Source organism: Manihot esculenta, chromosome 3 (assembly GCF_001659605.2).
Source record: "Manihot esculenta cultivar AM560-2 chromosome 3, M.esculenta_v8, whole genome shotgun sequence".
In the NCBI taxonomy this organism is placed as follows: domain Eukaryota; kingdom Viridiplantae; phylum Streptophyta; class Magnoliopsida; order Malpighiales; family Euphorbiaceae; genus Manihot; species Manihot esculenta.
The window spans coordinates 105,355-227,250 of record NC_035163.2 but is presented as its reverse complement, the minus strand read 5'-3'; the positions used below and the strand labels follow the sequence as shown (position 1 = coordinate 227,250).

The window sequence follows — 121,896 nt, the reverse complement described above, 5'->3', positions numbered from 1 at the left end:
TTAACAGTTTAATTTATATACACGATTAGAAATAGGGTAGAGATTACAATTTATCCAAACTTGCCAATTGCCATGCTATGACCCAAACTCAACCGATTTTCTCTAGGTCGGTTTTATTTGGATTTTGTATGAGCGAAGATGGAGTGACATTCTCCTATTTGAAATATCATAATCCTCCCAATAATGATTTTATTATTATTTTTAAGTACATAAATATTATAATTTTTAATAAAATATATATGTACATCATTGATATTATGTTTAAAATTGATAATTTATTTTTTTTATAAAAAAATTATAGTTTACATTGATTAATTTATATTTTATTTGAAGGTATTTAACTTTTTCAAGTATTTTTTAATTAAAAAAAGAGTAATATGTTAACTTTATAATTGCTAAAATTATGTTTCGTAAAAGAAATGTATTTGTCAAGAAGTTTAGGCACTGTGAGTGAAATTTACACTCTCTCGGTGATGTGTGTTGGAAAGTCTGAACTACAACGGCCTAACAAACTCATCTAAGAAGATAACAAGTAAAGCACAACTTAGCTATGATAGAATGGATTTCGTTGTTGAATATATCTATTTTTTTATCTGTTACAATTCAATTGCTTTACACTTGGATAACAAATCTCACCAGAATGGAATGGATAAGGACAATGCCATTACAACAATATCTTATCCAAAAATTTTAATTTCTTAAGAATAATGCTTCAATTGACCTTCATCTTTTGATGATTGCATTGGAAAATTTGGTGGCAAATAGCAGAATTAAACAAACAGAAGTCCAATATACTAGAGCATCTTCACTCCCAAACAAAACCCACTCCCCCATATCAGTGTAGCGAATTCAAACTCACTAGTGCCAACAATGAGAGTTGAAGACAGTCGAGGAGCTTCCAGGAATCACCTAGTCTTCGCTTATTATGTCACTGGCCATGGTTTCGGCCATGCCACTCGTGTTATCGAGGTCTCTTCTCCCATTTTCTCACAGCAATGTTATTGTCATTATAGCAAATAATAACATTTTTTTTAGCATCCTTCCCCTCATTATAACAATCTTGTATTTGATTAAATTACTGGGTTTCTCTGTTTTTGATCGATGTAGATCTATAGCTGCATTATGTGCATTTAACTTTATATGATAATTACATGATACCTAAATGCCATGGATAGGTCGTCAGGAACTTGATTCTTGCTGGGCATGATGTGCACGTGGTCACCGGTGCACCTGACTTTGTGTTCACTTCCGAGGTACAGTCCCCTCGGCTCTTCATCCGCAAGGTGCTGTTGGACTGCGGAGCAGTTCAGACAGACGCATTGACAGTGGATCGTCTTGCTTCATTAGAGAAGGTATATCAATCTCCTAAGGCTGTGATTGTTTTATGCTATGTGGAATTTTACTTTTGTCATTTGGCAAAGCTTAACTGGATTTATTAATGGCTTATTTGTTATTTGCTTTATAATACTTTTGGGGGTTCCTGCTTTTTCCCGTTTCTCATGGGATGTGGTAGTATTCAGAGACAGCTGTTAAACCACGGGACTCTATTTTAGCAACAGAAACAAAGTGGCTTCGTTCCATCAAAGCTGATCTAGTGGTATTTGAATTCATCTTTTCTTTTTCATTCATATGATTCAACCTGTGATGCAATCTGTAATGCAATGCTTATTACCAATTTAATCTTAAATAATGAAAATGGCATCAATTGTCGGCACTTCTATGTGTTCATACAACAATAGGTGTCAGATGTTGTACCAGTTGCATGCCGTGCGGCAGCTGATGCTGGAATTCGATCTGTTTGCGTCACCAACTTTAGGTAAGTTGTTGTTACGAGTTTTCTTTTTCCTAGAGCACTCTGTCTCCTTATCAATAATTTTGTCCATAATTTCCTTCGCAACTGTTATGTAACTGAAAGCTTGTTATGGGATATTTTTTTTTTTTTTACCACAACACTTTTTTTTTAAAATTTTAAGAACAAAAAAGCAATTGTGAAATAGAATTGTGCGAACACACTTCTCTTTAGTTTTGCTTCTGTATTATTATTGAATCCAATGGATAAAAATGTTACATTGCTTTACTCATATATAATTTTATTTAGAAGTGTTTTGTCTTCCAAAATTCAAAGCTACACCATAACCGGTAAGAGCTTTTACTCCTTGAATGGACTGGCATGGAGTTTGGGTTTTGTGGTGACCCAGGCGTAAATTCTTTATCTGCCTTTCTTGATGTCAGCCAAGTTACTAAAAACTATTCTAGAATCTGTTCTGTCTCTGGCTTGTTTGCTGTTGCAGTTGGGACTTCATCTATGCAGAGTATGTGATGGCTGCTGGATACCATCATCGTTCTATACTGTGGCAGGTTATCTATATCCTCTTACTATGGATGTTACACTTTTCTGGTTGGTGTAATTCTTGCTAATTTCTAAGCATAATTTCATGAGTCAACTGTTTCAGTGATGCTATGGAATTGAAGCAAATGTCCAATTGAAAGCCATTTGATCATATAAGAAACATGAAATGCTTCATCTAGTTGTTTTCCATGCCATGTATATAGCAAATGTTACAATTATTTGTATGAGGAATAAGCATGGCTTATATGAAACTTGATGCGACTGTATTGGTCCTTAAACCTTTGCTGTTTTTCAGTTTGTTATAAGTTATAGAAAGTAAATATGTTAATATAGGAAGTAAATATTGATAGATGGGTTAGTTGCTTAATCTTAGGGATTGTATAATCATAGACTTGATTTTCCTTCCTATTTAGATACCCTCTCTCATGTATAAATAGATTGTAATCTCTATTGTGAAACAAAACAAATATTATCCTTCTACATGGTATCAAAGTCTTTCTCGTAGAGATTTAATTTTTCTCTCCCGTCAAAGTTTTTTTTAAGAAAAAAAAAAAAATTTTTTTTTTTGGAGACTTAGGTCTCTGTTTATTTGGGTTACCCATAACGGGTAATATTTGGATCTCACCATCGCTGGAGTCGCCACATCGTTCCCTTGTCAGATCTGAGGTTTATTTGCCGTTCGGGTTTTGGGGGAGGTGTTTTTATCGGTACTGTTCATCGGACTGTTCACGGGTACTGTTCACGAGTACTGTTCATCGACACTGTTCACGAGTACTGTTCACGAGTACTGTTCACGTGGTACTGTTTACGTGGTACTGTTCATCGGTACTGTTTACGTGGTACTGTTCACGCCGGGTACTGTTTTCTGATTCTGTGTTTCTTTTGTTGCTGTCGTTTTGGGTTTGTTGTCATGGTTGAAGTGAAAACCACCACCGTAACTGATGTGATTCCTATGATGACTAAAATCACGGAACACAAATTGAATGGATCTTCCAATCAAGGAATTTTGATATCTGCAGATGAGTATGCACAATTCGTCCAATACCAGGCATCTCTAAAATCCTCTAATTCCTCCTCTATCACTGCAATTGCCGAGTCAGGTAACTCTACTACATGTCTTGTGTCTTCATCCTCAAAATGGGTTATTGATTCTGGTGCTACCGATCATATGTCAGGTAATTCTACCCTTTTGTCCAATCTTGAGTCTCGTACATCGCCTTCTTATGTTACTCTTGCTGATGGCACTAAATCTTCTGTCATTGGTTCTGGTCATGTCAACTTAACCCCTTCTCTTTCTGTATCCTCTGTGTTATGTCTCCCTAAGTTCGCATTTAATTTGCTTTCCGTTAGTAAACTCACTCGTGCATTGAATTGTTGTGTCTCATTCTTTCCTGATCACTGTGTTTTTCAGGATCTTTCGACGAAGCAGATTATTGGTAGAGGGAGTGAGTCAGAGGGTATTTACGTCTTGGATCAGCAACTACCTCGATCTCCTCGATCTCTGGTATGCTCCACGCGTTTAACACCTTTTGATGTTCATTGTCGTTTGGGGCATCCTTCTCTCTCAGTTTTAAAGAAGTTATATCCACAGTTTCATTCTTTGTCTACTCTAGATTGTGAGTCTTGTCAATTTGCCAAACATCATCGTTTACCTACACTGCCTCGAGTCAATAAACGGGCTTCGTCCCCCTTTGAGTTAGTACATTCAGATGTTTGGGGTCCTTGTCCTGTTGTGTCTAAGTCTGGCTTTAAGTATTTTGTTACTTTTGTTGATGATTTCTCTCGTACTACTTGGTTATTTTTAATGAAGAGTCGTTCAGAATTATTTTCTGTTTTTTGTGCATTTTATGCTGAAATCCAAACCCAATTCAATACTTCCATCCGTATATTGCAAAGTGATAATGCTAAAGAGTATCTCTCTGGGGAATTTCAATCTTATTTGTTACAAAAAGGGATTCTTCATCAGTCATCTTGTGTTGCCACTCCTTCACAAAATGGAGTTGCTGAAAGAAAAAATCGACATCTTCTTGAAGTAGCCAGAGCTCTCTTATTCCAAATGAAGGTACCTAAATGTTTTTGGGCTGATGCTGTATCCACTGCTTGTTTTTTGATCAATCGCATGCCTTCCTCCATCCTTCATGGTGATATCCCTTATAACATTTTGTTTCCCACTAAATCTTTGTTTCCTATTGAGCCACGTATGTTTGGTTGTACATGTTTTGTTCGTGATGTTCGTCCACAGGTTACTAAATTGGATCCTAAATCACTCAAATGTGTCTTCCTTGGCTACTCTCGACGTCCGAAAGGGTATCGTTGTTTTTCTCCTGATCTGAATCGGTATCTTGTGTCTGCGGATGTAAGATTCTTTGAGTCCACTCCATTTTTTCCGCCATCATCTGTTTATAACCCCGAGGGGGAGGAAGATGACCTCTTGTTATACACTGTTCGCTCTTTGTCTCCTCAAACTACTCCTACACCTTTCGCTCATGTGCCAGGTCGCCCTCCCATCTTTCATGTGTATTCCAGACGCTTAGAGGACTCTGACTCCGTTCCGCTACCTGCTTCTTCGTCGACAGATCCTGCTCCCACTGATCCTTCACCGTCTGATTTGGATTTGCCCATTGCTCTTCGCAAAGGTAAACGTACTTGCACTTATCCTATTTCATCTTGTGTCTCTTATGATCAATTATCCTCCTCTTCTCGTTGTTTTGTCACTGCTGTAGATTCTATTTCAATTCCCAAAACTGTTATTGAGGCTTTGTCTCATCCTGGTTGGCGTGCTGCAATGGAAGAGGAAATGATGGCCCTTGACACTAATGGTACTTGGGAGTTGATGTCCTTGCCCCCAGGAAAGCGGGCTATTGGGTGCAAATGGGTGTTTGCAGTAAAAGTAAACCCTGATGGATCTATTGCTCGCCTCAAGGCCCGTTTAGTGGCCAAAGGTTATGCACAAACTTATGGAGTTGACTATTCTGATACATTCTCTCCAGTTGCCAAGCTCGCATCTGTCCGATTGTTTATTTCCTTGGCGGCTACTCATGATTGGCCCTTGCATCAATTGGATATTAAAAATGCTTTTCTTCATGGTGATCTTCAGGAGGAGGTTTATATTGAGCAACCACCTGGTTTTGTTGCTCAGGGGGAGTCAGGTAAGGTTTGTAGACTTCGAAAATCCCTTTATGGCTTGAAACAGAGTCCTCGAGCATGGTTTGGCAGGTTTAGTGAGGTGGTCCAACAGTTTGGAATGAAGATGAGTAAGTGTGATCACTCAGTGTTTTATAGAAATTCTGATAGTGGAGTAATTCTGCTTGTAGTATATGTGGATGATATCGTTATTACAGGAAGTGACATTGCTGGCATCACATCCCTAAAAGAATTTCTTAAAACACAGTTTCATACAAAGGATTTGGGTTCCTTGAAATATTTCTTGGGAATTGAAGTTATGCGGTGTAAGAAAGGCATCTTCTTATCTCAAAGAAAATATGTTCTTGATTTGTTGGCAGAAACAGGAAAATTGGGTGCTAAGCCTTGTAGTACCCCAATGACCCCTAACCTTCAACTTACCACAGAAGACAGTGAGCCATTTGCAGATCCTGGAAGGTACAGAAGATTAGTTGGTAAGCTGAATTATTTGACTGTGACTCGTCCTGATATTGCATATTCAGTGAGTGTGGTAAGTCAGTTTATGTCCTCTCCTACTGTTGCCCAGTGGGATGCTCTGGGACAGATTCTTTGTTACCTTAAAGGGGCCCCAGGACGAGGCCTATTCTATGGTAACCATGGGCACTCAAATATTGAATGCTTTTCTGATGCTGATTGGGCAGGCTCGAAAGTTGATAGGAGGTCAACTACTGGGTATTGTGTTTTTGTGGGAGGTAACTTGGTCTCATGGAAAAGTAAGAAGCAAAATGTGGTCTCCCGTTCTAGTGCTGAATCTGAATATCGAGCCATGGCACAAGCCGTTTGTGAAATCTTGTGGGTACGTCAACTGTTGGAAGAAGTTGGGTTTTCAAATTCGGTGCCTGCTAAGTTGTGGTGTGATAATCAAGCAGCTATCCACATTGCCTCCAATCCAGTATTTCACGAGAGGACCAAACACATCGAGATTGATTGTCATTTTGTTCGTGAAAAGGTTCAACAAAAGATAATATCAACAGAACATATCCGAACTGGAGAACAATTAGGAGATATTTTCACTAAAGCTCTAAATGGGACTCGAGTCGATTATATATGTAACAAGTTGGGCATGATTAACATTTATGATCCAACTTGAGGGGGAGTGTTATAAGTTATAGAAAGTAAATATGTTAATATAGGAAGTAAATATTGATAGATGGGTTAGTTGCTTAATCTTAGGGATTGTATAATCATAGACTTGATTTTCCTTCCTATTTAGATACCCTCTCTCATGTATAAATAGATTGTAATCTCTATTGTGAAACAAAACAAATATTATCCTTCTACACAGTTCAAGTCTTCCTCTTGGTATGGAACTTGTAACGGGGGCTCAGTTCTGGTTCGAGTCTAAACCAAAGCCAAACAATTTAGTTTCGATTCTTGGTACTTGAAACAATTTATGCAATTTTTTAATGAAAAGTTTAAGTTCTAAAGTTGATATACATTTAGTTACTTTTTAACTATATAATCTTAAATTATGGGGTGCATATCTAGTAAATTATCATAAATTATAATAATGTACTTATAATTAAGAATAATAAAATAATTTAATATATTTATAATTAAAGTTAATAAGAAAGCTAGTAGAATAAAAGATAATAATTTGTATATTGTCTACAATTATAATAATTGTAATGTACATATATTACAATCTTAATGCACTTAATATATAAGTACAATTTGGTACGGTTTGGAACTATAAGGACTATGCACACCCCTAATTTGTTAATGTGATTGATTTGCAACTACACTAAATATATCAGTAAGAGTTCATGCATGTGGCAAAGCATTACAAGTGCTTGAAATTGAAACTGTTTTCTCTTATGAACTTCAATATTTGCTTTGTTGCTTAGTAGTTTCTTTTGGTGAGTGATGTGCAACCCTGCTAAAATTGGTTATGCTGTCTGTTCAAAACTGCCACAGATAGCAGAGGATTATTCTCACTGTGAGTTCTTAATCCGCCTCCTGGGATATTGCCCCAGTATGTTTGATATCACAGAGTCTCAAAATTGGAGGATCTTTTGTATTCTCTTTTCATTTCCACATTTGGCGCTGGAAGTATTTGTGGGTTGGCATACAGTTGTTAATTTGATGTTTTCACTCTTTGCAGTGCCTGCTTTCCGTGATGTTATTGATGTATCTCTTGTTGTTAGGAGGCTGCACAAAACCCGCAAGGAGGTTTGGATTTGGTGTACTTTTGAAACCACTCTGTTTTTGACATCTATTCAATCTTGATGTACTTCTATATTTCTTACTGTAGGTGAGAAAGGAACTTGGCATTGGTGATGATGTGAACCTACTTATCCTTAATTTTGGTGGACAGGTGAGAATAATAAATCACTTGCTAGATTAGAATCTGATGAATATTGATATTGTAATTTTTGTTCATCGCTCAGGTAGTTCAATTCCTTCTATTTTTAATTCCCAGCTTTTGTCTGTTATGCAGCCATCTGGCTGGAAGTTGAAGGAATATTACCTGCCTTCTGGTTGGCTATGCTTGGTAGCTTTTGCAGCATAATATTTACATCTTTTTTTTTTTTTTTTGAACTAAATTCACTTTCACAATGTACAATGAAGAATTTGTTAATGCCATGTATGTTATTTAATCCAGGTTTGTGGCGCTTCTGACAGCCAGGAGCTTCTACCGAATTTCATAAAGCTTGCAAAAGATGCATATACACCTGATCTGATTGCAGCATCTGACTGCATGCTGGGTCCGTATGAAAATTTTGAGCATTTTGACTAAGTTAAATGGTTAGAAAGTAAAACTAATGGGATTTGACTATTTCAGGAAAAATAGGATATGGTACTTGCAGTGAGGCCCTTGCATACAAGTTACCATTTATCTTTGTACGAAGAGATTATTTCAATGAAGAACCCTTTTTGAGAAATATGCTCGAGGTGCAATTAATTGCTTGATTCTGCAATCATAGTCTTTTTTCTTTTCTGTTACATTTCTCTCTTCCTAGTCACATGGTTCTGATACAGACGAGATGTTATTTTAAAACAGTATTTTCAGAGTGGGGTTGAGATGATTAGGAGAGATTTACTTGCTGGTCATTGGAAACCTTACCTTGAACATGCAGTTAGTTTGAAACCATGTTATGAAGGTGGCATAAATGGTGGTGAGGTGTCATCTTCTTTTCTTGGGTTCCATGATTGTCCAAAGTTTCTGTTTCTTGTATGTCTTGCAAGTTTCAACTCATGTTTGAGATCATTTTCTCTTCTATTTTGTATGTAGTTGGCTGCTCATATATTACAGGAGACAGCTATTGGGAAATACTATGCTTCTGATAAGGTAACTATTTTTTACCTTCACAAGTCATAAGGTTAATCAAGTTGATATCAGCTCACTGATGCTAGTTTTAATTCCTGTGTCAAAACTGTGGTGAATAGAAATTTTGATGTCAAAGGTTTTAGTCCTATTGTCACATTTCATCCAAACTTTTTTCCAGTATTTGTGCATTGTCGGTAGAAAGAAGCCAAGCCTATACATTCCCTCTATTATTTCACAAGTAGTGTGACCGATAGTGATTTCCTTGGAGTACATTAATAACTATTTCTCAATGGTTATTACACTATATCTTCCATCACTAGAACTTTTGCTCTTGGTTCAGTTTGCCATGAAAAAGAAAATTGCATATGTATCTGAAGTATTGAAAAGTGGTTGCAATTTAAAATAAGAGGAAATTCCGTCAAATCATATGTTAGGGAATCCTATTGCTACTCTATGTAGGATCATCCCATCTTGAAAATTGTAGATTATCATTTTTATGTTAAGTATTTATTATAAGAAAAAGAAGGAAAGGAATGAAAAGAAGGAAAACAACTAAAATGGCTATATCATTACTCAATTTCCAACTTCTCTTACATAATGTGTGGAGCATATTTATAATGAAAAATTACCAAAATATAGATCCTTAAATTTAGAAAGACGAATTCCTTACATTATGAGTAGTCTTTTTAATTTAATATAATCTCATTGATTCTAACATTTCTGTTGTTAACACAACGCTCTATCTTCCCACTATGCCACTTAATCACTTATCCTTGTGATACCTTCAAAAGTTTTAGGCAGCGATTATTTTCTTTGGAGTTTCCAATACTTTTTGAGATATTGTAAATATGCCTTGATTCTTCTATCATCTTGTCCCTTCTTGTTATTATATCAAACATGTTTTGAGTATGACTGTAGGTAAAAAGATACTGCCGAAGTTTGGAACTTGTCCTGGTGATATACAATAAATCCCGCAGATAACTTGTCAAACATAACAAAAAAATTTCAAAAACTAAACAAACTTTTGGATGTCCATAAATGTCATTATGTTGACTAACTATTCCATGCATCTTTTCGTTTTTGCATTGCTAAATTTTAGTTAAGTGGAGCAAGGAGATTGCGAGATGCTATAGTCCTTGGGTATCAATTACAAAGGGTGGATGGACGAGATATCTGCATCCCAGAATGGTATGCGAATGCTGAAAATGAACTTAACAAGTCTACCAGATCACCAGTTGCCCAAAAAAATGAGGATGGACCACCAAGAAGCACGTGAGTTTCGTCATTCTCTGTACAGCCAGTCTTCAATTTGATGATAGATCTGTATTCATGCTTTGTTAACATGTTTCTGTCGCTTCTTTTAGCTGGACTGGAGATTTTGAGATTCTGCATGGAGATCTTCAAGGTCTTTCAGATACCACGAGTTTCTTAAATAGTTTATTAGAGCTAGATTCTGCATATGACTCTGGAAAGAATACTGAGAAGCTCCAGATGTGGGAGCATAAGGCTGCTGCAGGACTCTTTAATTGGGAGGTTTTTTTTTTTCATCTGAACCAGAAGCTGTTGCTTGTTAATTTATTTTATCTTTGCACTTGGAAGCAATTATGCACAAGGATATACATTACAAATACCTTCAATATGAGTTCTTTCTATTGCAATTTAGCAAATTAAAGTTCTTTTCTTGCCTTCTATTGGTTTTTTATTGTGGACTAGTGTTTAATTGCTGATTCAAAAATTTTTGAATTGGTGTTGATGTTGCTACCCTTTTTTTGTGTAGGAAGATATCTTTGCGACAAGAGCACCTGGCAGGCTGGATGTGATGGGAGGGATTGCAGATTATTCCGGAAGCCTTGTCTTGCAGGTTAGGTTTAATTTATCTTATTGATAAGGTTGCAATTTTAAAGAAACTTTGCAGCTTGTCTTTTTCAAATTACTTGTAGACAATTTGTGAACTCCTTTCATCATATGTAGTTCTACTGAGTTGATGGCTTTCATGCTTTCTCTTTGAAGTGGATTTTAATTGACCAGTCCCCCTTCCCCCCAATACCCCACACCACCCCCCCCCCCCAAAAAAAAAAAAAAAAAAAAAAAAACATTGGGGTGTACTCCATGGTTGTCTCTCTCATAGATGCCTATAAGAGAAGCTTGCCATGTTGCTGTTCAAAGGATTCATCCAAGCAAAAACAGGCTTTGGAAACATGCTGAGGCTCGGCAAAATGCAAAAGGACAAGGGGCCACTCCTGTTCTGCAAATAGTAAGTAATTTGAATTTTTTTGCTGTTTTAATTCCATAGACACTACCACCTACCCATTCCCTTTGTCAATTTGAAAGTAATTGCTATGATTCATTCTTATCATTTCCACTTGAAGTTAATGAATAAAACTGATGTAATAGTTGATATTTCACCTAGGATTAGGATATTTGGCTAAAATGTCAGGGGTGTGTCTGCTCATTGTCTAGTACCTAACATAAACAAAAAGAAGGATAGACAAAGAGGTGTAAATATGCATCTTAATGTTGATAGAGATTGAGACTTCGATTTCTCTCAGGTATCCTATGGTTCAGAATTAAGCAATCGGGGCCCAACTTTTGACATGGATTTATCTGATTTTATGGAGGGGAACCAGCCAATATCATATGAGAAGGCAAGGAAATATTTTGCTCAAGACCCATCACAAAAGTAGGCCACTGTTCCTTTTTTATTTTGTGTTCTACTCTTGCTTCATATTTTACTTATATGGTTTCTTCTTTAGGTGGGCAGCTTATGTTGCAGGGTCAATTCTTGTTTTGATGACAGAACGAGGTGTGCGCTTTGAGGATAGCATTAACATGCTGGTACAGATAGCATTTTTTCCTTCTTTAAAATATGTTCATGAGTTTTTACTTCAGGGAAATCCTTTTTCAATTGCAGCTAAATATGCTAATTGTTTACATTACTTCGCAACTACCTTAAGTGTAGTTTACATGAAAATATGTATGATTTTAGGTTTTCTTTTTCTTCTCTCTTGGTACTGGTACTGAAATATATTATATTAATTTTCTTTTTCTTCTCTCTTGGTACTGGTACTGAAATATATTATATTAATTCATTACGGAATCTTTTATATATACTATTCCTATGAAACAATTCACTCCCAAACTTTAATAGACAGTGATCAAAATAATATATGGCTCTGCAGCTTTTGAATGTGATATGCAAATTGGATCAATATATACTATTTCTGTAATAAATTTCAAATAGCTGAATAAATTTTGTAAAGAAAATAAAGACATGTTAGAGGCATACTGAAGACCAAATGCTTAAGGAGAAACATTAGGTTTGTTCGTTAATTTCTTTTTCATCTTGGTAGTGGTGCTACTAACAGAAGGCTTTTTTTTTTTTAATTTTTTTTTTTTTGAGAGAAAGCTAAAACTTCATTATCTAGCAATATCTGCATGAACAGTCGGATACTAAGAAGTCAGGGATCACATCCCAAACAGTAAAAGAATCACAACTAAGAAAATTTAGCAAGTCAATGAGCAACATTATTGGCATTTCTACCAACCCAGGAAAGAGAGTAATCCACTCCCTTGGAGAACAACCAGTACAGTCCTATATGACACCTCCAAACTCAGCTACATCCACATCATCAACATGCATGGCTTTCACAACCTTGAGTGGATCCATCTCAATCTCTAAATCAGAGGGAAAGTGATTTAATAACTAGGAGAGGGTCTTATGCAAGCCAAGCGCTTCAAAAATTTTAAGTTATGAAACAAGATACTCTCCTTGTGTTAACGAGTGTGGCTGCAGTTTTCTTGTTTTAGAAATGGTTTGAATTCAATGAAAATGGTAGAATCAGGTTCATCTTAGTGAAAATGGGGTTTTCTTGTGTTACATTCAGATGTGCTATGGATGTGGAAAGATAGACGGCCAACTACATATTTACGCATCTGTGCTATTTCAAATCAGTCCATTAAACAGTTGAACTAAAATTATAACCTATTAAATACCTAAACTTGTACAAGTCATAACAGTTAAATACAAATAACTGATGATTTCTTAAAGGAAATAAAAAATAGTTCAACTTATTAATAATTGTGCTCAAAATTTTATTGATTGGACTCTAAATTTTCATAAAATAATAAAATTACTCTTATCTAACTTTATCAATTGTATAAATTTATCTACTTTATCAATTTATTGATGAGACTCTGAATTGTGTTCAATTGTTACGATTTGTATGGGTTTAGGTGTATGTAAGTACATATTCAGCCTAAAAGATATGTAATTGGAATTTTGAAAAAAATTGACATTGGTATTTAGATATGACCGATATGATAACTGAGTTAACAAAAGAGGAATATGACTGCCAAAACATAGGAGCACACATGTATATGATCACAGTTTGGTAATCCTCTTATAGACATAGTTCCCAGCAATGGTGTTGAGTATGCTTTTCCTTTTCTACCTTACTCATAACTTGCAGAAATTCTGTGACAAAGCAACAGTTGCAGGAGGTTGCATAGGTTGATCACACATTTTATTGTTTAGATGTTTTTTCCTATCATATCTGTACAATAATATTCTGTCAGGGTATCCTGTCACCTGCTTTCACATGCAACATGTCCCTTTTCTTTAATTAATCATCTCCACAGTCAGGAGTTTAATGGCTGTATTCAGGGTACAGCTGATGCTTCTTATGTACAAAAATGCAGGTTTCTTCTGCAGTACCAGAAGGCAAAGGTGTATCTTCTTCTGCCTCTGTGGAGGTTGCTAGCATGTCTGCTGTGGCTGCTGCGCACGGTAATTGTTATTCTAATTTACATATGCAGTTCACCTTTTTTTTTAAGAAAAAAAAAAAAAAAACTATTGTAGCATGAAGCATTAACCAATATATTGCTATATGGTTGTTATTTCTTATTAATAACAGGAGGCCCTTTTGTAAGTTAAACTGAAGCATTTGAGTTTTAGAACAGAAGATTATTATGAGAAAAATATATTGTGATGGTTGCCATTGATTGAAGATCTTAGCTTTTTCAATATGGACTTCTAAATAGATAATGTTTGTTGTCAGTGATAATAAGGTTTTGCCACATTGGAAGCTTGCCAATGGTTGAACATCTTGAATTGACGTCAAATGACAAATTATTGTCATTTTTAATCAGAAATACGGATTTTGCAAGCTAATATTGAAATCAACCATAACTTACATGTGAATTTGTTTTTAGAAAAATGATGTTAGATCTATGCTTGTGACTTCAGATCGAATTTTTTCAATTTATGGAGAATAACTCCTCTGAATTTCAAGGCAATCATAGTTTTAGTGGAAAATTAATTTTTTTATGAATGTACCATTTTTAATATGGTCTTGGGTGCTTGGAAATTCATGTATATATCATTTATATTTGTGTGTGGTGAAGAAATTACGGACTTCAATCATCTTGTATGCTTTGCAGGATTAAACATCAGCCCAAGAGATATAGCATTGCTTTGCCAGAAGGCGGAGAGACACAGCCTTCTAATTGATATTATTCACTATTAACTCTTTAAAGTTATACAAATTATGTAGCTGATGAAATTCCTATGAACTGCTATGTAGGTGGAGAATCACATTGTTGGAGCTCCATGTGGTGTGATGGACCAGATGACTTCAGCATATGGTGAAGCCAACAAACTTCTTGCAATGGTGTGCCAGGTATGAGATATTAGTGCGACTCAATATTCCTCTACTGAAGTTGCTGTAAAGGTTGAGAGATAATATTGTGTTTTTGTGCAGCCTGCAGAAGTAATTGGTCTTGTGGAAATTCCTGGACATATTCGATTCTGGGGAATTGGTTCAGGGATAAGACACAGGTAGTTGATCTTTTTATATGTTTGTTCCATTTCCTTTATAACATATGATATCCTATTAAAATACCTTTTGCCAGACTGATATTGCATAGATTTCACTGGAGTGTCCTTTTAATGTTTTTTGTTTAATGCAACCATGGCCAATAATCATTGCAGATATTATAAGTTTTTTCCGATCACCATTCTAGTCATCTTCTCCAATCTTTGCATGTTACATAATCCTTTCTAACAAAGAAGTACTCTCACTTTCTCTTAGCTTTTCCAGCTCTTAATTAGTTATTATTCTGCTTTGGCAGTGTTGGTGGTGCAGACTATGGATCTGTAAGAATTGGTGCCTTCATGGGTCGACAGATGATAAAGTCAGTGGCATCTGCTATGTTGTCTAGGTCATTGCCCAGAGCTAATGGATCAATGCTCGATGAATTGGAGGACTACGGTGCTGAACTACTAAAACATGAGTCGTCCTTAGATTATTTATGCAACTTGACACCACATAGGTAAGGCCCATTGGTGGGTGGAATAATGGTAAACAAGGTAGTAAGCTGCACAAGGTGTGGGATAGTTTGTTAAATTCTAAAGATAATATTTATCTAATTTTACAGATATGAAGCTCTTTATGCTAAAATGCTTCCTGAATCCATTGTTGGTGAGGCATTTTTGGAGAAGTATACTGATCATAATGATCCTGTAACAGTAATTGATCCGAAGCAAACTTATGTGGTGAGAGCTCCTGCTAGACATCCTATCTATGAAAACTTCCGTGTCAAGGTCAGTACCAATGGATTAATATTATCAACTGTTATATATTTTTGTGACAACAATAATAAAAAACTAATCTTAATTCCAAACTATTTTGGATTTCTTTTTCAATGGTTATACACTGAGAATTTTGAACAACTCTGGATATGCTTTATAAGGTTCTGCTCTATCTGAAATCTTCTTTTGGTACTTGATAATAGGCTTTCAAAGCATTGCTATCATCTGCAACTTCAGATGATCAACTTACTGCTCTTGGAGAATTGTTGTATCAGGTAAATACTAAGTTTTGGCTTCAGTGGATTGCTGGAGTCTGTCGAATGATAGAGATATACGGTTTTATTCAATTGTTTAAATGATTCAGTGATTTGGAAGTAAGAACTAAATTGTTTTGACAAATACTTTACAATTGCTTTTCATGCGGGAGAAACTATACATTTGAACCATGTGCATTCCCCTTTTCTTTATAGGAATGAGTGTTAATTGATAGATCCATTGTAACCATTATTGTTGAGGGTTATAAAAGAATTCTTGGTGGATCTTGTTACGGTTTGCCAGGGGAATATATGATTATTACATTCTCATCTCGCTTAAGTCTTGGTTGAATTTAATATGGTAACATTCTTTTTTTCTAATTGTTGGAGAAAAAAAAATAGTACTGTAGTTAATGATGATGCTGATGTATGCTTTAGGCTTAACTATAAAGAAGTGCAAGTGAAATGTAGCTGTCGTACAAATTTGTTGCAGTGTCACTACAGCTACAGTGCTTGTGGACTTGGTACTGAAGGGACGGACAGGCTTGTGGGCTTGGTACAAGAAAAGCAACATAGTAAACCCTCAAAATCTGAAGATAGGACATTGTATGGAGCAAAAATTACTGGTGGGGGCTCTGGCGGAACAGTTTGTGTGATTGGTAGGAACTCTCTGAAGAGCAGCCAACAAATTTTTGAGGTAAGTCCTTTTGATATCCGTCTCTTTCTCTCTCTCTCTCTCTCTATCTCCCTGTCTCTTGTCTAATTTATTGGCGGGGATAACTTTTAGTGACCCAGGCTTCCTTTATGGATTGATTATGTTCTTAGTTTGTTAGTGATAGCAATTCATAAGTTCCTGTAGAGTTGTTGGTTAGTACAGGGATTTGATGTATTTGGGGTTTTGGATATTTCGAGATTCAGCAAAAGTACAAAGGCGCAACTGGCTATTTGCCATTTATTTTTGAGGGCTCATCGCCAGGGGCAGCAAAGTTCGGTAACCTGAGAATTCGCCGGCGCTTCTCTTTTTAAACTAAATTAATTGTCCTAATAATATTACATGTGATTTTTTTTTGCCAACAGCATATTTATAGGAAGTGTCTAGAACTAAAACAAAGGAAAATAAAATGATTGTTGTTTAATTGTAGAGAAAAGTATCATAAATGTATTTACATTTTTGGTTGTGATTCCAAAATAATTGGAGATTAGGGTGTGAACAAACAATTCAAAGTGCCTCCATTTAAGGACTTACTTTTCTACCCTATTCTACAACAAGGGTTGGATCGGAGTTTTTATCAATTTGGTGCTGAAAGAAAAAGATTTTCACAATTTAGATTTTAAAACAACTTAATTGTTTGACCGCCACTATTCCTGGCGTGTGCCAGATTTTTTTTTTTTTTTTGTTAATATGTAATGCCACATTGTGTTTTTTGTTTTAATTATTAATATATTATAATAATATATTTATATTATATTAATTTAATAATATTATTTACATTTTATTTTTTATTATAATAAATTTTCATAATTTTAATATATTTTATTATTAATATTTAAATAAAAAATTATTGGTACTATATATTTTATAATCATTCAGTTATAAATTTATTAATATGTAGTTATTATATTTTATATACTTTATTATTTTTAACATATAGGAGTACTGTAAAAGTTATATTTTCCTATTAAATGTGTATAAAATTATTGGAGTGTCTATAATTCATCAAGTATAAATAAATAAATTAATTAATCTAATCATACTTAATTTATTTATTTTTTTTATAAATTATAAATAATTCAATGATTTCTTACACATCTAATTACAATATAATTTTATTTTATAACTCTAAATATTAATATATTAATATATTTTATTATTAATATTTAAATTAAAAATATTGTTGATATTATATAATTTTAATATTATAAAATTATTTGACGTGTGCGGCATGTAAATTTAATTTTTATAATTTTTAATATTTGTATTAATTAATTAATTTGTTTATTTCACTTTAACCAATTATATACAATTCAATAATTTAGCCCTAGCCAGTTTCTTTGATTATCAATTTTATATATTAAAAATAATAAAATATAATAATTATATATTAATAAATTTATTAATGATATTTTTTTGAATAAATATAACTGATATTTTTTAATTACAGTATTATTATAATAATATATTAACAACAATAAAATGTATTATTCTAAAAAATTATATTATAAATAATATTATAAATAATATTATAAATAATATTATTGAATTAATATAATATAAATTTATTATTATAATATATTAATAATTAAAAAAAGTGACGCGATGGTGTTTGACCGCCCAAATCAATAATTTTTTTGCTCCCACCCTAAATAATATATTTTTTTTCTTTTAACACTAAATTGATAAAAAGCCCGATTGAATCGGCTTGAGCATAGTATAATTTCAAAGGCTATGAATCCGAAACTGGACTGAAAGGCCTCCCCATTTAAATTTGTCTCGATTTTGATTTCTGGTTTACTCGAATTTCATGTCTAATTATTTAGCAGTGAGGGTCAATTAATGACTCGATACTGAATCAATCAAAATGGCAAGGTCTATTTTCAATTCGATTCACACACGTTTTAAGTTTAACTCCAATTTTGATAGATTCCTAACAGATTTCAGTCCACGCCGGGTTCAGGATACGAAGCGTCCTTAAACGTTGTCCATTTTCACCTGAAACTCCCACGTTTTGATGAAATATTGCTCGCTCGAGCAAGTTCTGTGGACATTCTTAACTCATAAGAAAAGCACAAAGATTTCAGAGAGATTTTATTCGCACATAGCAACTGGTACAGATCATCTAAGATGCAAATTCTCGTGAAAGGGGCAATCTCTGCCTTCTTGCCCACCAAAAAAATTGAAAAACAGAATGATGAAATGCATTGCAGGGACATTATGAGCTTCCTAAAGATGGGAAAGGCTCACAATGTAAATCAACGATTGAATGACAGTTCTGAAATGCTGCTTAAAAAAAATACATATGATCTGCAGTTTACATATAAATATAATATCATCCTACTTAGAATAGCCAATGTAGCATGTAATTTTTTTTTCTAAGGCATGGAGGATCTGTTGTTGTCCTGCTGAAAGAAGGATTCATAAGTGGCTACTCTAGGCTTTGATTCAGGCAGCTCCAGTTCTTCCATAAAACCAGCAGTCATCTTGAGAAAATCATTCATATGTGCTATTTTCCATTCCTTTTGATAAATACACCAGACGAGAGGAGAGCATTAAGCAAAGGAGAAAAAAATTTAACAAAATAAAAATGTCATATTTGGAGATGCAAGAAAAAATTTAAAACCTAACTAGAAAAACAAAATTTCTAGGTAGAAGGGTTCAAAGTCCAGACGATCGGACTATAAGAACACATGATGAGAAGGAATGTAATATTGTATAACTGTAGCTACCAACAAGATATGTAATATTTAATGCAGAAAGGAGATGAATGGCATTAAAAATATCCATACAGCCACTTTCAACTAGTTTGGAAATAAGGCTTAGTTGTTGCAGTAGGCTTAATTGTTGTAGTAGCTAGCAACAAGGCTTCATCTAAAAATCACTAATAGTTCATTTCATCCAACACAGATGCAGGAAAATTTGGCATTGTAAGTTCGATTGACTAACAGGAAGCTAGTTTGGTCCACAAGAAAGCTCTGACACAGCCAAAATTCACTCTTACAACATTCAGCTTGGAATTTGTTAGCATGTGCAGCACGCGTTTGACACATTAAAAGGAGTTGGAATCTTTACCTCGAAATCCCACTCTCCAAACAAGTTGGGATCATTTTTGTTTTCCCAAACATAAGTATGTGCTTGCAATCTGTGAGAACCATCCTACAAAACAGCATTGGAGCAAGTGAGTATGTGCTTCAAATGGCAAAGTCAATTGGAAGAACAAAATTGAAAAGGGTACATGTAAATTGAAGTGATGAAACTAATAAGAGCAGATATACCATCAAGGAAACGTCAACAGTAGTCCTTTCATACTCAACGTCCTCGAACGTATCTAAAATATCCAATTCAAGATCAGTGATGCCAAAGAGGACCTGCAACCCAATTTGAAATGAAAAAATTAAGGCGAATCGAAATTAAAAGAATTTGAGATATATATACAAAAGAGAAAGAAAAAGCACCCTGCCGGTAACTTGCTTGTTGTGGACTGGAAGAATGGCTGGATAAACTCGCCCTTTTATGCTGAACCTGTGACTGCAAAATATTCATTGAATAACAAAACAGTACAAAAAGAAGATCCGAAGAATAAGAAGAATTTGATTGAATCGAAACCGGATGCTAAGGGAATCGCGAAAAATATAAATGAAAAGCGAAAAATAGAGAGAAGAAACAGACTAGCCGCTGAGAATGGCGGAGGAGGATTGAGGGACGCGTTTGAGCAAGACTCGAACGACGTCGTCAGCTAGAAGGCTTCCATACACGAAAACTCTGTGAGCCTCACTGCTACCACTCACTCCCGCGACCGCTAGTGAGGAAGAACTCATCGTTTCCTATTTTGACTTCTCTCTCTCTCTCTCTATAACAATTACAAATAGCACCCAGATGATCAAATCAAACGGCTTCACTAACGAAACACGCTACATTATTTCACCCACAATAACGACCACCCGAATCTTCAGTTTATAAAAATATATAACCAGATTTAGAAAAACAAAAACTATAACTAATATAATTAAATTAGTAAATTTTTAATATGTTATTTTATCCTTTAGGTGGAGAGATTGAAGGAGTGTATTGTTAAATTATTCTTAAAATACTAAAACTGATCCTTTGAAACCAAACTTCTAATTTTGTAATAAAATATTTAAATATTAGAGGCTAAAAACTTGATGTATGTCTTGTTATAAAATTAAGGAAAATTATAACCAAAATAAAAATACAAGATAAAAAAATAAAATAAAATAAAATTTAAAATAATATATTTTACATGTAGCCTTCTATTTATAGATTCTTTAACTACAAATATACATTTATATAAGATAATTAAATTACAAAATTATACCACTTAAATCTTTTGTTGTTATAGACATCCACATAATGGTAATATTCATACCATGTATATATTTAATATAATTTTCACCTATTGATAGATTTATTTTAATATTTCATATATTTTAAATTTTTATGGTAATTTATTTTAATATCTCTTATTAAGTATTTAATCTAATACATCTTTCTACCTCCAAATTTTACAAAAATATTATCATTAACACTCTAAACTTTACAAACGTTTTATAACATGTCTTCTAACCATCTAATAGTGGAATTCAGATAACCATGAATTTTTTTAGTATTCTTAAACTAATTTAAATTTAAAAAACATATTATTTGAATATAAAAAATCCAAAATGAATTTAATTACAAAATTTTCATATATTATACAATTATTTATTATTATTATTATATCATTAAATATTAATATTAAATTTAAACAATAATTTATAACTTATGCATATATCGTAAACACATGTAATTCATACTTTATATGAGGTTGGAAAAGTTATATTAATTCCATTTTAGTAGAGTTTAAATGCACCTTTTACGTTTTCAAACGTTAAAATAGGTTACTTTTAAAAATATTTTTTAATAAAATTAAATTTTAAAAATAAAAATATTAATTCTAAACATAAAGAGATAAATTCATTAATTATACTATATTTTAAAAATTAAAAAATAATTTTACCTTAAAAATATTTTAATAATGAAATAATATGTGAAAAGAGTATTGCTATAACTATATTTCCTTAATGCATAAGAAAATAAAAATAACTTTATAAGGACTAATTTTCACAATTATTATTAAATTTTTTAGTATAAAAAATTTAATTAATTAGTTTCTCAAAAATTAAAAATAATTAAAAAATCTATAATTATTTCCTTTATTACTTCTAACCATTAAACATTTTATTATTAATAAAAAAATTAATATAAAAATAACTACTAATTAACTCTTTCCTATTAATAAGATTTTAAAATTTTCTAAAATTAATGAATAAACGATTAATAAATTTTTTAAAACTTCATAAATATTTTAATACATTTTGTAAAACTGAAAGTATAAATAATAAATTTATCTAAACCATGTGTTAAATATTACTCTAAACTTTACTAATACACCAGGTAATTTTTATGCATACTCGCACAGTGATTGAGCCTGTGGAAAAGGAGGCGTCAGCTCCTAACCAGGGGCCCGTCAAACCTGTTCCCGATTAAGATTTTAGTTAACGTTTGACATTCCAAATTTTTTTATATGTAAACAAAGACAGACCAGCTTTTAATGGGTCGATACTGGCCACTAAAACTTCAAGTTCTCTTTCGCTGATTTCCCAGCGTGCTTATCATTGTGATGGCTATAGCTTTACTATAGCCGAACCAAAGAAAAAAACCACCACACATCTTACTCGGAGACCCATCACATTTAAATTCAAAAATGAACAGAAACCATTACAAATTCCATCCTAGGAACTAGGGTGCGAGCAATAAAGATAAATAATGTACCAGAAAATCTACTGATGAAAATACGATAAAATAGCTGGGCACTTTCACTTCATCATATGTTCATTGGCTCCGGACCAGAAGCATTCAGAATATCCAACAATGAATTATGAGGCTCCAACTCTTCATGCCACAGTGGAAGTTTGTCCCCAGGATAGAAGTTTCTTGTCACTCCCTCTGAATTGATCTGCAAGTATTTGTATAATAGCCACGGGATTAGAGTTTAAGCCATCTTGTGCCCTTGAAAAGAAAAAACACACTAGATTGCTTAGTAACTACTGCCAGAGTTCTAAGCATCTTACAATGACCGTACGAACAACACCACCACTAGCACCATCTCTTGCCATGGCCAGGGAAACTGCCTTTACAACTAATTGCTGCGAGAAAGATACAAATACCATCACCGTCAGAGCTTAAGCACACAAGTATGCAAGTACTTATTTATTTTATCCGTTGGTTAGAGATTCATACAAAAAAGAACACTGCAGCTTATGTTCTTCCCTCAATAACCATGACTTTGTCTAACTTGGAGCAAAAAGAAACAAAAGAAAGCCAGCCGAAACACTTTAGATTCATTTTCACTAGTCAAACTTAACCCTCATAGTGGCACAAGGTTGCAAATAGGTACAACATCACAAGTCACAACCAGGAGTGATCAGTCCAATAAACATCCAGAATGATTCATCAAACATCTGTTCCAGGTGTCAACTAATTTTTCCATTTGCATTAGTCAATAGTTACATACCTCAGCTTCATCCTTGGTCATCCCTTCTTTCCATACTTGATCAAAGAATCCATACAAGTAACTGGAGCCAGATCCTGAAAAAACCATCATTATGTTAACTATTCCCTCATATAGGAAAGAAAAATACGCTGCGAATTTTTTTTAACTTGCATTAGTTGTGTTTTTACATAGAAACTCATAATTAGACAATTCAAGACTACCAAAATTAAAATGAATATTTTATTTTATTCTTTTTAGTATTGTAAAAATAAACTAATATAACAGGTTTCTATTGGTCATTCTGGAAAAAACTAATAAAGTTGAGGATAAAACAGAGTTCCCAAACATCCACTAAACTCATGCAATTTAGCAAATTAACTCTCAGATAAACTCTTCTACAAGAACATAAAAACCCAAGAATGGCTTCATTCAAAAGTAGCTGGGTTCAGCTATATTGATCTGTCTCCTCCAATTTTAGGACTAGATATTCAGAAAGATCCTAGAACACTAAAATTTAAGTTACCCAATCTATGCTATTCAAACAATTCGGGACCGAATCCTGCATTTGTGGCCGACCTTCTGCGATAATTACATTCTTAAACTTATAGTAATCTCCAATATGATTAGAGGCTATAACAACAGACAGGGAGAAAAGCTCCTAACTTAAATAATTAGGAGGCAGAAAAATATATTTTAACAGAACCATCTAGTGCTGTGATTGCATGTATGATTATCTTGAAGACAATTTGTCGAGCCAAATTAAACCCAATCCCATTAGCCTTTATCAAAGACTTGGAACCCTCACCAACAATATCATTATCAATGGTCAAGGCGATATTGGCAAAAAGAAACCAAAAGGCTATCAGGAGTTTTATCTATCAAGGGCATGCAAAATTGATCAGTTTGGTTCCACACCAAGTTAAAATAACTGAAAACAATTTTTTAAAATTATGACAACTGAATCAAACTGTAAGTATGTAGTGAACTGAATCAAACTGTAAGTATGTAGTAAACCGAATCAAACTGGAAATTGGCAGATCAGTTTGGTTCATCATTTGGTACAGAATGTCACAAGATGATGGCGTTTCAGTTAACTTCCCTCCCTATCCAGCCTACTCAATTCACAAAACAGGATCGCAGTACAATTCACAAAATGAAACACAATTGCAATAAAATGCAACACTTCAGTTCCAATTACAATTTGCAATACTCAATAATCACAGAACTTAATCAGTCAAAGAAGAGTGAACAATATTTTCAAAAGGAGCACAAAAATCAAGAAGCAGAACCCATACAGCCATCAATGTTCATGGCACAGGAATGGCATTGTTGATACCCCCCGCGTGGCATTGGAATATGGAGATGAAGGCCCTATGGGACCCAGTAGCCATTGATAGCGCTGCGTCAAGAAGAAGAAGAAGGTGCGACCCACAGAGACGAGATGGGAAGCTAGCAACACTCATAACCGACAACTGCAGTTGAAACTCATTGTAACGATTCCATAAACCCGAGATCAAGAGTGGAGAATTGATAGAGGAACAAAAAGAGGCAACCCTTCAATATCTTGAGAAGGCAACGGGTGACAAGGGGCAGGACATTGGGTGTGAAGAAGAAGCTCTAGCCAGGACATGCGAATGGCGTTAGAAGAAGAGGAAAAGTTCTTGGATGCGTTAAGGGGTCCAATCGAGGGAGGGAGATAGGGTTATTATATTTGTATATGTAAATCTTTCTCTTTTTTTAACTAAACTAACTGAACTGAACCAAATAACCAATTTTTTTAAAACAATAAAGCCAAAACTGAAATTGTCATGAAAAACTAAAAAACCAAAGAAAAAACTGAATTATCGGCTCGGTTTTTCAGTTAAAACCCAAAGCAGATCCCCCTAATCACAATTATTAAGGGCTTAAGGAGCACTAAGGCGCAAGGGGAGGAGCCTAGGCACAAGGTGCTGGCACACGCCTGAATACGGTGAGGGACTAAAAATAAAATTTAGTAAAAAAGTAATTCTAGACACCAAGAAATATATGACCTAAATAACATGTTAATATTTCTTTCCTTTAGACTTATAAGGAATATAATCAAGAAATATATACCGCATTTTGATGACATTTTTGTAAAAGAAAATAAAGAATATCACATTACTACAATAAATTACTCCTATAGCATTTTTAATAATATTTAAAAGGATAATTTCAGGAAGCTAGAATACGGTAGTACAAAAAGTAGTTAAGATGAGAAAGATAATAAGAAAATACTGAAAATTATGTATGAGGAGAGAAATTAGAAGTGACTAGTTATCACTATTCACTAGTGATCCTAAGTCAGATAACTTCTTAGTCATCAATGCTAGATTCTAGTACATTGGCAAATTTCAAGTGGAGAAGTTTTCCTTTTTTCTTTTTTTTTTTGAATGCAAGTGCTTGCAGAAGGTGGAGAGTGCGCTGCCTTAGACCATTGTGACCGGAACAAAGTGCACTCCTAGGCACTCAAGGCATAAAGCATTCGAGCCTAGTGAGCTTTGGGCTGAGGCGCAGCTTTAATAACTATGCCCCTAATATCTATCGACAGTGTTTTGAATACATGGTACATGGCACAGACAAGATCCTGCTGGAATAGCCAGCAACAATCAATCATCCCATCAATGTCCATCAAAACCCTATTCCAAAATTCAACTTCAATCTCACCTTCAAGCCACTTCCACTAGAACAGTTATGGGTACAAACAGAATTTCCCTTTTCCAATGTTGTTAAGCCCTTTCCTTTTCCTTTTCTTTATACATATAGCAGTTGATGCAGCAAACAAATATGTATGCTATGCAGGGGTCAGGAATGAAAAAGTATGAACGAGAATTCATGCCCATTCGCATTTCCAATTTCTAATCCTAACCCTCACATGGAAATGCAAAGCCAGTAATAGAGACTTATTTTACTCATGATCTCCCATTCCCTTTTTCTTTCAATCCCTACAATCAAACATTTTTGGAAAGAGGGCAAAAGCTTGTTTCCAATTTTTCTACTCCGGATTTCTCATTTCCAAAAACAATTGTGCAACTCAATATTAGAAGAATAATTAAGGACAAGGAGGACTATGAAATTATAGGGATCAAACTGCTACATCCTATCAGGTACATAAAATGTGTAAGAACCCATTGGATAATTATTAATATTGTACTGCATGTTGTTCGGATCAGTTAGTTAATACATCTGTTTTAAACATGTGCAAGTTCAAATACATATTTTTAGGCAAAAAAAAAAACAGAAGAGAACTGGCAAATTCTAAACATTAAAGAATTATAGTTACAACTTACAAATAACATCAAAACATCCATTGTCACCTAATTCTGCACCTAAACCAAGAGATAGGATATGGAAGCTTCAAAGCATATGCTATGAAGAAGTACCAACTACCAACCACAAGGAACTCATATGCCCAAATACATGCGCCACACAGAAAGTCTAACAATTTCATCAATAGCACAGCTTTACCAGATATTACAGATTACATCAAGTATGAAAAGGTTTCATAGGCTGTCCAAACCATGAGGAAATAACTCAGTCCAAATAATAACTTTTCATGAAAAAAATGTACAGGTGATGCCAATTTTAATTAACCTACAATGTCAAATTAACATGCATCATTTCTCTTTTGTAGAGTAAGGGCCTCGTAAATGCATGAAATTTTATGCTTTCTGTGGTTTTAAGTTTCTCATTCATAGGATGGAGGGAAATATATACCTCCTATAGCAAAAGGCTGCTCTATTATTGTTCCGCCAAGAGGAATTCCATAAATTTTACCACCTTCATACTTGTCCCATCCACCAACAATTAGACCAGTTTCTAGCATGTTCTGCAAAGTCAAGAGAACTACAAGAAATCAAGCACGAGCACAGAACTCAAATCTTGTGATTTATCAGAAGCAAGAATACATAACGAGAAAACCAAAATAGCAACTAGCTCTCTCTCTCTCTCTCTCTCTCTCTCTCTCATCCACCAACAATTAGACCAGTTTCTAGCATGTTCTGCAAAGTCAAGAGAACTACAAGAAGTCAAGCACGAGCACAGAACTCAAATCTTGTGATTTATCAGAAGCAAGAATACATAACGAGAAAACCAAAATAGCAACTAGCTCTCTCTCTCTCTCTCTCTCTCTCTCTCATCCATCAGCAAGGCAAGCACAAACCTTGTTGTTATATGAAAGCAGCCTGACCAGATTTGCAGCAACCTTGACAGTTGCAGGCTGACCCAGCTGTATTCTGTACATAAAGATAATTGATGAATGAAAAAAGTGCAACGTATCAAGAAAAGGAAATGCTGACAAATGACTAATATATTGCAAACTGGTCAATCAAAGTAGACAGTTCCAATTATGACCAAACCAATACAATTACAAACACATAAGAATGTTGCATATGCTTTTAAATTAGATTTAGGGTAAAGAATAAGAGAGCAGGGCATCCGCTTCCTATCACTTAAATATTTCCAAACATGTCAAAGTTAAATCAATAGAAATGAATTCAATTCAATTCCAACTCTTTGATAGTTTCTGATAAAAAAAAAAAAAGAGACACCAAACAGAGGGCAAGCTAATGAGAATTGATGAAACTTGAAAAATTATCACAAATCACAAGTTGCCAACAAAAAAGAAAATCCTCACGTGTGCTGATGAAGAAAGTAGCGCACATAGTCGGACACAATCTGCGAATCAGCGGCCTGCAAAAGAATAGAGTATAAACAAAGAAACCCTAGGAAATACAGTGTTGAAGAAGAAAAAGTTGAAACTGAATATAAATCGAGGGAGAGTGATGGAAAGGATACCGATCCAGAACGACAAACGTAGACATTGTCAGTGAGCTGAGTAATTTTGTCCGATGCCCTATTAGCGATATACATCCCTAAAAGTAAAAGCCATCAAAAGAGTCCTCATAAATTATTTGATCTAATCTTTAAAAGGGAAAAGAAAATGGAGTAATAGCTAAGGAGCTACAAAGAGAATACCAGTGCTGGTCCGAGAGTCGGCACCCAGAACGACGCCGCCGTTATAGGTGACGCCGATAATAGTAGTACCCATGGAGTGAGGAGCCTTGAGATCCATTAGCCTGGTTAAAGATAATTTCCAACTCAATCCGAAGAGAAAAGATTTATATTGCAGATCAGTGAAGAAAAGCACAAGTCCTGAGAGGTTTTATATTTTCGCGGAATGCCTGCGAACCTGACTTCCTCCTCAAGCCCACTTCTTGTCGCCGACCAAAAGAAACAGAAAATTATATTATTATTATTAGAGAATTTACTATTTAGTCAAATTATTAGTTAAATTTTTAAAATACCTTAATATATTAATTGAGATTTACTAATTAATTTTTAATTAATTATTTTGTTATTTAATTTTATAATATAAAAAATTTAATAATTAATTTTTATATCAAATATATTTTATATTTTTCAATAATATTTAACTGTTAAAATTAATTAAATTAATAAAATTTTAAAATATTATAAATATATATTTTAAAATTAATATTATTGAAATATATATACATATATATAATTTTTAATATTATTGAACATACAATATTGTGTATAAATATTTTAATAAAACTTTTGATAAATTATCAGTGTCGATACTTAATAATATCGAATATCAAAAAATGCATATATAAAATTTGAGAGTTAAGAAATTAAAAAATATATATATATTATTTTAGTATTTTTTTATAAAAATTTAAAATATGTAAAATTTAATTAAAAATTAATTTTCACAAATCTTTAATTATCAAAAAGAAAAATAATATAATTAATAAAAGAGGGGCTGAATTTAATACTCATAAATAAAGACGCAACTAAAATAAAATATGTATTTTAAAGTTATAATAAAACAGAACTCTAAAAATTATATTATAAATTTACCATTAATATTTTAAAATTTAATTTAATTTACTAACTAAAATTATATCCAAACTTCAAGTTTTGGATTTATTATTAAAAAAATAAATTTTAAGATATAAATATAATTATTGTTTGGATTATTTTAGCTCAATGACACATAAATTGTCTGATAGTGAGTGTATTTGAGTAAATAATCTCAAGTTTTACTCCCTTCCCCAATCTCTAATCTCTAATTTCTATTTTTTAAAAAAAAATCTTAATCCTTCTCCATCATCTTAGTACTATTATTTTCAAAATAATAATAATAATAATTGTCATTAACAGATACTTATTTTATCCTTTAATTCACCAAGTTGGTTTTATAGTACTTTTTACATATATTAAAAAAATATAATTAATAAATAATTTTGACTCTTTCAAAAAAATAAATAATTTTTATATTACCACTTTATTTTTTTTACATCTATATTAACATTTCTAATATAAATAGAGCATATTAAAAATTAATAAATAAATTAATGTTTTAAATTAAAATATATTTTAAAAAAATAAAATTATTTTTTATGAAATGGATAAAGTAACTAATATATTATTTAAAACTATAATCAATAATGTTGAAAATATAAGACATCTATTATAAATACAATGAATAAAACAAACACTCCCACTCCTCAAAGAAAAAAAAAAAAGCATGCCATTTGCAAAAAACTATTCGATTCTTTGAAGTTTGTTTAAAACTAAAATTTGAAATTTTTTTAATGATTTAAATAATTATTTTTATTTTGAAGTTTTTATTATTTTAAAGAAATTTAATATTAGAGAATAAAACTCTATATACATATATATTTTTCAGTTTATACTACAATTAGCAAATGAAACAGTAACTTAAATACGCATTAAAAAATTCTAAATAATAATTTTGCTCATATGTGATCTATATAATAGAAATAGCTTAAAATATTGGAGTTTAAACTTTTTCTAATATTTTTTCTCCTCATTTTTGAAATAGAAACACAGTGATAAAGTAGATTCTGATAAACTCAGATTCAATTTATAATTCCCAATCTCCTACTAAAAATACTCAAAGACCTCCTTAACCATACATAGAAGACAAAAGCCAGAAAAAAAAAGGAAAGAAAATCAGAGTCATGGAATGTCTGAGGAATTTTCAGCAACTAGGTTGGCGTTGAATCCAATTTCCAGAATTAATGAAAGACAAGCTAGTAAATTGATCAATGGCTTGAGGGCTCAGCTTCTTCACCCAGTTCACCCTCTGTGTAGAGGCAGCTCCTGGTCCGTAGTTTTCATACTCTACATATGTTATCCGGTTCCTGTTCATTATAAAAATTCAACATTTTTCTTTACAAACTCAACCGAAAAAAAAAAAAAAAAACCAACAGTAAATGGTGAAAGAACTTACTCTTGGCCAAGAAAATTCCAAGGATTCCATCCCCTGGGGTCTATGACATTTGCAAAGTAACACTTGTAGAATATCACCCTGGAATACGCTCTCCATGGCCTCCCCAAGTAGGTTGGACCAGTGCCGAAGATGTTGCACATCTTGAACACAAATCCATTTGCATCATTTGGGTTGCTTCTTCCCTGTGCCGTTACATATCCACCTCCAAGTACCTTAATGGAACAACCCTGCAAGTACACATTAGAAACAATTAGGTATTTGTAGATGAATTTGAAAAAAGGGTGATGATTATCAAAGAAAAAAAATACCTCATATATAGATTGACCACTACCAAAGATGAAATCAACAGCTCCCAGAATGGTGCAATCTTTGAAGTAATGTCTGCCTTGATCATCCCACAAAGTATCTTGCACCCCAGCAAAATCACACTGGTAAAATGCAGATTTATCCCCAGAAATCATAGCAGCTACCGCTGGTGTTAAAGGTTTATTATTGTCAAGGAAATTGTACTTGTTCTGCTCAACCATTGTACAAAAAAGAAAAAGGAACATTTCATTATGATTGTCACTATTGAGGGCAAACTCTCTCATTTTAGTTATCTATATAAAGAAAGAAAAATGAGATGGTGATAATTTGCTTACCACAAAGCTAATGTTTCTAACTACAATGTTATCTGCTGAAGACATAAAAGTAGGACTTTGTAACGTGGAATCATGATCTCCCCAAACAATGAAAGTTGTTCTTTCCCCTTCTCCTTCAAGAATGAGGTATGGTTTGTCAGATGGGATCTTCACCTTCTCTCTGCACAGTATAATAATTTTTTCATAGCCAAATAATTGCAGAGATTTTATTTGAATAAATGACTTATCATATGGAAATTACCTATATATTCCGGCCTTGACATGGATACAAAACCACTGTTTGTTATTTGATGGAATGAAATCAATAGCAGCTTGAATTCTAGAGAAATTTGCCTGCCCTAACTGATCAACATGGATTGCTACATGATGAGGTAATGCATTTCTGTTCCTATACCAATTACCAGCATTGGCATGTTCCAAGTGAGAGCTACTCATCAATAGTGCAAACCATAAACATGAAACCCATTGAAGCAACATCTTCATCAAAGAAAATGGTGAAGCAGATGGGAATTGATCAGAAAATGAATTGCTAGCAAGGCATGTAAATCTTATATATCAAGCAACATTTTGGAATTTATTATTTTCATTTCTTTCTGTGATTTTTTTTGCAGATTTTCATTTCAAGGAGATAAGATTGTTTAGAGTAAGAAACGTGGTAGAAGAATAGAATTAAGTAAAAAAGATATGGTAATTAAAACAAAAAATATTACTTGATTAATTTGGACTAGATTGTTATTTTGCTCACTCTTTTATATCGTTTCTTAAATAAGTATTCTAATCAAATATCTAACTGAAAATACAATAAATCAAAATATTAATGAATTGACGTTTTATTTCAAAAAAAATTTAAAAAAAAAATTTGCATATTTCCATTTTACCATGCCAATAATTTTTGAAATTTTGTCGGTAACTTTTATACTTCACATTTGGGATTCTCATCTCATTCTAAACAGGTGTTACTATGGCTTTCTAATAATTTTGATCCATCATTTAAATAATATGAATTTGTTTAGACATATTTTTTAATTAAAGTTAATTACTAAAAAAATTATTGCAATTACACTATATATATTATCTTTTAAATTTGCTCTAATTGTATTTTACCTGTTATATACGCTGATGATCTGAGATCCAGAAAATAGGATTTTACAATGGGTTTTATAAGACTGGAAAAAACCTTAGACCTAGAGGAGAGTATTTCTCCTTTTATATGTTTCCTTTTGGCTGCTAGTGACGTGTAACAGAACGTGTATCATTGGACCACCTGTCCCTGCTACGTTGATACGGACATACGAGAGAATCAGATCTCTGTCCCATGCACAACGGCTCTTGATTCTCCCCAGGTACGCATGCGGATGGTCCCACAAAGCGAATGGGCTGAACTCCTTCTGGGTTCCGAGCTGGGCCAGAAGATAAGGATAAGGCTAGGCCCAGAGGGGATCTGTTCATTGGGCCGAATGAGATGGGCCGTCCTGATTGGAGAATCTGACTGGAGTATGGTCTTCAAGGCTGGCGGACTGGCGAGTTGGGTTTGGATCATAAGGAAAACCTGAGGGCCTCTAATTACTGGGCTGATATCCTGGGCTTGGCCCCAGGCCGGGGCGGAGGGATCCAGCGGTCATCAATTTCCCCTTTACCTTCTCGTCAGTTATTGTCTGGCTGATGAGGGGGTAAATACCGAGAGTCATCATGACCGCGCCGCCAAAGGGCAAAACTATTCAAAACATCTTTTCGGCTCTTTATTGTTTCACATTTCGAATTCTCTCTGTCTTTTCGGAAAGCTTGCTTCTCTTCTGCTCTCTGTTCTCCTTTGCCTTCTTCTTCTGCTTATCCATCTTTACTGTGTTTCAGGTACGCTTTCTTATTCCTCCATGGATAGTTCTAGTCTCCCCGACGTCGTCAACCTGGAGTCTAGCATCACCCCGTCTAACATTAGGAATTTCATTTCTAGGGAATACCTGGATACCCCTCTTTACCACATCCGGGCTCCTTACCGTAATGAGAGGATTGTTCTTCCTGATCCTTCTCCCCCTGGCTTAATCGACCCTCAAAGGGACGTCCGTTTAGTCTTCTTCCTCAAACAGAGGGAATACGGTCTGTCCTTCCCCTTTTCTTCTTTCTTTAAAGAGGTCTTCCAGTATTTCGAGATCACCCCTCAAATGCTAACCCCTAACTCCGTTCTTTTCATGTCTTGCTTTGAATCTGCGTGTCTGAGCTGGGGGTTTACACCCACAGTTCACCTGTTCGTTAGCTTTTTCCGGCTAGTCAAAGCGAGCCAGAGATTTTATTATTTTGCCCCTCGCGGAGGGTTGTCCATTTTCATGGGTCACAAAGACTCCATCAAGGGTTGGGTAGAGGGATTTCTGGTGGTGGAGTTGAAGAAGAACACGGGGTTGGCTTGGGAGCTCAATCTCCCCTGGGAAGGGGTCTCTCTGGGTTGTAACGACCTGCCCCAATTGAGTCTTACCGAATAGGTTGGGTTTCTTCGTCTGACTTCTGTGGGCAAGAAGTACGACGTCGAGAAATGTATGTTTGCCTGTAATCTTAAGGATATCCAGGATGTGGGTATTGTGCTTTGTCCAGCTGTTTTGCTTTTTCTTTGTGATTTCTACTAGGGATTATGCTAACCCGTTCTAATTTTGTATTGTTTGTAGCTTCTGACATCGAGATGGACCAAATTAAGCCTCCAAAGAACTTAGTTCTGTCTAGGGAGAGCATGAACGCTGCGCTGGACGCCCTCCGAGCTGGGCGACGTATCTCAGAGGCTACTGAAGAAGTGGCCCGGGTTATTTCTTCCAGGACGGTTAGCCGACTTCCTGCCCCAGCTTCTTCTCGAGCTCCTAAGCCGAGCTCTCAAAGTACCAAATCATCCAGGCCATCTAGCCGTAGCAGGCCGAGCTCGGCCAATCAATCTTCCCAGGCTCCAAAATCTATGCAAGTTGCGATTCCTAGGCAGGAGGGGGCTCCCCGGATTGCCACCGGGTCGATTGAGGACATTGAGCTGGCGAGGAAGGATCTGGTTGTGCCTTCTGAGGGTATTTCCGAGGGAGCAATTTTTCAAATCATGTATAATATAAAAAATATTTTTAAAATCATGCAGGATCCGAAAATATTTTTGGATCCTGTGTGTCAACGCAGATAGTTGGCCAGTCATACTGACGAACCCAGAAGTTGGCCATCAATGATGGCGAACTTCATGATGTTCGCCACTCATGGTGGCGAACATAACTTGTTCGGCACCCATGGTGCCGAACAAGTGGAACCGTGCCACATGAGCAGAGCAATCTGCTCGCGTGGCTGCAGCGTGGCATGTTCGGCAACAATGGTGCCGAACATGCATAATTCAATGCTTCGTCAGAGATTCCTGACGAAGCATTGACCGCGAAAAGAGTTCGGCACTGATAGTGCCGAACTCTTTTCTGTGCATGCAGAGCCGCGTGGCTCTGCATGCACAGTCCTGGACAGAGGAGACTTTGGCTTTAAAGCCGAAGTCTCGCTCTTCTTCTTCTCTTTCCCCCTTCAAAATTTTTTATCCTCCTTCTCCTCTGCGCAGCTCTCTTCTCTCGCTCCATCGCCGGAAGCCTTCATCTTCAGCAAATCTTCTTCTCCAGCAAATCTTCTTCTCCAGCACAAGCGATCTCTTTCCACCAGGTTTTTATTGATCTTTTTTTTTTTAAATATGCATATATAATTTTTTCACTTAATATATAAAAAATAAAATATTAAATTATGATAAAATAAAAAGAAGTTGTTATATAATTATTAGAAATTATTATTAGAAAAAGCCAAAAATAAAAGCCAAAAATATTATTAATATAAGTGGTTATATAAATATTAGAAATTTAAATAAAGTTAAATTTAATAAATTAAATAGTTAATTTTTTTAATGAGTTAATATTGTAGTTATAATAATTTTTGTTATAAATATAATAAATTAATTTTATATTTAAGTTATTATAAATTTTGTTGAATATATAATAAAATTAAAGATTTTTAAAATAAATAATAATTAAGAAAATTAAAAGAAATAATTTTTTTTATAAATATAATAAATTTATTATTAAAAATTTTTCATCCGTAATAATGTTTTATTGTTTTATTCTTATAATATAATAATAAATAAATTATATATTATTAATTTTATGTAATGTTGAAGTTTTTTAAATATTTTTTAATAAATAATAAAATTTAATATTTTTTTATAAATGTTTTAGTATTATTTTTGAAAATATTTCATCTGTAATAATGTTTTATTATTTTAAAATTATTATTTATTTTATTTTTATATCATATTAATAAATAAATTATATAATAGTAATTTTATTATATGTTTCAGTTTATGTAAATATTTTTGAAAATCAAATAAAGTTTAATATTTTTTTAAAAAGTATAATTTAAAAGAAAAAAATATGAAATTTTTTTAAGAATATATATATATATTTTTTAAATTATGTAATCCGATTGATTTTTTTTATTGTTTAAATATAACTTTATTTTTTGTATTATAATATTATGTAAATTGATTAGAAATAATTTTAATTTTTGTTTAAGTTATTTTAAATAATTGTTAATATGTAATGAAATTTAATTTTGCTAAATGAATATAATTAAAAATGTAATAAAAATTAATAATTTTTTTAATTGTAAACTTAAAATATTAAAAAAATATTATGTATTGTTTTATTTTTAAATTTGTAATGTGCTGTTAAATTTAGACTTAGTTATGAATGAAATTATGTTGTGATTTTAGGATGAAATATTGGTGTGATAGAATATTTATTGAGATTTTTAATAGAATATTTATTATGATTTTTGGTTAGAATATTTTTGAAGTAGTTGTATTTGTTGTGATTTTATGGTATTAATGTGTAGAATATGTATGTTATTGTAGTGTTAAATTATATACATTTATTTAGTGAGTAAATGATGTTTGAATATTGTTAGTGATTTTGAATATTGTTTAGTTGGTGAATGTGTATTAGTATGACATTTTTTTGTAGTCTGACGAGGCCTTGATCCTCGTGCGTGTTCGGCACCTTGGCTGCCGAACATGCCACGCCTGCAGCCACGGGAGCAGCTTCGTTGCTTCGGTGGCACGAATGAGTCTTGTTCGGCACTCATATTGCCGAACAAGCGTAGTTCGGCACCCATGGTGCCGAACTTTCCATTCTTCGGCAACATAAGTGCCGAACAAGAATGTTCGCCAGTATGACTGGCGAACTATCTGCGTTGACACACAGGATCCGAAAATATTTTCGGATCCTGCATGATTTTAAAAATATTTTTTATATTATACATGATTTGAAAAATTGCTCTTTCCGAGGAGGTGTCTGGGACACACCCTGCCGATGTCAACACCCCAGAGGGCGAGAAAGAGACCAGCCTGGCAGGGGGAGATATTCAGGGGGCTGTTACTGAAGTTGCCCCTGTCATTGAGGGAGTAGGACCCAGTCCGATTGATGACGAGGCCGTAGCAGAGGAGGTCGGAAGTAAGCGTCCTCCTCCTTCTGATGCACCTGCCCCTGCTCCTAAGAGATCTCGTGCTTCACAAAGGCCGGTTCTGGCCCTGCCCGCTATTGGAAAAGAGAAGGCTTCTGTGGTGTCTCTGTTGTCTGCCCCAGATAACGACATCCTGAATGCAGAGGACATCACTCACCAGTCCCCGGCAAGCGTGGTAGTTGAGTTAATCCAGGAGCGGATGTTTGGCAGGGTCACGGAAGCCTCAGACCCTCGCTTGCTTGCTCTCACTGGCCTTCTGGCCAGCTCCACTCGTGAGCAGGCGGCATTCCGATCTCGCCCTCGGGGGGAGCTAGGAGATATTATCAGGGAGATGCTCCTTATGGTAAGTTGTCCTTTCCGATTTCTGTCTATACTTTAGTTTTCTTCATTTCTTTGTTCTGACAGTTTTCCCTCCTTGCTAGGTGGTGGGTCTATTCATGGAGGTAGATGCTCGTGACCACGCTCTCCAGGAATCAGTGGATCGCCGGGTCGAGGAGGCACGTTTGGAGGAAAACCTATCTGCCACCAGTGACGCCCGAAGCAACCTCGCCGCAGCTCGAGAGCATTCCAAGTCCTTACAGGCAGAGCTGACATATGCCCTGGATGCTCTCAAGAGAGCGGATGAGAAGGCAGCTGAAGCAGACATTCGTTGTAAAGAAGCCCTAAAACAGTTGTCTTCTCTGGAAGAGGTCCAAAGGGAGAGAGATGAGGTCCGCCACCAGTATGAGGCCTTGAAGGCAGATTCTGAGGCAGCCCAGTTCTAACACGAGGCAATGATGGCTCAAAGGGAGGAAGTCCTGGCTCGGGTAGTGGTCCTCGAGCAGGAGTTGGTCAAGCGAGCAGAAAGTTTTAAAGACCTGACCTTGGAGGCTGAGACAATAAAACTCCAAAATCAACACCTCAGCCAAGAGATCGAGGCTTTGAAGAAGAGATGCTCAGCCCTGCTTGAGGATGCTAAGCTGGCTGAAGATAGGGTTCAGCTGGAGTGTGAGGAGCGCCTGCGGGAATTCAAGGAGTCAGCCGAGCTGAAGAAGGAGATTGAACAGGCCTGTGAAGTTCGTCTTCAAGCTTACAGGGACTCTCCTGAGTTGAAAGCAGAGATAGCTAAGGCTTGCCAGACGCGACTTGCGGAGCACAAGGCCTCTGATGAACTGAAGACAGCTATTTGGCAAAAGAGCTTCTGTTTGTTCGCGTCTGGCTTTAATCGAGGTTTGAGGGAGGCCAGATAGGCTCCTTCCACTCCGCTGTCTGAACTCCGAGCCAAAGAGGAAGACTCTGATGGCGAGGAGGTGCTTTATGGAGAGGATGACTTTCCCCTGCCTAAGGGGACTTCTCACGCTTCAGCTGGGCCCTCTGATAAGGACACTGGGCTAGGAGAAAAGGAAGATATGGAGGTCCTTGAACCTGGGGAGGACGACTCCGGGCCTCAAGAGGAGGACGTAGAACTAGGAGGGGAAGGTGCTGGGCCCCAGAAACAAGAGATGGTACTTTATGCAGGTGATGGGAGGTCTGGGCAAGAGGGCGCCAAACCTCCCCTAAGTAGTAATGTAAATACTAATGTAGAAGGCAGTAGTGTTGATAGTGAAATACCTAGGAATGTAAGTCCTTTGAGGACAATCTTTCCTCCCATAATCTTAGACGATTAGATTGTAAATTTCCCCTCCCTTTTATTGAAATTTTTGTTTTCTTGAATTCTTTTTTGTTTTTCATTTATATTCGAGCTGTTCTTGCCTCTACTTATCAAAAGTGAAACACTTAAACTGTGTGCTTCGTAATTTTTCTAAGGAATCCACTATACTGTCTTTCCTTTTTGCCTGCAAGCTCGTCAGTACTGAAATATTATCAATTGACTGGACTTTTGTCTTATAAATTTATCTATTTCACTAAGGCATACTTACCCGTATGCTCTTTCCGAGCTGGACTGGCCGTGCCTGCGAGCTCTGTTTCTAATAGTGGGTTAAACTTACGATCTTTTGAGGTGATGAGCCGGGCTGACCTTTTTGCTTTTAGTTCTGATTTGACAGGAGCTGAAGCTAGGGTCTCATTTGCTCACGCCATTGAGTTTCTCCTCAGGTTGCCCCTTTTCCTCCTCAGCAGTTATTACATGAGTGGTGAGGGGGTAAATCCCTAGATTTGTCAAGGCTTCCTACTGCCCCTAAGTGTTTTATGTGCTGTTTGCTTCTTGAGCGTTTTACAGGCTCTTTGCTGCCCCTGGATTTTACCAGGGTTGAGCTCACCTTCTTGAGGTCTGCACGGTGCTTTGGCGTTTTGGCTCCTGCGAGCCCTGCTTTAGTAGGTCGCACTGCTGTATGATACAGGCGTTGAGGTGCTTTGGTTTAGTCTTGTTATGTGCTGGTTACTTTGCGAGATTGGAGCCTTATTGGCTTTATTGATCCAAGCTCTTTTGAGGTCAGATCTGAAGTCTTTTTATGTTTGTTTCAGCATTCCTCTTGAAGTCAGCATGACGCTTTGATACTCTTAGCAGTCGAGATCAAAGTCTTATGACTCAATCTCTTTTGGGAGGTTGGAGTTTTAGCTTTTTATTTATGACCCTGTGCCCCTATCTTTTATGTGAGGTCGGATTTTTTGTTTTTGCGTGTGGTCGCTGTGTACCTCTGTTTGTTATGAGCATGTGTTACCGGGATATCTCTGGGGACCCCCTTTTTTGTTGCTTCGGGAGGTCTTTTTGAGATCCTCGCCGGCCATTTTTACTCCAGGAGATCTTACGAGATCCTGGCCATTTTTGCTCCGGGAGGTCTTTTTTGAGATCCTCGCCTGCCGTTTTTGCTCCAGGAGATCTTACGAGATCCTGGCCATTTTTGTTCCGGGGAGATCTTTGTGATCCCGTCGGCCTTCTATGCTCCGGGAGGTCTTTTTGAGATCCTCGCCGGCCGTTTTTGCTCCGGGAGGTCTTTTTTGAGATCCTCGCCAGCCGTTTTTGCTCCAGGAGATCTTACGAGATCCTGGCCGTTTTTGTTCCGGGGAGATCTTTGTGATCCCGCCGGCCTTCTATGCTCCGGAGGTCTCTATATTTCTAGGAGGTTTTTTTTGGTATTTGTTCTTTTCTTTTCCTGAAAGAGTTAATGCTCACAATAATAGAGTTTAATCACTGCATTTATAAGATGGCGTTATTTCGTACTTTTATAGTACAAGAATTTCTTTTCACAAATATTCTAAGGAAAAATACCTCTGTAGCTTGTTCAACCTTTTGTTCCTCCAATTACCATGTTGATGGTCCCATTGGATCCGTCATTCACCTGCCCTGCTCCCGCTCTTCTGAGTGTCTGTCCTGTTGGGTTTGGCTGAGGCCTTTGTTCTTCTGATTTCTTTATGAAGTTCTTGAGGTGTCCCCTCTTTATTAGCCTTTCGATCTCAGCAATCAACTGGAAGCAGTTATTGGTGTCATGGCCGTTCGTGCGGTGGTACTGACAATATTTGTCAGGATTTCGCTGGTTCGATTATGTTTTCATGGGCTTGGGCCACTGGAGGAACTCCTTGTCTTGGATGGCCATGAGCACTTCGGCTTTAGAGGCATTGAGAGGGGTTGGTTTCTCTAGAACCCACGGGGGGAGTGACCTTTGTTCTAAGGCCCGAGGGGAAGGTCCTTGGTCCCTGCGCTCCCAGGGTTTTCTATACGGTTCAGGTCTCTTGCCATGCTTTTTCTCGCGCCTCTCCGACCTTCCCTCCTCCGGTGCTTTCCCCTTATCTGTCGCTCCCTTGGCGAATCTGCTTGTCTCCAAAGCATCGTCCTGCCTTATATATTTTTCGGTCCGTTTCATCAGCTCGGCCAGTGAGGTCGGAGGCTTCCTGCTTAATGAGCCAAAGAACTCTGCTGAGGTCGTCCCCTTCTGCATGGCTTCGACAGCCCTTCCTTCATCGAGTTTGGAGATTTGCAAGGCCTCCGTATTGAAACGGGCGACGTATTCCCTGAGTGATTCGTCTTTCCTTTATCTGACCATCTCCAGATAGCTCATCTTTCTGTCTGCAGGCACCCCGGCAATGAATCGGCTGATGAAGCGAGTGGCTAGATCTCCAAAGTTACTAATACTTCCTGCCTCAAGGTTGTTGAACCACGCCCGTGCTGGCTCAGCGAGCATCGTAGGAAATACCTTGCACATCAGGGCGTCTGACAAAGTTTGCAGCTCCATGAAAGTCTTGTAATTCAAGACATGCTCCCTAGGGTTCCCAGCCCCGTCGTATGCGGCCATCGGTGGCATCATAAACTTCTTGGGGACGGTCTCCTACTGTACCCACTTCGAGAAGGGCGAAGAGGTGGGCAGGAGGGTCTGGTTATGATCCTTCGTTCCTAACTCGGCCAAGAGTTGCTCTCTCATCTTTTGCAACTTCTGGTCTACACTCTCCCCTTCCTGCCTGGGCTTCCTCTCCTGGTGGGCTTCCTCTTCCCATGTCTCACTCCCCACTCTTCCGGTGGTTCCGGCGGAGTAGCTATCGACTTCATCATTCTCTATCAGCTCCTTCACCCTCCTTCCATGAACTCGAGCTGCCGGCTCTTCCTCTTCTCCGGCTCTCCTCCTCCCGTCTTCAGTTTCTTGGCTGACAGTTCTGGGGTGGTTGAAGGTAGGCTGAGATTCGTTGGTCTGGGGTTCTTCTACCACCGGTGACACGTTGGTTTGGGTGCTAAGGCCCCATTACTGCATTATCTGCCCCAACCAGTGGGCGGTGCTCTGCAGTTGAAGGGCCATGGTTTGGAGGTCTTGGTTGGACAAGGTGGCGGCGGAAGTATTCCCCGCCATGCTTGGCGAGGGGTTGAAAGGGATTGGTGTTTGGTTATTTGGTGTTGTAGGACTGGAAAAAGAGAACTGCTGCCCCTCTTGGGCAGAGCTCAGGTCATTTGGAGTGACAAGATTGTTTTCGTTGTGGTTAGCCATTGTGGATCTCAGTGGGTGTTTATGAGAGTGGAACTCTGGCGATGAAAAGATCTCCTTCGTTCCCACAGACGGCGCCAATTGATGATCTGAGATCCAGAAAATAGGGTTTTACAATGGGTTCTATAAGACTGGAAAAAATCTTAGACCTAGAGGAGAGTATTTCTCCTTTTATATGTTTCCTTTTGGCTGCTAGTGACGTGTAACAGAACGTGTATCATTGGACCACCTGTCCCTGCTACGTTGATACGGACGTACGAGGGAATCAGATCTCTGTCCCATGCGCAACGACTCTTGATTCTCCCCAGGTACGCATGCGGATGGTCCCACAAAGCGAATGGGTTGAACTCCTTCTGGGTTCCGAGCTGGGCCAGAAGATAATGATAAGGCTAGGACCAGAGGGGATCTGTTCATTGGGCCGAATGAGATGGGCCGTCCTGATTGGAGAATCTGACTGGAGTCCGGTCTTCAAGGCTGGCGGACTAGCGGGTTGGGCTTGGATCATAAGGAAGATCTGAGGGCCTCTAATTACTGGGCTGATATTCTGGACTTGGCCCCAGGCCGGGGCGGAGGGATCCAGAGGTCATCATATGCCATTAAAAAATTAATAAAATTACCACATCACTAGCCACGTAAACATCATATCACTATACTATATCAGTTAAATTTAAAATTAATTATAAAAAAAATTCTAATACTTTACTTTTATTATAATTTTATCTTATATTTTTATTTTTTATCAACAAATTATGTGCTTTTAATGTCTAACTAAATGCACCTACCATTACTTATATAATTAAAAATTTATAAAATTATCAAATTACTCTTTTTTATTATTAAATATATTTAATAATTATTATTTATATTATTATTATTTTTTTTAATTTTTATCAATAATTTTATAATAATAATTTGTCTTGATCTTATTTTAACTAAAACTATTATCAACTGATTTTTCTTTAATCTATCTAATATACTTAATATTTAGCATTTTAAAAATAATATATAAATATATATTAGAAAATTTTAAGTTTGAAAAAATATTTATTTTAACATATAAAAAATAATTTTTAAATAATCTGATAAAAGAATAATTTTATGGAATTTAGAAATGAAAGAAGTTTTTTAAATGAAACAAATATTTCAATAGTGATTATAAAAATATTATTAATTAACTTTAAAATAATTTATTAAATCAATAAATTAAATTTTAAAACAGTTCAACTTTATAACTTTATTGAATTAGAAAGTATTTAATTTAACACAATTAATCAAATTAGAAAAAAAATTAAATAAAAAATTAATTTATTAATAATAATAATAACAACTATTATTATTATTTAAAAAACCAAATAAAATTTAGAATATATCCAAATAAAAATATATATTAGTAAAATACATAGCACGATTATTTTATTTTAGCTGCTTACAAACATATGTGTTTATATATATAAAATTATAAATTTAATTTTATATAAAAACACACTTAAAAATATTTGTATCAAAATTTTTATGCCTATAATAAATCATTTATACATTTTGATATAAATATTTAATTTAAAAGGTATTAGATATATGAGATGAATAAATAGAAAAATTAACCGTTAATATATTAAATATAAATTATTATCATATAAATAAATAAATATTAATGAAAAATTATGAATAACAATTACGTTAATAAAAAAATTAATATTATTTAAAGGATGAATAAAATTAAAATATAAAAAATAATTGTGATTAAAATATTAAAGGGAGCCACTTGACCACTTAAATACGAGAGACTAATAAATTATTTTATCGTTTAATTATATTTATTTCTGCTTTATATAATTTTACTAATTTTCTTCCTTAAAAAAAAAATAAAACTATTTTTTTAAAAGAATAATAATTATCTAAAAAAATTGAATAAAAATTTTTATTATAATTTGATCCAATTAATTTTTGGATTGCATATGAAAATTGAATTAAATAGGGAGAGAAATGGAAATTGCTAATTAGATCAATACCGACTTAATAAAATAATTAAATTCTTTAAATGGTTTTACCCATAGAAAAATATGAATGAAACTCTTCATATACATATTAGTGTACAATGAACAAAGCAGATCTACATCTTCTCCAGATCTCTTTGTGCTGCTGAGTTTTATTTATTTAAGGAAGGGTTAAGGTAAAGGGACTTGTGAAAAAAGAGACATTGCTCAGGACAGAACCACCGCTTTGCTCAGAATCCACATCACCAAAGAGAACTCAAATGCAAAGAGTGTATGAAGCAATCCGCGGTCAAGCGCAAATCCAAATAGTGTGATTCCTCCATTGTTGTGTTGCAAATATGCCACTGCACAAAATTACACTAGTGTGATTAATGTGCAATTAACAAATCCAAGAAATTTTTTCTAAAGAAAAACCATTAACTGAGCCCATGTGTCTGAATAATATAATATAATACTTACCGAAAGCCTGCCTGGTTTGGTAGGAAGATGGATCCTGTGAAGAATTATCTGACACCAAAATGTCTGATGAATCGGCATCAATATCAGCAGAGTTGGATACTAGAGTCCCATCAGCATCCTGGATAAGGCGTTTCCCTTGGTCTGATCTGTCGGATGCAGATGTAACGATCATATGCCATCTAGTTGCTACGGACACGATCCTTTGAGCTCTATGTGTGATTCTAGCTGCTCCCAGTAAGCATAAGAAGAAGCCACTTAACTGCACCACTGAACAAATCTGCATTCTCCCAGAATATAATTGTTGTTGATGATGATGATATTTGGTGTAAACCAATTTGTCATCTTCCATAATTCACAGTCGTTTTTGTAAAAACAAATTACTTACCACAAGATCCCCTGAATTAATGAAAGTTTTGTCCGACTTGAATGCCAGAACCAGCAGCAAAGCTCCCAATTGACTAATGGTAATGGTAACTGAACAAGCAATGATAAAGAATCTATATCTATGACTGGTAACAGACAACTGCTTCTTAATCCTAACATGCTCCCTGAATATGACTCCAGCATCCGATTCACATCCATCGAACAACTTATGAAGCCCTTCAAATCTAAGTATTTGGAGCTCACAAGTCAGCCGAAACAGAACGCAGACCAACAGGAAAACACCTGTTCTGTAAACCCACGAAGCCAACACCAACACAAACATGATAGAATTCCAGGGGACACCTGAACCGATAATGTAAGGTAGTGATATTTTCACCGTGGAGAATAAAGTGATTTTGTGTGCAAGTTCCACCAAAAAGGATGGTAGTAAAATGCATGCCAGGTATCGAAAAGCCTTATCAAGCTCCCGGGAGTATCCACGTCTCACAAATAAAGAATCGTCTTGTAGCCCATCCAGGAACAAGAGCTGGCGAAGACCATATTTTCTGAAAAAGCCGGATAGGGTCAAGAAAGCTATTAGAGCCAAGCCAGACTCAGGAAACTGCACCAGTTTGTTCAAAGATATGGGGTAATCGGATGGTACTTGAATAGAGAGGGAGCTTATGATGGGGACAATAATGGTGAAGAATATGCATGTCAAATATGATACGAATTTTCCTATGCAAGAGGAGTGATCAAGGGCGCACCATTTGAGGCTTATTCGAAAATTGCGCAGTTCATCAAAGAGTAGGGATTTTGATCTTGCATATGATGGCTGGAGTAACAAAGGGACGTTAGAATCATTGTTTTGATCAGGTAACCCCATCGTCACACGTCGATCGGAGAATTGAACATCGATATGGGTTTCATCAGAAGTGGTGGAGGTGGGCATGGTTGGACGGCCTTTTGTACAGCAGCCAGCGGCAAGTAGCCTGTGATTCTGTGAGTGTATATATACACGCGCGCGCGCACACGCACACACAAAAAAAAAAACATTTTGGCCTTTTTTTTTTTTTAAAATAATAATGCAACGTCTTTGCGTGGGTGTATAAGCTAGCTTAATATGCCTTTCTTTTTTCTTTTTTTTTTTTCCAAAAACTTAATATGCCTTTCTATGAAGAAGAAACCACCTTATATTCCTAAACGGTATCGGTTGATTAATACATACTTTTTAAAGGCAAAGTTGTTTACTAAAAATGAGTAGAGACAGTTAAAATTAATTAAATCAAAAAGTCATGATATGCTAAGTGCAAAAATGTGGTGGTAATTACTTGGATAATTTGTTCCCATTTTTAGTTATGTGTTCTCTTACATATATAATAACAACTTTATGACTAACCATTTCAGCAATTAATTTAATAATAAAATATAAATTAATGCCTCTTTCTTTTCCGACGAGAAAGAAACATCTAGTGAACTCCTTACCAAAAAAGAAAAAGAAAAAAGAAAAGAGAACATTAGTGAACAACTCCATCTGCAACTTGAATGATATGAGGAGCCGAGAACAAGCTGTAAAAACTAAAAACCTGGCTTTATCCCGTGAGTCCTCTACACTCAAAGCCTTTTACTAGAAGCTTCAAATTTTCAATCAAGTCAGGAATAAAGAGAACTAGACAAGGACCTTTTCCGATTTCTTCGTTGTTGCAACTCATCAAATAATATTTTATATATTCGTTGCTTCATGCAGCCAAGATGGCCAAAGCTATTTTCTTCATTTAATTAATTCACTTTGAAACCGAAATGTTTATGCTGCTGGCATGCGGATTAGTAGGTGATTGGGAGGTTGCCAAGATCACGGGTCCACGTCAATGGCATTTAATACGTGGTTGGATACCAATCACAGAGGGGGTTTACTGACCTTTGTTTAGGAAAAGATTTTTTTAAGGTAACGAGAAGTTTTTAAAATTTACAAATCTTAGAAAATGTGTTTGGTTCCGACTGCTCTTTTATCAAGAGTAGCAAAAGTTAAAATAAAAATAAAGAACTTGGCAGGAATCTATGGGGGCTTCTTCATAGACAAGGTTTTTCTATAAACAAACCTCCTCTGTTTGGTTTGGTAGAAATTCGATCAAGTAAGTTCGTGATTAAAAGAAATTACCACCAGACACACTCACACAAAAATTCCCAAGCAAGGATTCTTCATGTACATTGTATATATAATCTGAGTATTCATAAATAGATTGTAATGGATAATGATTTCAAGGTCAAAGAACCTTGACCTGTTACCCGCCAATGATGGGCGTTCGGTAATTGCATTTCACTAGTCCGTAATTAAGGAGGTGAGGAGAGATTTAAGGAATTGGGTGATTTGAACAAGTCAAAAAACAGTTAAAAAAAGAGTTCCGGCCCTCTAATTTAGAATTAAGGCTATCTTCTTTTCGTTGCCAAATATATGAACTAAAAACAAATAACTTAACAGACAATTGAAGTGCGCAAACCAGGGATTCTTTCTCTCTCTCTTGTCCCACTGGTCTTGGGAGAGGAAGAAGAGATCCTAAAGCTGTTTAGTCTTTACTTACTATTTATATTTAAAAACAAAAACAAGAAACAAGGAAATCAATATATACAGAAAGCAAGATTGAAGATATGTGGATGGCGAGAACCCAAACAGAGAAAAGGGAAGGATATGGAAATGGATTAGTGGCTGTGGCAATAGACAAGGATAAAAACAGCCAAAATGCCCTGAAATGGGCAATCGACCACATTCTGCAGCGAGGTTCGACGGTTGTTCTGATCCACGTCAAAACCAAGTCCTCTCATGGTTACTCCCTTTCTAACTCGAGTATGCGCAGTCCCCCTCAAAACACTAATATTTATTCAGATATGAAAAGTCTTTCTCAAAGTTGTTGGGTTTTTGGTTTCAGGGGCGAACCAAATTGCAGATGCCAGTGGAGAGTGTCCGTTGGTGTGCAAGGATCCAGATCCCCACACCAGGGAGCTATTCCTTCCATTCCGCTGCTTTTGTACGCGTAAAGATGTACGTGGTCTTAATTTCACAGTTTTCTTGTAAAAGAGAGAAAGAAATTGGTTAATTTAAACACAATTCCTTTGACAAACAGATTCAATGCAAAGATGTGGTGCTCGAAGAATCAGACATAGCAAGAGCTCTAATTGAATACGCTAATCACTCAGCAATTGAGACTTTAGTCATTGGTGCTTCCAACAAATCAGGCTTCCTTAGGTACGCACCCCTTTTCAATAATTTTCCTTCTCATTAGAAAAATTACACCACGAAAATTCCTTTTCTTTACCTAGCTAGAGTTTCTTCTCAGAAGATTCAAAGTCACAGACGTGCCAGGTAGCATTATAAAGGGAGCGCCCGATTTTACTACTGTTTACGTCATATCCAAAGGGAAGATTCAATCCACACGATCTGCCTCTCGCCCTGCTCCTGCTAACTCTCCTCTTCATACCCAACTTCTTAATCAAGGCAGTATAAAACCAGCTCCTGTGGAGCCAGTTCCCCAGATACCATGTAGTAATAAAAAAGGTAATTAATTAGTTGCATACTCGTATTTTTTTCCCTTGCCGTTTCTGTTGATATCTCTTGCTTATAAATCCATTGAACTCAATGGATCAGCTATTGAAAAGCCACCATTGGAGCAACCTCGAAGATCCAATGATGAGTCTGAGTCCTTCAGGTCCCCCTTCACTAGGAAAGGCAATACCAAATCATATGGAGAGCTCTGTGTTCCAGATACTGATATTTCTTTTGTCAGCTCTGGCAGACCAAGTGTTGACCGCATGTTTCCTGCCTTCTATGATGTCCTAGAAGTAGGTCGCCCCACCAACCGCCTTTCCAATGTCTCTGACATGGACAGTGGCCTTAGCTATGAATCCTTGCAGTATGGAAGGAAATCAGTAGACTTTGGCTCTCCAACAGAGTTATCAATGTCTTACGAGAGTGATAGGCTATCCACAGCATCACAGTCGATGGATGACGTGGAAGCCGAAATGAGAAGGCTAAAGCTTGAGCTCAAGCAAACCATGGAAATGTATAGTACAGCCTGTAAGGAAGCACTCACAGCAAAACAAAAGGTACCAGTCTAACTTTCTATTCCACCTTCAGAATAATTTATGATACACTAACAACTGCATTCCAGGCAAGAGAGTTGCAGCTATGGAAAATGGAAGAAGAGCGGAGATTAGAAGAGGCACGACTAGCTGAGGAGGCTGCATTGGCAATTGCAGAACAGGAGAAAGCTAAATCCAGAGCAGCCATTGAAGCTGCTGAGGCAGCTCAGAGGATAGCAGAAATTGAAGCACAAAAAAGAGTTAATGCAGAAATGAAAGCACATAAAGAATCAGAAGAGAAAAAAAAGGCACTTGATGCTCTCGCACATTCAGATGTTAGATACAGAAAGTATACTATAGAGGAGATTGAAGCTGCAACAGAATTCTTTTCAGCAACTCGCAAGATTGGGGAGGGAGGTTATGGACCTGTATACAAGTGTTATCTAGACCATACACCGGTGGCAATTAAGGTTTTACGTCCAGATGCAGCTCAAGGAAGGTCGCAATTTCAACAAGAGGTATGTTGTCTGCAGCTTGCAGGTGCAGGTAGTTCTTAGAAAGTTTTTTAAGGGCGAATGCGCCTGTTTATATGTTCAACTTATGATCACTACCTTTTGCAGGTTGAGGTGCTCAGTTGCATAAGACACCCTAACATGGTCCTTCTCTTGGGAGCCTGTCCAGAATATGGATGCTTAGTGTATGAGTACATGGCCAATGGTAGCTTAGAGGACCGTCTCTTTCGACGAGGAAACACTCCAGTTCTGTCTTGGCAGATGAGGTTCCGAATTGCAGCTGAGATAGGAACTGGATTGATGTTCCTACACCAAACAAAACCAGAGCCACTGGTGCACCGCGACCTAAAGCCTGCCAACATCTTGCTTGACCGCAACTTTGTGAGCAAGATTAGTGACGTTGGGTTGGCGAGGCTCGTACCGCCATCGGTGGCTGACACTGTGACGCAATATCGCATGACATCCACCGCCGGGACTTTTTGCTATATAGATCCAGAATATCAGCAGACAGGCATGCTGGGCATAAAGTCAGACATATACTCCCTTGGGGTCATGTTTCTACAGATATTAACATCCAAACCGCCGATGGGGTTGACTCACCATGTAGACCGCTCCCTTGATAAGGATACGTTTGCCCAGATGCTAGATCCAGCAGTCCTCGATTGGCCAATTGAAGAGGCCAAGTGCTTTGCAAGACTAGCTCTCAAGTGTGCAGAGTTAAGACGGAAAGACAGACCAGACCTTGGCACGGTCATATTGCCAGAACTCGAGAGGTTGAGAGCGATTGCAGAAGAAGCCATGCGTCCGGAATTGCCAACCAATGGTCCTGGCCACTCTCGCAGCTCCAGCCAAGTTTCTGTCCAACTAGTAAGTATAATGTTAAAGCAATTAGTAACACTTCGTTTCTGTTAGGCATTTATAGGATTACAAGCACATCAACTCAGTATATGAATCCTATTAATGACATGAATCAAAATTAATAACAAATGCATGAGTATATCAACACACTGAACTTGAACACACACTAATCAAGTTACATATACTTAGAAATTAATTTCTAATTAGTCTTGTACCCATTAACGTCTTGTTGGTTGGTTATTTTCTTGGCAGAGCGATGCAAACTTGTCTGATGTAAGCTCAAGAAATCCTTCGAATACTGTAGAATCACAGACATGATTGATCCGGCTAAAAGGGGGAAAATGTGTTCATGATTTATCTGAATCATGAATAACCTCTTTATGCAAAGGTTTTTATTTCCCAACATGTACAGAGAATCAAGAGACATCCCAAGGTTCATGAGGATGGACATGATTTTTTCCAAAAAAAAAAAAAAAAACAAATTTTATTCCTTTTTTTTTTTTCTAAAAAAAAAAAAACTACGGTCTTTGTTTTAACTTAGCGAAAGCTTTTGAATTACCAATTCTCTTCTCATCTTCGCAAACATAGAAGATAAGTACTACGAGGAAGAGGCTGGCAAAGAGCTTAAATTTGTAAATTGAGACAAAAATTGACATTTCTAGTAATAGGTAGCAACAGGCATGAAGATCTGCATTTATGGTACGATATATTAGAAATTTATACATTTTATCAGATGGTATTCACTTATTAGTTGGCAAAATCAAATTAAAATTAATTTTGAATTTGACCTAAAGTTCTCATACATATGATTTCTATACCAATACAAAACTGTTCGATATGTATATATATATATATAACCCACCTGATCATTAAATTTATATAGACCTAAATGATAAATCCCAACTTGATTTATAATGAACACAATCTTTTATAGTTAAAAAACTCAAATAGCAAACCAGTATATCAAAAATACCAATTACAAATCCAACTCAAGGAAGATCGCTATAAAAAAAATAATAAAATTAAAGCTCCGTTTGTTTGATAAAAATAATTTTTCAAGAAAAATAAATTTTATTTTTTGGGATATTCAAGAAAAATTTAACAAAAATTATTTTCCTAATTACCAGAAAAATTAAGTTAGTTGAAAAAAAAAATTATTTTTTGCATTTTGAATATCTTATTAAAATTTCTATACATAAGTTATATTAATATATTTTATTTTTTAGATTAAAATTAAACAATAAAAAATAATTTATTTTATTAGAAAATATTTTTCATAAAAAAATAATTTTTAAATAAAAATTATTTTCCTAAAACCAATAGAGCTTAAAAGCAAAAAATTTTTACTACCAAAAATATTAGTTTATAGTATTTATAATATAAAGGCTATAGGTAGATACTATAAAATTATAGCTGCATCTATTTTGCAATAAAAAAAAATTATTGACGAAATAAATATTGCTGTTATTTTTTTTATTAATATCCATCATTTTCATGATTATTGTATTTTTTTATCACTAATCAATTATTTATATTATTACTATATGTTAATTTATATAACAATAAAATTAATATTACTATAAAATTTTTACAATTAATTTTAATATTTATTATCGTGATATGAAATTAACAATGTATTAATTAAAAAATTGGATAAGCCTTTTACGAATTCTGAAATTTTAGCAAATTATACCAAGATTTAAATATGAATTAACAATTTATTAATTAAAAAATTGGATAAGTCTTTTACGAATTCTGAAAGTTTAGCAAATTATACTAATATTTAAACATTTTAATTAGATTATCACAACATGATAAACTTGGTTTATTATTGTAATTAGATTATCACAACATGTTGTTTTTATTTTTTTTTATTAATTAACGTATAAGGAGTGTTAATTAAAAAAAATTCTTTTTTTAATGAATAAATAGCGTTGGTTTTGATATTTTAATTAGTGTTTTAATTAATTTACAATATAATAATATAATTTGCATACCTATAACTAGAGGTGGACCTCGATTTTAATCGACAATTAAATCGAATAAATTGATTTAATTCACATTTTTTATTGTTTAGTTTTATATTGATTTTATTATTTTATAAAAAATTAATTTTTTAATTTAATTTGATTAATTGAGTGAAAAGTTAATAAACTTAACCAAATTTATTTTTTTTTATAGGAGGGAGAGGTTCAATTATATTAATTTAGACCAAACAATTTCAATACAATCTGCATTTAGCAGGATTATTCAACCACACAAATTCAGTCTCTCCTGTCACTGCTAATCTCGCAAAATGATCCACAACACTATTAATTTCTCTAAAAATCTTTTTAACTTTCACCTCCCAATTTTACTACAAAAAACTATTGATATTTCTTAATAAATTAGCAATTCTGAAAACTCATTGACCTTTTCTTTGCACTAAAGCCACAGCAGCTGATTGTAATTCAATCTTCTTCCTACCTCTGTCCCAAACCAACCTTAAAACACTATAAATCTCCCACAACTCCGCTTCAAAAGAATTACATATATCCAAAGCAAGCGTAAAACCGTTAAACTAGCGACCACTTCAAAAGAATCACATCTATCCAAAACAAGCGTAAAACTACCAAACCAACGACCAAAATAGTTCCAACACAACCTCCATCATGAGAATTCACATTACCATCTGTGTTGGCAGTTACTCATCCTAAACCACTTGGTTGCCAAGCAACGAAATATAAATGCCATGCCACCTGAACCATTTTAGCCTCCTTCAAAATAATTATTTTTTTAATAATTATTAATTATAAATTTTTATAATAAAATAAATTTTAATATATATTAATAAATTATATATATTTATAAAATAAATATAAATATTATAAAAATACACATATACATTAAAAAATTATATTATATATGCAATTATATTTTTTAATACTGTGTATATTATATAATAAATTATTAATTATATATATATATATATATATATATATATTATTCCTTATTTTACATATTAATAACATAAATTTTACATATTTTAACAAAGTTTAAAATGTTTTAGTCGCTTATTAGCTATATCATATCTATCAAATGTATATGACCGTTAAACCGAACAGCCCTACGTTTTAAGATCATTTGTCTTCCTCCGTAGCTCAAACTACGAACAGCCCTTCATCTCCTTCCTCCTTTTTCCTCATCTCATCTACAAAACAATCCCATACTATTTCTTCTACTTTCGAGTCGCAATCCCTTCTCTTTTTTTCCATTTTCTTCCTTGCAAGCATCGACGGATTCAGGGTGGGATAAAGGGTCATGAACATTCTGAAATTTTTTAAATTACTTATAATTATTTAGATAATTTTTTAATTTTAAATAAATAAAAAACTTATTATTAAATTTTTTAAAAATGTATTATTTCATCTATTTATATTTTTAATTTATATAATTTTAAATACGATGTGATCCTTTAAAATTTTCTAAATTATCAATATGCGTTTAGATAATTTTTTTTTTAAATTTTAAATAAAAACTATTATTAAATCTCTAAATTTTTAAAAAATTTATTAGTTTATCACTATTTAAAAATTATACCATTAATCTATATTAAATATTTATATTTTTATTTCATATAATTTTAAATATAAATATTATTTAGTATTTAGTCTTTGAAATTTTTTAAATTATCTAAGTGTTTTCAATTAATTTTTTTAAACTCTAAATAAATAAATAAAAACTTATTATTAAATCTCTAAATCTTAAAAAAATTTATTAATTCATTTCTATTTAAAAATTATATCACTACCTATATTAAATATTTATATTTTTAATTCATATCATTTTAAATATGCATATTGTAAAATATTTATATTATTTATTTTTTTACCAAGTTTAAATAAATTTTTACTAATAATTTTTTAATAAATTACTAAACAACTTAACTTTTTAAAATATAGTGATGTTTTTATTCGTATAATTTTAATATAAAGAAGAACTAATAAATTTTTAAAATTTATAAACTTAATAATCATTCTAAGATAAATAAAATCACAATACTAAATATTATTTTTATACAATAAACTATTCTATTCTATTTCAATTCAAAAATTAACTTTTAATCTTTGATATTTCAACTTCAAAATATGCTAATATTTTTTCATTTTAAAAATATTTATAAGCTAAATTATTTATATTTATTTTTTACAATCACTTTTTAATAATAATAATTAATAATAATTATTTTTATTTATGCAATTAAACTTATATATTAGATTATATTAGATTATTTAAATTTATGAAAAATAAATTTTTATTTTTTTAAAAAAATACTATGAATAATAGTTAGATTATTTAATATTTTCATAAATTATTTAAATATAGAAAAAAATTTTTAAAAAATGAGTTTAATAAATTATGAGTTAGATTAATTTTATTTAAAAAATAAATTATAAATATAGATAAAATTAAATAGTCGTAATAAATTAAACTATTTAAATTAAAAAAAATTAGATTAGAAAATTCATTTAACTAGTAAAATTTTATATATATAAATTTTATTTTTAATATCTATATTAAAAAAAAAATTTTGTAAAATAAATAAACTTAAAAATTTTGCTGAAAATCGAGATTAGATTCGCTAATTTAAATTTCTAGGTCAGTCACTGCTTGCATGAATGGGATTTGTGGGTTTGCATGACTGAGTTGGGTCCACTGCGGAGGGTCGAACGACACACCCCAAGCTAGTTGTCGTATCTACGAGCCAGTCGTTGCGAGTCTGTTGCAAGCGGGCGTTGTTGTGAGCTAGTCATTATTGCTGCGAGCTAATTGTATTTGCAAGTCTACTGCAAGTGGGCGCTGCTGCTATGAGCCAATCGTAGTTGCGAGTCGGGATTCCAGTCGGCAAGGCCAATTAGCGTCAAGAGGTTTGTTTGCTTGTGCATCTGGATCTATTTGTCTTTTCATTTGTTTGTGATTTTGTAATTTTAAGATAATATTGATAGTTCATTTTGAGATGTGTTAATGGATTTTCTTGAAATCTAAAGAATTTAGTTTTATTTAGTTTTTCTATTTTTATGATCTGTAATGGTGGATGTGATCTGTAACGGTGGGCTGCTTGTGTTCTTTGTTTTTGAGAAAGGAAGAAGGATTTTGTTTTATTTTATTTTTTTCAATTCTTCTAATATGTAATATTTGCTTTTTTAGTTTGCGGCTGAGAAATGGAAAATTAAAATAAATTGGTTCAATTCAATTTTGTTTAGTTTGTAAAAAAGTAAATTCAGTATTTGGGTTTTTGAAATTCAATTATCTTTGATTGCATATCTAAAGGGGCATTTTCGACATGTAGCGACAGGACAAATTTTGTCACAAAAAGTTAGCGACGGACAAGAGTCATAACAAAAAAAAAAGTTGTTTTGATATATAATTGCCACGGTATTAGCGGCTTCCTTCACTAGGGGCAACAATATAGTTGACTTCTAATTTGTTTATTTTCTTAAAGAAAAATTATATAATCACTTATCAGTATTGTGTTGCTCATTGGGAGAGCTGTTTTCGTTAATAACGGAGCTTTGGGCTTTATTTGAAGGCGTAAAACTGGTAAAGCGCCTCATGATATACCTAATCTGACTATCTGAGTAGAGTGATAATTTGCTTGTAGCTGAGCTAGTGAATTTGATCCTTTGGTAGTGCTGTCTCCTTGGTTTCCTTGATCAAGGGGTTGTTGCAATGTTTTGCTTGTTTGAAGATCCTCCAAATATGGCGTGTGGATTATAGGAGAGCCTGTTGGTTTTTTGAGAGACTGAGGAGATTGATACTAGTGATAATAATATAGCACGAATTCTCATCGCCATTCATTAATTATTATAAGAATTGCATCTATTTAATTAAAGGACTCTAGTGCAAAGCAACATAATCCGTTACGGACACTAGCAGAATTGATTAGTAGTATATCTCTGAGCTTCCAAAGTCTAAGCACCTGACCCGACTGCCCGCCAATGCTGGGCTTCCACTAAATGCATTGCGTTGCCATTGCCGGTAATTAAGGAGTTTAGGAGACACTGGAGGAAATGGATGCTTTGAATAAGTCAAGAACAGTTAAAAAAAGAAAAAGTTCTGATCCCCTAATTTAGGAAAGATGCAACTAAGGCTCTCTTCTTTTTGTTGCCGAATCGAAGAACAAAAAACAGATGATTTGACATACGATTGAAGCACGCACACTGGGGGCTCTCTTTCTCTGTCTCGTCCTCCTGGTCTAGGGAGAGAAAGAAGAGATCCTAAAGGTGTTTTGTTTTCTGTATATACATTTTTTTTTTCATATTATTTATATTTAACAAGAAATAAAGTAACCAGCAGTACCTAGTTACGCCGGGCCACATTAAGAATGTGGATGGCGAGAACCCATGCAGAGAAAAGGGAAGGATCTGGAAATGGATTAGTTGCTGTCGCAGTAGACAAGGACAAAAGCAGCCAAAATGCCTTAAAATGGGCAATTGACCATGTTCTGCAGCGAGGACAGGGGATTATTCTAATCCATGTTAAAGTCAAGTCCTCGTCTCAGGGTTCCTCACATCACCTTTCTACCCCGAGTACGTCCCGCTCAGACATTTAATATTACGACATTGAAATCTTTCTCAAAGTTCTTGTGTTTTTGGTTTCAGGGCTAAACCGAATTTCAGATGCCAGTGCAGAGTGTATGCTCGCATGCAGGGACCAAGATCCGCAGACCAGGGAGCTGTTCCTTCCATTCCGCTGCTTTTGTTCACGTAAAGATGTAAATGATTTTAATTTCATTGTATTTTCTTAGTAAAAAGAGAGAGAATGAATTTGTAAATTTAGATTCAATCCATTGACACCAGATTCAATGCAAAGATGTGGTGCTCGAAGACACAGACATTGCAAAAGCTATAATTGAATATGCTTCTCACGCAGCAATTGAGACTTTAATTGTTGGTGCCTCCAACAAAACAGGCTTTCTTAGGCACGTACCTCTCTTGAATAATATTCCTCCATTTATAAAAATTGCACCCCCCAAAAAAAATCTTTTTCTTTACCTAGCTACAGTTTCTCCTCAGAAGATTCAAGGTCACAGATGTGCCAGGTAGCATTTTAAAGGGAGCACCCGATTTTTCTACTGTTTACGTCATATCCAAAGGGAAGATTCAATCCACACGATCTGCCTCTCGCCCTGCTCCTGCTACCTCTCCTCTTCATACCCAACTTTTTAATCAAGGCAGTACAAAACCAGCTCCTGTGGAGCCAGTTCCCCAGATCCCATGTAATAGAAAAGGTCATTAATTTGTTGCATACTAGCATTCTTTTCCCTTGCCATTTCTGTTGATATCTCTTGCTTATATATCCCTGGAATTTAATGTATCAGGTTCTGAAAGGCCACCATTGGAGCCACCTCGAAGATCCAGTGATGAGTCTGAGTTCTTCAAGTCCCCCTTCACTAGGAAAGGATACAATGCCAAATCATATGGGGAGCTCTCTGTTCCAGATACTGATATTTCTTTTGTCAGCTCTGGCAGACCAAGTGTTGACCGCTTGTTTCCTGCCTTCTACGATGCCGCAGAAGTAGGTCGCACCACCAATCGCCTGTCCAATGTCTCTGACATGGACAGCAGCTGTAGCTATGAGTCCATGCAGTATGGAAGGAAATCAATAGACTTTGGCCCTCCATCAGAGTTGTCAATAATGTCTTACGAGAGTGATAGGCTCTCCACAGCATCACAGCCGATTGATGACGTGGAAGATGAAATGAGAAGGCTAAAGCTTGAGCTCAAGCAAACCATGGAAATGTATAGTACAGCCTGTAAGGAAGCACTCACAGCAAAACAAAAGGTACCAGTCTAACTTTCTATTCCACCTTCAGAATAATTTATGATACACTAACGACTGCATTCCAGGCAAGAGAGTTGCAGCTATGGAAAATGGAAGAAGAGCGGAGATTAGAAGAGGCACGACTAGCTGAGGAGGCTGCATTGGCAATTGTAGAACAGGAGAAAGCTAAATCCAGAGCAGCCATTGAAGCTGCTGAGGCAGCTCAGAGGATAGCAGAAATTGAAGCACAAAAAAGAGTTAATGCAGAAAAAAAAGCACATAGAGAATCAGCAGAGAAAAGCAAGGCACTTGATGCTCTCGCACATTCAGATGTCAGATACAGAAAGTATACCATAGACGAGATTGAAGCTGCAACAGAATTCTTTTCAGGAACTCGCAAGATTGGGGAGGGAGGTTATGGACCTGTATACAAGTGTTATCTAGACCATACACCTGTGGCAATTAAGGTTTTACGTCCAGATGCAGCTCAAGGAAGGTCGCAATTTCAACAAGAGGTATGTTGTCTGGAAGCTACATGTGCATGAGGTTCTTGTACATATTTGACCTTGAGATCATGATCATTTGCAGGTTGAGGTGCTTAGTTGCATTAGACACCCTAATATGGTTCTTCTCCTGGGAGCCTGTCCAGAATATGGATGCTTAGTGTATGAGTACATGGCCAACGGTAGCTTAGAGGATCGGCTCTTTCGACGAGGAAATACTCCAGCGCTTTCCTGGCAGATGAGGTTCCGAATAGCAGCTGAAATAGGAACTGGATTATTGTTCCTGCATCAAGCAAAACCAGAACCACTAGTGCATCGCGATCTGAAACCTGCCAACATCTTGCTTGACCGGAACTTTGTGAGCAAGATTAGTGATGTTGGGTTGGCGAGGCTAGTGCCACCAAAGGTGGCTGACAACGTAACCCAATATCGCATGACTTCCACCGCGGGGACTTTCTGCTATATCGATCCTGAATATCAGCAAACAGGCATGCTGTGTATAAAGTCAGATATATACTCTCTAGGGATCATGTTTCTACAGATATTAACTGCGAAACCCCCGATGGGATTGTCTCATCATGTAGAACGTTCGCTTGGAAAAGATACTTTTGCTCAGATGGTAGATCCTGCAGTCCCCGATTGGCCAATTGAAGAGGCCAAGTGCTTTGCAAGACTAGCACTCAAGTGCGCAGAGCTAAGACGGAAAGATAGACCAGACCTTGCCAAGGTTATATTGCCAGAACTCAATAGGTTGAGAGAACTTGCAGAGGAAAACATGCATCTAGAATTGCCCACTCACAGTCCTGGCCATTCCACCAACACTAGCCAAGTTTCTGTACAGCTAGTAAGTCCAAAATGCTAAAGCAATTAATTAGTAGTGTTTCATTTTTGATTTACCTACTAACGGCTTATTGGCTGGTTGTTGTTTTTTTGGCAGAGCGATGCAGTTTTATCTGATGTAAGCTCAAGAAATCTTTCAAATATTGTTGAATCACAGATATGAATGGCCAGCTAAAAGGGGAAGGGGGGGGAGAAAATGATGTCATGCATGAATAAGCTCTATGTGCAATGTACAGAGAATCAAGAAGAGGTCCCAAGGGTTACTGATCAGCATGGACACCATGTTTAAATTTTGTATTCTCTTAATTGTGATTTTCTGTTATAAATTAGCCAAGGTTTTGAATTGCCAAAATTCTTTTTTCTTGTCTTCACCAATATTAGAAAATAGGTAGGCTCCAATCAATAATAATCTATTACTTTTAATATATGCTATAATTAAGCTTTCAATGTAAACTTGAATTTTTATACAAAGTGACAATTTATTAATATATAATTTCAATTATTCAGTTTTTGTTTAATTGAAATTAATGTAATTTTAAGACATTTTAAAAGAATATTAAAATATTTGATTAGTTGGGTCACCTCACACTAGAATTTCATTGTGTACATGGGTATTATACTAACTCATATAAAATGTTCTGCTATTCTATATGTAATTTTGCAATCAGGTATCAAAGTTTTTTTTTTTTATGGATTCTTAATTGAAATCTAAAAATAGTATGTATGGCGGGTCTAAAAAATTTGCTCTTCAAACTTTAAGTTAAAAACTTTTTGTAAAATAATTAAATATTTATCTCTTAATAATTAATAAATTATTTACTGGAAATGAATTAAACCACTTTATTTATTATTGAATTGCTTAATCTTAGGATTGTAAATCCATTCTTTTAATTCTTCTAAAGTGCATAGTGTTCGAATGACTATGTCATAAACTATCTTCTCTATAAATATGTTCATGTATTTATAACATGGTTCTTTTGTGTAGTAAAATTATATATATATATTTTGGACAAACTTTGTTTAACTTCTGGATTATATTCTGTTATTATAGATTAGAGCACAAGTTTAACAGATAATAAGTATATTAGAGTAAAATTTGAAAGCTCTTAAATTTTATTCTTTTAATTTTCAATCTCTTTATAATTTCAAAAAAAACTTCAGTTCGCTTCCGCTAATAAATATAAGATAACGATTTAATTATTTTATTTATATAGAATAAAAAGCGCGACTAAATTTATAATTAAATTATAGACATATAATAAATATTTTATTAAAATATGTTTTTATATATAATAAAATAATAATTTTTTAAATAAATTTAACGCTGCTAAAGTGTTATTTTAATAGTATTAAAACAATAATTCTATAAATGTTGTAAAAATACCAGAAAATGTACTGGTGATAATTTATTTCTGGTTAAAAACCATCTATTTAGTCCTTAAACTTTTTCTTTAAAAAAAAAAGCACAAATTAAGTTCTTATAAGGAAAAATTACAGTTCAATCACCATTGTTGTATTATTTTTAAGGACTAACTTATTATATGTATTTTAAATTATAAAGAATAAATTGTTGAAATGTATGAAATTGCATATAGAGAGTAAATTGGGAATGGAATAAAGGAATCAAGTTGCATATAGACTAATTTGTTGGTTTTTAAAATTTCAATGACTAAAAAAATATAAACTAATGAGCTAAATTATAATTTAGTTATTTTAATAATTTTATAAATTTAAAAATTTTTTAGATAAACTTATACGTAATGGAGTTAAGAGATATTGAAGTATATTTTATTTATTTTTTTATGAAAAAATTCATTATATATTTTTAATTTATTTTAATATATGATAGATCGGTTCGTATAAGTAGATACAAATTCAATTAAACCCATTTAAAACCAAATAAACTCAATTCAAAAATTTTAAATTAATTAAGTCTCTGTACTATTATTTAAGGGTTAAATGAGCCATCATCTAATATACTATTATTTTTTACTAATAAAAATAATTTTAGTATTTTTAATGGTAAAAATTTTAAATTTATAAACTTTTATGTTATTTTAAACTAAAAAATTAAGTTAATCGTGTTGTGCATATATATAATATTAATTTTTATAAGAATAATGATAAAGTAATTTTAAATAATAAATTTAATCACAAAACGTACCTTGAGTTTGACACGATAAGAAGGATAAAGGAAGATTAGTTGGTTTACCAAAAAGGCAACGGGTAAAGCTTTGGTTGCCTCGATAAGAAGGGTAGCGTTGACACCAACTATCTACCATATATGGAAGGAGAGGAGTCTATTGATTTTCCAACAAAAAAATGCAGATGCTGAAAATATTATGAGGAAGATTAACCTTGCAGTTAAATTGAAACTAATGTGGGAAAATAATGCAAGTGGGATGGATTGGAGTAAGTTCAGTAGCTAATTTGGGATGGGATGCCTGCTGTAGCTTTAACTAGTTTTGATCTTTTTGCAGCTTCAAGTCCTTTACTGCTACTGTTGGGGTGTTGAAATGCCATTATGTAAAAGCTATTATTTCTATCACAGTAATTTTTCTATTAATTAGAATTGGAAGATTTGAAAGGAAGTTTGTTGTTATTTTCTGCTTGAAAACCGAGGGAGTAAAGCGCTGAAAGATTTTGTGCTGATGATGTGATGCACGATGCATCTAGTTTTGTGATGATGCTTGTATCCTGTGCTCTTTTTGCTTTGTTGGTTGGTATTAAATATGCAGCATGTGGTTAGCCTTGTTGGTTGGTATTAAATATGCAGCATGTGGTTAGCCTTGGGAACTTGCAGCACAGTGACTTCTTTGGCAATAAAAATTTGACCAAAAACACCTTGAGTTCGACAACCAATTACTAAAAAATATAACAAATAATATGAATGATAATAATGATACTTAAAAATAAAAATAAAAAAGAATTAAAAACTTATTATATGTGAAATTTAAAGCTAAAAGCAAACTCATTATGTGGAAAATGCCATGTGATAAAATTTAGAAAAATTTACATAACTTTAGTATTTTATACAATTTAATCATATCCAGTTTAATTAATCATAATAAATTATATATTCTCATTATAACTTTTCTAAATTTCTATTCAACTTATTTAATTTTATAAATAAGAAATTACAATACTATATTAATTAAAATCTTTAATTTGTTTCATTACATTATTCTGGGAATGAGGCTTACTTCAATTTAGCATTCCAATGAGGTTTGACATGTCATTTTTGGAATTCACCATATCTCCAAACAAGTTGAATAAGTCTAGGAGAGGACGTGCATATAGTTGACAGTTCATAATTGGCTTCAGCATTTCTCCTTGTACCCTTCGCGCAACGTTTCAGTTTGTCAAATATCATGCTTCCCCAACCTTTGTTACTAGTCTCTATGCAAGACATAAACAATGAAATAAAGCGAGCCTCATTTAACCAAAGAAGAAGGATAACCCAACAAATGCTCATCGGTCATCACCTATGGTATCATAAAACATAACCACACCACACTTGACTGCGATGAACGAATTCACATTCCCATACTTCGAAATCATAACAGGAACAAAAAAATGAAGTCCCAACACGAGGGAAAGTACTCGGTCAATAAAAGTTTAGGTCATAATGGCTGATCATCAACGATAATACATGAGCTGTTGAGCCGAAGAACTGTTAGGATATCCATCATACAGGCCATGGGACCCACCAGAGTTCAAACCCATAGAAGCAGCAAGACCATGTTGTCCAGTCAGCTGTACTAGAGCTTGACCAGATAAGCCCGATGCAGTAGCTTGGCTCAGGGCAAGTTGACGCTGGTAGACCAACAAATCAGTCGCAGAATAGCCTTGGTTAATTCCAGATGGAAGCATTTGATAAGGTTGAGTCGGAGGCGGTAAAGGATTTGAAGCTGTCCCAGGGGGTGTTGGCTTACTACCCCATGAACACTGTACAAAATGCATTAGCAAATCAAAACCAAAAGGCGCATCGAATTTTCCATAATTGCAATATCATACTATAAGAAACCAAACTGAAAATTTCCACAATACCAAAGCAGGCACTGGAAGGTTAACGGTCAGCCTCTGGGTAACAGGAAATGAAAAAGTTTGTCTTTCAAGATGGGACGGGCATGCAAACCTGGTGGCTACCACCATAGGATCAAAGTTAATGGCATGCCAGCTAAACTGAAAGGTTTGCAAAAGTGGCAAGATGGGGTAATTTTGGACTGCACATCTTAGATATTAGGCCTATTTTATTCAAAATTTTAATGTTTAATGGTAAATTATAATATAGCTCCTAAATTTTTTTTAGACTAATAAAATAGTCCTTACAATACATATTTTTATTTCAATAATGTCTTTTTCGGCTAATCTCATTATTAAATTCTCATTCCGACTTTTATATATATATTGTAGGGTAATAAAAATTAAAGTATAAAAAAATTTAGACTAAAATATATAATATTTCATTTTATTTAATATTATTGACATGAAATATAACTTTCTACATATTAAAAATATGCACATAATTTATAATGTTGAGCATAAATATTCAGCGATATACTTTAATATATAATATTTATATGTGATATTTTATGTAATGGAAATTTATTTGTAATAAATATTTATTCAGTATAATATATTTAATATTACATATGATAAATATAAAATAAATTTTTAATATAAAATTTAAATTAAAGGACTATATGTTTTATTAATATAAAACTATAGAAATTATATTGTAATTTACCTCTAACTTTTCTAAATTCAATTTAGACCTCTCAGTTGTACTATGACAAATTGATGATGTTTGATTTTATTATCCAAAATTAATAGTTTTAGATATAAATAAGAATTAACGTAAACTTTAGATTTTTTTTATCCAATGAGTCTATATTATTATGGCCTTGAAAAGGCTCCTGTCCACAGAGCAATAAAGAACATCAAATAATGTTCAACTGACCAAGAGATCACAAGAAAATATAATAATAAAGAATGTGATTCTATCAACCTGACCTTCATGGGTTTCCCACGAATTATTTTCCCGTTGGCCATCTGAATGGCAGAGGCTGCTTCTTCATGAGTACTATATCTTACAAATCCGAAACCTTTATCTCTCTGAACACGAACCTCTTCAATTACCCCCGCCCCAAGAGCATGAAATTGACAGTGAAGTTCAGCTTGAGTTACCTGGTTGCACAAACCAAATTGTCAAGGAAAATTAGAGAGTTCACATCAGCGTTTGCACTGAAATGCTTTAGATAATTATAATTAATCATAGTTCCAGAATGAAGACAACATGAAAACAGAGTTCTATCAGAACAAAACGAGAAGTTGCTGAAGAGTGAGCAATGACATACTGCCAAAATTGCAAACAGACTCAAGGTCATTTAAGTGGAGCACCCAATAAAGAAAGCATCCATCGCAGGAGCTCTCAAGGATGTTTCTTGACTCAATGTTGCAACTAGCTATACCAATAGGAATCTACTAATAGTTCACTAGTTTAGACATTTGATCCAACTAGGACTATCTCATAAAACAACAGCAGTAGATATTATAGAAATTCTATATAACAAGGGGAACCCTTATTACTGAAATTGTTTTCTTCTAAAATACTTAAATTACAGTTTGCAATTTGAAAATATACAGAGCTGATTGTAACCTAGAGTCTTATAAGAGGCCACTACCTTATCTTTTATCTGAAAACTGATACGGAAATCAAATTTCCCTCAGGGATACAAGTATTAGAAAAGTTTAAATGTATGTGCGAAGCACAAAGCAAAAACGTTGTCATATGGATTCCTTAATACTACAAATTTCAATTACCTCATGGGAAAGATTACCAACATAGACAGTAGTATATGCGTGATTGTTTTCAGGAGCATCCTCATTAGTATTTTCTTGAGCTCCTTCTGCATTCAAAGATGCGCAATGAAAAATTTATCAACATCCAATTGTCCACCAGGTCTCTTGTAAAAGGTACCTTTAGAAGGACAAATTTTAGCAGGCAACGGATACAACTGAAAATTAGAACTTCGAAGCAGAAAAATAAGAACTGAATGAAATAGGAAAGTGATTGTCACCAACATATAATTTTACCTAAATAAAGCATAAAGAGACCCTACACTATACTGAACGAAAATGGTTTAATAAACCCCCAAAAGGCTCATTCATAGACTTTGGTACCAGAGTATAATTATCTAAATCATGAAACATTCTAACTGAATCAGAAGGGATAATTATCAAGCACCCCAGTCTATGCTAAATGATATGAATGATCTACATGATGAATGTTCCATGCTCCGAAATCTGCAGCCTATTGTGAAAGTAATGACCCTGTTGAAGCATCTGATACTTTTTGCTTCAAACTCAAAATTTTCTACAAGTTCCAAGATTTTACTTTATGTATCTTGTTTGTATTTATTTCTGAAATCTAGCTGCAAAAGTAGATATGATAGTTTTACTAGCAAGACTAATCTTCTAAGTATGGCTCCATTGCTCTTTAGTTGATTAGGTAGAAGCCATGTGATATTTTGCTCTATAAATATACTTGTACTGCTGAAAGTATATATGAAAAGAAAAGGAATAAAAAATCAGATCTTGTTCCAGCAAACTTTTCTCTCATTTTCTTAGCTTTTCTCCCTCCAAATCCAACAGGCCCCAACAGCAAACTGGGTGAACATAAATTTCTAGGCAAGAAACCTTTGACTGCAGAGTTTGCAATAACATGAATGAAACAAATTACTATTACAAAAGAGCCTCATTACACCTGAAGATCCAATGGTAAGTACAACTGCATTTTGGTTATCACTAATTTGCTTGTCTTCACTGGACCCAGAGCCTTTAGTTGCCCAGTTGCATCTTATTTGCCTATTCCCTAGCCATTTACCTACAATTCAGGGTGTGTTACACATCAATCACCTATTATAATACTTTCATATAGTGCAGACTGCAGAATAATGAAACCAAGCAAAGAAGAGAAGTTCTCAAATGCCAAACCAGTCAAGTCATTGATAGCACTCTGTGCATCCTGCAAATTAAAGAGTATCATAAAGCACTGATATCAGTCTATGGCATCAGCAAAATCTTAATAAAATGTCAACATCCTGGACTGAAAATTCAATCAGCCAGTGACCATGGCACAAGTTGTGCTACAAGATTTGCCTCCAGTTTGCTTTTCTTTTTCCAAATTAAAAATCACAACTATTTTTTTTTTCTATCAAGTTTAGCAAAATAAAAAAAAAATATAAAGAAATTGACAGAAATTAATGGTTAAGGGGCCCTGTAATAGTTGAAAGTTTCAAACAACCACTGACGAGCGTGAAGTTGCCTCTTCCTTCAGCAACTTTATTATAGGCATTTCAATGTGTTTATAAATAGGAGAGAATTATTGCTTTACCAATAAATCTACTTCTCTAGAATCTGTGATTTAAAAAGTCACTCCGGCAAAAGATGGCAAAACTGCAAAAGAGAGGATGAGTAAAAAATGACTCCTTTTTTAGAATCCTCAACCAAACCCCTTACATCCTAAACTCTACCATTAAATGTATCCAGGGAACTATTAATTATGTTTAAGAAGGCAACTCTCCAGCTCTTTGTCCAATACATATGTGCATGTGTGTATCTACCTAGTTACCTCGGACCTGCCTCTATTTATCATTTTGGGCTTCTATTAAATTCACAAAAAATTTCATTGGGTATCCATTAATAACAAAACAGGCACCTGCTGATTACGGAAGGAAACAAAGCCATATCCTTTCGTGCGGCCATTTTTATGATCCCACATCACCCTTGCATCACTGCAAAGTGCAAATCATAAAACCACCAGAGAAAGAAACATCAACCTTCATGAACAAGTTATTCTACAAACCTCATTTGGTAGAATTGCATTTAGAGGTTCATGAGCAAGAACACCAACATATGTATGCCAACAAGTTAGGTTACTTCGGATACTTGACCCTAGTATCCTATCCATGCTCATTATATATAATTCGAGTATTCATAAATGCTATCCATGCTCATTACATATAATTCGAGTATTCATAAATACACTAGGATGGGTAATGATTTTAAAATAAAAACCATTTTGGATTTATATAGGATTCCATATTAGTGCATGGATATTCACTACCCAAACAAAAGATGGATTCAAATATTTTACAGAGTTATTAATGAAAAATTTCAAAAACATTTTATATAATTACTTGTTTATATATCTAAATTTCACAGTTTTGGGCAAGTTTGCACAATAAAAGGGTTTGGGATGTGTATAGGTAAATTGGGATAAATTTTAGTCAGATTTCAAGCAAGCTCAGATAGTAGGAGTGTTGAGAAGGTTGGTGAGTTGAGTTAGAATGCTAGAATAGACTGAGATGAGATGAGAAGAAGAAGATGATTGGGACGAGAGATCAGACCAGAATTGAGAGAAAGAGAGAGAGAGAGGGAGAGAGAGAGAGAGAGAGAATTGGGAGGGAAAGTTGTTATTTAGCAATTCCATGCCAAACAGCTTTACTATTCAATCCTATACACCCGAATACCCCAGCTGTCATATAACAGAATGTGTATTTAGAATCCCTATACTAACCTCCCAACAAACTCTAACAGACTCTTTTCTCCCACTACTTATTTCTTCTAGAATATGTAACAATACCCTCTAAGAGATTCTTCTAATCCCCAAGAAGATCTAAACTCAGGAAACTGCTTGAAAATGAAGTGCTGATCTTCCCAGGTAGCTTCCTCTAATGGCAGATTACACCACTTAATCAGGCCCTGTTGAAATGTTTTCCCATTCCTGCTAAGAGTCTTTAAAATTGCTTCAGGCATAATAGTCACAGAATCTTCATCAAAGGAAGGAAGATTTTGAATGATAACAGCCTGGTCTCCCACTTTCTTCTGTAACAATGAAACATGGAACACAGGGTGGACAGTCGAATTTGAGGGTAGCTATAGTTTATAAGCCACAGGACCAACCTTGGCTATCACCTGATAAGGACCATAAACCTTGCAGCAAGCTTGAAATTCTTCTTGAGGCCAAAGAAGCTTGTCTATATGGCTGTAATTTTAAGTAGACCATATCTCCTACTATAAATTCCCTTTCAGACCTCCTCCTGTCTGCATACTATTTCATTCTGTTCTATGCTTTCAACAAATTTTCTCTAATTACATGGGCTGGTCTGAAGGAAATCTGCCATGGTTCCCACTGTAACTCCTCTACTGGAATTAAGGCCAGAGTGGGTGGTTTATATCCATACAATGCCTCAAAAGGACATTTTAAGTGCACTATGGTGGCTAGTATTATACCACCATTCTGCCATAGGTAACCATTTCAACCAGGAATGAGGTTTCTGAAAAGAGAGACACCTCAAGTACCCTTCCAAACATTGGTTAAGCCTCTCGGATTGGCCATCTTTTTGTGAATGGTATGCAGAGCTGTGTGATAGAGAAGTACCCATCTTTCTGAATAATTCCTTCCAAAACAGACTAGTGATAATCTTGTCTACAAATGGAATCCATAAAAACTTGAGCAACACTAGAGGCAAAAAATGGGTGCTGAAGGGGTAAAAAGTGAGCATTTTGTATACCTGCAAATTACAACCAGAATAGTGTCTTTCCCTTTAGACTTAGGGAGTCGCTCTATGAAGTCTATGGCAATCTGTTGGCATGCTTGAGAGGGAATAGGTAAAGGTTGCAATAATCCTAGAGAAAGACAGTGTTCACTTTTACATCTAGCACACACCTCACAATCTCTAATCTAATCCATGACAGCCTGCAACATCTGTGGCCAATAGAAATGCCTGCTCAACTTTACATATGTGGCATTAAAGGCAGAATGACCTCGATAAGATCAAGCAACTGAGTCCTTAACTGCTTCCCACTACCCATATAAAGCCAGGAAAAATGGAAGTTTAGGTGCACTGGAGCCAATCTTCCCCAGCTGATGCCTCTTGTGAAAAGGTTCAAGATATAAAGGACCGTTATCCACATTTTAAGCTTGAGGACAAGCTTCCTAAGGGGACGGGAAGTATTGATACAAAGCTATTACAAGTGTATACACGTTACACCCACAGTCAGAAGAAACAGCCATGTGTACAGCCTACTGAAGATGGGGAAGCAGTGAGGATTGAAGGTTGACCAGTTTAGTTTCTATTTTTAGTTGTTGAATTTTTCTTTAAGCATTTGTTAGTATTTCCGCAATGTAAGGAGGGTATCTCCACTTTCAGTTATTTCCATTATCTTAGGAGGTTGTGACTCCATGATTCCATTGACGTAGCAAAGGGTGGTTTACATCCTGTATAAATATTCAATAATTATCAACGAAGAAATCAGCTTGGAAATCATTACAGTTTTGAGTACTTTAACTCAGAGGTTTGAGATTCCCTCTAATTGAGTCTTCTAATTCTTCAAGATAGGTCACAAAAAGAACACCACGTCCTCACCCTCACAAACACCTTCCACTTCCATCTACGAAAGACCCCTAACTCGATCTCAGGTTCAGGACCCTAACATTTTGGTATCAGAGCCAACAGTTATGGGGGAATCCGTTCAAAATGTTAGGGTCCCAAACCTGAGATCGAGTTAGGGGTCTTTCGTAGATGGAAGTGGAAGGTGTTTGTGAGGGTGAGGACGTGGTGTTCTTTTTGAGACCTATCTTGAAGAATTAGAAGACTCAATTAGAGGGAATCTCAAACCTCTGAGTTAAAGTACTCAAAACTGTAATGATTTCCAAGCTGATTTCTTCGTTGATAATTATTGAATATTTATACAGGATGTAAACCACCCTTTGCTATATCAATGGAATCATGACTTGATCATGGCGTCACAACCTTCTAAGATAATGGAAATAACTGAAAGTGGAGATACCCTCCTTACATTGCAGAAATACTAACAAATGCTTAAAGAAAAATTCAACAACTAAAAATAGAAACTAAACTGGTCAACCTTCAATCCTTACGCTTCCCCGTCTTCAGTAGGGTGTACACGTGGCTGTTTCTTCTGATTGTGGGTGTAACGTGTATACACTTGTAATGGCTTTGTATCAATACTTCCCATCCCCTTAGGAAGCTTGTCCTTAAGCTTAAATTGTGGGTAACAGTCCTGTATATCTTCAACCTTTTCCCAAGAGGCATCAGCTGGGGAAGATTGGCTCCAGTGCACCAAAACTTCCATTTTTCCTGCACGGAAACGATGACCCAAAATAGCAAAAGGAGCCGGAGGTTCCGGACCAACAACAGGTGGAAGCACCGTCTCAAAATCATCATTGCCAGCATGATACGGTTTCAGTGTAGAGACATGAAAAACTGGGTGTAATTTTGACTCAATTGGAAGCTTCAATTTATAGGCCATAGAACCGACCTGTTCGAAAACTTCAAAAGTGCCAAAATATTTTGCAGCAAGTTTTTGGTTTTTTCTCGAAGCTAAGGTAGATTGGCGATACGGCCGGAGACAGAGTAGAACCATCTCCCCAACGTTAAACTCCAATGGTCGGTGTGAGCGGTCATAATGAAGTTTCATTTTGTTCTGAGCTGCTTGAAGGTTGGTGTGGAGAAGTTGTAACATCGAGTCCCGTTGCTGAAGAATAACATCTACAGCCTCAACCGTAGAACTTCCAGGCAAATAAGAGAGAAGCCTAGGTGGTGGTCTCCCATATACAGTTTCAAATGGCGTAGACTTGAGGGAGGTATGATAGCTTGTGTTGTAATAAAATTCTGCCCAAGAAAGCCAATCACACCATTTGTCGGGTTGAGAGCCAGTGAAGCCCGTAAGTACATTTCCACTTTCGATTAGTCACTTCTGTTTGACCATCCGATTGTGGGTGATAAGCCGAGCTAAAACATAATTTAGTACCACACAATCAAAATAATTCCTTCCCAAAGTTGCTTGTGAACTTGACATCTCTATCACTGACCATGGTTTCTGGCAGTCCATGGAGTTTGAAAATATTATCAAAGAAAATGCGAGCGATACTTACGGCGGCATATGGATGGGAGATTGCAACAAAGTGCCCATATTTAGAGAACCGGTCAATGACGACCAAAATAACATTCTAGCCTCTGGAATTGGGAAGCTCTTCAATAAAATCAAGGGACACATCTGCCCAAATTTATTGTGGAATGGGCAAGGGCTGTAATAACCTGGCAGGCTGCAAAGATTTTGTTTTGTGGCGTTGACACACATCACAAGCATGGATGAAATCTTGCACCATTTTTTTCATTCCCCGCCAAAAGAAATCACGAGTAATCCGATGTAGTGTCTTTTAGTAGCCTTCATGTCCTTGAGTGTGAATGGCAGTAATCACCAAAGGTATTGATGGAGACCCAGTGGGAATGTAAACCCAGTCTTTAAAGAAAAGAAGACCTTGTTTAAAACTCCAATTGGCTGCAGCAGTGCCATTATTTATTGCCAAAATGAGCTGCTGAACTTCAAGAGATTGTTGTTGCTCCTGTCGGATTTCATCAAACAAATCCAGATGAAGCATGGAAGGGGCAAAGAGACGGTTCTGGTCTGCATCACAGCGTGAGAGAGCATCTGCCACTGTATTGGATTTACCTGCCTTGTACTACACAGTGAAATCGAAGGGCATCAATTTACTCACCCAGTGTTGTTGAGGGGAGGAAAGTGAGCGTTGCTCTAGTAAAAATTTCAAAGTGTAGTGGTCAGTTCACACCAGAAACTTTTTGCCCCAAAGATATGATTGCTAGTGTTTAATTGCTTTGACAAAGCCAATAAGCTCCCTTTCATATGCCGGAAGACTGACATGTTGGGCCGCCATTGCTCGGCTAAAGAAGGCCACTGGTTTATTTTCTTGTAGTAGCACAACTCCAATACCTGTGTCAGATGCATCACACTTAAGAACAAACAGTAGCTCAAAATTTGGAAGAACTAATATGGGTGTGGTAGTCAGGGCCGTCTTCAGAGTTTCAAATGCCTGAATTGCTTCTTCAATCCATTGAAAAGAGTTTTCCGCAACATGGCAGTGAGAGGAGCAGCTATAGTACCCATAGTTGAATACAAACTTCCGGTAGTAGCCAGTAAGTCCAAGGAAACCCCGCAACCACCGGAGAGTAACAGATCTAGGCCATTCTGTGATAGCTGCGATTTTGGAATTGTCCACCTGCACCCCCTTCTGTGAGATTACATGACCCAAGTATGAAACCTGAGTTTGGGCAAAGGTGCACTTGGAGCGTTTTAGGAACAATTTATTTTTTGCCAAGATGTGGAATACTTGACGCAGGTGTTGCATATGTTTTTCCCAAGATTTACTGAAAACAAGAATGTCGTAAAAAAAAAACCAATACAAATTTACGTAGGTGTTCCTGGAATACCTCATTCATTAAAGTCTGAAAAGTGGATGGTGCGTTGGACAATCCAAACGGCATGACCAAAAATTCGAAATGACCATGGTGAGTTCGAAATGTTGTTTTTTCAATGTCTGGTGGATACATGCCGACCTGAAAATATCCAGAAAGCAAGTCTAATTTGGTGAAGAACTTTGCCCCTCCCAATTCGTCCAAAAGCTCATCAATAACGAGAATTGGGAATTTGTCTTTGATGGTCTTGGCATTGAGTTCCCTGTAATCCACACACAAGCGCCATGATTTATCAGCTTTGGGAACCAGAATTACCGGAGATGAAAAAAGAGATCTGCTCGGACGGATGATTCCCTGTTTGAGCATAGCAGTACACTGGCGTTCAATTTCATCTTTTTGCCCATGGGGATATCTGTAGGGGTGCACCACCATTGATTTAGTGTTGGTTTCCAAAGGAATACAGTGATCACAGAACAGGTGGGAGGTAGCCCTGTTGGTGGATTAAAAAGAGAGGCATATTCGATTAGTAATTTTTGGAGTTGGGTATCTGGGTCGGTAGCAGGTAAGAGAGAATGAGGATTTGGCTGCGTCCCTGATATGGAATTTATGCCGTAGAGTTCCACCTGTTTCCCTTGGACGAAGAAAGACATCCACATAATGTTAAAGTCCCATAGGATGGGGCCTAGCGTTGTCAACCAATTAATGCCAAGGACAATGTCAAAGCCAGTCAATTGCAAGACAAATAATTCCACCGTAAAAGTGGTAAATCCCAATTTGATCGGTGCCCCTTTGCAAATTCCAAGACTGCGGAGCTGCTCGCCATTGGCGACATTGACACATAACCCATCTTTCTCATCCACTTCTGCCTGCAATTCATCAACTTTGGAAACAGAGACAAAGCTGTGAGTGCTTCCAGAATCAACAAGTATTAATACCTAGGTTCCCTTCCAACGTCCAAGCAAACGCATGGACTGTGGATTGCGTGTTCCAGTAATTGCGTGGAGAGAAATTTCAGGTGGTAGATCTGAGTTAGCATCTTCCTCTGAATTAGTTCCGTCTTCTAGATCAATCCAAAACAACCATTTACATTGATGCCCACGCACAAACGGTTCATCACAATTAAAACACAACCCCTTTTTTCTCCTTTCATCCATTTCGTCTCTAGTGAGCCTTTTAATTGTGCGGTTGTTGCGTGAATTCGGAAGCGGGAAAGTGCGTTTGATATCTTGAGTGGTGGAGCTCCTGGAGTAAAGCTTCCGTTCATACAAGCGAGACATGTTCATTGCTGTGACAAGATCCTGTGGTTGGTGGAGCTCGACTTCAACAGATATGGATTCCTGCAAGCCACTGAGATACAACTGAACCTTTTGGTTCTGAGTTAAGGTTCCAGCTCTGGAAACCAAAACTTCGAATTTGTTTTGATACTCCTCCACTGTGCCCGTTCCGTTTGTTTTAATTTGGCAAGTTCGCCCAGTTTGTTGCTTCGGATAGGGGGTCCAAATAGCAAATTGCATTGGTTGACAAATTCAGACCATGTAGGATCAGGAGTATCTTGAATCATCTGTAAGTACCGTAGCTGTGCAATTCCCTCTAGGTGGTAAGAAGCTAAACTCACCTTTTCCTCTTCAGGAGTGGATTGGTGCCGGACTTTGGGCACAATGACGTTGCCTCCAGAAGCTTCAGAGACTGTTGCTCCAATAGGTCCTTTTTCGCGCTGTGTTCGAGCTTGACTTTCTGCACCTGGAGAAGAAGATAGTCCCTTTCTGGCAGATTCCAATTCGAGAGACATAGCCTCCATTTTAGCGTGAAGCTGCTCAACCTTTTCATGGCGGGCCTGATTAGCTTGCTGTTCAAAAAGGACAAGGTTGAAAAGTTTTGTAAGTTGATCTTGAACGGATTCCCCCATAATGGCTGGCTCTGATACCAAAATGTTAGGGTCCTGAACCTGAGATCGAGTTAGGGGTCTTTCGTAGGTGGAAGTGGAAGGTGTTTGCGAGGGTGAGGACGTGGTGTTCTTTTTGCGACCTATCTTGAAGAATTAGAAGACTCAATTAGAGGGAATCTCAAACCTCTGAGTTAAAGTAATCAAAACTTTAATGATTTCCAAGCTGATTTCTTCATTGATAATTATTGAATATTTATACAGGATGTAAACCACCCTTTGCTACATCAATGGAATCATGACTTGATCATGGAGTCACAACCTCCTAAGATAATGGAAATAACTGAAAGTGGAGATACCCTCCTTACATTGCGGAAATACTAACAAATGCTTAAAGAAAAATTCAACAACTAAAAATAGAAACTAAACTAGTCAACCTTCAATCCTTACTGCTTCCCCATCTTCAGTAGGCTGTACATGTGGCTGTTTCTTCTGACTGTGGGTGTAACGTGTATACACTTGTAATGGCTTTGTATCACAGTCTTTATGAAACAACAATCCATTCTTATAGGAATATGCAGATGTGCCTTCTCATCTAGTGACAAATGAGATATCAAATCAGTGACTTGTTTATCCCCTTCATAACTATCAATCACTGTTGCATCCAAAGAGGCCGTATGTAAGAAGTTACTGCCATCACAATGCTGGTTGGAGCTTCTGAAATTCTGGATAAAGCATCAGCTGCTTTATTCTCCGCACCCTTCCCATATAGTATCCTCACAATGCTTAATACTCTCATTGTCTGTTTTAATGAAGAAAAGGCCTTGCTCCAAACAATGCCTCCATTTAGAACTGCAAAAGTGATAGCCAAAAGCTCCCTTTCATAGACTGAAAGTGCCTTGGCTCTAGGACCAAAAGCTTGAGAGATAAAAGCAATGGGATAATTCTTCTGCTCCAATACAGCTCCTATTCCAATCCCACTTGCATAAGTTTTCACTACAAAGGGCTTGGATATATCCGACATAGCCAACATTGGAGCTTGAGCCATAGCTTCCCTTAGCTGGTAAAAGGCTTGCAGCACAAATTCAGGCCATTGAAAATAATCTTTTTTAAGCGTATCACTGAGGGGCCTACTGATCATACCATAATTTCTAACAAATTTTCTGTAGTAACCAGTAAACCCAAGAAAACTCCTTCAACTCCTTGATTGATTTAGGTTGTGGCCATGTAAGCATTGCTTGCACCTTAGTAGGATCAGTGGAAACACCCTGTTTGGAGATTATGTGGCCCAAGTAATCAATCCCAAATTGCCCAAATGAACACTTGCTGAGCTTAGCTAGTAGCTGTTGTTGCCTAATACTGCAAAAACTTGCTCCAAATGCTGTAAATGTTCCTCCCAAGATGAGTTGTATACTAGAATGTTATCAAAAAACACCAAAACAAATTTCCTCAATAATGGTCGAAATTTATGATTCATCAAGGCTTGAAAAGTAGTTGGTGCATTTGTCAAACCAAAAGGTATGACTGAATTCATAGTGGCCATGGTGTGCTCTAAAAACTGCTTTATGAACATCTTAAAGGGACATTCTAATTTGGTGGTACTCTGCCCTCAATTCAATCTTAGAAAATATTATTGCCCCATGAAGCTCATCTAATAGATCATCAATAATAGGGATAGGGAATTTATCCTTTACTGCCACATCATTCAGTCTTCTATAATCAATGCAAAATCTCTATGTGCCATCTTTTTTTTTTTACTAACAACACAGGGGAGACATAAGGGCTTGTGCTAGGCCGTGTTGTGAGCCCTAAAGGGAGGCAAGACCTTAGTTTCTTTAAACAAGTTGTTGTACTTGAGTAACAGTTTCTGTAATTCTTGCTGGAAAGCTTCCTGTTTGGCTATCTTAGGATTTACTGTCTGTGTTCTTCTTCCACCAAGACCTCAACTGCCTTAATGCAGAATATAGGGAATTCAAAATCCCCTCCCTTTTTACTGCATAGTTGTTCACCTGAAACAGAACTCAATCCCTCAATCATCAGGTCCCCCTCTCGCACTCCTAGCAGCACCACATCCTTCTATTGCCATTGAATACTTACAGTGGTGTTTTCAAAATCAAATACTGGGTTGTGCATCTTCACCCAATCAACTCTTAAAATCATAACAAAACTTCTCAATGGCAACAGTCTCACATCAAAGGTGAATGAGTGATTCTGGATTTTCCAACTAAACCCAAGAGACATGTTGGTGCTTAATACTTTCCTGCCATCTGCCACTGTCACTGTCACTCCTACTGTAGGAGCACGAACTATAAGAATCTTTATCTCCTTGACCACCCTTTCATCTAGGAAGCTGTGAGTGCTACCATTGTCCACTAGAATCACTAGCTGCCTAATTCTATGTTGTCCCAACACCCTAATAGTGTATGAACCTTGACTCCCTTCCAAGGCATGTACAAACAAAGCTGCCTCCTCTTGTTCTCCCCCAACAACCTCTCTTTCCAACACATCATGTGATTCCTCCTCCCCTTCCTCTATACCTTGCCCTTGCTCCAGGTCCACTTTTTCCATTTGCAAAGTCATCACAGACTTTGCGTTGCACAAATGGCCTGGAAAATACCTTTATCCACATTTTTAAAGGGTCTATGAGGTTTATTAGAAGAATTCTGGCTTACAAAGTTTGACTAGTGGGTGGTAAGTGTTTTTTGTAGGCTGTTGGTTTTGTTTGGAAGTGCAGTGAATTCACTGTTTACTGGTTTGGAAGCATGAGGAAAATTTTGCTGTAAGGGTGAAGTTTCAAAAGGATTGCTAATGGTAGGGGCTGTACTGTTTGGTTTAAAATTGGTAGAAGCGGATCTAAAATAGGTATTGGTTTTCTTGGTGCTGTTAAAGAACTGTTCCTGGAATTTGGCTATTTGGAAAGCATTGGCCAGGTTGTTCGGCCTGAGCATTCTCACCACAAGCCTGATTTCGTGCCTCAATCCCCCAACAAAAGCAGACATGAAATAACCTTCTCCCAAATTAGGCATCACCCTTTCAACTCTTATCCTTATATCTTCAAATCTGCCTTGGTACTCTCCTATGCTCCCTTCCTGCCTAGATTTCACTAATTTTTCAATCACATCCGCTAAACCTTCTTCTCCAAACCTTAGACACAATTCCCTTTCAAAATCTACCCAAGCATGAGCCCCATCTCTCTGGATCCAATTATGGTACCAAGGATCCACCCTATCCACCAAGAATAAACTGGCTATAGACATCTTCTGCTCATCATGAATGCTATAAACCTCAAAATACTTAATACATTTTCTAATCCATGATCTAGGTTCTTTGCCATCACAAATCACCAGTTTAATCTTAGGAATGAATCGAGGCATAACTTGCATATCAGTCTATCAGTCATATGACAGAAGCTACTTGATTCCCTTAAAATTGGATATCTGAGATTTCTCGAGCTGGGCAGGATGCCTTTTAATCCAATAGCCACTGTTGGACCTGCGGCAATCATAGCAAGTTCTCCTACCCTTTCACTGCCTTCAGCAGCAATTCCCTTTCCTTTATGTAGGTTAGTGATCCCAAAGATGCTTCTAAACTCCTCCAGAATTCGTTCCTTGTTTCTGTGGCATTTTGTTTGATTTCTTCCCTGAGTTCTTCCTTATCCTTCCTCGCGTTTTCTTGCAACGATCTAATTTGCTCCTCAATTTCCATTATCCTCGACTCCTGATTAACTGCAGTGGATCGGGTCATCGCTGCGACGGGAGAGAATCAAAATTTGATGAATTCCAACAAGTCTAATCTTGCAACCAATGTGAAAGCCTTTGGAACCAGGCTCTGATAACAATTTGTTGAGAAGGTTGGTGAGCTGAGTTAGAATGCTAGAAAAGAATGAGATGAGATGAGAAGAAGAAGATGATTGGGACGAGAGATCAGATCAGAACTGAGAGAGAGAGAGAGAATTGGGAGGGAAAGTTGTTAGTTAGTAATTCCATGCCAAACAGCTTTACAATTCAATCCTATATATTCAAATACCCCAGCTGTCACATAACATAATGTGTATTTAGAATCCCTATGCTAACCTCCTACAGGACTCTAACAGACTCTTTTCTCCCACTACTTATTTCTTCTAGAATATGTAACAGATTGCTAACAAGTTTAGGTATGGATAGGAAAATTTTTGTGGGAAGTGGCAGCTAGCTTTATCTTGTTTTCAAGGGGAATCCATGTCCTATCTGGAAAGGGTTATTGGTGCCTTGCCCCAACTTGGAATGGCAGCAATCACAAATTAATATATGCTCCATACAAAATAGGCAACAAAAGAAACTGAAGGCAAACATAATCAAAGGTGTGGCAAAGCACTTTCCCTGGCAAGTTTTGGTTGTGATGTCAAAAACTATACTAGAATTGTCCACATCTCCCACCCCCCCCCCCCCACCCCGACAAAAAAGAATCAACAAAATCCATTTGAAATATCACTTGACCAATATCAAAAGAACTTACGAGCAACTATCATAGACTGAGAAGCATGCAAATAAAGTTGCATCAGTAACCTCTGGACTCAAATCACCAACAAATATATGGAAGTGGCCTGACAAGAGCAAAGGAGCCCATTATCAACAAAGAGGCAACCAACTGAAAGAACAGGAGGAGAAAAAAATTGGAGCTTAAGAGTAACCTGATGTATCTTCCCTTTGGCTATTTGCATATGCCCAATTCACCTTAAGTGCCTGACCATAACTAGAAAGAGTATATTGATATAGAATTAAAAGAATAAATTTAATTCTTAATTAGCAGCCTGCATAAATTGGGAAAAGGGTAGAGAGAGAGAGAGAGAGAGAGAGAGAGATAGAGGGATGAAAGTACTATAAAAACTTCATGTCACCAAGAAAAAGAAAAAGAGGGGCCTTTGACAAAAAGTTGATCTTTCAAAAACTTATTCATCAAAAGGTGGCGTGCTAAAACTTAATTACCAAAAGGACATATTTTTTAGCCAAAAGCAACTTAAAATCGTGTCTGGGTATTTTTTTTTCAAAAGCAAAATAAAATATTAGGCTGGACGTAACTCAAAGTCGAGTCCAGCTTGAATAAAATAAAAAGGATAAATTACACTTTAGTCCTGAATTATACCATAATTAACAGATCACTCCTTGTATTTTTAAAATCACACTTAAACCTTTCTATTTTCATTCCATCCAAATGCACGGTCAGTCCATCCATTTCTTTATTAGTTCAAAGGTAAATGGCTGGTCAAACCTCTAAAAGTTATTTTTACTTCCAACAATACCCTTATTGCACCATAAAACATACAATGCATATAAAAGAAACTTTTACATCTAAAAATCCAAATCCTTCTTCCTTTCTTAAATTTGCTGCAATTTTCAATTTCATTTACTTCAAAATTCAAGCAATTTTAAATACTTAAGTCCTATTTTTATACATTAAAACATATCAATCCCTAAAAATAAAATTTACATTTTTCTTAGATTTCCTGCCATTTTCAATTTCTTTGATATAAAATTAAACTAATCATATAACAATTAACTCCATGTTTTATACATTAAAAAACACGTTATTGTCCAAAATAATTTAGAATTTTCCGGCTTGCTGTCATTTCTCAATTTTTTGGGTTTAAAATTCAACTAATTATAAACACTTAAATCCTTCATATTTTATATATTAAAACACATCGGTCCCTGCAATGCAGTTTCCTCAAACTTTCTGCCATTTTTAATTCCTCTTATCTTTCACAGCAACAACAACGATTAGAAGACTAACACTTTCATTCACTCAAACTTTTTAAACCATTAAAATAGTTTTACTACTATCACAAGTAATAAAAATATACAAATTAAAAATAAAATTTTCAAATTTCCTAATATACATTCAACCCTCCCAAACTTTTCTAAAACAATTTTAGGACCCTCCTTAACTTTCTTCACATCATAAAATGCCCCATAACCATTTGAAATAGAGATTTCTCAACCTGCAACTATCCTTCAGAGAAGAGAATTAGAGATAAAGGAGGAGGAGTTGTGTTTTCAAATGTAAAAATTTCCTTCAAATATATTGTAGGATATAGTAAGGGTATTATGAGAAGAAAAATATCTTTTATTAGCTTTGACTAGCTAACTAACGAAGAAATGGATGGAGGGACTGTGCATTTGGATTGAATGAAAATAGAGGAATTTAAATGTTCAGTTTTAAAAATACAGACACTGATCCGTTAATTATGGTATAACTCAAGGACTAAAATGTAATTTACTCAAATAAAAATAAAAGACAGGACAAGTTCCAGACTGGAACATGTTTAGTTTTTCATTTTAATCTAAAACTATAATATTAAAATATTTGTAAATTAGTAATTAATATATTAAAATTTTTCATAAATTTATTATTAATTTTCATTTTTTACTCAAAATTTTATTTTCATTTATTATATTTTTAATTAATTAATTTTAAAATTTATTAATTCTTCTATAGAGTTATAAAATAAAAATATTAAACAAATAAATTCTGCATGTCCAGTTCTGAATTCAGTCGCGAACTTTTAGAATAGCTTTTTTTATGAATAATTCAATACAAAATTTAGCGTTATTGGTTTATCTTCTCTAATTAAAAAATCATAAATGTGGATAACTTTTTAAATGCACATTTATTTATTGGTGAAAAAGAAGAATCCCCACAGTCCTGCAACAAATGCAGCATATACACACATAATTTTTAATAAATTAAAATTATTTTTAAGTTATAAAATGAAAATATAATAAATATTTTATACTAAATATTTAAGAAAACAATAATTTTAATATTTTGAGTTATAACAATATGTAAAAAATTATAGCCATAAATTGTAACAAAATTTAATAGGTGATGAAAAGTTATCTAAGTATCTCCTTTGTGTGTCTTTACTACCCCAATTTATAAAAATTATCCACTTGTACAACCCATTAATTAGAAAAAACAAAACAATGACACTAAATTTTATACTGAATTATTCATAAAAAAACTATTTCACGAGTTCATGACTGAATTCGTAACTAAATAAGCTGAATTTATATATTTATTATATCTATTGTATAGCTCAATAAAAAGAAATTAATTTAATGAATTTTCAAATTACATATTTAATTAAAAATATAATAAAATAAAAAAAATTAGTGAAACAAATATTAATAATTTTTTAAAAAAAAAATATATTAATTATTAATTTATATATATTCTAATATATAAAATTTTAAATTAAAAAAGAAAAAACAAACAAACTAAACTAAAAATGTTACAACGCTGGAACATGTCTAGCCTATCAAGACAGGACTGGACGTGACTCCAACCTATTTATTTGTTTTATTCATTCTTTGAAGACCAATTCTGCCATTATTGAATTGGCTATTCAGCCAAAGAATGCCTTAAAATAAGAAGAACAAAAAAGGATTAAGTATAGAAAACAATTATGAGCATTTATTTCCTTTTCTGACAGTAAAACTTCTACAATGGCCCCCAAACAAATCAATAAGGGCTTGATGTAAAATACATACTTACAGTTGCCGTCCATGAAGTGTCATAATTGCAAGCGCTGCAGATGATCGATCATGGTAGTCCACAAAACCATATGATGACTGCAATTAAAAGCAAGGAAATGAACCATGCATTACTCCAAGGCAATAATTTAGCATTAAGGTTTATTGATGGATTAACAGAAGAATTATTGTTTGCTTGAAAGTGAGAAATGTCTACTGATAAGGATGCAATTCATTGAATGGATATACTAATTGAATCCCTTCTTATCAAAGTGCATCAACCTTGTGTATCCTGACATATAAAGTTCACAGGGAATTAATTAGGTATTTACAGACAATTCTACATATATAGTCTCCCACTGGCCATAATGGACATCCATGTGTTACAAAGCCAATGGCATATCAACAATAACACATTTACAATGAATTAAAGAAACCTGAAAGTCTGAAAGAAATCATCAGGTATTGCAGACCAGCCAATAGTGGAATTACGGGACAAAAATTAAGTCTTAAAGAAGTTTGAAGGGTCTTGAGTACTAATCATACCTTATCCTTTCTGATGAGCTTGCATCCTGCAAGAGGACCAGCAGTCTGGAAAACTTCAGCAAGAAGTTTCTCAGTGACATTTACATGAATATTTCCTACATAACTACAAGTCATCGAGCTATTAGATTAATAAGCATGTAAAACAAGGAAATACAACATATCTATAAAATGCTAATATCACACAACTGCAGCATTTCATCTGCCACAGCTTCTGTAACATCCACAAAAGAACCTTAAAACTCTTTGACGACGAAACTCTGTGGAGGTCTTTTCAGTAGAAACATTCAAGATGCATAAATAAGGAAAACTCAGAAAGCCCCCAAAGGTAGAGAAAAAGAAAAGTAATGCTTACACACTGCGGCATGTAGATGAATCAAAGCCAGGAGGAAGATTTCCGCTGGGGATTGGCTCCATCTGAGATTAGAAGTAATAAAAATAAAAAATAAATAAATAAACAGAAATCCTGAAGTTGAGTGAGTAACACCTGACATGATTGCATCTTAGGAAGAATGAAATGAAGAAAAAGAGACATGAAAGGAGCACACAATTCAGATGAAAATTTTCATAGCAAGCACTCAATTTGCTCTCTCTTCTATAAGCGGGCATTAATACACAAAAAGATACTGTTTTAGGGGAAGGGATGAAAAACTCCTTTAAAAAAAAAAATTACTGGGTTATATTTGTTATCAATTCAGCACATAGCATTATCATTAGGAGCATTTATTTGAGTAACAGGTTCCAAATTGTGATCGAACAGAATCGAAAAGTCAGATTCCAAAAGCATGGAGAAGGGGAAAAAGGAAAACCTGAGACATAGCAGCAGCGAGGACACCTGGGTGGTACATGTGATGTTGTTGAAGCAAAGCTTGCTGCATTAGGGCTTGCTTTTATCTTTGTTGTTCCGATCACCAGTGCATGTCAATATTGTCTTAATCCTTTTCTTCCCCTCCTCCGGTTTTCCTCTAAAAAACAAGGAGATAGATTACAATCTATGCCCAATCAAAATCTCTTAATTAACATAATCTATTGCTCAACAATTTCTAGCAAAACATATAAAAATGGGATCTGAATTATCCATCACGTACATAAAAATAAAATATTGAGAGAATCAGAGACCTTAATCGATAGAATTTGACAACTGCAACTCTCTTCGTTTCTCTTTCTGCCTCAGCCCGGAAGTAAAGACCGTTTCGCTATCTCGAGGTTGCCTTTTACACTTTTCAGTTCCAGTATTCCTTAAACCTCTCCATTTTCATCTATTTTTATTTTATTTAAATCTCTCTATTTTTATTTATTTTTATTTCATTCAAATGTACATTTCCTCTGTCTATTTTCTCCCATTGTAAAAAAATATTTATATCATCCCTCCTTAAATAAAAAATTTTAAAAAATAGGATTTCTTCTGCCTTAAATCACGGTCTCTTTTTCCCCGAGTTCTCTCTTTTCAGTTTCTCTCTCAAAATGGAAACTATCAGGGCTCTGCTTAAAAAAACCCATTATCACACACAGCAGCTGAGAGCACTCACAACACAAAGTCAAACCCAAAAGCAAAATCCATAAAAAGAGCTGCAGCACTTTCAGAGCTCCCCTCTCTCTCTCTACAAACAACTTCTTCAAAATAAGAGCAGCCAGCTCCCTAGCCATACCCATAGACCATATTGGAATCAACAATTAGCTTTCGGGGTTCTTGGGTCCCCGATCTATCACCCAATTCACCAACACTTTCTTTTTTTTGGGTTTCCTCAACATCCTCTCCACACTATAAAAAATAATCATTCTTGCTACTGTTACCATTTTTAGCACACCAAGTGTTTATTTGCTTTACTTTGCATGACGGAAAATTCTCCACCTGAGGGATTAGGAGATGATTTCTTTGAGCAGATATTGGCAGTGCAGCCGGGCTATGGTATGGTGGTGGTGATAGAGGTGGAGTAGAGATGGTGAGGTCCACCATGCCCATGATGGGTTCGCGATTGGGGACCCCTGGTGCTAGTGAGTTGAGGACTAATAATATAGGAATGATGTCTATAGGGTTGAAATTAGAACATCATGGCTTCTTGAGGCAACAAGAAGATGATGGTGGTGCTTTAGATGACATTAATCATGCAAATAATAATATTTCTTAAAAATCAATGCAAGTTCTCTCTCTTTTCTACCTCTTGTTTTGTGCTTTTGGATAAAAGCTGTTGTTTCTGTTGTCTATTTATCTAGCGTATGCTTTCTTCGTTTGTCTATAGTTTGATGTTGGGTTTTAAGTGGATTATGTGTTTGTTGGTATGCTTTTGCTCTTTGGTGGTGTTAAGAGTTAAGATAAGCATTTGGGTTTTCATGTTTGAGTTTTGCAGTAGTAAAATCATCGACCTCTTGCCGCGAAAGCATGCGCAAGTTTCAAACAATAGCGTCCTATATTGTTTATACCGGGAAATGCCCGTGTTTTGCACAAAGGTTAATAATAATTTTAGTAAATAAATTTAATTTATTATTTTTTAATTTAATTATATAAATTCTATGCATTTTTTAAACTTATTATCAATTATATGTTTCTATTACTCATTATGATTAAATATATTATTTCCTAAATTTTTTGTGAGAAACTCATAATAAATATAATTTAAATATATAATACTGATTAAATATATATGATTTTAACTATTTATATATATACATATATAAAACAATATCATCACTCTAATTTTTTACTTTCAACTACATTATTAATTATGTACTCTTTTTTTTAATTAAAATAAATTTAAAAAATAATAATTTAGGAGTTGAATTAATTTAGAATTGAATTAATAAATATTAATCCAACAAAACTAAAAAATATAATAATATTATTAAATATTTTAATTATATAAATTTTAATTTAGACAAAATAGTAAAAAAAACTATGAGCTTTAAAAAAATTTTACAATTATGAACTTTCAAAATTTATCAAGTAAATCTTAAATTTTTAAGTTTTTATCAATTATATTTTAAATTTTGCTAATATGGCAATATATAATAATTCCAATAGTCTCTAATGATAAAAATAATGATAAAATGTAAAATTTAATTAATTATTAAATTAATAGAGTACAATTGTAAAAATTTGTAAGATTAATTTTTTTTTGTAATTAGTTATTTAAATAATATTTATTAATTTTTTTGTGTAAGTATTTATTAATTAATTAAACATATACATTTTGACTGTAGAGAATTCTCATATTTTAGGCTTTGTTTTTTTATTTTTCGTAAAAGTATATTCCGAAATGACTGATTTAACTACTTATTCCTCTTATACATGAATGACAAGTAAATCTGGTCAGTTACGTTGTTTACGCGAATAACTGGCCCGCACCGTATCAAACATGCATATAACAGCAGATTAGCAGAGCATCACCATGAAGGTTTTTGCCGTAAATTTAGAGTTCCATATCCTCTTTGAAGGTAAATAATATATAGAAAACCGAAACTGCAAATTGCAGATTCCAACTGCAAATTGCAGATTCCAACTGCAAAACTTATCCCCATTTCACCACTATGTTGTTACATTGTCCAGGTAGTTCAAATTAAAAGAATAGTTGCAATGAAGCTTCAATTTGAATACATGTTCATGGAAAGACAACTCTACAAAATTCACGTTTACCTCGAATAACTAATGTGATTCCCCTGTGAACACGACACCAAAAAGATAACGATAACCCCAAAAAAAAAAAGGGTTAGCAGATGACATCATAAAAATTTGTGGTCATTATCCAGAACAACTCTCTCCATAAATCAAATCCCTCGATACCTCTGCAGGAGATGAGACGCATCTTGGCAAGAAAATGATTTTTGTCGGGGAAGTTGCCTCAAACAAGTGATTATATCGTCAATGCCAACAGAACAACTAGCTTGTAGTTACTATTTGCCAAGGCTACAAAACCTCCATGACTTGCTTAACCTTCGGTTTCCCCTTAGGTCGACCGATATGCCTCACATTATCACCTGATAAAAGCTCCAGTGCTTTCTCCAAGGTGATGTCATCTGGCTTCATACTCTGCACATATATTGAAGTATCACATCAGCTTGTCGCACAGTTGTGCTACAAAACCAAGTAGTAACTTAAGTTGCCCAGGAAAATTTGTTGATGCCAAAAAATTCTGTTAGGTAGCAGTATGGAACCCTTCGGAAAGAGGTAGAAGAGAGAAGAGAGGAGAGAGAGAGAGAGAGAGAGAGAGAGAGAGAGAGAGGTATTATTGATTATTATTTTCAGAATGAGCACACAGCTGAGAGCTTCTCCTTTTTATACAGCTTAACAACAGAAACTACCTCTCAACAGATAACTACCTTTTCCCTCCATTTTTCCAATTCAGTTATTTTCCTCCAAAGCTAACTATTTCCCCCATTTACTTCTTCTCTTCTTCCTATAATGCGTTACAAATTCCTCGACAACAGAAGGGTACCACAGGGGGTTGTCTGGTGTGCAAAATCTCATAATCGAGAAAAGTTTAAGCTATATAGAGATGTATTGCTGCTGGTACATGAAATTCTCATTTGACATCAATTTCACACCAATTTCCCAATGCAACCCGTTCCTGTTCTAATCCCTCCAGCATTGCCTATAAATTCATACCATTTTCAATCTGGGGCTATGCTACGCAGCTTTTCCTCCTATTTTCCCTCCAACAAGCTTACATGAATAGCCAACAATACATTCAATTACACTTCTGTAGCACTGTTAAGTAGCAATTGATATTCTGTATGTCTAATCTCTAAAAAAACAAGAAAAGAAAAACAAAGATAAGGTAAATAAGGCATACCTTGGGAACTGAAGCAATTGTTCGCCGATGTCTAACAGCAAATCCAACCTTTGCAAGCTTTAAGATCACAGGATGTCCATCCTTTGGATGGTTACCCTAATATGTAATTCAGCTCATGAGCAATTAAAGTGCAGAATGAAAGCATAAACTCTAAAAAAATCGGTAAGCATACCAATGTCACAGGATAACGCAGTAACTGCAGTGCACCATCCAATGTAATACTATCTACGTCCTTTATCTGCATAGAAGAGCAATATCACCAAGTTTTATTACGTCGTTCATTTTATCGAATTGAAAGACTTCCAATCTGGCACGGCAATTCCAGTTATAGTACATTGTTCATTTAATCAAATTGAAAGACTCAGAGTCTGGCATGGCAATGCATCTCCAAAGCCAGGACAGAAAAGAGGCATATGTTACAAACAACCCATGATACATAAGCATTTTAGAGAGCTGATCAACAATGATATAAATCAAAGATTAAAAAAAATTATAATATTAATGAAGAAAATTAGCAATAGGCATTCATGTGTATTAGGCTGCAATGAGAAATATTAATGTCAAAATTGCCATAGTAAAGAAAAATTCTGATTCACAACATGAAGGATTTGAATCAACAAAGACGGGAACCATTCTAAAACGGCTGCAGGATAGCATGGAAGAAAAAACATTACATGAGAAACAGAGGCTCTTTTTGGTGTGAAATCCTTCCTGTCTTCACCAAGCTGTACATAGAATCCATACGGACCATTCTTCAAGAGAACCTGAATGGAAACTTGATTGTTCAAAAAATGCCACAATAATTTCGAAATTCAAACAGGTCTATGACCCAATAGACTAACATATAAAAAGACTTAAGAGTCAAAGGCATGCCTTCTCATTAGAAACTGGATGAACACCCAGCAACCTTGGTTCTTCCATAGACTTGTTTTGAGGTGTTTCTTCTTCTTCTTCTTCATCACCATATAAAGTTTTAGCAATATACCTACACATGATCCTAAGAAGTCAACCATTGCATTTACCCCCAAAAAAAAGGATGGTCCCTCAACAAACTAACTTCATAATCATAGTTAGTATTATATTAAATCAGGCTAGAACAGAAGTTGCTGTTCGGCCTATTGCAGTGAGCTTTATATGGAATGAGCTTATTTGGTTTGGTTAATAAATACGGGTCATAATAATGCATATATGCATCATAACACTTATAGGCTCTACATATCATCTTCAACGAGCACAAATACCTACATTAAATTTACCTTGCAAACAACTTTTATAATGGACACATTAAATTATCAAAACAGCTTTCAGGAATTTGTCACTGAACATATATTTAATTCATTAACACGGAAAAGAATTTAAGAAAAAAAAAAAAGGCTGTTGATGCACCACATTACTTCTCAGCTTTGTCAAGTTATTAAGACATGGGAATGAATATTATTCTCCTTCCTATTATTTTCATGTTTTACCTTCTGATATTAGATTAAAGGTCAAGAAAAAGGCAGTACCAAGCTCCATGCTTTTGAGAAAGTGTGGCTGAATATGCTAGATCAGGTATGTAATTTAGACGGATTCAATATTTTGACCATGCAAAAGAACTAACTAATAATTTCTTTTTCAAAAGAAAGTAGAATATCAAGGTTCATAGACAAGGAGGGAACTGCAAGACTTTCTAAAAATAACCATTGATCAAAATACTTAAATAGTAAACAGACTATTGCCACAGGCAGGAAAATATATCCTTCAATCACCTTTAATGTCATTTGCCAGTGACCTTGGACATAGGCATATAAGAAATAATAAACCTCTTCCATAGATATGCACATGTAAATGTACACAAGCCACAACAAAAATTAGACTATATCAAACTGTTTCATACTCACTTGCACTTTGGGTGTTGATCACAACCTATGAAATAGCCTGCACCATACCTACTTACTTTGAAGATTAAAGTGCCCTCCAGACAACTGCAACAAATTTAAACAATGATTAGATTCAAACAATTTTGATCAGAAAGGTGAAACAAATCGAATAGAGAAACATAAAGGAGGCTCTCTTATGGAATAAAGGGATCATGATAAAGGGAAAGTGCAACTCCACACAGGTTTGTAACCTAAGATGTACCACACAATGCAAAACTTCTGAGTTCCAAAACTTAAATCAATAATGATCCTGGCCAGACAACAGTTAATTGAAAATTTTTTGAGAACCTTCTGAATTGACTGGTAATTAACAATACATTGGTTTCAATGCTCCACAATAAAGAGTTTTCCACCCATTTTGTAAATTCAAGTAAATGTAAACTGAATAGGAAACTTTTGCTAGCATAGTGTCATTACGATAAGATAGATTGTCTAAAAAGGTTTGCACATGTATGAGCACTCATTGTACTTTCTCAAGCAAAACTTAAGGAATTACGGTGGCAAATAGTTGAATTATGCTTAAAATGACAGAAGTTCACTAAGAGCCCCAAAAGTAATATTCTTCCACCAATCTAGAGAAGTGTAGAACATTTATCTACAAATTGCAAATGATATTAACTTCACAATTTTTTGCATTACCTAGGGCATGCTCTGCTGTTATCAGGGAGCGAACCAAACAAAAAATCCCCAAATGCTTTCTCTAGCATCTTCTCCACCTGCAGATAAATTAGAACAGACAATAATTACTGAAATTCCTGACTGGCAAAAAATCCTAAAAATTCTGAAGGGACAATATTACTGGAACCTTTAACAAACAATTGAGAGTACCTGATGAATATGGATGCTTTCAGCACGATTGCAGTATGAACTAAATCGGGTCCAATAGTCTCTGAGAAGCCCTTTCCATTCAGTTAAGCCAGCAGAAACATTATCAAGCTGTAGAAAAGATAGAAGACAATAATTAATAGGCACCATGAAGAGAAGGGCAAGCATAACATTTTAAAATTAAAACCCAAAACAAAATGCATGTATAAGTGAAAATGATAGGAGTTTCCTCCAACATGTTTTTGAGGAAATAGGGTTTGAGCATGTTGAATCCCACATTGGTTTGATATAGGGGTAATGTAACTCTTATAAGGATCTTGGACACTCCTCCCATTAAACTAGTTTTTGAATTAGATTTTAGATTAAGTTAGACCTGGCGAAATGGTTTGGGAGGCATATTTCCTTTTACCTATGTTCTCTATTCCAATTCATGGGTCTCCTAGCTATTTTTTTCCTTCTAGGGGTCTAAGGAAATAGATCAGCTGATAAAGATTTTAGTTAATTGTTCTCCGAGCCTATGAACACTGTTGAGATTATTTCTGTATATTGAGATTATTTCTATAAATAGCCTAAATTTGTAGTGATAATTAGGGATATGATTGAGATATGATTAGGATATAATTAGGGAATTAATTTATTTTCTTACCTAATATGTACTCTTGTAAGTAGTATATATACCCCAATTGGCTTGATGGGAATAATCAAGCATTTTCTCTCAAATCTTCTACTCTTTTTTTCTTCTTTTCATCAAAGTTTCATGGTATCAGAGCCAAGAAATTTGGTTCACCTTTAAGTGGCAGATCTGCCACCTTACTTCGGTGACTTTCTGGAAATCAGTTAGTCTCACCACCCAGCCCATTCCCCACGCGGCCTCCGATCTATTTTTCGGCGAAGCACCGCCCTCCGGACGCGCCTCCACGGGCCACCCTGCACAGATTGCTTCCGGCCATGCACCGGCGCGTGCACCACTTTCCGGCAACCGTTTTACGCCGGCGATTCTTTTCCCAGCTTCGCCCGGCTCCGGCGACCACAGCCCAATAGGTCTGGTCGTCAGATCAGCCCGCCTTCACAAGTCCGTCATCCACGCGCGAAGGCGTGCACATCCTCCGGCGACCGTTTCACGCCGGCGGCAATTCCTCCAACCTCGCCTGATGCCGGCGACCCCAGCCCAGTAAGTCCGGTCATCAGATTTACTGTTCACAGGCACTCTTTCTGGCAGATACGGCTCCTTTTTGCAAATTCGGGTCCCTACTTGGTCCCTTGATGTTTCAGAATCTCTCTCGACATGTCTGAGAAGCAAAACACCCTCAATACAGGTTCTGAGTCTCTTAAACCTGTCTTTTCAATTGCTACAGTTAAGTTGCAAGGGAATAATAATTATGTGTCTTGGGCTGCATCCGTAGAATTATGATTTGTGGGACAGGGATATGATGATCATTTAACAAAAAATGCCACTGATATCACTTGTCACTGATAGACCCAGCTGGGTTAAGATTGATGCTCAACTATGTAGTCTTTTGCGGCATTCTTTAGATCCAAAATTGCTTGCTTTGTTTCAATCTTGCAAAACTTGTTGTAAGGTTTGGAATAATCATTTAACAAATCGGCATTTGATTGAAACCACCCGCACCTTACTTATACATCATAATGTTCCGCTTCGTTTTTGGGGCGAGGCGGTCCTTACTGCCTGCTATTTGATCAACCGTATGCCTTCCTCTGTTTTGCAGCATCATAGTCCTCATTCGGTTCTCTTTCCTAACCAGACCTCCAACCAGTTGTCACTGCGAGTTTTTGGATGTATATGTTTTGTTCATGATCATACCCCTAGTAAAGATAAACTCCAGCCCAAATCAGTTAAATGCGTCTTTCTTGTCTATTCTCGGCTTCAAAAAGGTTACAAATGCTATGATCCCACTACTAACAGATATTTTGTCTCTGCAGATGTCACCTTTTTTGAAACCTCCCCTTACTTTTCTTCTAGTCCAACGCATACAACCTTTGTTCCTAGTGCTTTGCCTGTACCTACACCTCTTATATCTCCTTGGCCTCATGTCAGTCCACCCCTTCAGGTCTACAACGCCTTAAAGCTTGCCAGGAGAGGGGCCATAGGTGATGCCTCACTGAAGCAAGGGCAACTCTATGTGCTTTTAAACAGTAAAAGAGAAACTCTAGCCACTCTCCATCTCTTTCAAATAGCAAACACCACTCCACAGCGGCCAAAACACAAATATTTTCCTCTTTCTTGCTCCTTACACCAGCAACGGGTATGTCTTTCCTCCTCCTTCCTTTCTCTTTCTCTCTTCTCTCCCTGCTAAACCTGACACAGCAACATATCCTTCTTTTAGAAAAAAATCCCTCTGCTTCTCCCTCCATCTCCTCTTCTCCTTTTTCCTTTCTCTTTCTCTTCCTCTCTTCCAGAGCTATTGGACATGGCACAGCAACAATTCCTCTCTTTTTTTAAAAAAAAAAATTCTTTCAACTCTCTCCTCCTCCTCCTCTTCTTTTCTTCTTCCATTCCCTTCATGCCTTCCCAAAATGACATTGTGGCAATAGGTCTTTGTTTCTTTATAACAGCAGCATCCTTTTATGCTTTCTTGCTTAGTGCAATTATAGATGGCCGTTGCTCTTTTTTTTTAGTTTATTGCTTATTGCAATTATAGATGGGTGTTGCTTTATTTAATTTGTTTCTTTTTAATTTTTAATATTTCTTTTCTTTTCAATATATGTTTTTTTAGTTAATAAATTAGTTAAATTGTCATTTTTATATTAAAAGAGCGTCAAAAAAAAAACCCTCACCTCAGCTACCTCACACCTAAGACCACAAGTTACTTTATCGCCTTAGTATTCCCTCTCTCCTCAATAAAACTGCTAATGATGCTTCCATTGGTGCATTGATACAACAAATGGTCTAATATAAAATGTGTTGTACAATTCTAATCTGCATTGCAATAGGTCAAGCATGGTGCCAAATAACACCCAATAAGTAATTTGACAGCCTCAATTTAATGGAAGATGAAGGGACTATCACCCTTAAGGCGCATAGTAACAGCATACCAAATTGCAGCAGTAATGGCCATACTGGCCGTTACATTATGCCACTTGTTAACAACTGTAGAAGGCCTTCTATTTTTGCAGACAACCTAGCGCTTGCCTTACTTTTGTAGAAACCAATTTTCCCTTTCTTTTGACATACATCAACTCTATCACCCAAAACGCTTGCTAACACAAATGTTTTACTCAACAATCAGTCGAACTTTAGGGAATGATTTGGGTTTAATAATTCCAACCACTAACTTTGAGGCATTTGGCAAATGTAGTTACCTTTTGGAGCAACTTTTCAAAGGTCAATTGTTCAAAAACTACAATTGTAACTTTGAAAATAGAATTTCTAGCTATAAACTTCTATCCTTTCAACTGCTGACCACAGTTGCCCATGTCCCAATACCCTCCTAGAGATTCCTTAGAGCAATAATGAGGTTGGATCTTAAATATTCTTTTTATTATTCACTAGTTCTTATAGTTTATTAAATGTATAAACCATTGATTCAATGGGTTCTAATCATAATAGCATTTCTTAAATCTTTAACAACTTCTTGAATATGTAAATGCAACCATAACTATGATTACGAATGCAACCATAATTTATATGCATGGGGAGACCCCATTTTGGTCCAATCTGGGATTACTCGTATCCTATCCAGGCGCTCCCTTCGGAGCTAAATTCAAAGGCAAGAATAATTTGATCATCAAAATTATTTTGTACGTATTCTTTTTTTTCTTTAACTGAATTATTGAAGTTAAGTTTAACTATGTAAGTTGGATCTATCAAGGGTAAAATACACACAACCAGTAAGATTACTCTCTCCAGTTTTCCTGGTCTAGTTTATACATTTTTCCACATTCCCTATTCTTATTGTTCAGTTGGAAGGTTGGAGGATATTCGGAAAATAAGGGGCATCAGATTTACCCTGATATCTTTTAAAGACAGTAGCGGGAGTAGATATTTAGAAGGATTTCAAATATTAGTTGGTGAGGTGGGTGTTGTTAAACAACCTATAAAGAAAGAAGGTTCAACCGGAAGGGAGGGGTGTTCAAAGTAGTGGTCATGGATGCTCAAGCCAATAGAATTGCAATATATATATATATATATAATCCGCTAGGGAAAAAAAAAAGAGATACTAGTGAGTGATTATCTTTTTTTTTTTGGTCGATAAATCTTTTTATTGCCAAAGAGCCACACTGTACAAAACAACCATCCAATATTTATACATATTTCCAAGCATATCAGCCTTCCTCACCCAATCTAACAGTAAACAAGTAAAAGAAAAAAACAAGGACTAACCAGCAAACCCAGCTACCAATCATTTTAAGCATCAAAAGATCCCCCAAGTGCAGGACTCAATCTCCTTGCCATCCACAACCTCATCTCAGAATATCCAATCAGCAATCACGCACAGTACAGCATCATCAAGTGACTTCAATACCATAAACCTCCAAACATTCAAAAGCATGCATACAAGCAAAGGGGAAACAAAAAAACATATTAACCTGAGTAGCGCAGCATTCCCTATCTGCATAATATAACATCTCCAACCTCTAATCCAAACCCATACAGCCCATTTGGAAGAGCCCAGGAGTTCTTGTCCATGCTTATGTCCACCTGCTCCAGTCAACTCCTCTTTCATTAATTTTAATTTCACAACAGTTGCTACTTTTTTTACAATTGATCCTGCATCAGCTTCTGAATGATTAATCACAACCTTCTCTCCCATCATACATAATACAAAGTAACAGTGAACACAACTCTCCTTATGACAGCTAGCAAGGATTTTCCAGTAACCTTTCACCTTCTGTGTAAGCCATCTAATTTCCCTTCTCCATCCCACAGGCCCCCTCTTAATCTCAGATCTCTGCAGCCCTTCTTCCAGACCCTATTTGATAAAGCACAATCAAAGAATAAATGCTCCAAGCTGCACTTATCATCAGACACCAGCTTTCATTTAACCAGTTACTAACCTATTTAGGATAGCCATCCACAATAACGCCATGTCTAAGCAACACATGTGTACCCCAAATCAGCTCCCACCACTTGACTTTGCCAGCTTTCTTCCTCAACACCTCTCAAGTTGCACTTGCTATTGTATACCTGCTAGAGTTGGTTAATCTCCACTCTATTTTATCCTCCAGATTCTTCCACACCCTATATCTCCTCACCTCATTCCATGCCAGCTCAATCATATTGTCTAGAGGGTCAGGTAATCTCTACTACCAAGCTCTCTAGAGATCATTCACCTTTTCCTTAAAAGGGATATTGGTGTCTTCAATTTTAATGAAAGGGAATCTATCAATAATACCGTATCCATCCATCCAGGGGTCAAACCAGAAGGAAAAGTCACCCTTCTTTCAGTGGTTTAGTTATGCCTCACTAGCTCAGTTGCTTCAGTTTATTCTGCACTGCCCATTTTTCCATAGAGATGACTTTGAGAAAAATAATTCCCATATTTGTTTCCTAACAGCTGCGATCTTCCATGTCCCATCCCTTTTACCCCTAGACCTCCCTTTTTAGGTCTACATATAAAATCCCAAGCTACTACTCTTTTGTCCCTTTCCAGAGTCCAAGTCCATCTTCTGCATCTCCTATCAATTTCCTAGATAGGAGCTTTAAGAACAATGAAAACACTACACAGTACATATGCAAGATCCTCAACAATGAGTTAATAAGTTGCACTCTACCAGCATAAGAAAGGTGCTTACCTACCCAATTACTTACTCTCGCATTTATCTTATCAATCAAACACGTGCAGTGGCTCTTTTTAATAGCAGTTGACACCAAAGGGACTCCTAGATAGGTGACAGGCAATGTACCTTCCTGAAATTCAAGGTATGTAAGACCTGCCTCTTCACTTGATCTGGTACTCTAGCAAAATACACTAAGCTTTTGGAATCATTAACTTGTAACCCAAAGACAACCTCAAAGTGTTTTAGGACATCCCCCAACCCTTCACAAACTCATAATCCACATGACTAAAAAGAAAGAGATCATTCGCAAAGCACCAGTGATTCACTTTTACCTCTTTGCACCTTTTATGAAACTTGAAGCCTGCTGGTAATTTAACTGAAGACTCTAAATAAGTATTCCATGGCTATAACAAAAACAAGTGGAGATATCCGATCTCCCTGCCTAAGTCCTTTACCATCACCGAAAACCAAGGGGTTCTCACACATTTCATAACCCAACCCTCAACTTATTTGGAAAGTATATCCCCATCAACATTTCTTCTATAAAATCCCATTGGACAAAGTCACAGGCTTCCTCAAATCTATCTCCATTGCACAACTAGGAGTACCAAAACCTTGATGGTAATTCCTCACTAGCTCATGAGCGATAAGATATTCTCAACTATTTTCCTTACTGGTATAAAGGAAGACTAAGCCAAATTGATTATTCCACCAAGAACTTTCTCCAACCTGCTTGCAATGATCTTTGTAATGACCTTGTAAATGACAATGCAATATGCAATAGGTCAGAAATTTGTCAAGCCAGCAAGACTTCGAGTCTTGGGTATAACAATTAAGGTAGTAGCATTGAATCGCTTCAGAAGCCTAGCAGTCTCAAAGAATTCTTTCAATGCCCTTGTAACATTTGCTCCTATACAAAAGTTTGAGTCGGGATGTATTTCTATTAGTTTTGTTAACTCGAACGATCAACTAACTGATGTTTTCACAAAATCTCTTCGAAATTCACGAATCGAGTATATTTGTAACAAGTTTTGAGCATATGACATGTATGCTCCAGCTTGAAGGGTGTGTTGAGATTCTTTCTATAAATAGTCTAGATTTGTAGTGATAATTAGGGATATGATTATGTGATAGTATTGAAATATGATTAGGCTATAATTAGGGAATTAATTTATTTTATTACCTAGTATGTACTCTTGTAAGTAGTATATATATCCCAATTGACTTGAAAGGAATAATAAAATATTTTCTCTCAAACCTTATACTTTCTTCTTTCTTTTCATCATCGGTTTCACAAGGTATACTCATACCATTTGCAGTAGCTTGAATGGATTCCTACAACCTCTTCCTTTCTATACACAGATTGCAACCATTAACTACCGTCCAACAAAACTCAACACCATCAACCATCACCTTGCAATGTATAAACTACTCAGCCTTTGACTCAACCTGTATTTGTACTAATCGGGCATTACAAGCAACCCAAATTCTCCCAACTTCTCTTCTAAGCTTCCAGTATCCAAGCGCTGTATATTATTATCATTCACACCTATTTTGCCCTTTCCTTTCCATTTACCAACCATGATCCTAGGCTCATTTTCCTCTAACTCTTCATTGTCCTTAATAACCACATCTGTTATGTCATTTCTTCTCAACTCATCCCTATTTTGCTCACCACATCCCATACTCTCGCTTCCAACTGTTTCATATTCTTTGCACCCAGACCTACTACATCCCTTACACTTCAAAGGTTTCCACTCATAGACAACCTGTTGGATCTCCAGGACTACATTCTCAGCGAATGCACCATTTAATTCCATCTCCACAAGAACTCTAGCATATCCTAGCTTTGATTTATTCCCAGTACACAATATGAAAATAGGGGCTTGCCTAACCCACTGCCTATTTCACTCAAAATTAAGCTAGATCAAAATTCCCATGGTAACCCTGGTAACTGAATCCAAAGCAACTTTTGAATTGATTCAAAATCTATTCTCAGTCTAGGCTTCCATGGAAGCAATACTAAGGGCCTCCTATCAAAGGTATAGAGTCTATCTTCTAAAACATTATCATTAACAAATTGCACAGAAATTAGACCAAACCTTTTCCATCTACCCATGGCAAAGCTCTCCATTCCTGTGAACGAGTCCTCCATCCATATACACTGCCAATTAGAGCACTCTTCCATTTTTCCATACCTGAATCAACCTCATCAGGTCTAAATTTTACAATTTTTTGGCCATTGGAGACAGCCGGCAGAATGTATTTCAACTCATAACCAGAACTTCTGATCCTATTCTTAGCAAACAAATCCACCCACGTTCTCTTCCCATCAACGTTCCCCTCCTTCACTACATCTTGTTGTTCTCCATTCTTCCTCCACTCAATGTCTCAATCTTAACTATGATTTCCGGCCCAAACTCGTCGATTTCTTCCAACTTGGAACCCTTGCCTACCACTTGTCTTCCTTCCTCAAGCGACAGCATATATTTGCATTTCCCGACGATTGACAACCTTCTTCCTCATAATGGAAGCAGTGTATGTTAACCCAAGGCTAAATGTGCACCGAGAGAAAGCTCAACATCACTGAGAAAAAAATGATGTTCAATGGTAAAGCAACTTGATTTAGGAATTTTTAGCAAAACACTCAAATGACTTTTTTCAAAAAAAAAAAATCCAAGCTTCTTTCACTGTATGAGTTGATAGTGGATAATGGGAAATGACATTAAGATTAAATGGAAGGAATCTAATAAGGTTTGTTTAGAAGTAAGGACACGTAAATTAAGGGCTGCGTTAGGAGAAGAGTTAAGCTTCAGAATTCAGACAATGGTAGAGCAACTTCCAATCATAGGCCATATGCAAACCAATTGCACTTCTCAAGTCTCCATAAAAGGACACTTTGATGAATTAGCCTTCATTGCAAAAAGAAGTGATCAAGCAATTAATCACTCAAGACATTAAATGATTATGATTTTGTCACATAGAACAGTTATCATCCATCATTATTCATTCCATCTCCTTACTAAGGGACACTGTGTGTGTATATATGAAAAGAAAATCAAGAAACAATCCTCTTTTCCTTACATCATTTAGTAAATTGTGCAAAACACTGCATTCAGTTGCTATCGCTAGGTTATGACAAGGTTGGTTCATAAGAAGCATGGACTTCTAAAGGTATATAATGTTGTACAGAAAAACAAAGAAAAAAAAGGTTACTCCTATATCCCTCTAATCACTCCTTGACAAGCTTTGAAAGAACCCAACAAAAGGAAGATGGGGAAGTGCTAAATGCTTTTTCCACCAATTCTTGGTGTAGAACCATAGGTTTGTTGTATAGATTACAATTTCTTTTTAACTCTTTATATTTTGCAATCTCACTTGTTTTGTGTCTTTCTTTTTGAGCTTGGTTGCCTCGCCTGGGCTAGGCGACCCTGCCTTGCCTCGCCACCTTTCAAGAGGCGCTCGCGTTGCCTCGCGAGGCGCTAGGCGGGGCTAGCACCTCTTGCTGAATCCTTTTTTTTTTTTTAATTTTAAAGGGTTAAAACCCAAAACCCTTAAATTGCGACTTCTTCTGCATTCTCCAACAGCAGCCAGCCAAGAGAGACAGCCTTGAAAAGCAGCCATCGACACCAGTGACCAGTACACAGGTATGTGTCTCTCCTCTGTCCTCTCTTGTCTCCTCTCCTCTTTCTTCTTCTTCCTTCTCCTTCTCCTTCTCTCGCCTCTTTCTTCTTCTTCCTTCTCCTTCTCCCGAATCCCAATTTCCTTCTTCTCCAAATTCTTCCTTCGCAATCATAAGCTCCAGCCTCCAGCATTGCAAAATTCATTCATGATTCAACATTGCATAAATTAATTATAATGGGTCATTGGTTATTGATTTTAAATTATTGTTTATTCAAAATTTATTTTGGTGGTGTGAGTGTGACAGTGATACTAGTCTAGTAGTATGCCTAATGCCTTGTATTTTTAGTTATTTAATTTGATTAGATGACAATACTACAATTGATTTTGTTGCTTGCTTTGTTCATATTTAACTTGTTTCTAATATTTATTAATGCTTTATTTTATATTTGAAATCTTGATGAGGATTGAGTAATCGACTATGCTAGTAGTTCTATTCAATAGTCTTATTTTATACTTTATTAATAATGTTTTATTATATATTTGATGTTTATATTATTCTAAATATTCTGTGTACATTATATTTATATGCATATATCTAAAATAGCGAAAAATTTTAGCTTTTGTCGACTTATGGAAAAAGGCATCGCATCGCCTCTCGCCTAAAGTGATAGGAGACTTCGGCGCCTTAGTGTCGCCTCTCGCCTTGATAACACTGACTTGCACCCCTTCTGGCACTCCTTAGTGCTTCTGTCTATATATCACACACACACTAACACCCAAAAACAGAAGGAGAAAAAAAAAAGGTAAATCATGGTTACTAGGAAAGCAAGCAAAGAAGCTAAACGACAATATCAAATTTCAAAAACTACCACTTAAACAAATATACAGCATTGAGAACAAGACAAACAGACTTTTCAATCCAATTTAATGAAATCACCTCAGTCTCCATATCAGCAGTAAAGCTGTAGTCTGTGACCTCCGTAAAATGATGAGAGAGAAATGCTGAGACCTATTATCATTCAAAAGAAATGACATCAAATAGGTTTATCAATTATATCGTTGAAACTGCAGCAAGAAACTGGAAAGGGGAAGGGGCAGGAGATATCATGCATGGAGTACAAGAAGAGTTGATTGACTAGCAACAATCAATCATAGTGAATAAAAATGCAGGCGTAAGTCAAAGAATCATAAATAAAAGGTCCAGATGTTATTGGACTTGCAGTGGAAATTGTAGGTTCACATGAAATCATTAAATTTGGGGGCTTTAATGTTGCTGAAATCTTGTCCATTGCAGATTATCTACAATCTCTATGTATCACGGTTTTGATTAAAGGCCATACATGTTAGCTATAGGTCTTTAGCCCTCCAGTTACCATGGCACTCATTATTTAGAAACACAAAGGAAATTTTCCTGCAACACCAGTTAATAAATGTAACTTTCTTACTGCCATTATGCACTGTTAAGTAACAGCAATAGTCCATTACGTCACTTATTTTTTCAAGCCAGATTGGGGCAGCAAGTACTCCGTTTTTTTTTTCCTGGTTGGGGAGCTTTAACTTTAAGTTGTGCTTCACTCTCAAATTTCAATCTAAATTTTTCTACCTTTCTACACATATTTCACTTCTTGTATCTTGAGCTAAGATCAACTATCTATAGAACTCTACCATCTAATCTATATTACAAAAGGTGAGGGGTCTTTCTTTGTATCAAAATACATCTGTATTTATACAGTTAATTTAGCTTTAAATTGACTAATGCTAATAATATCTTAAAATGATGAATTTGATGTATTTATACTTGCTAACTAGTTGTATATCTTATCTTTACTTGTATTTTTAAATATCTAGTCATTTCATAAACCTCGCAAATTTTTCAAAAAAAAAAGGGCACAAATGTAGCAATAAGCTGTTACTGTTACGTTAAGGTCATTACTCCCACAAGTGCGGCCACGACTTAAATCCATGCTATGCATAGACTTTCTAATCATGAGATTTTAGAAAATTGCTAACTTCAAAAGATTTTCCAACATAATATTGGAATTAATGGGCTTGTAATATTTTAAATTATACTAAATCCAGAGTTGAATTGATATATTCCAGATACAATAGTTATACTAAGTTACTATTCAAAGTCATAATAAGTTACTATTTGAAACACATAACAATAAATTAAAATGGAGTTCCAGAGTTCCTCCAGCCGGCAAAATGAACACTCTTGACATGTGGCAGTGACATATTGAAATTTTTATCTAAGAAAGAAGTAGAATGTAAATTTCTCATGTAACCGAACCATCTAGATTATTTTCTTTGAGAGAACAGAAATCGTAGGCAACTACATTGTTGGATAAGTACTTGAAAGAACTGTAATTACTGAGTACTTCAGTGAGAGGACCCAAAACATACCATGCGACCACGGAATTCTGGATACAGCACACGGCTTTTTACTGTCACATAGTGCCTATCCTGATGCCACAAAAAATATGTCAACATGACTACATCAAATAAAAAAACTAGAATAGAAATATGATAACAGTTTATCATAACTCAAAGATTAGATACATTTTAAAGAAAAATTATGACATGAGTCTCCAGTGACCAATCCCCAACAGCTCATAATTGCTACTTCCTTGCTAAACACAAATTCAACTTATGGATAATATGGCAAAAAAGAAATCCTTATTATATTGACACAAATTTTTTGGCCATTAACCCAGACGCTAGACCTCAAGCTATCTTTACAATAAACCAGATACAGTTTTAGCCAATAAAACAAGAACTTGTTTAACCAATACTCAACCTCATAACTCATAAGAGACCATATTTTGAAAATCCCTACCCTTACCCAATTCTCATCTTCCACAAGTCCCAAATTTCAGAAATGCTCACGGTTCATGCATTTGTGGTTTTAGCTGGATAGCTTTTTGCCATGCTTTACCTTGTCTTACAGCATTGGAAGGTTCAGACTTCCACATCTTTCCAAATCTGTTGCTACAAAATCAATGGTAGGTCCATTCATTCATTTAATTGGCAGTGACACTTGCCTTTTACCTTTTCCTACCCCAATCTGATGCAGTATTGGAGATTGATTCAGCCTAATATATTTAGGAATTGAAGTCATTGGAGAATTCGGAAACTAGAGCTTTATTATTTAGTATTTTTATAATTTATATTATATCCAATATTTAGGAAGCACTTATTTTGTTTGAAGTTCATTTTGATTTTGTATTAGACTTGAAATAGGGTATCTAATGTAGTCAGGATTTCAAAATTCTATAAATATGTCTTAGTTTCTCTAATTTATTTACAGACTTATTATGATCTGGAATTCTAGATATTGATTTGAGAATTTGTTCCTCTACCCTCTATTTCTTACTTGTTTTACATAACCACCTCTTGTGGTTCGAATATATTGCAGAGTGAGTACCATATTGTGACTTGCATGTCCATTACGCTGGCAGCTCAAATGAAGAGCTGAAAGAATCCAATAATAAATTACCTGCAACACTTTCAAAGTGCTTGCATATGTTGAAGGTCTTCCAATGCCAAGTTCCTCCAGTTTCTTAACCTGTTTCATAATCACAAAGTAGGACTTAGGGGAGCCAAGAAGAAAAGGAGCTTAAACAAGTAGGAAGTTGATGGTCTTCTAGACAATGTACATATGGATGAATGAGATTGGAAAAAGAACTATGTTCCATCACTAACATTATTTGTATTAATATGAAAGATAGCAAACATATAATCCGCTTCACTACATTCCTGGATATTTCTTCCCACATACATAGGCCAACTTCACTATGCTGAATTACATGCATTTATACATAGAACAATACCCATCAGTGTTGAACTGATTTTTTTATGATATAAATATATATCTACTAGTATGTATCGTAATCCGAATTCTAAAGTGCAAGCCCACCATTTATACTAGTTTTTTACTCAAATCTGTCATATACAGACACAACATGGACGTTAATGTGTCATCTCAGCTAAATTTAACATGGAAAGAAATCTATACCTTCAATATTAAAAATTATTTTGCTAGATATTTTGACTTTTTTGGCAAAGGAGTAGGAAGCATCATAAAAAGAAACCAAAGAGAAGAGAATTATCTGTAAATGTTTCTGGTATTAAGCATAGATGACAATATTGTACCAATGATCCTTCGGAGTAGCGAGGTGGAGGCTGGGTAAAGTGCTGCTTGAGTTTTACTTCACCAAGATTCAAAAGATCCCCTGGCTATAAGCAGGCAAGTTAGAGGAGGCATACTCTAAACCACTTCTATGAGTAATTAACACTATGTTTTTTTGTTTTAAGAAACAAAGAGCTATTTTGTAAAGTAGAAAACAAGATAGAAATAGACCTAAAATGAAATAGTATATTCACCAAATAGCTGCAGCATAATCTCTCTTGTTTCAGACACAAAAACGCGCATATATGCAAACAAGAAATAATATCACTAGCAAGAATTAGCACCTTCAGTGACTTGAGACTTGCAAAGGCTTCTTGATGATCATATGCCTCATTCTCCTTGTATCGTACTGCTCCGGCCTTAATGTCCTATGAACAATAGAATTAGGCCATTTCCAAATTAAACTGATCTCTTTCTAAGCACTTGCAATTCTAATTGTTAAAGAGAAATAATAAATGAAGCCATTTTGAAACGAATAGAATATACAGACAGCTGTTGTGATAAAAAAACTTGTTATACCTCATAAACTGCCTGATATCCAAGAAATCCAACTCCTGAGCATGAAGATCTCAGAGTGATCGACCCATCAGCATTCCTGATGTCAACTTGCATCTGATTAGATCTGAAGAATGTCAGTCAAAGTGTAGATAGCACAATTCAAAACTAACACATTTAGAAAAAAAAAAAAGGGAAAATTAATTGACGAACAAGATTATGTGGTATTTGGAAGGTTTGCTTGGCTAGATAGATTCTGAAATCTGAAACCTAGCCTCTCCTATCAGGAGAGGTCAAGCTAGGCAAACACACACCACCATGTGGTTGGGCCTAAAGTGAACACTGAGGACAATGGTGTTTCAATTTTATTTCTGTTACAGTCTACAGATTACTTATCTAAAACTGTTGTTGGCGTAACATTCAGTTTTGATGACACAGTAAATAGCTGTTTGTTATGGATCAGAATCATCAGATAATGATTGCAAAAAAAATGCTGAATATCACAAAACAAAGCCAACAAAACCACAAAAAAGTATATATTCAACTTAGAGAAGCATATTATATAACAGCATCCTAAAAGATTTACATTCTAACCTGGTTTATAATAACAGGTTCCATTTGGCATGCCACTGTCCGTGACCAAATAAGAGTGTATAACTTCAAGGAATCTTCATCAAGTACATCAACAAGCATTGCTACAAGTCAATAAGAAAGAACCCCTTGTTATTTTGCTGTGCTAGTTGTAGAGCAAAAAACAACAAATTTGCACCACATTCAAATTAGAAAAGATAAATGTTATGCATCATGTTGCTTGCAGAATCTGTGACTTACATGGTAGCATCCAAATATTGGTTGGTCTAATGGCTTCATGGGCCTCTTGAGCATTCTTCACCTTCTTAAAATATCTGAGTTGGCCCCCAGATGCAAAATCTTTTCCGTACCTGTAGGAGTAAGCATTTGCTATTTGTAAACAAGCATGACTGACAAAATAGCATAAAAGTGTAACCCAAGAAAGAAGGAAGGAAAAGCAAAATTAACAAAGAGAAAATCTCCCTTTCTGGATGATGTACTGGAAAAAGGTTCACAAGATCTCCCTGATGTAGAAATCTTAGGGAAATATTTATCTTTTAGAAATCAAGTTCAGAGCTTGTACAACTCGAGAATTAGAATCAGAAGATGGGTGGCGATCCTATTTTCTCATAAAAACAAAGAAAAAAAATTTTTGAGCAGAAAAAAATCAATTTCTAGCCTCATATCATACTAGCAGGATCTAGGAAATAGGAATATGAATATCTCCTATCAAGGAAGCATAAAACCTTATAGGATTAGAATTGCGTAATTAAAAGAATTGATGGAAGTTATTCACTGCAGAACTGAAAAAATAAAGCATTACAAGCTTTGATATTTATCGACTCAAAAGAATCCTGTGCTTGCCTACTGGAACTCATAATCCTTATAGGACTTGAAATCCAAACACAAAACTATCATTACCTGCTAGACTTTTTAGGACTCTGTGTTAAGAACCTTACCAAGTAGACTTAAATAAGACTCAAGGCACTAGATCCCAGATCATACCAGAATGAAAATAAAGAATACTTGGATGCCACTGAATAAAAACAGCACGTGACTGTGAACAGTAACTCACTGATATGCCGTTTAAGTGTTCGGTGGAGGTATTTTTGGATTGGATTGCATTTTGGGTACTGTTCACTCCTGGTACTATTCACATCTTTTTTTCTCCTGTGCCTTTTGTTGCCTTTGATTTGGATGGATTGTTTTCACGGCTGAAATTAAAAACATCGCAACTGATGTGATTCCTATGATGACTAAAATCACGGAACATAAATTAAATGGATCTAATTTTCTAAATTGGAGTAAGACTATTCGTATTTATTTATAAAATATCGGAATGGACGATCACCTTACCAAGGATCCTCCAACTGATGACACTAAGAAAGATTAGAAGAGAAATGATGCTCGATTATTTTTTGCAAATCCAAAATTCCATTCATAGTGAGGTAATGAATTATTTGGAGTTTTTATACTCAAGAAAAGGGAAAATTTCTCGCATTTAGGAGGTGTGTAAGACATTTTATTGAGCTAAAAAACAGGATAGAACTCTGACCTCATATTTTATGGATTATTTTATGGATCTTAAAGGAGTTTACGAGGAACTTAATGTCTTAATATCTTTTAGCACAGATGTGAAAACTCAACAAGCTCAACAAGAGTAAATGGCTACTATGAGCTTCCTTGCATAATGGCTACTATGAGCTTCCTTGCAAGTCTCCCTTTAAAGTTTGAGATAGCTAAATCTCATTCTTTCTAACTCTGAAATTTCATCATTAGATGATGCTTTCACTAGGGTGTTGCGTACTGAATCTTCCTCTCCAATTCCTTCACACACCACTAGTGTCCTTGTTAGCCGCAACGACAATGGCAGACAAGATAATGGAGGTGGAAACAAGGGAGGTTTTAATAGTAGTAGAGAATCTCATTGTCCTGAGAAAGCAATTCCTACTTATGACTTGGTGAAAATCATTTGCTATTACTGCCTTAAATCTAAACACACTAAAAAGACATGCCTGAAACTTCAGAATGAGAATCAGCGCTCATAAAGGACGCACATGACAGTTGAGGCTTCTCCTAACTAGACATTTTGATATCTACAGATGAGTATGCACAATTCACTCAATTCCAAGCATCTCTAAAATCCTCTAATTCTCCTCTCACTGCAATTGTTGAATCATGTAACTCTATTGCATGTCTTATGTCTTTATCCTCAAAATGGATTATTAATTCTGGTCCTACCGATCATATGTTAAGTAATTCTATCCTTTTGTCCAATTTTAAGTCTCGTACAATCTTAAGCTTCATAAATCGTCTTCCTATAATACTTTTGTTGATGGCTCTAATCTTCTGTCATGGGTTCTAGACATGTCAACTTATCACCTCTTTTTGTATCCTCTGTGTTATACTTTTCTAAGTTCTCCTTTAATTTGTTTTCCGTTAGTAAGCTCTCTCGTGCACTAAATTGTCATGTTTCATTCTTTCCTGATCATTGTGTGTTTCAGAATCCTTCGACGAAATAAATTATTAGTAGAGGACGCGAGTCAGAAGGTCTTTACATCCTGAATCAAAAAATACCTAAATCTCTTGCATGTTCTACAAGTTTAACTCCTTTTGATGTTCACTGTCGATTGGGATTCACTGTTGATTGGGGCATCCTTCTCTCTCGCTGCTTTAAAAAAGTTATGTCCACAGTTTCAATCTTTTATCTATTTTAGATCGTGAATCGTGTCAATCTACCAAATCTCATCGTTTACCTACAATGTCTCGAGTCAATAAACGGATTTCATCCCCCTTTTGAGTTAGTACATTCAAATATTTGGGTTCCTTATCGTATTGTGTCTAAGTCTGGCTTTAAGTACTTTATTACTTTTATTGATGATTTTTCTTACACTACTTAGTTATTTTTAACGAAGAGTCCTTCAGAATTATTCTTTATTTTTTGTGCTTTTTATGCTGCAATCTAAACTCAATTCAATCTTTCTATTTGAATATTGCAAAGTGATAATGCAAAAGAACATCTTTTCGGGGAATTTCAATCTTATTTGTCACAAAAATAAATATTCTTCACCGGTCTTCCTATGTTGACACTCCTTCACAAAATGGGATTGCCGAACGAAAAAAATTGACATCTTTTTGAAGTAGCCAGAGCTCTCTTATTCCAAATGAAAGTCCCTAAATGTTTTTGGACTGATATTATGTCCACTGTTTGCTTTTTGATCAATTGTATACCCTCTTCCATTTTTCATGGTGATATCCCGTATGACATTTTGTTTTCCACTAAATCTTTATTTCCTATTGAATCACATATCTTTAGGCATACTTGTTTTGTTCGTAATATCCATCCACAGATTACTATATTGGATTCCAAATCACTCAAATGTGTCTTTCTTGGCTACTATCAGCTTCAAAAAGATATCATTCTTTTTCTCTTTATCTTTATCGGTACCTTGTATCTTTATCGGTACCTTGTGTTTGCTGATGTAATATTTTTTGAGTTCACTCCATTCTTTCCACCATCATCTGTTTATGACACAGAGGAAGAAAATGACCTCTTGGTATACATTGTTTGCTCTTTGTCTCACCTCAGAATCTTCCTGCACCTTTCACTCATGTGCCGGCTAGCCCTCCATTTATCATGTTTATTTCAGACGCCCAGAGAACTCTGACTTCGCTCTGCTATCAGCTTCTTCATCGACGGACTCTACCCCCACCAATCTGTCACCGTCTGCCCATTGCCCTTCGCAAAGGTAGACATACTTGCACTCATCCTATTTCGTCTTTTATTTCTCATAATCAATTATCCTCTTATTCTCATTCTTTTACCACTGCTTTAGATTCTATTTCAATCTCCAAAAATGTTATTGAGGCTTTCTCCCATCTTGGTTGGCATGCTGCAATGGAAGAGAAAATGATGGCCCTACACACTAATGGTACTTGGAAGTTGGTGTCCTTGCCTCCAAAATAACGGGCTATTGGATGTAAGTGGGTGTTTGCGGTGAAAGTAAACTCTGACGGATTTGTTGCTCGCCTCAAGGCCTGTTTAGTGGTCAAAGGTTATGCTCAAACTTATAGAGTTGACTATTTTGATACCTTCTCTCCAGTTGCCAAGCTCGCATCTGTTTGATTATTCATTTCCTTGGCAGTTACACATAATTGGCCTTTGCATCGTCTGGATATTAAAAATATTTTTCTCCATAGTGACCTTCAGGAGAAAGTTTATATTGAACAACCACCCGATTTTATTGCTCAGGGAGAGTTAGACAAGGTTTGTAGACTTTGAAAATCCCTCTATGGCTTGAAACAGAGTCCTCGGGCATAGTTTGACACGTTTAGTGAGATGGTCCAACAATTTGGTATGCAAATAGTACGTGTGATCACTCAGTATTTTATAGAAATTCTGATAGTAGAGTAATTCTGCTTGTAGTCTATGTGACACAGGAAGTGATGTTGCTGGCATTACATCTCTAAAAGAATTTCTCAAAACACAATCTCTTGCAAAGGATTTGAGCTCCTTGAAATATTTTTTGGGCATTGAAGTTCTTGATTTGTTGACGGAAATAGAAAAATTGTATGCTAAGCCTTTATTTATAGTGCACCAATGACCCCTAATCCTCAACTTACTATAGAAGACCACTAGACATTTGCAAATCCTGAAATGTATAGAAGATTAGTTGGCAAGCTGAATTATTTGAGGTGACTCATTCTAATATTGCATATTCAATGAGTGTGGTGAGTCAGTTTATGTATTTTCCTACTATTACTCAATGGAATGCTTTAGGGCAAATTCTTTGCTACTTAAAAGGTGCTTTAGGATGTGACCTCTTCAACAGTAACCATAGACACTCAAACATTGAATTTTTTCTGATGTTGATTGGGCAAATTCAAAGGTTGATAGGAGGTCAATCACTGGATACAGTGTTTTTGTGGGAGGTAACCTGGTCTCATGGAGAAGTAAAAAGCAAAATGTGGTCCAATGTTGAATTTGAATATTGAGATATGGCATACTTGTCAACTATTAAAAAAGGTTGGGTTTACAAATTCGATGCCTGCTAAATTATAGTGTGATAATCATACAGCTATCCACATTGCCTCACATTACCTTTAATCCAGTATTTCATGAGAGGACCAAATATATCGAGATCGACTGTCATTTTATTCGTGAAAAGGACCAATAAAAGATAATCTCAATAGCACAAATCAAAACCAGAGAACAATTAGAGATATCTTCACTAAAACTCTAAATGGGACTCGAGTTGACTACATATGTAATAAGTTGGATATGATTAACATTTATGCTCCGACTTGATGAGAAGTGTTATTGGAAGTAGATATGTTAATATAGGAAATAAATATGGATATATTTGTTAGTTGTTTGATCTTAGGCATTGCATGATTATAGACTTGATAAAAGGATTCCCTTTCCTTTCTAGATAGGTTTTTTATGTATAAATATACTGTAATTTCTATTGTAACAGACTCAAGAAATATTATTTCTCTACAGCAACCAAAAAATCAAACATTTCAAAACAAACATTAACAACAAACCAATTTCAAGAGATATCAGAGAAATTGAGGAAATATGTTAAAAATCTAAATGAAGTCACCTTTCAATCACCAAGGAACGTATTTCCTTAACTGCTTCTTTGGATATCTGAGAGCAAAACAAGAAAGATGTTAGAATTCAACTGGAATTAAAAAAAAAAGCAGTGAACACCTTTTAGCAATATTTCTACGGCACTAGAAGGTGTGAATTACCATTCCTTTCATTTATGTTATCAACTAATTTTTCTAGCCAACTAAAAGGAACTATAACGAAAACTTTTGCAACCTCGATACATCAACCTATTTACTTCAAGTATCAACTGTATAACAAGAACATAACTATCTTCTTCCTGTTCAATTTATTACAATATCTTCTTCCTGTTCAATTTATTACAATCTGCTTGGAGCTTTAGAATAGCAGCCATACACCAGTATCCCTTTGTTTCTAGAGTATGCATACCAAATCAAACCCTTCTCAGTTATCTCCTACAATTCTGGAAGGAACCCTTATTATTTCCATGCTAGCGTTAGTAAATCCAGTTGAAACCAAATGACAGATGCTGAACCATTTACTCTTTAAACTCTAACCCTAACATTACTTCCCCTTACTGCCTAGAGAAAAGCACTAAACTGTCCTATGTGAAAATTTCAAAAAGTTGCATAAAGCCTTTATGCAGCATGAATGCAGAAAATTGTTTAGATACCAGCATAACACTGATAACAATGTGAAGACAACTATTTTTTATACAGGGCACAAGATTGCATGAAATCTTGACTCCAGAAATAAGGCAGTAACAACTGCCAACTTCACAAAAAAGCTATAAATGATAAAAAGATAAAAGATGATGAAGATATGTAACATGTCTGGCCATCACCCCACTTGCAGACCACAAGACACCTCATCAAGTGCAGCTGAAAGGGGAATGTCCATGCAGGCACAATGATACTTACATGCAGTCCATCTGTTCTGATGTATGTTATCAAACCCATTGCCTTCCCATCTGATAACTGAATCCCTTCATAAAGTTTTTGCGCAAGCTACATCCACATAACTAAAATAAGTATGAAGGAAATGGGGAAAAATAAAATTAAAAAATGAAAAAAAGAAAAACATCAAGAAAAATGATGAGGAAGAATAAGGAATTTCAAGGTTTATTGCAAAGTCAAGGTGCTAGCTAGAGAGAACAACAGGAATAATAAGATATGTGACATGAACCAGCTCAAGGTAGTGTAAATATGTGTAAATGTAATTTCTCTCTCGAGGAAATGAAATGTAACTCAAACCTTCATTGTGTACATTGAAGGAAAATGTAATTTGTTTGCAGCATCCTGCTGAAGTGTTGACGTTATATATGGAGTGGGAGGATTTCTCCTCATTTTGCTTTCTTTAACACCAGCAACTAGAAAACTTGTGACTTTTATCTTCTGTTCAATATCTTTTGCCTCTGAATGAGAGCTAATTGAAAGCTGATTCAACTTATTGGAGTCAAAATGGGTCAAGTGAGTATTCATTGAAGAACCTGGATTACTTTTGTACAATTCAACCGCAATAGTCCAGTATTCTTGTGGCTTAAATTCATCGATTTCCATTTCCCTATCACATATAAGAGATAATGCAGCAGACTGGACTCGACCAGCTGACTGGCAACCTGGTAATTTCCTCCATAATAATGGTGAAATGTTGAATCCAATTAAATAATCAAGAGCACGTCGTGCAAGGTAAGCATGAACCAAGTTCAAATCAATTTCTCTAGGAGCTTGCAAGGCATTTTTTATGGATTGCTCAGTTATTTCATGGAAGACAACTCTGGCCAGAGTAATCCCTTCATGTAAAGCATCTTGTTGTTGCAACATCTCAATAATATGCCAAGCAATTGCCTCTCCTTCCCGATCAGGATCTGATGCAAGGATAAGATTTTTTGCTCTGTGAAACAATGCAAAAGGATGAGAGAATTTAGAGATAATATAACAGAAGCACAAAAGAATAGGCAATTACCACAAGTCGAAAGTCACATTGAATTAGTTAAAACTTAGATTGACAGGAATAAGCACACATTGTATTACTTTCAGCCCAGTTACACCGTACATAAACATTGTTAATAATGAGAATTTTAAGTAAAGCAGCATACCCGCTTAGGGCAACCTTGATGCTCTTAAGATGAGTCCAGGCAGCAGAAGGAACCTCCCATACCATACTGAAGTCTTCATCAGGTCGCACAGAACCAGACCTTGCGGCCAAGTCCCTTACATGGCCATAACTGGGTAAAACTTCAAACATATCACCAAGGTACCCCTGAAAGACCTTTGCCTTTGTAATGGACTCAACCACCACAACAGATTTCCCAGTTGGAGGATATAGTGGCTTTTGTGTTCCTTGAACCAAAGGTTTCAGTTTGTCCATTGCTTGAGGTTTCAGTTTCTCTGCTGATTCATTAACTGCTTTCACAGACTTACCCTTTCCGCTCGGGTTTCGGTTTTTCTTGTTGGACTGTTTTTTTGTAGATGCAGAACCATCAAGCAATTCCTTGGGTGTCTTCAGATTTGATTTCTTCTGAAAAAAATGGAGTGTTAGTTAAAATTTTGCAAGTGGGTAAAGGAACTAAATCTTGACTCTTCCACCATTTAATAGCTGCTAACCTCTAAACCCTCTGTGGGACTCTGGCTATTTATCATGGTGGTCGAACTCTTTGGATAAGAATCCACGACAGCAGCTTCATCTGAAGCAATGACGCCAGAAGGTTGTCCCTTTTTTGTATTAGTTCTTGATTGCTTCTTTTGTCTTCCCCTCACTTTGGATTTGGGGTTATTATTGCTCAAACTAGAACTGGAAATAGAGGATCCCAACTTCATATCTCCAACCACGTCTTCAGCCGATGCCATGGCATTGACATCATTGGAAGCTAAAAGTCCAGAATCAATATCTTTCTTCACATGAGACTTCAAAAGCTTTGCCTGCTTAAACAATTTACCAAACCCACCATCCTCATTCTGACTTTTTGCCCTAGAGACTTGAGAAAAATGCCGCCTAGCAAAACCTCCGCAATCACGTGAATTCAGAGCGATAACCTTGTTCATAGACGAACTAAAACATCCAGCTCTTAGACATGAGTCAACAGCTGATACACTCACAGACCCGTCAGCGAGGCATAGTGGAACCCTTGAATAGCTGATAGAGATCATGGATGACACTCTGGGTTTTCTCAATCGAAGCTGAGAGCATTGTCCATGTTTGTGAAACGTACCAAATGGTGAAGAAAGAAAATGAAAGGCTGGATGATTCTGAAGAGCTCCACAATGCAACTGCAAACCAAAGCCATAAATTTGAAAAACGAAAAAGAAATATAAAATGAACATAAAGACAAAAAAGAAAAAGAGTATAAACGTATTTGCGACTGCAAGGAAATATGGTCTACACCATTCACATAATAGAGAAGCTAGACATGAACTTTACTCACGTAGTTCAACTGCAACTGAGAAAAGAGAAAACCGAATAAAAAAACAAGTGAAATTTGAAAAAATCTAATTGCCGGTGCTTTTTCCTACACTATGATATCCATTTCTACATACGCAGAGAATTCAGCAGCGTTCAAAAACCAAATTTAAGCGTTCTATGAGCGTGTGTGTGTGTGTGCAAGACAGAGAGAGAGACACCTTGGTCATAAAGGGACAAAGAGGCGAAGGTGAAGAAGTTCTACAGAAGAAGGACGAGGGACAAGTGGAAGCGACTAACAAGCTCCTAGGCATTTGATTCATGGCCTCTCATTCATTTGCTTGCAATGAATTTGCTTTTGTTCTTTTATCCTTTCTCGCAGTTAGCTCTAACTTTTGCGGTTCGGAATGGATTTTAGCCAGAATGGAGAGGAATAAGAATTAGATGATATAGAGTTTTGCTGGCGGTGGAGAAAAAATGAAGAGAGAAAGGGTTTAGCGCGACTAGCGTAAGCAGAGGTTTTGGAGTTTTCTTCAGAGAGCTGAACTTATGAGGGCAAGAAAAGTTGGGTCCACTTTAGGGGCGGGAGGCAAACTCAACCCAAGCCCAGCTCTCAACTAGGACTCCACCCAACCCAAGTCCTCTTAGTGAACGCCATCGTCTTCCCCTCGGAACCCTAAAAGGGAATTCTTCACCCAATTTCCCAAGAGGGGGAGCGAGTTTCTTAGTCATGTACTGGACTGGACTATGCATTTATGTTTGTAATAGTCTATGTTTATATATACATATCTTTTTTACTAATCAATTATGATTTATGTATTAAATATTATTTCATCAATAATAATTATTTAGTCACATTTTTAATGATTAGTTAATTACTGATCAAAATTAAGTACCTCAATACTAGGTAATAAAAATCAAAATTATTGTCTTACCATGTTATGTTAACGGAGTTCATGAAAGAATTTAAACTACTTAATTTTTAATAAAAGCAAATAAATGAAAAAATAAACGCAATCACATAGTTAAAAATTTTATGAAACTAAAATTTCTCATATTTTATAATAAATTAATATTAGTTAAATGTATTTTACACGTTATTAATACTCGTAATTTTTTATATATTTATATTTATTATATTTTTTACATAAAATAATTTTTAAATAATTATTGGTATTATAAATAATAAAAAAATAATTGATAAAATATAAGCATTAATATAAAATAATATAAAATTCTAATTAATCCAAATTTTTTTGTGAACATTAAAATAATAAATATTTAAATATGTCAACTTTAAATATAATATTTTTATTTTTATTTTCTATAAAAAATAAATGGTTATAAAATTTATAATAATGAAATAAATATAAAATAGATGAAAATATAATATTTATTTTGAAATTAGCTAATATTAATTTTTTTTAATTGGCTGAATCTATTTTTAAATTATATAACTGAATCAACAATAAATTTTAGTTGTTTTATTTTTTTACTAAAATTATAAATTATCGATGAAAATAATTTATACATTGATTATTATTAGTATTATTTTTCCATATTAATAATATTATCTATAAATTAACTATAAAGTATAAACAAAATGAAATTATGTTGAAAATAATTAAGATTTATAAATTAAAACAATATATTAAAAATTTTTAGAATAAAGAGATGTACAGAAAATAATAAAAATGATAAATAAATTACCTAATTATCTTGAAATTTAATTTAATATATTAAAAATAATTTTTATTGATATAAACTATCTTTTTTATGACTTTTTTAAATAAATAACAAATTAATTATATGATTATTTAATTATCTTATTTTTTCTAAAAAAATTAGATTAATATTACCAAATATATAAATATATATATTATTAAAATTTTACTTTATTATCTTATAATTATCATTTTATAAATTTAAACTTTTTATTTTATAATTTAATATTATAACTATTATTTTAATATAATAATACTATTATTAATGTAAATTAATGTTATAACTATTATACATATATATTGAAATTTTGTACATTTTTAGTGTATTTTTGTACATAAAAACTTGATGTCAATAAAAACTTGATGTCAATAAATAAAATTATTCATTTTAAAAATTATTATTGCTTAATAATACTTCAAGATACATAAGCATAGAGTTAAATAATTCTAAGGTTCGTTCTATTTCTCTACAGTCGCAATATTCGTTATGGTTTGTAGTATGGTAATCACTAATAAATCTGCCTTGTTGAATTAAACAATTTTTAAAACTTATTACTTCTTGTTTATTAGTTAAATCAATTAAGCTTAAATTTTCTAAAGCTGATTTTATAAACCTCATTGTGATTTAGTAATCAACTTGTATATGATACAAATATATAAAGTAATTATTATTATTACTATTCCGTTGATAAATAGAATATTTATACATGGAATTATATTGATCAATATATAGAAAGATAGCATAATCCATCAGATAATATTTATTGAATCAATTAATATAGATTCTACATATTCCAAACATTGGATACAAGTAAGATCTAGGCCATTGTAGTAATTGTTTAAGTCTACAGTGTAAAAACAATTACATGTAAAACAAAAATTCAGAATGTAATATTGATTACAAACAGTACAATAATATATTCCTATTTCCATTTTGATGGTTTGAACAGAATTTCTGATGTGCCAGATCAGTGTGAACTGCAAGCACAGAGCATACTTATGGTTAAGGTTCCTGCACTGTTAATCTGGATATCCCAGAATTAACTCAGAAGGATGATCGAAGAAAGAGAGAATAATTGCCGTCAACACGGACTTATACAGTAACAGTTGGTAAATGGTACTTGTATTAATAATAAAATACAAAATACTTTGTACTACCTTGGTACTTAATTACACAATAACTGGTACTACTGCTACTACCGAGTTGTCATAAACTTCGGTATCCTTACATGAGAAACATGAACTGGAATATATTTAAGAGAGAAATTTTTCTTGAAGATTTTTTCCGTGTCCTTCTAATGGTCTGAGATTATCCTTTTATAGGCGCTTCATTTGCATCGGACTTCAAATTGGAATTGAATTTGTTTGAGCGGTCTTTCATCATCAGTGGAGAATGAGTCACTACTTTTTGTCTTTTCTTTCTTTTTCTTTTTATCTTGTCGGCCACTTTGTCTGCTGAGTCATTTGTCCGTTGTGCTTTTGGTTTTGTCGGTGTCTGCCACTTTTGTTGCTTGTGCTGTATGACATCATTGCTTATCTCAGATTTTTGTCTTTGGTGGCTATGACATCACTGCTTGCATCACTGCTTGCATCATTATTTTTGTCACATTTCTGCTTGTGTGAAAAAATCATCATTGTCATCTGCCAGGTCTACTGGTGATGGTGATGCTGTCGAACTCCTGGTTTCTTCCATTAATTGTTCATATTCTTGTTCAGAAGTGCAGGCTGCTAATTGTGCCATTATTTGACTTTTTCGGGCCAAAAATGTTTCTTGTTTGGTTATTGTAAATGAGCTTGGGCTTTTGCACAGTTGTGGGTATTTTGCAAAAAATGGTTCTAATGCGTCTGGGCCACAACCTTGGAGATTAGTTTTAGGCCACCATTTGGTTTTATATTTACGAACTAACATAGGTATTTGAAAATTGTCTAAGGGTTGGTCTGTTATCTGATATTCGATCATAAAGATCCAAGGTATATGAAAATAATGGCTATAAATTAACCATCTGGGAGAACAATTAACAAGGTCTGGAAGGTTGATTGTGTCAAAAAATTGTTTTTGGGCTGTTTGAATTTGGTCAGGGATAATGTCTTCAGAAATACCAAATTTGTTCCACCAGTGATGAAACCAATAGGGAATTGGGTATTCAAAAGTATCAGAAATATAGAAGAAAAATGAAATAGACATTTGGTCATTTTGCTTAAGGAATGTTCGTTCCCAAGCAAGCTGATAATCATAATAATTATACTTTGCATTTTGTCCATTTGTCAAAATAAATTCTTTTGTCTGATGGGGCTCTTGTCCCCATTCTGCCAGAGTCCATACTTTAACAAGTCGGACCTTACAATATCTGATTTTGTTGGGAATTACTGGATCATAATTGTTTTGCATAAGGATGGAATTTGTGTGGACAAGAATAGTCTCATAATATTTTTGAGATTTGGTAAAATTATCAGGAATATAGTAATGTGTTTTGGGAAATATAGATTCACATAGGTGATAGGCATTCAAGTTTGGGTTTTTAGCCCAATATTCTGGTTCTATAGTGATGATATGATCTTCAATGATTTTGTATTTGTAGTCTGTGGATGGAGAGTCTTGTGAAATTTTTGGGCTTTGAGAGGATGGTAAAGTAGTTGTAATAGCTTGTTTAAAGGTAGAAGGTGTTATGGGTTTAATAGGAGATTGTAATGGACTATATTTGTTTAATGAAACAAAGTTGGAGGCAAAAGCTGGTCTAGGTGATCTTGGTCTTGGACTATTGGGCTGGATAATTAAGGCACTTGAAATTGGACTCATTGGTCTATTTAAAATACTAGTACTGCTAGTATAAATTGGTCGTTGAGTAGTAGATGGTCCAGAAGTAAATAATTGTAATTTGGTTAAATTGGTCTTTGCAATATTGGTCTGAGATCTCAACGAGATTTTCTCAGTTTCTTTACCTTTTCCTTTGTCAGTCATCTTCCTTGCAGGAATTCCCGAGTCAAAAAATCTGCAATAGAATTGTCAGTTCCTTTTATATGTTCAATTTCAAAATCAAAAATAGATAAAAATGCTTGCCATCTTGCAAATATATGTTTAGCAGCTAAATTTTTAACATCTTTTGTTAACACATCTTTTGCTGCCTTACAATCTACACGAATAGTAAATTTTTGGTTTAATAAGTCACTTTGAAATTTGGTTACACATAGGACAATGGCTAAAATTTCTTTTTTTATGGTCGAATATTTTTCTTGAGTTTGGTTCCATACTCCTGAATAATATCTTATGATATGGCTTTTATTATTGATATTTTGTTTGAGTATGCCTCCATAACCTTGGTGAGAAGCATCTGTTTCTACTATTTTTGGGACATTTGGGTTACAAATATTTAAACATGGTAAAGACTTTACATGTCTCTTTATTTCTTGAATTAGTTTAGTATGTTTTTCTGTCCATGGTTGAGGATTCTTTTTTAATCTATTATAAAGAGGTTTGCATATTATTCTTAAATTCGGTAGAAAGTCAGCAACATAATTTAAAGATCCTAAAAATCTTTGTAATTGATTTTTGTCTTTGATTTCATCTGGAAATTTGTCTGCAAAGTCTATACTTCTTTGGATTGGTATGATCGTATTTTGGTATATTTCATGACCTAAAAATCTAATTTTTGTTTGAAATAGTTTCATCTTTGGCTTTGATAATACTAAACCATTTCTTTTTACTGCTTTATAAAAAATATTTAAATGTTTAATATGTTGGTCTATATGTTGACTAAATACTAATACATCATCAATATATGTAATGATAAATTCATATGGATTAAATATATCATTCATTATTTTTTGAAATTCACTTGGTGCATTTTTTAATCCAAATGGCATTATATTCCATTCATATTGTCCTAATGGTACAGTGAAAGCTGTTTTATATTTATCTTGTTCAGCTATTTGTATTTGCCAAAATCCTGATTTCATATCGAATTTTGAAAATATTTGTGCATTATATAATCTGTTTAATAAATCTTGTTTATTTGGTATAGGGTACCTAATCCATTGTAATGCTGTATTTAAGGGTTTGTAATTAATAACTAATCTTGGTGCTCCTCTTTCTAGTTCTGCATTTTTCATGACATAAAAAGCCGCACAGGACCATGGTGATTTACTAGGTCTAATTAATTTCTTGTTTAATAGTTCTTGTATTTCTTTTTTACAGAATTCTAACATTGCTTGGTTCATTTGTATTGGTCTTGCTTTTGTAGGGATATTTTGTTCTTTAAAACTTGGTTCATATGGTAATGTGACTATGTGCTGTTTTCTGTCCCAAAAAGCTGATGGTAGATCTGAACATAAATCTTGTTCAAATTTTTCTTGAATCTCTTTTATTTGTTGTTGTATTATGGACGTTTCTAATTGTTCTTCTATCTTTATTAAATGTAAATCTTTCTTTAAATATTGTATTTGTTTTTCTAAATTATTAATTTTGCTAATATTTTCTTTTTGGAATGAACTTATGTCATGGTAATTTATAGGTGTTATAAATTCAAATATTATATTTTGTCCTAAAATGTTTGTTTCGATACCTAATTCAGTTACCTTGAAAGGGTAAAGCATTTGTAAAAAAGGATTTCCTAGAATAACTTGAGTATTAAGATTTTTTATTAACATAAAACTTGTGTTGAAGCAAATATTGTTATTACATATGTGAGCACTAGGTATTTTATACTCTATGTTTACTTTTGTTGAATTTGCAGCTGATAATGTCTATTTTGTTTTATGAAAGTATTTACTTGGTATAATACCTATGTCTATACAGTTCATGTCAGCTCCTGAGTCTAACATTGCAATTGATTTCAATTTAAAATCTTTTATTGTAAGATTAATTTTAACATACCACTTTTGGAATTTTATCCTTGTGATGTCATTGAATTTTAATTGTTGTTCTTCTTCAGTTTCAGTTTCAGTTTCTTCTATATCTTCTATTTTTTCTTTGTTTTTTGTAATTTGTTCATATTTATGTTGTAATTGTCTTACTTCGGTTTTTAATTGTTTTACTTCTGCTTTTAATTGTCTTATTTCAAATTGTAAATCCATGGATGATACTGTTTTTATAGGTTTCTTTGTAAACATTTGTTCTATATCTTCAAAGGTTGTTGGTATGGTTGTGCCTATTTTTATTTCTTCATTTATAATTTTATTTAGTTTTTTAAAAAATTTTCTTTTTATACTAGGGTCTTCTACTTGTTCTAATTGTTCTAAAATTTTAGTATAGTCTGTTAACATATTTATTTTATTATTACAATTACAGATTTCTCCTTTGCAATCATGATTACTGTCTGAATCTTTTATGGTTTGTGAAGAATTGTCACTATCGTAATCCTCACTTAAATCTGAAGAGGATAAGTTTATTTGGTCTATCTTTTCTAATAATTGGTCCATGTTATCTATTTTTAATTCTAAACCTAGTTCATGTATCTTTTTTCTAGCAGGGCATTCCCTAGCATAATGTCCTCTTTGGTTACATAAATAGCATGTTATGTTATCCTTTTTGTTTGGCTTTTTATGCTTCTTGTAATTAGTTTTCTTAAAATATGTTCTTGTTAAGGGTTTTTTATATATTTGTTTATTATTATACTGCCTTTTTCTATAATTGTATTTCTTATAAATTTTCTCTGTTTTAAAGGGTTTGTATTTTTTATGTTTATGTTTCTTCATTGTTCCAAAACCAAATTGTTCACACCAATTGCCTAATTCTTTTCTAGATTGTCTATTTTCCATTTTTAATTTATTTTGTAATTTGATATCCCTACACAATCGTATCCCTGTTAAATTTACACACGTTATTAGGTCTCCATAAGTCAAATCATCATAAGAAATATGTCCATATTTTTGTTCAATGGTTTCTTTAACCTTTGTTGAAAACAATCTTGGTAATCCTGTTAAAAATTTTTCTTTCCAATGATAAGCATTTGGATCTGCTAATGCATATACTCTTTTTAAAAAATTATCTTTATACCATCTAAAATTTTCTAATTTTCTGCATCGTAGATTTTGTAAAATTTCACTATTTCTTTCTGTATATAAGTCTAAATCTCCTATAAAATGAGTTATTATATTATAAATAAGATATGCTATTATAAAAGGTAATGGTTGGCCAGTAGCTGGATCAGTAGCTGGTTCTCCTGTGGTACTATCTATTCGTCTAGCATCTAAAATATTGTTTTTTATGTCATTGCTTAAAAGTTTGTCCCACCATGTTCTAAGTTCTCCTGTGAATCCTAAAATGATGTTTTCAGCAGCTTGTTTTTCTGTAATTCCTACTCTTTGTTGATATATATTACCTACTATTACCATTTCTTTGGTTATTTTAATGATTTCTGTTTCAGATTTGTCGTCTATATTCCATTCGTATATGTTTTTAGCATTATATTGTTTCTGTTTTTTATCTATTGTGATTAAGTCATCTGGTTGGTGATGGTATTGTTTTCCTATAGTATTTAAGGGCATAATACTTTCTTGTTCTGACTCATCATCTGTTATTGTTAAAGGATTGTCTATTGTGTCGTCTTCTTCTGAGGAAGAAGTATCATTATATTCTGTTAATATTGTTATTTTCCCTTTATCTTTACTAGTACTTGTACTTTCTTGTTTTGAAATTTGTACGGGTTCTTGTATTTTAATTCCTTTTGAGGTAGTAGTTTTAACGGATTTTTGTTCATTAATTATTTTTTGTAGTGTTTCTGATATACTATTTAGTTCTGTTTTAGGTGTCATATTTATTATTTCTATTGGATTTTTGGATGGTGGTATTATTTTTGTGAAAGGTTTATTTGTTTGTTTTCTAGCAGGATCTATATTATATGGTTTTGCATCACTACATCTTTGTGATAAATAAGTTGTATTTGGTTTGGGTATTGTAGGTGATGGTGTTTGAGGTGTTTCTATATGTTCTATATTTGTTATAGCCTCATAATTTCTATCTATCTTTTCTTCCATTCTATCTAATTGTTTTCCTATGATATGTACAGTTATATTATTCCAATTGTTTTGTAAATTGATATTTCTTATGTCACTATTACGTATATCTTGTGTATGAATTATAGGTTGTATGGCCTCATAAGCATGGTCTTTTTTAAAAAAGGCTTTTTCTAAAGGGGGTTTTTCTAATTCATTATATTGGT

General features: G+C 34.9%; 9 protein-coding genes across 33 annotated transcripts; 3 read left to right on the top strand and 6 right to left on the bottom strand.

Annotated features, from left to right (window-relative positions):
* The first annotated feature begins 519 nt into the window (after nt 1-519).
* Nucleotides 520-16,987, top strand: LOC110610882 (L-arabinokinase). 14 transcript variants are annotated; one of them, XM_043955309.1, is made up of 28 exons: nt 523-969; nt 1,184-1,352; nt 1,514-1,597; nt 1,740-1,816; nt 2,292-2,358; nt 7,451-7,508; nt 7,638-7,705; nt 7,788-7,850; nt 7,974-8,027; nt 8,139-8,241; nt 8,319-8,428; nt 8,538-8,657; nt 8,769-8,825; nt 9,904-10,076; nt 10,169-10,337; nt 10,582-10,665; nt 10,933-11,058; nt 11,354-11,484; nt 11,558-11,639; nt 13,503-13,590; nt 14,244-14,287; nt 14,387-14,482; nt 14,564-14,640; nt 14,934-15,134; nt 15,240-15,405; nt 15,597-15,668; nt 16,141-16,344; nt 16,560-16,987. In XM_043955309.1, exons 1-28 carry the CDS (start codon nt 926-928, stop codon nt 16,671-16,673), a joined length of 2,901 nt encoding a protein of 966 aa, XP_043811244.1. In that variant the 5' UTR covers nt 523-925; the 3' UTR covers nt 16,674-16,987. The 14 variants fall into 14 exon arrangements, 13 of the variants coding, with proteins under 13 accessions (XP_043811246.1, XP_043811244.1, XP_043811242.1 ...); XM_043955307.1 differs by having other exon boundaries at nt 1,176-1,352; nt 16,566-16,987; XM_043955308.1 differs by having other exon boundaries at nt 525-969; nt 1,176-1,352; nt 7,451-7,472.
* Nucleotides 16,988-18,430: 1,443 nt separating this feature from the next.
* On the bottom strand, nt 18,431-20,291 carry LOC110611461 (AIG2-like protein D). Its single transcript, XM_021751827.2, has 5 exons — nt 20,032-20,291; nt 19,818-19,890; nt 19,638-19,730; nt 19,435-19,518; nt 18,431-18,881 (listed from the first exon to the last, which is right to left on the bottom strand). Exons 1-5 carry the CDS (start codon nt 20,178-20,180, stop codon nt 18,738-18,740), a joined length of 543 nt encoding a protein of 180 aa, XP_021607519.1. The 5' UTR covers nt 20,181-20,291; the 3' UTR covers nt 18,431-18,737.
* A 1,802-nt stretch (nt 20,292-22,093) lies between these two features.
* On the bottom strand, nt 22,094-28,164 carry LOC110611460 (proteasome subunit beta type-6). The gene is made up of 8 exons (XM_021751824.2): nt 27,911-28,164; nt 27,731-27,807; nt 27,570-27,625; nt 27,096-27,168; nt 26,651-26,762; nt 22,937-23,010; nt 22,494-22,568; nt 22,094-22,378 (listed from the first exon to the last, which is right to left on the bottom strand). Exons 1-8 carry the CDS (start codon nt 28,005-28,007, stop codon nt 22,247-22,249), a joined length of 696 nt encoding a protein of 231 aa, XP_021607516.1. The 5' UTR covers nt 28,008-28,164; the 3' UTR covers nt 22,094-22,246.
* A 1,802-nt stretch (nt 28,165-29,966) lies between these two features.
* LOC110610881 (probable pectinesterase 29) lies at nt 29,967-31,294 on the bottom strand. The gene is made up of 5 exons (XM_021750955.1): nt 31,101-31,294; nt 30,860-31,019; nt 30,527-30,733; nt 30,219-30,445; nt 29,967-30,129 (listed from the first exon to the last, which is right to left on the bottom strand). Exons 1-5 carry the CDS (start codon nt 31,292-31,294, stop codon nt 29,967-29,969), a joined length of 951 nt encoding a protein of 316 aa, XP_021606647.1.
* Nucleotides 31,295-43,260: 11,966 nt separating this feature from the next.
* LOC110611085 lies at nt 43,261-45,057 on the bottom strand. Its single transcript, XM_021751209.2, has 3 exons — nt 44,083-45,057; nt 43,698-43,974; nt 43,261-43,582 (listed from the first exon to the last, which is right to left on the bottom strand). The coding sequence occupies exons 1-3, from the start codon at nt 45,010-45,012 to the stop codon at nt 43,446-43,448; spliced, it is 1,344 nt and encodes a 447-aa protein (XP_021606901.1). The 5' UTR covers nt 45,013-45,057; the 3' UTR covers nt 43,261-43,445.
* A 1,478-nt stretch (nt 45,058-46,535) lies between these two features.
* Nucleotides 46,536-50,233, top strand: LOC110610562 (U-box domain-containing protein 35). Of its 2 annotated transcripts, none has more exons than XM_021750539.2 (8): nt 46,536-46,902; nt 46,985-47,097; nt 47,180-47,301; nt 47,393-47,610; nt 47,701-48,158; nt 48,224-48,652; nt 48,755-49,513; nt 49,757-50,233. In XM_021750539.2, exons 1-8 carry the CDS (start codon nt 46,707-46,709, stop codon nt 49,820-49,822), a joined length of 2,361 nt encoding a protein of 786 aa, XP_021606231.1. In that variant the 5' UTR covers nt 46,536-46,706; the 3' UTR covers nt 49,823-50,233. The 2 variants fall into 2 exon arrangements, with proteins under 2 accessions (XP_021606231.1, XP_021606232.1); XM_021750540.2 differs by having other exon boundaries at nt 46,537-46,902; nt 47,396-47,610.
* Nucleotides 50,234-54,146: 3,913 nt separating this feature from the next.
* Nucleotides 54,147-59,075, top strand: LOC110610539 (U-box domain-containing protein 52). 6 transcript variants are annotated; one of them, XM_043955483.1, is made up of 8 exons: nt 54,147-56,073; nt 56,146-56,258; nt 56,344-56,465; nt 56,560-56,762; nt 56,865-57,328; nt 57,394-57,822; nt 57,896-58,654; nt 58,748-59,075. In XM_043955483.1, the coding sequence occupies exons 1-8, from the start codon at nt 55,869-55,871 to the stop codon at nt 58,811-58,813; spliced, it is 2,361 nt and encodes a 786-aa protein (XP_043811418.1). In that variant the 5' UTR covers nt 54,147-55,868; the 3' UTR covers nt 58,814-59,075. The 6 variants fall into 6 exon arrangements, with proteins under 6 accessions (XP_043811418.1, XP_043811419.1, XP_021606197.1 ...); XM_043955484.1 differs by having other exon boundaries at nt 54,148-56,073; nt 56,146-56,250; nt 56,560-56,774; XM_021750505.2 differs by having other exon boundaries at nt 54,148-56,073; nt 56,563-56,762.
* A 2,993-nt stretch (nt 59,076-62,068) lies between these two features.
* On the bottom strand, nt 62,069-84,220 carry LOC110611873 (RNA-binding protein 208). Of its 4 annotated transcripts, none has more exons than XM_043954731.1 (13): nt 83,013-84,220; nt 82,703-82,858; nt 82,249-82,310; nt 81,897-81,999; nt 81,373-81,449; nt 78,509-78,570; nt 78,334-78,421; nt 66,374-66,449; nt 65,650-65,680; nt 65,420-65,539; nt 64,477-64,562; nt 63,662-63,840; nt 62,069-62,598 (listed from the first exon to the last, which is right to left on the bottom strand). In XM_043954731.1, exons 2-13 carry the CDS (start codon nt 82,769-82,771, stop codon nt 62,451-62,453), a joined length of 1,101 nt encoding a protein of 366 aa, XP_043810666.1. In that variant the 5' UTR covers nt 82,772-82,858; nt 83,013-84,220; the 3' UTR covers nt 62,069-62,450. The 4 variants fall into 4 exon arrangements, with proteins under 4 accessions (XP_043810666.1, XP_021608100.1, XP_021608098.1 ...); XM_021752408.2 differs by having other exon boundaries at nt 63,667-63,840; nt 64,477-64,559; nt 83,013-84,184; XM_021752406.2 differs by having other exon boundaries at nt 63,667-63,840; nt 83,013-84,176.
* Nucleotides 84,221-85,335: 1,115 nt separating this feature from the next.
* LOC110611839 (DNA topoisomerase 1) lies at nt 85,336-113,750 on the bottom strand. 3 transcript variants are annotated; one of them, XR_002487393.2, is made up of 23 exons: nt 113,237-113,750; nt 112,223-112,885; nt 111,715-112,136; nt 110,870-111,509; nt 110,537-110,623; nt 109,648-109,694; nt 104,303-104,412; nt 104,066-104,166; nt 103,496-103,588; nt 103,261-103,344; nt 102,940-103,023; nt 102,284-102,352; nt 101,191-101,250; nt 99,725-99,796; nt 89,428-89,535; nt 89,239-89,315; nt 88,561-88,644; nt 87,554-87,665; nt 87,355-87,444; nt 86,853-86,918; nt 86,681-86,776; nt 85,672-85,917; nt 85,336-85,547 (listed from the first exon to the last, which is right to left on the bottom strand). XR_002487393.2 is itself a non-coding variant. In XM_021752354.2 (22 exons), the coding sequence occupies exons 1-22, from the start codon at nt 113,336-113,338 to the stop codon at nt 85,795-85,797; spliced, it is 3,390 nt and encodes a 1,129-aa protein (XP_021608046.1). In that variant the 5' UTR covers nt 113,339-113,750; the 3' UTR covers nt 85,336-85,794. The 3 variants fall into 3 exon arrangements, 2 of the variants coding, with proteins under 2 accessions (XP_021608046.1, XP_021608047.1); XM_021752354.2 differs by having other exon boundaries at nt 85,336-85,917; XM_021752355.2 differs by lacking the exons at nt 85,336-85,547; nt 85,672-85,917 and adding an exon at nt 85,945-86,550.
* Nucleotides 113,751-121,896: the final 8,146 nt, after the last annotated feature.

Bases quoted from the DNA above. Each gene is read 5' to 3' on its own strand.
- LOC110610882 (XM_043955306.1), top strand. From the start codon at position 871: ATGAGAGTTGAAGACAGTCGAGGAGCTTCCAGGAATCACCTAGTCTTC. The intron at 15,135-15,239 runs GTAAGGCCCATT...CTAATTTTACAG, and splicing joins TGCAACTTGACACCACATAG to ATATGAAGCTCTTTATGCTA. The intron at 15,669-16,140 runs GTAAATACTAAG...AATTTGTTGCAG, and splicing joins TTGGAGAATTGTTGTATCAG to TGTCACTACAGCTACAGTGC.
- LOC110611461 (XM_021751827.2), bottom strand. From the start codon at position 20,180: ATGAGTTCTTCCTCACTAGCGGTCGCGGGAGTGAGTGGTAGCAGTGAG. The intron at 19,731-19,817 runs GTGCTTTTTCTT...ATTGGGTTGCAG, and splicing joins ACAAGCAAGTTACCGGCAGG to GTCCTCTTTGGCATCACTGA. The intron at 18,882-19,434 runs GTAAAGATTCCA...ATTTATCAAAAG, and splicing joins TTGGAGAGTGGGATTTCGAG to GAATGGAAAATAGCACATAT.
- LOC110611460 (XM_021751824.2), bottom strand. From the start codon at position 28,007: ATGGATCTCAAGGCTCCTCACTCCATGGGTACTACTATTATCGGCGTC. The intron at 27,169-27,569 runs GTGAGGATTTTC...CTTTATGTACAG, and splicing joins TACTTTCTTCATCAGCACAC to AATACAGCTGGGTCAGCCTG. The intron at 22,379-22,493 runs GTAAGATGCTTA...AAATACTTGCAG, and splicing joins GTGTTGTTCGTACGGTCATT to ATCAATTCAGAGGGAGTGAC.
- LOC110610881 (XM_021750955.1), bottom strand. From the start codon at position 31,294: ATGAGTAGCTCTCACTTGGAACATGCCAATGCTGGTAATTGGTATAGG. The intron at 31,020-31,100 runs GTAATTTCCATA...TATACTGTGCAG, and splicing joins GTCAAGGCCGGAATATATAG to AGAGAAGGTGAAGATCCCAT. The intron at 30,734-30,859 runs GTAAGCAAATTA...ATGGTTGAGCAG, and splicing joins TTAGAAACATTAGCTTTGTG to AACAAGTACAATTTCCTTGA.
- LOC110611085 (XM_021751209.2), bottom strand. From the start codon at position 45,012: ATGCCCACCTCCACCACTTCTGATGAAACCCATATCGATGTTCAATTC. The intron at 43,975-44,082 runs GTAAGTAATTTG...GGGAGAATGCAG, and splicing joins TTAATTCAGGGGATCTTGTG to ATTTGTTCAGTGGTGCAGTT. The intron at 43,583-43,697 runs GTAAGTATTATA...AATTTTGTGCAG, and splicing joins CCAAACCAGGCAGGCTTTCG to TGGCATATTTGCAACACAAC.
- LOC110610562 (XM_021750539.2), top strand. From the start codon at position 46,707: ATGTGGATGGCGAGAACCCAAACAGAGAAAAGGGAAGGATATGGAAAT. The intron at 47,611-47,700 runs GTAATTAATTAG...TCAATGGATCAG, and splicing joins ACCATGTAGTAATAAAAAAG to CTATTGAAAAGCCACCATTG. The intron at 48,159-48,223 runs GTACCAGTCTAA...ACTGCATTCCAG, and splicing joins CACTCACAGCAAAACAAAAG to GCAAGAGAGTTGCAGCTATG.
- LOC110610539 (XM_043955481.1), top strand. From the start codon at position 55,869: ATGTGGATGGCGAGAACCCATGCAGAGAAAAGGGAAGGATCTGGAAAT. The intron at 56,259-56,343 runs GTAAATGATTTT...CATTGACACCAG, and splicing joins GCTTTTGTTCACGTAAAGAT to ATTCAATGCAAAGATGTGGT. The intron at 56,775-56,864 runs GTCATTAATTTG...TTAATGTATCAG, and splicing joins GATCCCATGTAATAGAAAAG to GTTCTGAAAGGCCACCATTG.
- LOC110611873 (XM_021752406.2), bottom strand. From the start codon at position 82,771: ATGCAGCAAGCTTTGCTTCAACAACATCACATGTACCACCCAGGTGTC. The intron at 78,571-81,372 runs GTAAGTATGTAT...TACTCTTTCTAG, and splicing joins ACACTTCATGGACGGCAACT to TTATGGTCAGGCACTTAAGG. The intron at 65,681-66,373 runs GTGCCTGTTTTG...TTTAATTTGCAG, and splicing joins TTTCCTTCCGTAATCAGCAG to GATGCACAGAGTGCTATCAA.
- LOC110611839 (XM_021752354.2), bottom strand. From the start codon at position 113,338: ATGAATCAAATGCCTAGGAGCTTGTTAGTCGCTTCCACTTGTCCCTCG. The intron at 112,886-113,236 runs GTGTCTCTCTCT...TTTGGTTTGCAG, and splicing joins TTTGTCCCTTTATGACCAAG to TTGCATTGTGGAGCTCTTCA. The intron at 110,624-110,869 runs GTTTGAGTTACA...ATGTGGATGTAG, and splicing joins CTTCAATGTACACAATGAAG to CTTGCGCAAAAACTTTATGA.